Source organism: Micromys minutus (genome assembly GCF_963924665.1).
Source record: "Micromys minutus genome assembly, chromosome: 3".
NCBI classification, from domain to species: Eukaryota; Metazoa; Chordata; class Mammalia; order Rodentia; family Muridae; genus Micromys; species Micromys minutus.
Window position 1 is genome coordinate 3,970,593 of NC_137972.1, and position 141,466 is coordinate 4,112,058.

Below are 141,466 nucleotides of genomic sequence, written 5' to 3' on the forward strand. Positions count from 1 at the left end.
GAGAGAGAGAAGTGGAATCTGCTGGAAAAGAAAGTAAATAGATCTAATGTCAGCTGGGCTGCTTCCCACTGCCCCGCCCTGTCATAGCTGCTTCCCACTGCCCCGCCCTGTCACAGCTGCTTCCCACTGCCCCGCCCTGTCACAGCTGCTTCCCACTGCCCAGCCCTGTCACAGCTGCTTCCCACTGCCCCGCCCTGTCACAGCTGCTTCCCACTGCCCAGCCCTGTCATAGCTGCTTCCCACTGCCCCGCCCTGTCATAGCTGCTTCCCACTGCCCCGCCCTGTCACAGCTGCTTCCCACTGCCCCGCCCTGTCACAGCTGCTTCCCACTGCCCAGCCCTGTCACAGCTGCTTCCCACTGCCCCGCCCTGTCACAGCTGCTTCCCACTGCCCCGCCCTGCATTCACTGCATGTGGGACATGACTCACAGAGCTGCCTGCCTCTGCCTCCTGAGTGCTGGGACTAAAGGCTGTGCTGCCTTTGTTTCTCTTTTCTCCATGCAGCTCTGGCTGTTGTGGAGCCCTTGTAGACCAAGCTGGCTTCAAACTCACAGCAATCTGTCTGCCTGTGCCTCTCAAGCGCTGGGCTCAAAGGTACATGTCCCCATAGCTGGCTTCATCGGCCATGTCTTTAAAGTCTCTTTAGCATCTAGCGTAACAGAAGGCACCAGGGTTCTCATGCTAACGCCAGCATTTTGTCATGTTTCAGCAGAAGCATATGAAAGGAAGCTCACCTTGTACAGCTAGGTTACAGAAATGGGGGGATGGTGACACAGGGCTGGGAAATGGCTCAGGTGGGAAAATTCCCACCTTGAAAGCATGAGCTATAAGCTCCACATGAAAACCCAGGTGGCCTGGCTGCCTATAGCTCCAGCACTGAGGGGCTGAGACAGGAGGGTCCCTGAAGTGCATGGCCAGCTAGCCTAGTCAAACTGACAGGCTTTCGTTTTAGTGAGCTAGCCTAGTCAAACTGACAGGCTTTCGTTTTAGTGAGCTAGCCTAGTCAAACTGACAGGCTTTCATTTTAGTGAGCTAGCCTAGTCAAACTGACAGGCTTTCGTTTTAGTGAGCTAGCCTAGTCAAAATGATAGGCTTTTGTTTTAGTGAGAGATCCTGCCTCAAAACAAAAGAGAGGGACCAAGGAAGAACACGTAATGTTAACTACTGCCTGTGTGCACAACACACACCCACATCTATACATACACACATACTGCACGTATACATACACATGCACACACACATACACACACTGTGCATGTACACACATGCACACTTTCACATGTGCTTGTATCCACAAAGTGGGAAAGCATCTTCCTAGCTTTCAGATCATCGTGGTATCCTCGGACACTGCAGGTTAACCAGTCTCAGGTGATCCTCTGCTTCAGCCTCCGGAGTGTCTGGGACAAGCCGCAGGCACTCGCTGCCTTCCCAAGCTGAACAAGTGAGCTTCTCATGTGGCATCAGAACCAAAGCAGTGAGCACTTGCCCTTGTTCCTACACTTCAGCAGCCAAGCATCGCTACGAAACAAGATGTGTCGTTTTCTTAGAAAATATGGGGTCAGTGACTTATTTCCCTCCAAATGCTGCAGTATCTCATTCTCCAGTATCAAACAGCACAAATACATTAGGCATGGTGGTAAACGCCTGTAATCCCAGCACTCAGGAGGCAGCTGTAGGCTTGTTTTCATAGACGTTCGAGGCCAGACAAACCTACACAGTGAGACCGAATCTCAGAGAAACAATGCTGGCGCCGAGCTCGGGGTGCACATCTTTAAGCATTTGGGAGGCAGAGACAGGCAGATCTTGGTGCACTCGAGGGCAACCGGTCTGCAGAGCAAGTTCCAAGACAGCCAGAGCTGCTGTTCCACAGAGAAAAACCTACCTGAGCGAGGTGGCCCGGGGAGGGGAGAAAAAGAAAACAATATCACCCGTGTTTGTATCATTACTAACCAAACCTGAAGTTTTTTAAAAGATTTGCTGTTCATTAGATGCAAGGTCTTTTTTTTTATTTCCTAATTTTTTGCTTGAATGCTGAACCTTGCTATTCCAAACACACATCACCATGTTTACCCTTGGCCTGCTGTGTGCAGCTGATACACTCTTGAGAGCACATCTTCCAAAACACTGAGTTGTACATATTAATTCTTGGGACACTGTTGCCTCTGATATGTAGGGGAGCACTGAATGTCTGTTCCATTTTATCACCTAAGGTGAACACATGATACTTTGGGTTAGGATCTAGTGAATCAATTCCTGCCTTCTCCCCATCAGGACCTTCTTGCCTACAGCCGCCGCAGACCCTCATGGTCCCGCCCCCTGGCTAGTGTAGTGTGGGATCACTTCTTTGATTCAGGCCAAGACACCCAGAATTATATTGTCTCACACCACGGGCAAATGCATCTCACGTAGCGGGACCTTTAAGCATCTGAAGATCCCACCATGAAGCCACTTTTTCGTTTTATTCAAAGTAACAGCTCTTCCTTTTGGAACCATGTATTCAGCCACATGACTTGTAAGTGTCCCCCATGAAAACCACACAGGAGTGATCAGTGTGCCTCCTTCCGCCCCATGAAAACCACACAGGAGTGATCAGTGTGCCTCCTTCCGCCCCATGAAAACCACACAGGAGTGATCAGTGTGCCTCCTTCCGCGGCAGGACCTGGAGAGGAGGAACGAAGAGTTGGAGGAGCTTGCTTTGCTCGAGGACTGTTTTCTGGAAGCGGAGAAACAGAAACAGGAAATGCGAGCTCTGGCTCAGGTGAGGTGCTTCTCCCCTCTCTAGAGCTCAGACTTGTGGGATCTCGAGGGAACTGTAGTCTGGTCCTAATCTTTAATCTTTATCTTGGGAAACTTTATTAAGGAAAAAACTCCAGGCTGGTGAGATGGCTTGGTGGTTAAAGGTGTGCACTATTCTTGTAGAGACCCTGAGCGCTTCCCAGCATCCATTACAACCACAAGTTACAACAGTTACCCCCAGTTATCTGATGCCCTCTTCTGGACTCTGCAGACACCGCACACACAGGAATACATGAATGAATTCTTTTTTAAAATCTTACAACGCACACACAGGAATACATGAATGAATTCTTTTTTAAAATCTTCTAAACAGCCCTCATCTGACACATAAACAATATATATGTTCAGGGGGCACCGATGCAGTCATAGAAAGCTGTGTCAGTAAAGGACACTTGGAGTGTCCGCACTCCCCCACTGCTCACGCAGAAATCTATATGATCCATTGGATTTGCTTCATATATTCCTGAGGTGTGTGGAAACCCTGGATCAGACATACTTCTCAGCATCATTTTCTCAGGAGGAGGGGCTACGTCATGCCTGAGCCACATTTGCAGGAGGGGCTTATATCTTGTCTGGGCAACCTTTACAAGGGGAGCTTACATCACGTTTGAGCAACATTTAGGCAGTTCTCCAAGCATGTTATCTGTTCATGTTCACATCTGTGTGTTGGTCCCTCTGTAGTGACATTGGATGTCACTACCCTCACTGTTTAGGAGTGCTGTCACCTGAGTCTCTGGAAGGTGAGAAACTTTAGTGGTACGGATTTTGTTCATATCTCTGCCCCACAGCCTAGCCCCCTCCCCCCTCAGAGTCCCTACTCCCTGAGACATAAAAGCATTGAAGTCATCCTGGTGAATGGCCCAATGCCCTCCAAGCACCCAAGTGACAGCACAGCCCCACGCCAGGCACAGGTGGAATGACTGAGCTTGGAAGCCAAGTCCAAAGCCAGGTTAGGCTGAAGGCCAGACCTTTCCTCACACTGAGACTGCAGACGTGTTCTGGAAGGACCTAAAGGGCTGCTTGGTGAGGAAGTAGATTAGCTCTTATTGCTGACATGGCAAAGAGGCCAGGCCAGCCCACCACCCCTAAACCAAGGCCTAACCCAGAGGAGGGCAGGGTCTTCTGTGAAGACAAGAGGTAAGAAGGCCACAGAAGCAAAGTTTGAAGCTGGCAGAGCTTCCTCATGAAATCGAAAATAAAATTTGTGGAGAGCTGAGGATTTGGCCCACATCCACGCACCGGCAAGCCTGGAGCAGCTCTGGTTGGTTCCTGTGGCCCTGTGATTAGTGAGATGGTGAAGGTCGAGACACACTGGCTCGCTGGTTGACTGGCGGCAGCTAGTGAAGATGTTCTCTGTGCCTCACTCCCACGGTAACGGCTTTGGTTCTCACTACGTGCTGTGGTTCTGAGACCATCCAGTTTGGTGAATCGTGGTTTGATGTGTTTTTTGCATATGTGAGGTGTGCGCGGCCTTACTGACCTCAGAGATGTTTTCTTCCCATGTTTCTGTTTGGGGATGGTTTGCCAGACTGGAAACAGAGCTTCAGAGACTCAGAAGCATCGGGTATCCAGGCATAGCTTACCCCCAAGTCCACGGGTTTTCTGTCTCCTTCTTGCCGCTGGGGATTGTGAGAAGATTCTCTTGTGGATTGGCAGTATGAAGCCTAGGTCAGCTTCCTAAATGACAGGCAATCAGGGGTCCATCTGCAGTCCGGAAGTCCGTCTCACAGCCCCTTGAGGGTGAAAGTTGAACTGATGGGACATGGCCAAGACTCGCTCTGCGCTACAGAAGGGCCTGCAATGCTGGGGGTTGTGCTGGCTGCGTGAGTTAGTCAGACTCTGGAATGTATGGTCTACAACTCCATGGGAAACTCCACCCAGTCTCTTGTGTTGACGGCTAAGGAGATGGGTGAGTCTTAGTTGGATAAAATGCTTCGAGACCACAACATCCGCCATGAGGGAAATGCCCTTGGGTAAGATGGCTGCTTGACAGGGAATAATACAGAAACATCTTAAAAGTAAACCAGTCATAATTTAACATGCAGGCTTTGAGAGCTGGATGAGCCCCTGGAGGAGCTGAACCCTTAGCTCAGTGGTGGTCTTGGCTACCTTGTGCCTCGGTTGAACTCAAATGCAGAGCAGTGCGCAGCGTCCCTGGCCTGTAGTGAGCACCTCGGTTAAAAGAACAGCTGTGTTGGGAAACTGCCTGTTTGTTATTCTGAGACCTAACTCGAGAACGAGTTTTCAGCTGTGGAGAAATCCTCTCTTTGGGTGCCTTTCTCTCTACAGCCATGAAGTAAGACGTTGGAGGTTTGTTTATACAGGGGAAAGCTGAAAGCCCCAGGTCTGCATGTGTAACAAGCTTCAGCCAGCATTTGGTCTTAACCAGACTTTGTGCTAACTCTCGTCCCTGGTAGATGATGGCTGTAAGACATGAAATTGAATACACAGGCATCAGAGCTGACACTTAGGGCAGTAATCAGAGAGGTCAGTTAAGAAGCACAAGATGGGTGGGTGGGTGGATGGATGATGGGTAGATGGGTGGGTGGATGGATGGATGATGGGTAGATGGGTGGGTGGATGGATGGGTGGGTGGGTGGATGGATGGGTAGATGGGTGGGTGGATGGATGGATGATGGGTAGATGGGTGGGTGGATGGATGGGTGGGTGGGTGGATGGGTGGGTGGGTGGATGGATGGGTAGATGGGTGGGTGGATGGGTGGGTAGGTGGGTAGATGGATGGGTAGATGGGTGGGTGGATGGGTGGGTAGGTGGGTAGATGGATGGGTAGATGGGTGGGTGGATAGGTGGGTAGGTGGGTAGATGGATGGGTGGGTGGATGGGTGGGTAGGTGGGTGGATGGATGGGTGGGTGGGTGGATGGATGGGTGGGTGGATGGATGGGTGGGTGGGTGGATGGATGGGTGGGTGGGTGGATGGATGGGTGGGTGGATGGGTGGGTAGGTGGGTGGATGGATGGGTAGATGGGTGGGTGGATGGGTGGGTAGGTGGGTGGATGGGTGGGTAGGTGGGTAGATGGATGGGTGGGTGGATGGGTGGGTAGGTGGGTGAATGGATGGATAGATGGGTGGGTAGATGGGTGGGTGGATGGGTGAGTGGGAGGATGGGTGGTGGGTGGGTGGATGGGTAGATGGATAGGTAGACTGATAGGTGGATAGGTGGGTGGTGAAGAGAGATGGTTATATCAAGATAGATATGGTCAAACCCATTCATTCCTTCCCCTCCCCTGTTTGTGTGTGTGTGTGTGTGTATGTGTGAATGTGTGTGTATGCTGTCTGTCTGTCTCTGTTCCAATGTGTGATGCCCCTGCCTCAGCCTCTCAAGTCCTGGCCCTCCTCTATGCTTGGCTCCAGTGTTTTCTTACTTCATTCTCAGAGGTTTTGTACAGCAGAGTTGCTTTCTGTAAATACACCACTGATTTTCTCTCCTGCACTCCCTCAGCAATAGGCCTAATGTTAATGAATAAACTAAGCAATCAGAAGACCTAGGTAAAACTTCCCATCGTACCTTTAGTAATCCCGTGTGGAGACAGTGTGATGTGTAATGAGGTGAGAGGTCAGTGCTGTGGGTGACTCGTCTCTATGGCCTGGTGACCACCTGCTTGTACAAGGGGAAGATGATGAGGTAGAAGAGTCTCCCTGAGTGCTGCTCTGTGAGCTTTCCATGCAGGACGACTGGGGTTCCCACAGCAACGAGAGTGCTATTTGGAATCGTCTCATGGGGGGCATATCTGGACATTCCCTCTGGCAGAGGCGCATAGTTACCAGTTTATTTATAATACAGTGGTCCTGGCCCTGTCTGCTTTGTTCTTCTGATAAAGATGAAGGGCAGACAGTTGGAATGCCTTACCAAAGATGCTAATGAGGTTGAAGACGACAGACTCTGGCTTTGACAGTGGGCGGAGTGCTCCCTCACGGTACCACACGCAGCAGGCAGAAGGCATTGGTGCTGCAAAGATGCCTCTTGGAGGTTTATTTTGATGTTTGTGTACAAGTGTCTATAAGTAAGTGTCATGTACTCACCAGATCACCATGCAAATAAGTGCCACTTTGACACTTACCAGAGACCAAAAACTCCACACGCTTCACTTTTGGAAGCAGTCTGCCATTGCTCTGAAGTGCCAGTTTTCTGAGAAAATGACCCTGAATTAAAATATGTGGGTGCAGGGCCTGGAGGACGGCTCAGTGCTCAGGACACTTGCACTGTGACCGTAAGTACCAAAGCTAGGATTCTACAAGGACAGCATCCTCTGCAAACGCGTGGCATCCCGGCTGAGAGAGGAGACAGAGCTCAGGGATCATTGGAGTTTACAGCTCTCCAGCTGGTCCTACACAGTGTGAGCAATAGGTTCAGAGAGAGACCCTGCCTCAAAAGAAAGGCAGAGAAATAACGATTCTAATGCCTGCTCCTGGCCATTGTATGTGGATAGAGACACAGTACACACACACACGCACACACACACACACACACACACTTTAGTGAACTATATAAGACTATGTCAAGCCATTTAGTTTAATCAGAAACCGTAACTCTGGAGACAAGGTAACTGAGAAGGGCGGTGGGAAACTCAGCATTAAACAGGACACAATGCTGGAGTTTAAAATAAGCACAGAGGGATGATGTGCAAAACCTGCGTGGACGACGTGGTGAGAGGACTCTGGAAATGCCGGTGTCAGCTGTCAATCAGAACTGGAAAAGGAGAAAGCACAAGCCTTGATCCTGTGAGCACGTGATCAGACAGAACACAAACTGCTCACACAACCACCGAACAAGCGCACAAAAGCATGCACAGTTTGTGCCCCAGTGAGTAGTGGAGATTGGAAGTTACTTAGATAAAAAGGACCTTAATGGACTTGATATGTGGTGCACACCTTTAATCACAGCATTTAGGGGGAGTTCAAGGCCAGCGTGGTCTACACGGGGAGTTCCAGGCCATCTAGGACTACAGAGTTAGACTTGATTTTGAAGGGGGGGTCGTGTGTGGGAGGAGGTGGAGAGGTCAATTATTGAGTTGGTTTCTTTGGCCATATAGTTCATGTCATTATTGGTTGTGGTAATTGTGTTGAGATGTCAGATTTCAAACCAAACCAAACCAAACAATGTAGGGGCTGGCAAGATGGCTCAATGGATAAAGGTGCTTGCCGCCAAGCCTGATGACCTGAGTTCAGTCCCCAGGACCTACAAGGTAGAAGGAGGGAACTGGCTCCTGCAGGTGCACGCAGTGGAGTACACATGTTCCCTTCCCCCAGTAAGAACCACAACTTTTAAACACTGCTTTCTTCTTTGGTTGTGTTTTTATGAGTGTGACCCTCACGCATTTGTATCCCCAGTGGAAGCACTACACGCAGTGTGATGGGAGCCCCGACCCTTGGGTCGCCCAGGAAATGAACACGTTCATTAGCTTGTGGGAGGAGGAGGAGAACGAGACCTTTGAGCAAGTGATGGAGAAGAGTAAACTGGTGCTGTCTGTGAGTACCGCGGCCGCCGACTCCACACCCAGTGCTCCGCCGCACAGCGCAGAGCGCGGACACTCAGCATTCCCTGCTCCATCTCCGGGAGGTAGATTGTGTGTGTGTACGTGGCTCCGAGGTTCAGCGGAAACTTGTTTTCCCAGCTGACTTCTGTTGCTATGGTGTGGGTTTTAAGTGTTCCTCGAAGGCTCCACGCTGCTGTCTGGTGAGTGCTGGAACTTTTAGGAATTGGGAAATGGCTTTATTAGAGTGTGTTCCTAAGGGAATGGTGGGATTCCCCCAGTCTTAAAACTTCTCCTCCTCCTCTCCCGCTCTCCTCTTCCTTTTCATTACCTTTTTAGCCTCCCTGTGACAATTTCATGCCTGTCACTGTTCAGATTTCCCTTTGTAATGAAGGTTAAAACGGCCACACTATCCTAACTTCCGTATGTGCAAATAAGGTGGACAGACGCATCTAAGAAAAAACATGCTGCGGAAAACGAGTGAATCATCTCATTAAAAATATGTGAAATACTTTAGGCCATAGGTAGTCTGGGAGCCACTGGCACTGTGGGCAGTCACTCTACCGTCGGCGACTGTTAGTGACCCACACTCTGTGCATGCACAGAGCACGGCCACAGTGAGAACAAAATGCATCGAGTGGCTGGACCAGACACACTCTGCGGAGGACAGAGATGTGGTCGTGTCATTTTTAGCTTGTACACATCCACTGAGATTTCTTAATCACAAGCAAATTGGAAGTTTGAAGAATTGAAACAAATGTGATCACACAGCAGCACAAGGGAGGGAGAGATGAAAGAGCAGCCACTGTGACAGCAAGGGCCAGCGGGGATGTGGGTGGGGTGACAGCAAGGGCCAGCGGGGATGTGGGTGGGGATAACTGAACCAGTACAGTGAGGGAGCAGTTTGAAGCAGCAGTGTTGATAATCCCCCAGAACTGAAAGATAGGAATCCTCTTAATTCACAAAGTCCAACAAATTCAAAGAAAGGATATAGATTTACAACATTAACGATACCCACACATACACCTAGTGTATATGAAAAAAATATGGAACCCATACCTACCCCTAATGTGTTGGAACCCCAAACACACTAATGTGTGTGGAAATACCCCCACACACCAAATATATAGGTTTCCCCTGGCCACACACACTAATTTTCCTCCTCTGGACATCAACTAGGTATCTACAATTTAATACTGACATTAGCTACCTAGAGTCAGCACAGTCTCTGTGTTTTAAGGGTTCAATCCCACATGTCTCTGCATGCCTTCCAAGCATCCCCGGGTTGCCTGTACCTCCGAGCAACCAATTCTAAGTAGGGTTCCCCAAACTCTCCATGGATGAGATACTCTTACAGTGGCTGGTACTCATGCTTGCTGTAAACAGTCGGATGAAGAAGTACACAGGGCACAGGATGCGGGGAAGGTTGACAAGGTTTCCTGAGTTCTCTGGGTGTTCTGCACGCTTAGCAGCGTGATGTGTTCACCAACTAGAAGGTTCTCCGAACCCCATCCTTGAAAGGGTTTTAAGGAGACGTCATGATGGAGGCAGGATGAGGTCACCCCCAGGGCTGAGGAGCACAGCCGGCACCTCCATCACCTGTGTGCTCAGGTGCCCTCCTGTCCTCCAGAGAGTCACTGCACTACCTTACACTCGAACACAACCACATTGGATCTGTATGGAAGATAAAGCCAGTTTCTTTTGTCCCAGCATGCAGGGACCTCCAGTCTTGTTCAGCAGTAGCAGAGCAGCCAACAAGCATCAGCTGGTCTCAGCTGGTCCAGCAGTGGTACCTCCCCGAGCTGGCCACTGAGACGTCTGTGCCTGTGGGTTGGACTCATGCAGGGGATTCTTTGGGACAATGGCTTCTTTCTCTGTGATCTTAAGTCACAGAAGACAGGACAGGGCGTCTTTCCTCAATGTGACATGGTAGGCCGTCCCTTTCCACGTCCCTTTGACTCTTGCCAGGTGAATGAGGTGGGATTCTTTACATTTCAGTTGATTGAAAAGATGAAGTTAATTTTACTGGAAACTCCGTCATGTGACCTGGACAACAGGACTGTCCAGCAGCATCAAGGGTCAATCCTGCGCCTGCAGGAGCTCCTCAGTCTGAAGGTGAACGTGGCCACGGAACTACTACTTCGAGTACGGGTGGTTATCTCTCTTACCGCACTAACTTTAACAGGCCGCCTTTAGCAGTCTTAACGTATGTCATGATCCACTCAGGTCTCTAAAAATCCCACAGTATTCAGGACAAGTCAATGTAATGAAAGACCCGGACTTAGGTGACTTAACAACTTTATATTTTATTTTCTAAAGAAGCAAAACGTTACCAGCCAAAAGCTCATTTTTCCTCATATTTGCCAAAGTTTACTAGATTCATTATGAAAAAACAAAAAACCTTTACAAACCAATATGAGATGGCTGCTGTAGGTAAAGCGGTAAAGATTGCAATTGCTAACATCCTACTTTCTCCAGTTTTTATTTTGAAAATAATATTTTTATTTTGAAAATATGAGACTTAAGAGTTCCCATATGGGCTCTATAACTTTGTTAAAATTTATACATAAAAATCAAAAATTTAAATGTTTCATCTTTCCTTGCACCATTCAGAAGTTCGTGTGTTACACATTTTATCCTCCCCCCAAATCTTACCAGTAATAAAAAAAGATCCAAATAACTGTCAGCCTGAATGCATCATAAAACTCCTAAGGTCAAAGTCCTAATGTCTGGCCCATGGTCTGATTCTCTCGTGAATGTGTTTCATGAGCTCTAATCCTGTTGCATTTCTGAAGACTCCTCAGAACACAGCCTACAGGCATGCATCGCATGCAGCAATTTTGTCTGGGTTCTTTCAGCTGAGGACCATTCTTGGGCAGCCATGCTGGGATATAGTCTAAGTGTGAACAGTGCAGCAGAATGCTGAGCTCACTCTTGCTGTGACAGGCACGTTGCCTTCCTGCGGCTGCTGCGTGCACTGTAGGAGTGACCACATAAGGAAGTGTGCGGGAAGTGTGCAGGTCTGCCAGTAGCTAGAGTATGGTACTTTTCATTTTATTTTATGCATTGTGTTGCGGTCGAGGTAGAGATATTGGTACGAGCCAGTCCTTACTGCATCAGGGGACCCAGGGGACTGGGGAAGCATCACTGTGTAGAGCACTTGCTAGCGTGCTCAGCGCCACACAAAATGGAAGGGATTCGAGGACATAGAGGATGAAGACGGGGAAATGGCCGACTTCGGGTCTGGAGCACAGAGAAGGGAAGAGCTAGCTGGGTCACCTCACTGCGTCTGACCTTTTACTGTCTCCTGTGTAAGTGTGCATTTGCACACCTGGGGACCTGTGCTCATGAGGCCCGGGGTTGACGTCAGGAACTTCCTTGTTTCCACCTTGACTGCTGAGGCAGAGTCACTCAGCTGAACTAGAACTCGAGACAGGGCTGTAATAGTCAGCCAGCTTCCTCCAGGAATTCTTGTCCCTGCCTTATTAGGTTGCTCTTGCAGGAAGCCACCAGATATTGACAGAGGTTTGGGAGACCCAAACTGTAGTGCTCACACATGGTAGTCACTTTAACCAGTGAGCCATCTTCTTGGCCTCTGAAGTATTTTTTTTCCCCAGATTATCATTTTAATAATACAAGGAATCCAGTATAACAGGGATTGTGTGCCTTTCCTAAGCCGCGAGACCTTGTGAGGTTCTTCTGCGTTTTCTCTTACAGCAAGCTAGCACCTTAGCAGATCTGGACACCGGGAATATGGAGAAAATCCTCAAAGATGAGAATGTTACCCTGTACGTGTGGGCAAACCTCAAAAAGAATCCAAGGTACCCGTCTCCTTACCACTTCCTTGTAGATGCCCAGGCTAGGGGCATTGAGTGGGTTGGCTTGAAGCTTAAACAGCAGTTCCTACAGGGGGCACTGTATCCCAGTGTCTAGAGCAGGCGTGCACAGTGAACCAATGCCACACCTTCCCTCGATGCTCACACGCCTGATGCACATGTGCACACGTAGAAAAAACAGTGTGTAAAAACAAACCTTAAGAAAGAGCCAGGAGGCCTCTCTCCACTCTCAGCCATACTACAGCTGGCCTTGAGAGGCCGCGTCCTCCGCTTCAGCCTCCCTGGGGTCTGGGGTTCCAGGTCTGTGACATGAAAGGAGGGAAGAAAATATTTACCAAACTATTTTCTACAAAGTGTGGTTCCTTTTGACTTCAAGACAATGTGTCAGCCTCTTTGCTGTCAATAATGGCCCGCCCAGAATCAGGGAAGACATTCATCTGAAGAGAGGAAGCTGGCATGCTCTCCCACCGCAGGGACCAGCAGGTTAGGCTTTGTTCTGATAAAGACAGGAGAGGATCGCATTGATTCTGTGGTAGGCTGGCTGTTGTCTAGATGACATACCAGGACATGGCAGGCACCGAGAAAAGGCTGGCGTGGGTTGTATTTGGAGAGTCGTCAGGGACAAATCAGTAGTTTCAGTGACATAGATTCCTCTGATCATGAGATACATTCACACACACGGAGCGGTCCTCCTCTAAGAGTTTGTTCGGGGAGGCCTCCTCTGCCTATGTTTTGTCAGGAAAAAAGCCCAAAGTTCCCACTGAACCCGTAGTAAAGTAAGCAGCAGATGAAACTACAACCAGTCAGATGTACAGACTGAGAAAGAGAAGGAAGCTGGGAGAGGCTCCTCGGGAGAGGCGGAAGTGTAGGGTGGAACCCAAGAGTACCTGGAGGAGCACTGGGTCCCAATGCCTCAGGACACAAAAGGAGGGCATTAAAGAAGACTGCTCAGGTGCAGCGTGAGCCCAGGCTGTCCCCCTCTCTCACCCTCTTGGCTCCTACCACTTGATTTCTGGCAGGTACCGAACCGTGAGATTCTCAGAGACACATATTGGATTTGAAATCCCCAGGATACTAGCGACAAGCAACGTCGCCCTGCGGCTTCTACACACACGCTACGACCACATCACGCCCTGGTTCCCCACCGCCGTCAATAAGCAAAACCACAGCCCCGTGGAAGTGGAGCATCTGAAGGAAGAGGAAAGCACAGAAAAAGCTGTCAATGAGGAGAAAATCTTTACTGAAGAAAAAGTTGCTAATGAAGATGAACATTCCAAGACTGAACAAAAAAGAGAGCTCAGCTTCTCCCAAGAGGAGGAGACCAAATATGAGGCGTCAGAGTACAACGTCATGCAAAAGGTAGGTACCCTGTCTGTCTGCCTGCCTGTCTGTCATCTGTCCACATCTGTCCCAAGCTGGTCTGAAACTTACAGCAGTCCTGTCTTAGCCTTTCAAGGGCCAGGGTGGCTGACCTGATTCATATGGCCCGGGTTGACATATTCTAAAAAGTTCCTAGTTTGCTCTCTGCAGTAAGCATTCACAGGTCCCTGGAGGTGTTCTCCAGATTTTTCCCGAGCAAACAGAAACTATTTAGAAGCCCCTTCCTTGCCTGCGCCCTGGTTTTTAGTGTGTGTCTCTCGGCTCTGTTCGGTCGGTGCTTGTAGCACTTTACGCGGAGGACTTGGGAAGGCGAGAAAGGGGCGTTTCCAGGAGGCCCCGTCTCTACACGTTAGGCATGCGGGCTGTCACTGTCATACCTCCAGCCCTAGCACTTGACACAGGGAGGAGAGCATGCGTAGAAGGTCCACAGAAGCAGAAGAGCCGGGGCAGGATCTCAGTTAGAGCCTTCGGTGGGCGGGGTCTCGCTCTCTGGTCCGCTCGCCCTATCCCAGTTTTCCATTAATGTCTATGAGATCTTGGGCACAGAGCTGCTACGTCACCACCTTCCTCGTCTACAGCTTTAGACTCAGCCCTTTTCTCGCCGGACTGGACGATTTTATAACCCTCTACTCCCTCACCGTGAATCTAAGCGCCGTGAGCAGGGGCCACAACCAACCTGGCTGTGTTGGTTTATAATTCTGTTTTATAATGTCTTCTCTGGGATAATGTAGTTCAGTGTTTTTGGATCCAGCCTCATTCAGACTTTTAAGTAACGGGAAGACTGAAGCCAGATCACGCACCCGGATGTGACGTAATCAGCTTCTAGCCTCGTTCCCAGGACTCCTCCTCCTCCTCTGAAGCCTCGCGCTGCGCCCTGTCTGAAAAGCCATCCAGTCTCTACTGATGTCCCCGTATTCTCTTCTCCCAAACCCCCACCAGGACGACCACTGGGCTCTGCTTCCAGAATTCTAGGGTGTCTGTGGCCTACGGCTGCAGGCTGTTCCACACTCCTAAACCAGTTCCAGAGCTATGAACACACTGCCAGCTTGCTCGCGGCGACAGCCCCGCTCCTCAATACTGCATTTTCTGTGTTACTTTCATTCCTCGCCGCTGTGACAAAATTGCAGACCGAAGCAATCTGAGGAAGTAAGGGAACTTTTGGCTCATGGGATGATGGGATACAGCGCATCATGGGAGCAGCAGGAGCGCGAGGTAGCAATACACGGGGCTTCCGCAGCCAAGCAGCAGGGAGAGATGAATGTCCGTGTTCAGCTCTCTTTTTCTGTTTAGGTTGCGACGTCATCTCACAGAATCGCAAGTCTATATTCAGGGTGGGATCTAGTCAAGTTGAGGATGAAGATTAAAGTAAATTGAAAATTAATTCTCTTAGATTAAATGACATATTTAATCTATTAATTATAGATTAATTATGACCGTATTAAGAAGTTGGCCACTAGAGGGCTCTTAATACCATCTCTTAATTGATTTGAATGGCTTTAAAATTATTGTAAATATTTTTTAATATTTAATATTTAAACAATATTGTAAATATTCTAAATTGCTTATAGAATAACATATTTAGAAAGGCCTAATTTGTGTATGGCATAATTATGAGAAATTATTCAAAGTAGTACATGTAAAACAGTAGTTTCAAAAATATTTTATTACCCCAAGAAACAAGCAGATAGATGGACATGGGCCTTTGAAAGTTCAAGTCACAAAGTGTCTCATTAAGGTACTGAACTGGCTTGGCCATGTAGCTCAGTGGACAGAGACTTAGTGGGCATGTATGAAGCCCGGGTTAAGTCCCCAGTCCTTCAGAAAGAAAAATTGAGCAAGCTTGAATGAGAGTAGAGTTAAATTCTATATGCACACGCATGCACACACACAGAGGCATGCATACACAAACATGCACACACTACACATACATGCAAGCACGCACGTGCGCGCACACACACACACACTCACACACTCACACACACTGTCTAACTCTAAGGTGAAATCTGCTATAAGAAACTCACCTGATGTTGCTCTTCTTTGGTTGCCTGTTTGGTCCTAGAGAATGAACCTAAGTCTCCATGTATGTGACCTCAGTGTGACCTCAGCGTCCTGCCACTGAATGGTGTTGGGGGTTTTGTTTGTTTGCTTTGCTGTTTGTGTGGATTCAGAGGTTTTGACACAGGATCTGATGTAACCCAGGCTGGCCTCAAATGGCTGTGTACCTGAGGGTGGCCTTGGACTTTTGATCCTCCTGCCTCCACCATGGAGGGCTGGGATTGCAGACATAAATCATCACCCCATTTTACACAGTGCTGGGGGTTGAACTCCGTCCTCCCGGAGGCTAGGCAGGCACTTGGCCAGGTGGACCACCTCCCCAGTCTGCTGTCCTGTCTCTACTGAGCAGTCTCGGAGGGAGGGCAGCCTGCTCTGTTCTGGAAATACACGGGCATGTGCACTGGAGAGATCTCATGTGGTGACTAAGAGGTAAAACATGCACAGATCAAAGCCAACAGCCTAGAGACTGTGCCTGAAGTGACAGCAACTAGGCTAAGCGCTTAAACATGCCGCCACCACTGCTGCTTTTGCTATTCTTTTGGTTTGGTTTTTGAGAAAGGGCCTCACCCTGGCCTCGGCATTTTACTGACCAACATCCCCCTGCACTTAGAGATGGAGAATCATTCCGAGGATGCGGAAGCTCACGGCCCTCCGTTCTTCTATTGCAGATTTCCAACTCTGCGGAGGAAGATTCCCAAGCCAACCAGTTGGAAGTGGAGATGAAATTGCTGAGTAGCGCAGTCTCAGCAGGTATTTTGTCCCCTTTGTCCCCACCCTCGGGGTGCAATGGAGGTCTCCTTCCCAGGAAAGTGAGGCAAGGCCACCGTAGGAAGAAACGTGATCTTCACTCTCTCTCTCCCAAGATAAGCAACGTTAATGGTCCTGTTGTCTCCCTAGGCATCTTTTTGTTTTAATAAAACTGTGGCAGCACATCAGATTAAAAAAAACTCTTCTATCAATAATCATATTTTTCTACTCAATATTAAGTTATGTACTTAGGGAAAATATATGTCCTAGACAAATGATCCCAGAACACATTGGTAACCTGCTTCACCAATTAACGCAGTTTCAAAATTCTACCCAAACAAGGGAACCCCCTGTTGCTAGTGAGATCATATCTGATTTCTTCTCTGTTCTCACTGTTGCAATGAACACTCATGAGCACACACTTGGACGCACACGTGCGTGAACCCGCCACAGTCTCAGCCTGGCAGGTGTCACTGGACAGGTGGCAGGTGTCACTGGACAGGTGGCAGGTGTCACTGGACAGGTGGCAGGTGTCACTGGACAGGTGTCCGTCCTCCTAACTCTCACTGCTCCTCTTCATTGATGTCAGAACCTGTTCTGTGACTCTAAGCATATTTGCCATACTTAAATCTTCGCACCCTTTTATTCAGTCATCTGTATACTCTGCCTCAAGTAGCCCAGGCTGGACTCAAACTCTATGTAGCTGAAGATGACCTCGAGCTTCTGATCCACCTGGCTCTACCTCCCCAAGTGCTGGGATCACAAGCATGCCCCTGGCTGTACTGTGGTGCAGGGATCAAACTCAAGGCCCTGTGCTTTCTAGGCATCTTCCGGCTGCACCCTTCCCCCCTCCTTGGAATGTTCTATAGCTTACACCAGGCAAGCTTCTCTTTCTAGATCTAGGGCGTTAGAGCAGGTTGTGGGGCTTTTGTCACAAACACCACAATTCCCTTCACCGTGAGCCCCAAGCCAGAGATGGCTTCACCGACTAAATTTAAACACACTAGTATTTCTGGCTTCTTTTTAGGCCAATAAGTTATAAATTAAATACGTTTAAAAATTAAAGAGTCTAGTTTATTAAACATGCACCAACAAGAGACCAGTAGTTGCCTAACTTGATTTTTTTATGTTTGTCTGTCTATACACCCACCTGCCCACCCATCCATCCATCTGTTCCTCCTTCCCCTCCCACCCACCCATCCACTCATCCATCCATTCATCCCTCCATCCATCCATTGCTTGTTTTTGTTAACTTTCAGTACCCAGTCTCCAGAAGTTAAATTCAAAGAGCCCTGCTGTGCCTCTTGCATGGGAGCAGACTGGCTGTAAACTAACAATCCCTGCCTGCCCCCTGCCTGCCCCCTGCCTGCCCCCTGCCTGCCCCCTGCCTGCCCCCTGCCTGCCCCCTGCCTGCCCCCTGCACTTACCCACTCATTCCTGTCCAAACAGCACAGTACTGACTAGTGAAAGGTGGACAGGATATATTGGTCAGCTCCTGTGGGGAGGGGCAGGGCTACATGACCCAGTCCTGGTTAGCCTAGCACTCACTCTGTGATCCAAGCTGGTCTCCAGCTCCTATGACCCTGGGGCTGGAGGTGCCCAGCCCACCTGTCAGTCTGCGTATCTGAATGAAGTCTGACCACGGCTCAGGGTAATGTTTTTAAGTGGCTGGTTTCGTCTTGTTGGTGGAGGCGAGCATGGTCCCTGCCATGGTGACTGCAGCTGCCACTTATGTCTGCGCATTTGTCACTAGATTGTACAATTCACACAGAATTCTCACTCTGTCACTTCCCTGAGCTGGGCCTATTTTTGTTGTAATAACCAACTTTCATATGATACAGAACCCCGAATCTACTTTTCTACCTCCAGCTTCCCACCCACCCTCTTTGGATCTTTCATCTGATGATGTTCAGTTTTAAGGACTTAGTAATCAAACAAACAACTGTTGGCCTTTTATGGAATATAGTTTTACCAGTAACACATGCTTATTACGAATAGTCTCCTACAAAGCTAGTGTGTGTTACAGAGCAAGGCTGGCTAGTGAGACACTTTGAGAACCTTGTACAAACTTTAGTAACTAAAGACAAACCTTGAGCAGCGTTGGTGTTGCTCTGATATCCCTCCCTGGTGCAACAAGGTTGCTACCTGTTCTGAAACTGCACCGTGGTTCCTTTTAGCACAGCTGCGCCTGGTAGAGAATGTGGTGGAAATGCCAGAAGCCTTGGAGCCCCACCAGGTGGACATGTGCCATTACTCCCCCCTGGGCGGCGTATACCACCTGGATATCCTGGAGCTGCCCCCTCAGTGCAAACCAGTGAAGGGCTGGGTGCTAGTGGAGGTAGGTCACCCCTTGGGATCCATTACTGGTGAAATGGCCTCACTTTACCTCATTTCCCATGACCTCGGCATCTAATGCACACTAATTCTATCTTGGGAGGACTTCTTACCCAGGAATGTGCTTGTAAACCTATAATATCAATGCCCCAACATGTCAGCCGGTCCTTAATGTTGCCATTCTCCATCAAAGCTTGGGAATTTTTTTTTTCCTATTAAATGGCTATGTGGTAACCGTTTTCACTTTGGTAGGCCACGTTGGCTGAGAACCCAAGGCCCCCTTAGTCCCTGAAGCTTCTGAAGGAAAGTGATCAGGCACCCCTGCAGTGCACTAGTGCACTTATCAGCGGGGGTGGGGGGTGGGGGGGTGGGGGTGGGAGGTGGGGTGGGTGGGGGTGGTGGGGGGTAATCCTCCTGCCTCAGCCTTCTGAGTGCTGAAATCACAAGCATTCACTGTTCTACCTCATTTATTTTATGTTTTAGTAGCTTAATTTTATTTTTATTGTGAGCGTATAATCTGATCCCACCTACGGCCCTCTGCACCACAGCTACAAATAGCCCCAAGTGAAAATATTTTATATCTGGGAAACCAAACTTTAAAAAAAATTTTTTTTTTTCATTTTCAATACCTGGGAAAGAAGCTGAGTTTCCAGGAATTCACCCAACAGTCCATTCTTTGATCTGGTCAGTGTTCCGTTTGCCTGTCTGCATTCAGCACCTGAATCCACAGAGTTTTCCTGCACACAGAGTTGAGGCTCCTAAGGGGACTACACTTAACTGCAGAGCTCTTTTTAGTCTATCCCATGAGAATATTCTTCTGGACTTCCCCTAGTGCCTTCTCTCTCTGGTGATTCCAATGGTTCAGAGCCCCGCCTTACCTCAGGAGTCTGCTGTCAGTTCGAGACCTTCGCCCAGTCCCTCCTGTGCTGCGCTGTGGCATCCACGTGCCTTCTCAATGGCTGGGTGTCTGTCATTAAAATGCTCGGCCTAATGACTTTGGGTCCGTGGGAGGTGCTTGAGTGTTGGTGTGAACTTGAAGTCTTAGAGTCTTTGGCAGTCTCTGAACACAGGCTTGTCCTAGGGCTTAGGATGTAGATGCTAAAGAGAACATAATAGGGAGGGGAGGGGAGGGGAGGACGCCTGGACCACAGGAAGGCCTGAGGTTTTAAGTTTGTCCATGTTTTTTCCCTTCAATCATTCATCTGTGAGTTTTGTTACTTCCCATTCGTCCTGTGGATGGCCTTTGACAGAAGTGAAGCTCGTTAGTAACAGGTGCACGTGGCCACTGCCACCGCCTTCTGACTTCCCTTATTCTGGTCACCTTTAAAAGATACGCCAAGAAGGATTGCAGAAGTTTACATATCCTCCAGAAAACACAGAAGAACTTGACCCGGAGAGTGTCTTTCCACCCATAGAGGTCACACTGGAGATCCACAAGAGTGTCATGTTCTTTGAGCGTCCTAAGGTCATCAGGTGGGACAATGAAGGTACAGTCACACCACAGTGGCTCTGATACTCATGCAGCAAGGGAGGGTCCTGCAAACGATTGCAGCTTTGCAGTGGGTAGCCCTCCCCCTCAGCCCTCCCTCCCTCTCTCCTTCCCTCTCTTCATCTTTTTTTAATTTATTTTTTATTTTTTTATTTTTTGAAGACTTATTTAGCTGTCTTCAGACTTGACAGAAGAGGGCATCAGGTCTCATTACAGATGGTTGTGAGCCACCATGTGGTTGCTGGGAATTGAACTCAGAACCCCTGGAAGAGCAGTCAGTGCTCTTAAGCCATCTCTGAGCCACCTCTCCAGCCCCTCCTTCCCTCTCTTTTTCATGGTTTTGAGATAGGGTCTCGAAATCTTAGAGTGGCCTCAGACTCAAGGTACGGTCAAGGACGGCCCTAAACTTCTGATCTTCCTGCTTCTCTCCCCCAAAGGCTGGGAGATCCCGGAACGCTGGGGACATGCTCTGCCCACTGAACTCCAGCCCAGAATTGTTCAGTTTGCACTTGTTGTTGATCTGTTTTGGTGGCCGGGGCCGTGCTTGCCCCGGCACTCACGGGGGTCAGATCACAATTCACCGGGGTCAGTTGTCTCCTCCCACCCCATGGGACTTCAGAGATCCAAACTTGGTCTGTCAGGCTTCTTTCCTACCAAACTGCATCATGCCCTCCCAGAAGAGTCCTGTCAAGAGTGATACATCTAACTATTTATCTTGCCTAAATCATCCACAGCAGACCAGTTGTAGGTAGAGCACTGGTAACACTAGACCAGGTCTGATTCTCCAGAGCCCATGGGAAAGCCAGGCACTGTAGCATGCATCTGTGTGATCCTACAGTGAGGTGGAAAGGGGGATCAGAGAACCTCAGAATCTCACTGGCAGCCAGCCCAGCCTGCACAGCTGAGGAGGATTCTGGCTCTGGTAAGGTGGCATTGAGGGCCAACACTTGCGGTTGTCATCTGACCCCTGCTTGCTCCCAAGTGGCAAGTGAATATCACAGTGAAAGACTCTCGTTTCTCAACAGTGCTGTGCTGTTTTACAAGCTCTGACCATGTCACATACCCTTGCTGACTTCGCCAGCACCTGTCTAGTGTCCTGAAAAGTGCTTTTATGTTCTGTTTATTAATGACCAATGGTGGGCATCTTTCTTAGTCAGGGTTTACTGCTGTGAACAGACACCATGACCAAGGCAACTCTTACAAATAACAACATCTAATTGGGGCTGGCCTACATGTTCAGAAGTTCAGTCCATTATCATCAAGATGGGAGCATGGCAGCATCCAGCCAGGCATGGTGCAGGAGGAGCTGAGAATTCTACATCGTCATCTGAAGGACTCCACAGACAGACTGGGCATTATCAGGCAGCTAGGAGGAATGCCCCAAAGTACACCCCCACAGTGACACACTTCCTCCAACAAGGCCATGCATTCTAATAGTGCCACTCCCTGGGCTGAGCACATGCAAACCCTCACAGCATCTGCTTATATGTTGCATGTATCCTGTTCTTCCACATTTTAGTTCGCTGTGGCACACAGCCCAGGCTGACCTCAAACTCAGTACCCCCCGACCTCTTCCTTTCAAGTGCCTGGGTTACACTTGAAAGGCCACACCAGGTGTTGGATTTTTCCCCCCCACATCTGAAGTGGATCCTCATTACTGACGTGTAAGGGGCAAAGCATTCGCCTACTGACACAAGTGCACTCCTGTGAGAAGTGTGACAGGTGTGACAGGTATAGCCTCAGAGGTGGGTCTAGAAGTAAACTCTAAGGGGTTGTCCACAGGGGTAAATAAAGCACCTCACTGGATCAGGGCCGTCCCCTAAAACGAGGACTGTATGCTCAGAAATGGTCTATGGCTGCTGTAAAACAGCAGTGAAAATTAGTAAGAGACGGCCCAGTGGTTAAGAGCACTTGCTGCTCTTCAGAGGACCTGGTTTCTGTTCTGGGCAGCTACAGAGCCCCTCACAACATCCGTAACTCTAATTCCATGGGAGCTGGTTTCCTTTGCTGGCTACTCTGAGTATTGCATGAAGTTGGCATACACACTTACATTCAGGCAAAAAAAAAAAAAAAAAAAAAAAACAAAAACAAAAACAAAACAAAAACAAAACAAAAAAAAAACAAACCCCCAAAACCCCAAAACCAACCAACCAAAGAAAACCCACCAAAACCAAAAAAAAAAAAAAACCCAACAACAACAACAAAAAAAAAAAACAAAAATGCATAAAAACAAGTAAAAATGATTCCTGAAATTAAAATCTTAAACAAACAAACAAATAGCCCTTTAGCCAGGCATGGTGATGACACTTTTAATCTCAGCACTCAGGAGGCAGAGGCAGGCCAAACTGTGTGAGTTCCAGGACAGCCTGGTCTACAGAGTGAGTTCCATGACACCCAGGGCTACACAGAGAACAAAAAAACAAAAAACAAAACCTGTCTCAACCACCACAACCTCCTCAAAAACAACACGTAAAAAACCAAACAGGTAAAGAGCCTGTACACAGGGCAACAGGTAAAGAGCCTGTACACAGGGCAACAGGTAAAGAGCCTCTATACAGGGCAAGGGAAGCATTGCCCTGGAGGAATGGCTGCTCAGGCTCAGCCACATGTCGGCAAGATCTTGGGAAGGCAGGAGAGAAGGGCTGAAGACAGGTGTGTGAAATAGCAAGGGACAGAAACAATGAGCCTGGTGTCCTTCCCCCGACCCCCTGTGCCATACAGAATGTGTGGAGTTTGTACCCTGGAGGAAGGGATCTCCCAGGGTGGGGGTGAGGAGCTCCTCCTCAAGAGTCTTAATACAGAAGACCAGCCAATTTGTGCACATCATGTATACTTAGATGTTCTTACTCGCTCTCATAAGAAAAAAAATATGAAACTAACGTCACCATCTTCTGTCGTGAAGGTAAGCTCTGGAGGTCAGACGGTATCAGCAGCGTATATTACAACCGAGAAGACAGGCTCCTAACCTTCAGCATGGAGACTTTGGGCCCTGTGACCTTGATTCAGGATGCCCACATCAACATGCCTTACCAGTCTTGGGAGCTGAGTCCCCTCGGTATGAACAAAGTCCTTATAACCGTGAAGACGGTTTTCATTGAGCTCCAGATACACATCAAGGTGAGTGACATCACCAGCCCATAGTCAGGTAGTGTGCATCAGCAGGCAGGCGTGTAAGATGTGTCTGGAGCTGTGGCTTCCAAGTGAAGTTCATTGAGAAAATAAACAGTAATAATAAATATTATAAAATAATAATGTGTAAAAGTGAGATTCCAACTTGTTTCTGGGGTTACTAGGTTACTAGGGATGGGTCGGTCATCTCAGAAAGACTGTCTGAGCTGGAACTTAGAATGTTTGATCATCTGGACATGGTGTCCACACCCTAGCCTCTGAAGCTTGCTGTGTGAGGCCAGTGGCCCTCAAAAGTGCACAGCCTTGGAAGCCTCAGAAAAGTGGATTCCTGGTGGAGGGCTGAAGGCAGGACAGACGATTCACTGCCTAGTGGCCTAAGGGGCTTTCCTTGGCAGTGTAGGGATGTTTTACGGCTGACTGACAGTGAGGTCGGAACCCTGCTGTTACTTAGAATCACTGGTGACTTTTGTGACATGCAAAACTCAGTTGTTTAGAAAGGGCAGGAACTCCATCTGGATACTAGAGAAAGACATCAGGATTCAAACCCACAGGACAGGCAGAGTGGAAGACATCTTCAATCCCAGCACTCAGGGCAGGAGCAGGCAGAACTCTCTGAGTTCCTGGCTAGCCAGAGCCACACCGTGAGACCCTGTGTCAAGCAAACAATCAAACCAGCAAACGAGATAAACAATGGAGCATCTGTGGTTATTAGATGACATCTCAGGACTGTAGATGTCACAAAGGTCCCTAAAACAGTGACAACCTTCCCTCAGACTGTTAGGCCATCGACTTTCCCGAGTGTACCGGATATTGCCTGGCCAGGCTTCCAACCACCCTGTCCCGGTGGCCAGAGACACTGTACGTGGTGATAGGCTGAGAGGCAGGGCTAGCGCCTGCTGAGCTTTCATTTACAAATATGAGGTAGTGAGTGTGTGTCTGCAGGGCGGGTTTTATAGCTTACTTCCTGCCTCCAATGATTAAGCTCTTTTAAAAAAATTGTTTAATGTATAAGAGCACACTGTCACTTTCTTCAGACACACCAGAAGAGGGCATCAGATCCCATTATAGATGGTCATGAGCCACCATGTGGTTGCTGGGAACTGAACTGAGGACCTCTGGAAGAGCAGTCAGTGCTCTAACCACTGAGCCATCTCTCCAGCCCCTGTGATTAAGCTTTTAAATAAGATGCAGCTGGACCAAATTGACAACTGCCATAACTGTGAAATATGTGTTAGATTTCAAGCACTTGGCATGAAAAAAAGATTCTATTTTTGCACTGAATAGATAATGGGATCTCTTTAATAATTTTTTAAAAGACTTTTAAATTTATTTTATGTGAGTACACTGTAGCTGTCTTCAGACACACCAGAAGAAGGCATCAGATCTCATTACATATGGTTGTGAGCCACCATGTGGTTGCTGGGAACTGAACTCAGGACCTCTGGAAGAGCAGCCAGTGCTCTTAACCACTGAGCCATCTCTCCAGCCCGATTCTGAGATCTCTTAGGTATAGTAGGTTAAGTGGCCAGTAACTAGTACCAGAGAGATGATAGAAGTACCAACTCAGTATCCCTTCAAAACTGAGCAGTTAGAGCAAGCTTTAAGAATAATTCTCAAAAGTGCAGTCATGGTTGCCTCAGTGGTTGTTTTAATTTAAAACAAACAGAACGCTCGTACATCTTATAAAACAGAGAGACCCCAGACACCATTTTTAAGCCCCCAAGCACCCGATGGAGCCTAGGAAATTAGTGAGCTTCCTAGGGAATGATGGCTCCTGTGGTCGGGCTTCCAGACCAGGCCCAAGACATCCCAGATGCTCATTTGGTATAAGTAGCGTACGATTCCAAATGTGCTTCGTAGGAAGACCTGGAATAATAGTTTCCTTCCCCTTCTCGAAATTCAGGAAAACCTCTGCATGTTGGCTTCAGTGAAACTGAAGGGCAAGGAACGTGAATTTCATCTCAAAGGAAAATGGATGACTCCTGTACCCTTCATTCTGGCTTTGAAAGAAGCTGGGCTGAACATCTTCCCTGCCGTATACTCCCATTTTTACGTGGTTGTCAACAATAAGGCAAGAGTGTTCTCTCTCTAAACTTGATGTGGCGGGAACCTAGGACACTGCCGCGGTTAAACAGAATCAGGGAAAACACCAGAGACGCAGTGTTCCTCTCATCTACTAATTCCCTCAGCAGTGCGGTGAGGTGTCTGCCATCTGCACTGTCACTTCCAGCGAGGGCAGCCCAGCTGCCATGCATCTTCATTTTCTCCCTTCTTCAGGGACCGCCAGCCCACAAACCATGTCCTTTCTGGTTTTTCAGCACAGTCCCCATGGCTGTGTGCCAATCTGTGTTCCTCACAGGGATTTAGTTTCTGTGTGACTCTGGGGCTCCTAGAGAACAGGGCCTGCGGATTGTTCTAGCAGCCAGCCTGACCCTGGAGTGCAAGCATTTGGTAAAGCCCATGGTGATAAACGGAAACGCAGGTGCTCCGATCACAGAAGGCATATTTGTAGGCAGAAGAGCTCTGTACCTGTGGTGGTTTGTATATGCTTGGCCCAGGGAGTGGCACTATTAGGAGGTGTGGCCATGTTGGAGTACGTGTGGCCATGTTGGAATAGGTGTGTCACTGTGGGGCATGGGCTGCCTGAAAGCCAGTCTTCCACAGCCTTCAGATGAGGATGTAGAACTCTCATCTCTGCCTGCACCATGCCTGCCTGGATGCTGCCCTGCTCCTACCTTGATAATGATTTACTGAACCTCTGAACCTGTAAGCCAGCCCCTACTAACTGTGGTCTATTATAAGACTTGCCTTGGTCATGGTATCTGGTCTCAGCAGTAAACCCTAAGTAAGATAGTTCTGAAGAACATCTGCCACTTTCCAATGTCTTTTCACCTGTCAGTGATTGTGTAACACCTGTCAATAATGTCCTAAGTGTCTGGACATAAATGCATAGGTAGAAAGCTTTTAGTGACTCAGTGACCGTGTTAACTCTGCTTACTGCCCTGTTCCTGTCCCTGCCCTGGGAGCCACATTCTCCCAGACAAAGAAGTATAATTGACACGGTCCTGAGGAGCAGGGTGCTGGGGAGAGCCTAGATGGCAAGGAGTGTGGCAACCAAAGGTGGAGAGTGAGGCACGCGTGCCCCAGGGGGTCTCAGGAAGGGGGCCCTCTAGGTGGAAAGCACAGCTTCAGCCACACTCCGGGAAAGCAGCAGCCTGGCTGGTCTTCTCTGCCCACTGCTAGACTAGGAAGGATGTAATGTCTGCTGATAGGGTCAGTTCACAGAGGTCAGCGCACAACAGCTTTGTGGACGCTGTTCACCTTAGGGAGTGTGTAGACAGAGAAACCATTGCCCAATTTTGAGAGAAGAGCCACAGAATCTGATTTAAATCTTGAAAGGAGCCTTCTGTGTAAAGGGCACACTACTGAGAGGAAAGCCTGTTGGACACTGTAAGACTGACGGTGTGCATCCTCCCGTGGACAGGTACCCCATGTGGAGTTAAAGGCCTACCGGCAAATGGCCCTGCTGAGCTCTGCCTTCTCGTTTGGCTGGAGCAAGTGGAACATGGTCTGCAATTCCACAAAAGTTGTGTTTCGGGTAAAGTATGCAAAACCCAAGAACCCATCTTGTCATCCAAAAAGAAAACACCGAGAAATGAGTGTGCATACTCCTTCACCTCCTAAAGATGTGAAGTCAGCGTTCAAAACGTTCTCAATTCTGAGTTCTAGCTTCTCATTACCCACTATAGTACCAAATGCCATGACCCTGTGTCTGTGCTGACTCCTGAGCAAACAGGAAAACTGTGTGTGTGTGTGTGTGTGTGTGTGTGTGTGTGTGTGTGTGTGTGGTTCATGACCTCTACAGAGGTCAGGCATTCGGCATAACTTCTGACACATTGCTGTTTATGAGTAGGAAGAACATCGTTTTCAAACTCAAGGCTGACTGAATTTCTCTCTGAGCTGAGCGGGAAGCCAGGGCCTCATACACGCTGTGTGCACCAAGCGCTCCACCCCCAAGGCTCAGCTGATGAGACAGCAGTCGCCGCATTTCTTTTCCTTGTTGCTCCTTACTTGAGTACAACCTCCTTGAGAGCTGGGTCTCGCTGATGCAACCATTGTCTCTGGGTAGGGTGCACGCTGTTCCCTCAGCTCCCAGAGCAATACCTGGGCGCAGCATCTGCACCCAGGTACCATCCGGTGCTTGCTCTTAGGTACCAAGATACTGCATGGTTTAAAGCAACTCAGAACCATGGCATACAAAGAGCTCTTTGCTATGTTTGCCGACTTGCTCCTTTCCTCCCAGTACTGGGGAGGCTGAGCCAGCCCAGTCTACACTGTGAGACTCCGGTGGCAAGCTGGGCGATCCGGGGACCCAGCAGTCCTCCCTTGTGTATGTCTGACGCTCCCAGAATTCACATTCTCTTTCCAGGCGAGGGAACACCTGCTGGAAGAAGTGGAGCAAAACACCTGGGCGCTCCTCATGTTCAGTGGTGACAGAGCGCAGATGCTCAAGATGCAGGAGGAGAATGACAAGTTCTCCGAGACCCTCAGGGAGGGCACCGAGTTTCACTCCACCTTGTACCACATGATGAAGGACTTCGCCTCTCCAGGGGCAATGGAAAAGGTCAGGCATTCGAACTGCCAGTTCATCGACTCAGTGTGTCACATGCTGCTGTCCATCCGGGTCCTCAGCTATTCCTAGTCTTCCCAGCGTGTGGAAGAGTGGCCAACCCTCATGCCTGAGAGGAATCAGATATCCTTCCAATCGGCCACTGAAACGGCCCGAGAGCACCTGGCTGTCCAGCGGCATTGCACTAAGATCTGGATACATCTCAATAAAGTCTTATGTCTCTCAGCCAGAAAGCTCATTAAAATACCCTAGTGGGGTCCCCTTCCTGGTGTAGTTCCTTCCCTGTGCTTTTGTTGGGGAATGAAAACACCTCAGCTGCTGAGGACCCTTGCTTTACACGATAGTTACTAAAAGTTACTAGTTTACAAATCTGAGGGAAATGTTAGAATCCGAGAGCACACTGAAGTGTCCAGCAGTCATGCTGGCGGCGGTCCGTTGTGCCCAAGTCTGGAAAATGGCCATAAGATGTGCTCTAGAGACACCCAGGAGTCCCCTTCCTGTGTGGGTGCAGCCTCCACAGCCGTCTGGAAGAGCTGACCTGTGAGGATGCTCATTAGCGCTGCGAACAGTATGACGAAGAGCCCCGTGAGCCAGAGCGCTCTGTTGGCCCTTCTGAAGGACGCCAGCAGGTGAGTGACCCAGGAAGCCACTGAGCTGCAGCTGTGGGGAAAGCAAAGGGGGCGGTTACTGAGCACCCAGTGGCACTGTCTTAGCTGCATGTTAGGATGGAGCCTCATGGTTTGGGGCACAGCCTGCTCCCCAACATTGGTAACTATTAGAAAGAACTAGCCCTGCTCCAACACTGAGAACATAATGAAGCCACTAACTCGTAACACGCATTTACCCCGTCCTTTAGTCAAGCAGGTGCTCTTCCCACTACAGCCTGTATCCCTCTGTGCTACCGTCCAAACCAAAGAAAACCAAGATTTCCACCTGCCTCTCTAACCTCCGCCCTAGGCCCCTCCACAGTCCACCCGAGCCGGGGCTTTTACTGTGTCCTTAAAGCAGCTGCTGATGCCAGAGACTGGGAAAGCCTGGCTCTGAGCCAAGGCTTCCTGGCTTGTGTCAAGTTCCTGCCTGGTGTAAAACAGGGTTAGGTGGAGCCCTTCTACAAAGCGGTCTGAAGAGTAAGGCTAGCCCTGTGTCCTCTGTCCCTGCCCCCGGGAAACATGGCTTACACCGTGCCGCCGTCCCAGGCCGACCCACTGCTTCTCCTTTCTGAAAGGCTGGGCTTCCTGGTTCTCTCTACTGCCTCTTCTCCTGGAGGTTCCGGTGCATCTCTGGTTCTGCAAATTAAGTTTTGGCACTGATGACCGAGATGCCACATTTGCCAAACACTATCATTCATAACTCAAAGTGCTCAGAAATATCACATCCCAAATGTTAGCTCACCAAACTTACTGGGATTTAAAATAACTTCTCTGTAGTATAACGGTCAGTAAGACCCACATGGGGGGATTCATGAAGAATTACAAAAGTCAGTCTCATCCATTTCTAATCAATATCACGGATATATGTGCACATCTGTAACCATATCTTAAAAAGTATGTAGATAGCACATCTCTGCAAATAATGAATACTCAATAGAAGTTTATTATCATATTTTTAATATCTTTTATAAGCAGCTGAGTGCATTTGTAGTGAAAATGTTTCCTTGTTTTGAGACAGAGTCTCATGGTCAGCCCTGGCTGGCCTCAAACTTGGGGCAATCTTCCTGTCTCTGTTCCTCAGAGCAGGGATCCCAGGCACACTCTTCCACTTCTGGATTCTCTTTGATTGTGTTTTGGACCAGTGCTAACTTGGAACACAGTGTATTTAAATCATCTGAGCATATTCTGAATGCTAAGCTATTTAAAGCAAACCAGGACTTGGAGCCCTGGAAGGTGGCTACTGAGTGTATTTTAAGTCATAACCTAAGCAGAGCTTCCTCCCCCTAAGCAAACTTACTTCTAAAACTGATGGCTCCTGGGTGGATGTGAATTTTTAAATCCTCAGCTTTACAAGTCCAGTTGACAAAGAGGACGGTGTCTAAGGAGGGGGCCTGAGGCGCACTCGGGTCAGTCTCTGATCTCAGTCTCTGCTTACAAAGACTGAGCAGGATCAGCAAACAGTCTGTGAAGGAAGCACTTGGCACACTCCCCATGTGGCTCACAACAGATCCATCACCATATCTAAGGGGGAGCACATGCCACAGGATCCTGGGATGTGCAAGATACCTACGCTGTCTCTTCCTACTGCTTGGGACTGAAGAAGGATGTTGGAGGCGCTCCGTGCATGCGTTTAAAGTCACCGCCAGAAAAAGGGATCTGAGGGAGATGATTTAACAGGTGACCAAAACGAGAAAATAAGGCAGGGTGAGGGGGCAGCGCGGTGGGCAATGTCACTGCTCCTCTTTTCTGCTCTTCCTTATGAAAGCACATAGCATATTTTAACTTACGAAATTTTCTAGACATGGTAGTGACACCTGTAATCCCAGCATTCTGGAAGCTGAGACAGGAGGATTGCTGTTGGTTTGAGGCCAGCTAGGAATACATAGCAGCCACCATTCATCAAAAAGACAAACTGCTGAGCAGAGAACGAAATGGCTCTCCTTTATGCAAGACAGGCGTGCATGCATGTCACAAAGTATGCTCGTTACATGTATTGCAAGTTATCCATGTAAATGTGTTCTGTATTCCTGGTGTTAGCACTCCAAGATGGTGGGGCTTTTCCTTCTATGGCTTTGGTAATAAGCCTGCCTAGATCTGGGACGTTCCAGGAAGTATTTAACTTAAAATGTTGCCGCCCTGAGGGCTGGAGGAGCCACTGTGTTTCCAAATGACATTTATAAAGCGGCTCACAGGGGAGGCTTTGCCAGAGAAAGCACTTCCAAACTCCGCTGAACTGGCCACCACTGCGCAAGCCTCAGCTCCCATCACGTCCACAGTGCGCAGGTCTCAGCTCACAGCGCTTCTACAGTGCGCAGGTCTCAGCTCACAGCGCGTCTACAGTGCGCATGCCTCAGCTCATATCACGTCTACAGTGCGCAGGTCTCAGCTCATATCGCGTCCACAGTGCGCATGCCTCAGCTCACAGCGCGTCCACAGTGCGCATGCCTCAGCTCACAGCGCGTCTACAGTGCGCAGGTCTCAGCTCATATCGCGTCTACAGTGCGCATGCCTCAGCTCACAGCGCGTCCACAGTGCGCATGCCTCAGCTCATATCGCGTCTACAGTGCGCATGCCTTAGCTCATAGCGCGTCCACAGTGCGCATGCCTCAGCTCACAGCACATCTACAGTGCGCATGCCTCAGCTCATATCGCGTCTACAGTGCGCATGCCTTAGCTCACAGCGCGTCCACAGTGCGCATGCCTCAGCTCATATCGCGTCTACAGTGCGCATGCCTCAGCTCATAGCGCGTCTACAGTGCGCATGCCTTAGCTCACAGCGCGTCCACAGTGCGCATGCCTCAGCTCATATCGCGTCTACAGTGCGCATGCCTCAGCTCACAGCGCGTCCACAGTGCGCATGCCTCAGCTCACATTGCGTCCCCAGACACCCCCGTGAGTTCACCTACTTCAAGTCACACCTGTCCTCCTCAGCATCTGCCCAGGAATAGGTGCTGATGAATCGGTGCAACGAGGGGCGGTGCTCACCCTGCTTTGTCCCCAGGATTCTCCTGTACAAAGATACCGGCCAAACCTCAATGCTGTACCTGTCCTCACTGCCTAAGTCAGGCAGAACTCATACCGTCTTGTCCCCTCCACCCACCCCTTTGCACATCAAAGTAACTCTTACTCCCAGTACAACTACCGCAGTGGTCAGTTTCCGCGTGTGACCAATCAAAGGTGATTATCAACGCTCATGTGCTTGAGACCAGCTTTCAGCTTGTCTTGGGCTCCCAGCATGTGGGCCACAAGTCACACTTACCAGCTGCTGGACGGCCGGCTGAATCTGTCATTTTCCAGGCCTGACATCTTCCAAGGTTTGAGAGATCACAAAACAGGTGCTCAGTGAAGGAATGAGAAAATCTGTGTTTGAGGCGGAGAACCTCCCCAAGTACTCACCAGTCCCACATTCCCAAGATTCCTCGGTAAAGAGGCGATGGTCACTCTTCTCAGAGAAGATGGCTACCCAAGAGAGAAATGTGCAGTTAGGGAATCCTAACATCCTCTGCCATGCTGTGCGCTGTCATGCGTAGCTGTCAGCTGGACACCGAAGGATCTTACATGGAAAGATCACCTTTATCTATTCATATTTCACCTCCCCAAAAATTTGATTCATAACTTAGCTAACCAAGAATGAAGCTTCTTGCCTGGGTTTTCGTTTATCTGTCTGGAGCTTACAATGTACACCTTCCATGATGAGTCACAACGTGCGTGTCTGCCCTGAGAAACACGTTTATATTTATTACCATTTTCCATTCCTCTCTGTTTTCGTAGAAGAAAAGCTGCAATTTAGCCAAATGTTTTGTGTTTTTCATCTCGCTTTGTAATCTTCACTCCTGTGCTTGGGAAATCCCAGCTCAAGAGGGAGTCAATATTCCTCCCCGTTTATAACTTCTCCTATAATTTTCCCAGTTAATAGATTTAAAATTCACTGTACTTTTACAGTATTTATTTTAACTATCAGAGAAAGAATTTACACATGAAGGGGAAATCAGAGGCTTTGATACATGCTCATGTGGTGTAATGTCTAGATCAGGCCAAATAGCTCTCAAACATTTTCAGAACTCTACCCTGCATTCATGCCACTAAGCGACATGGCCCCAGGCCTCTCCCTCGGCCTGGGCTAACCACTATTCTATGCACGAACTCACTGTATAATGGAGCCAGTCCTCCTGTCTCAGGCTCAGCATTGCTTGGAAGTGAGCCATGATTTTAGACTTCATTATAAATGACATGTTATATTTCAACCAATGAATGTGTTTATTGGCCTTGAGATTTGCATGGGAGAGTATTACAGAGTATTTACTTTTTAGCTTCAGTAAGTATCACTCATGAGTAAGAAATATTTTAAATACCGCAAGTAAACTAAAGGAATTGCAATGGCCAGCTTGCACGGTCAACTCCGTTGCATTAAGAAGCCAACTGCAGGGCTGGAAAGATGGCTAAGTGGTTAGAGCACTGACTGCTTTTCTAGAAGTCCTAAGTTCACTTCCCAGCAACCACATGGTGGCTCACAACCATCTGTAATGAGATCTGATGCCCTCTTCTGGTGTGCTTGAGACAGCTACAGTGTACTCATATATACCAAATTAATTAATTGATTTTAAAAAAGAAGCCGACTGTGTCGTTCCTGAGAGACACCTTTGGGTGTGCCTCTACAGGGACCTCCTGCCTGTGGCTGCCCCTCCACCTGCTCTCTACCTGAAGCACCCTCATCCTACCGCCTTATTCAGCAACATGACTTTCGATTTTTAGACGGGCATTAGGCGTCCAGGAAGCAGGCCCCATTCCAGTGTCCACCAAAAACAAAGTTGGGTGTTGTGCTGGACTTCCAGGGCAAGCTTTGCAGAGAGGATGAGTTGGCCTTTGCTTTGGGACTTGACTTTCTAGTAAGGATGCTGCCTGCCTCTGAAGTAGAGATGTTAGACCTCAAGGCATAAACAGGGCTGAAGGTAGATGGGATGGGAGCACAGAGAGGGATCCTGACGATCTGTCTGCTTGCCAGGCCCAGCTTTGGTTTAGAGACGAGACAAGGGGGGCTGCTACACTGGCCTTCCGGCTTTCCTCATGCTGCTGAGCCCTTCTGATTGACAAGTAATAGAACGCTATACTCTTTAAACCATCTACACGGACATGTACATGCAGGCATACATGTACATACTCGTGCACGTGAATTTAAATCAGCTTTGTGATTTATGGAAAAAGGCACATAACTTCAAATACTCTCTTAACATTTCATGAGCCCCTCATCAACACTGGTTAGTTATGAAGTCAGCACTTACCTTGGAATTTAGAGAAGATGAACGCTTTTTAATCTGACAGTCATCTGAAAGGAAAAACATGTTCACGTTTAAGGTTTATGAGAACTGTTTTCCACATGTGTTTTCCCTGTGTGTGTGTCTGTGAGTCGCATCAGAGCCCCGGAACCAGAGTTATGGGCAGCTGTGAGCCACCATGTGGATGCTGGGAACTCGGAAAAAGCAACAGGTGCTCATAACCACTGAGCCATCTCTCCAGCCTCCACACTTTTACATTTTAAAAACCACACATTCGTTTATGGCAAGTAAAAGTCAAAAAGGGTTTGCTAAATAAAGCCTCTGTAGGAGACTAAGTCAGGAGGATCTCTGAGTTCAAGGCCAGCCTGGGCTACAAAGGCGAGACACTATTTGCTCGTTTTCTTTTTGTGGCACTGAGGCTTGAACCCAGGGCCTTTCTACATATGATGCAAGTGCCGCGCCACATCTCCAGCCTCAACAATTCCCATCCAAACCACAGGCCTTTGCTTCCGCGCTCGTCCTCAGTGCCTGCTAGCATGCAGAAGACTGTCAAATATTGCTGTTCTTCAAAAGAGGGAACATCACGAAAGGAAGAATTCCATTCAGAAAAGCTCATACATTTTACTCGAAACCATGGTGGGGTTGGAGAGGTGGCTCAGTAAAGAACTGTGGCCGCTCTTGCAAAGGATACTAGTTTAGTTCCTAGCACCCCTGGGGCAGCTCACAACCATCAGAAGATCCAGTGTCCTCTTCCAGCCTCTATGGGCACAGTGAACAGACATACATGAACCAAGCACTCATGTCCATAAAATCAAAATAAATACGTCTTTGAAGATTTTGTGAAATTTATAGAAGCCACGTGTTCTCATTTGTCCCCTGGTGGTTTGAACGCTTGTCCATAGGGAGTGGCACTTTTTAGCAGGTGTGCCTTATTGGAGGAGGCATGGCCTTGCTGGAGGAAGTGGCTCGCTGTGTAGTGAGTTGCATCAAGTATGGAAGAGAATCTCCTCCTGGCTGCCCTCATGTCAAGATGTAGAACTCTCAGCTCCCCCAGCAACAAGTCTGTCTGCAGGCTGCCATACTTCCCACCTTGATAATGGACTGAGCCTCTGAAACTGTGAGCCAGCCCCAATTAAATATTTGCCTTTATAAGAGTTTCCTTGGTGATGGTGCTTCTTCAAAGCAATGAAACTCTAACTAAGACATCTCTCTTCTAACACATCAGAGAGCTTACCATGCCAGGATCAATCATTCCTTCAAGAATCCAAAACCTCAGGCTGGAGAGATGGCTCAGTGGTTAAGAGCACTGACTGCTCTTCTAAAGGTCCTGAGTTCAAATCCCAGCAACCACATGGTGGCTCACAACCATCTGAAATAGGATCCAATGCCCTCTACTGGTGTGTCTGAAGACAACTACAGTGTACTTACACAAAATAAATAAATCTTTAAACATAAAAAGAATCCCAAACCTCAGCTGGTGGGAGTAGCTTTTTTGTCACACACCGTCATTTGTAGAGAAGGAACCAGGTAACACTCCCTGGTTAGACATTATAGTTTACTTAATGAGTCTGATTAAGCACCTTGTCTCATCTCAGTGATCTAATCGAGTTAATAAATGTTGAGACTATTGCCAAAGGATCTTTTGTGTCTCTCTGCCATTTTTTCTTAATATTTTATATAAAACCAAACAATGAGACATTTTTCTAATATAACCTTTTAAGGATCTTATTCTACAGTGCAGCGCGATAGTAAAGGATCATGAGAGAGAAGAAGGTTAGAAAAGTATAACTTTATCCCCACCCCCCAAATCTATGTAGGCCACGGTGGGGCATGACTTTAATCCCAGTACTTAGGACATAGAGGCAGGTGGGTCCATGAGAGAGTTCCAGGACTCTCCACAGAAAGATCCTGTCTCAAAAGATAAATGAGAGAGAGAGAGAGAGAGAGAGACAGAGAGAGAGAGAGAGAGAGAGAGAGAGAGAGACAGAGAGACAGAGAGAGAGGGGGAGAGACAGAGCAAGAGAAAGAGAGAAAAGAACAAGGTACAAAACCAAGACTAGAAACTGTGTGTGTGTGTATGTGTGTGTATGCATGTGTGTGTGTGTGCATATGTGTGTGTGTGTACACTTGTGAGTGCAGGTGCCTATGGAAGACAGTAGAGGGCATCAGATCTGCTGGAGTTAGAGTTGCAAGCAGTGTGAGCCGCCGGGCATGGGACCACGTGTGAGTGGCAAGCACTCAGGATTGTCTCTCCATCACTGTCACCTTCAGTGCTGTTACCTTCATCTTGCAGAGAGTTAAAAGACCTGTCGTTCTGCAGCAGAGCCTGCTTCAGCTCCTCCAGCTCCGCGTGCTCTTTGGCGTACATCCTCTTCAGGTTCTCTACGTGCTGGATCATCACCTCCACTGCTTTGCTCACCCGGCTTTCCTACGAGAGAGCCAGCTCCCGTTAACAGCACCGTCCTCAGCGCTCAGGCAGAACGCAGAGTTAGGGCTGGCGGGACGGCACCATGAGAAACGCGTTTGTGTGCGTTCTGACCGCCTCAGTCCCATCCCTGCATCCCATACTGGGGGACAGATACACACACACATACACAGACAGACGGACAGACAGACAGACAGACAGACACACGCGCGCGCGCACACACGATGCTTATCAAAGAATGTATTGGGAGGATTAGGGTCTGACATAGGCAGAACAATTTGGAAGCCATTGTGTTAGTACAGCAGAGAGAGGGGGTGGTTTGGGTGCAGATGGTAGATACACCAACAGAAATCATGGCTCTGTTCTCTTGCTGGTGTGAAGATAGAACAATGAGGTACCCTTTGACAGTTGATGCGGAGGAGACAGGAGTGTTCAGATCCCCCCCCCCCACATACACTGGCTCTGACCTGTGCTGCTAGGACTGAGGAGGGCAGTAAGTGAGGAAGGATGGGGGTGTCTGTGGCTTTGGGGATGCTAGGTATAGGATGCTCAGGCATCAGTGAAGAATGCCTAGCTCCATCTGCACCTCAGGGCAGAGGATGAGGTGAAACTCATAAATCGGGGAGTCGCCTTGGAATTTGTGAACACATGGGTTGAGTACAGATCCTGAGAAAGGGAACAGGAGCTCTTCAGCTCTGTGAGGCCTGAGAGAAGGGGTGGGTTAGGGAGCTGTTCAACAGAGCAGCCCATAGGGTAGAGGGAAAAGACGGGCGTGCAGAATGAGAATGCAGAGCCCAAGAGTAGCTTAAGGAAGGCAGAGACTCATGGTCTTGGATGTGTTCAGGCAATGATGGATGTAATAAATGCGAGTTTGTGGGGGTGTAGGTCTGCCTAGGGTTAGGAAAATACTAGAGGAAAAAGACTAGACGTGAGAACTGTCCCACTGAGAGACCTGTTCTAGAACAGAGAAAGAGAAAAGCAAGATGGTGGCCAAAGAAAGCAGGGCTGATGGGGAGGAAAGCGAGAGCGGACCTTTGATTTTAAGACAGTGTCTCTCACTGTGCAGCTCAGTCCGGCCTTCAGCACGGACATCTAAGTGTTACTGCTCCAGGTGCCGAGATGCACGCGGGCTCACTCGGCTCCAGCTTCTGTTGCTTGTATTAACTCCTTTTCAACGAAGAGGTGACTGTACACTACCTCTCTATACCACCTCTGCCCCTCCATCTCAAGAACAACGTTCACGCGTACTCGCAGGAATGAGATCAGGGACTGGGTAGCACTGTATAAAGGGGGGGGGATTCCATGGGCAGAATTTAGCCCCGGGTTTCTGGCAAAGCATGGGATCTTGTGTGCAAGCAAGATGGCTGCTCCTTCACGGCACAGAGGAGCAGTTGTCTTTAGCTGTGGGTAGGAAGGCAGCACATGTGGATTGCATAGTAGGCTCAAGCCCGAGGCAACTCCTTCCCTCTGGATCTTCTTGGCTTTACCAATAGCAAGGTCATCGTTTGGTAGAGAACACAAGAGAAGACATGGTAGTAGTTTGAGGACAAGGTATGAAGCTGACTTAGAAGGGTCAGGGAGCTCCCAAGCCCCACGTGACTGATTTGAGACGCGGAAGGTGGAAAGCAGTGGGTCCCTGTGAGGGAAGGGACACAAGATGTGACGGCAACGTCTAAAGCTTGGTCAATAAAGAAGAGAGTGCGGGACATGGGGTGTGGCAGGGCAGAGGTTGACCGAAAAATACCACACGTTTATGCATCACCAAAGCAAGAAAGCAATGCCTCGCCTTTAAGACTGATGACACGTCAGTAAAGTGGCCCAGTGCGTCTGTGACCTAGAAGCATGGACCCAGACACACGGCGAACGCTGAGGAGAAGATGAAGCAGCTGACAGAGACACGTGGGTTGTTAAAGGCTCGCACAGCCCCCACAGAGGGTTGACAAAGAGCTAGAATATATAACCACGTGTCAGGATAAAGCCCCCGGCACATTAAATATCTTCATATCTTCCTAAGGAAATGTTTTAGCCTGTTTGTCTAGCCTTTAAGAAATCAGGTCTTGTTGGAACTGCTCATGATAAGCATTTGAAATTCTACTTTTCCGTGACTCTGTGTATAGCAGAGGTGGGTAAACAGGGATGGACCAAGCAGACCGCACTCCCGTCTCCAGACATCCTTGAACCTGCACTTAGTCTATTCCCGCTGTGTCAGAATTGAAGGCACAGGGCACATTCCCAGTTAGCACACATGTGCACACACATGTGCACACACATGTGCTGTGCCCTCACAATCTCCCGGCTTGTTCTCCTTTCCTTTGCATTGAGACTTGACTCCATGGAAGAAATACCCGAAAGAGGAACTTGGGCCTACCATGACTCAGGAGAGAAAGGTGCTTATACCTCACCATCTGGATATGCTGAATGTGCTTCCGAACTCCCACAGTACAGAGACTGAAGGGCTGTGCCTCCCCTTTGAGTCAGCCAGACCCTACCCCATCTCCCTCTCGTTTCCTCTCTCTCTCACAATGGATCCCTGGCTGTCTTAGAACTCTGTGTAAACCAGGCTGTATTTGGACACACCGTGACCTACTTACCTGCCTCTGCATCTGTCCCTGCCTCTGCTGAGCTTAAAGACTTAAACCAACACCTGGCTGTGCACAGAAGTGTTCTGAAAACTTACGTTTGGAAATGTACCCACCCCCTGGGAGCAAAGATCCTCTCCCTTTCACCATTACCTGGTTGATGGCCCCCAGCATCTCAGCCCTGCTGGCCACACGTGTCGAGCACTGGCTGAGCAACATTATACTCTTCTCCAGCTTCTTGATGATTTCCTGAGCCTGGTTGTCCTCTTCACACAGGGGTGCCAGTGACTATGCGGAAATCAAAGCATTGAAACAACCCAACAAGTGCTTTTCATACAACCAAACAATACTCGGGTCCAAGCATCTGACAGAGGGCAAAAAGCACCGCCAAGGCCCTCTGTCAGACTGAATACAAATACCACTATCTGAGTTGGGTCACAATAATCCATTCTCAGTTCCTTCCTTTGATTGGCCCTTGTGTGCACTCACAGCTTTCCTCTGTGGTTCACAGGACAGGATGAACAAACAATTCATACACAGATTGCGTCACATAAGGACAAACTGGCATTTTGAGAGGCAAATCAACAATAGTTTTGAACTGGTCTGAAACTGTTTTTAGAACCATCTAGGAGACACACTCTGGGTATATCTGGGTGTGTCCAGAGAGGAGAGAAGACCATCTCTAATGTGCAGAACACATTACATGCCTGGATCCCTGACTAAATAATGGGAAGAAAAAGAGGAAGTAAGATGTGGAGGTTTGAATAAGAATGGCCCTCATTGGTTAATACAGTTGAGTACTTGGTCCCTGATTGTTGGAACTATTTGGGAAGAATTAGGAAGTATGACCTTGTTAGAGGAGGTATGGCCTTGTTAGAAGAGGTGTGGCTTTGTTGGAGGAGGTGTGGCACTGTGGGTGTGGGCTTTAATTCCCTTGTCCTAGCTCCTTGGAAGTCAGTATTCTGCTAGCAGCCTTCAGATGAAGGTGTAGAACTCTCAGCTCCTCCTGTACCACGACTGCCTGGATGTTGCCATGTTCCCGTCTTGATGACAATGGACTGAACCTCTGAACCTGTAAGCCAGCCCCAATTAAATGTTGCCCTTATAAGAGTTGCTTTGGTCATGGTGTCTGTTCACAGCAGTAAAACCCTAACTAAGACACTTGGGTTGGTCAAAAGAAATGACCATTGTCAGATGTGCAGTTTTCTGTAGTGGTGTGAATAACTACCTCAGTTAAGAAAGAGAGAGAAGAGTTGAGTTATAAGCAAAACAGATGTGGCTAACTATAGCAGAAACATGAAGAAATAATTTGACAAGGCCTAATGAGTGATTAAAAAAAAAATGTTCTCAACAAAGAAAAGCCTGGGGCAAATGACTTCACTAAGGAATTCTACCAAACATTAAAGAAAAACCCATGCATGCCAACCCTCTTAAAATCCTTCTCAAACACTCAACAAGAAAGGGTATTCCCATTCTCTGAGAATGTATTACCTCAATACCAAAGTTGAACAAATGTTATAAGACTATATTAATAAAGAATCTAGAGGATTTCTAATGCCAAGTCTTCAAATACAGAATTAAGCGTATCATGAACCATGGGTCTCAACCATGGCCTCATTTGAGATTTTAAATATATATGTATATATCTCACATAGAAAAGACAAAAGACACACAATCATAGCAGAATCAAAATAAAAAAAAATTAGAAGGTGTGATGGTTTGTATATGCTTGGCCCAGAGAGTGGCACTATTAGAAGGTGTGGTCTTGTTGGAAGAAGTGTGTCACTCTGGGGGTGGGTTTGGAGACTTTCCTCCTAGCTGCCTGAGGATGCCCAGTCGGTCCTTGGATTCCTTTGGATGAAGATGTAGAACTGTCAGCTCCTCCTGTACCATGACTGCCTGGATGCTGCCATGTTCCCACCTTGATACTGACTGGACTGAACCTCTGAACCTGTAAGTCTGCCCCAATTAAATGTTGTCTTTTATAAAACTTGCATAGGTCATGGTATCTGTTCACAGCAGTAAAACCCTAACTGAGACAGAAGGCGTCTGAGAAGATGAGCATGTGGTTGTTAATGTTCTAAAAGCACCACGGGAACAGGAAGAAAGCACTTCATCAGAACTGAACTCATGGGCCAGAAACCCACACTGAATATCAGAGTCAATGGCAGAAGACAACCCTCCCTCCATGACCCAGAATGAGCCAAAAACCTTTGTCTTCACTTCTGGGCAACATATTATGATATCAGTTCCATAATTAAAACAAGTAGGTATAAAAATAATTTTAAAAGAATCCCAAGTAGAAACCAAGAGGAAAAATTACTTCTGTGATTTCTATTCACAGTACACCCTAAAAGCAGAACAAGGATAACTGTCCTCTACCTTCATACATGTGCCATGACATGTGTGCCCCCCACACAAACACACACACACACACTAAAGAAGTACAATACAATAACTTTTAAAGAACACACCATATACCTTCAGTAATGTCAGGGGTGTAGCACTAGAACAAACACATAGAGACTTTCTGAACACAACAGAAGGCCAAGAAAACAACTCTTACATCCATGTCAAATGCTCTTTGAGAAGGAAACCAAACACACACAATGGAGAAAGGATTGTGTCTTGGAGAGATAGTGTTGAGAAAAGTGTATATATGCACATGCCCATGTATGGAACTAGACTCCTATACCATGTACAAGAGCAAATAAAAGGACGCTAACTAAATGGCTGGTTATGGTGGCTGCAACGGTAGTCCTAGAACCTGAGAGGTGAGGCAGGAGATTGCTACGGTTTCAAAGCCAACCTGGGGAACACAGTAACCAGGACATTTTAACTATACAAAAACAGGAAGGAAGGAAAGAAGGGAGGAAGGAAGGAAGGAAGGGAGAGGGGAAGGAAGGGAGGAAGGAAGGAAGGAAAGAAGGGAGGAAGGAAGGAAGGAAAGAAGGGAGGAAGGAAGGAAGGAAAGAAGGGAGGAAGGAAGGAAGGAAAGAAGGGAGGAAGGAAGGAAGGAAGGGAGAGGGGAAGGAAGGGAGGAAGGTAAGTGGGGAAGGGATGGGTGTAAGTATCTGACTAATATCCAGAAGCATTGGCTCACCTCTAAAAGCTGTAAGCAGTTTGTGATTTCTTTCTTCAAGTTTTCCTCTGCCAGGTCCCGGGACCTCTCTTCAAGCTTCACCCTCTTCTCCAACGTAAACCAGTCACACTTAAGTCCCAAAGATAACCTGAGGAACTCTGCCTGTGGCCACAGCATGGTGAGAAGTTAGAGAAGACTTCCTTCTTCCCTAGAATTCTAGGCAGCACGGAGGCATTCCGTGCACTTGGTCTGGTGACTGGCTTATGCAAAGCCGAGGATGGGAACATCTGAAGTGCAGGGAGGGTGGGGACAGGGGTGCTAGAAGGGGGAGGGAGAGGGAAGGAAAGATGGACAGAGGAGAAAGGAGAGAGGGGAAGGGAGGAGGAAGGAGAGGGAAGAAAGGAGGGCAGAAGGAGGAGAGGGAGAGGAAGAGGAAGAGGGGAAGGAGAGGGGAGAGGGAAGGAAGGGAAGGAGTGAGGGGCTGAAGGAGGAGACAGGTAGACATTTGCCTTATAAACTCACCTCCACTTCCTTCTCATTAGCTGAAGAGCTGCAGAGGGAGATGAAGGACTTACTCAGGCACCCAGCAGAACAGGAAGTGCAAACACAAAGGTTTAAGGCAAAGGTGTGAGGAGGGCTTACTTTTCACTCTGCTGAAAGTTAACTAGCTTCACAGATGCTTTGGGAGATGTGGAAACCTCGGTTTCTGTGGAAAGATGAATGTAAAATAGTTAACCTCTAAAAGCTCGTCTTCACACAATGCTCTTCACTTAAAAACAACAACACAGGCCTTTGGTTTAAATGTCTGAGTTGACAGGCAGCGAACACACTTGCATTTGTACTTTGGTGTCATGATGGTGCGTGCAAACTGAGCACGACTTGGGATCAGTGGGCCCTGGCATCCTCTGTACACACAGAGTGTACACATCTGCACACATCTGCAGCTGACTCCCCCTTGGATCAAGACTCCAAGAACAGTGGTGTTCACAGCGATTAGAGTAACTACGGTCACAACAGGGCTTCCAGCCAGGTGGGATTTGGAGTCGCCTTGGAAACACCTGTGAGGGAGCTTCTAGGTTGGGTCAAATCTTCTAAGGTGCCACCTCTATATGTTGGTGGCAACATCCTGGGGTTCCAGACTAAACAAACAGAAGTCAAGCTGAGCACCAGCATCCGTCTTGCTGTCTCCTGATGCAGGGGGACCCATTGCGGTGAACCTGCTGCCTTGTCTCTCCCCTCACGATGGAAAGTGTCCCTCAAGGCACAAAATCTTTCCTCCTGCAAGTCACTAGCGTCGAGTATTTTGTTAAAGCGCCAAGAAAAGCAACGGATTCAAACAGTGCTGATAATCATAGCATCGACCTTGGGGTTCGAGGACAATCTCTGTGCTCTGACTGTCCTCCCCGCAACGGCTCTGTAGCATGAATAGCGTTGGCTTTAAATTTGGCAGCACTCGGTCTGAAGCCAAGCTTTGGCTTTTAGATTTGTGGCTGTGACTGAACCTTGACCTTGTTAAACCATCTACAAGATAAGGATGTGACATCATGTAACCGTATAATGGCACGAGCACTGTGGCTGTCCTCAGACACACCAGCAGAGGGCTTCGGATCCCATTACAGATGGTTATGAGCCACTATGTGGTTGCTGGGATTTGAACTCAGGACTTCTGGAAGAGCAGTCAGTGCTCTAACCACTGAGCCATCTCTTGTGAGGATGTCTCAGAAACCTGCAGTGGCAAATAGTTGCACTGCTTTTCTGAGGCTATGAAACCACTGTTTACCTAATGGTCTTGCCCTCTGGAGAGGCTGAAATGACACAGATGGTACCTCAATGCTCAGATGATGAGTGCGGTGCTGTAACCTCAATAAGTGTTTTGATTTATCTATCTATCTATCTGTTTAATTTGGACCCAGTAATACATACCCCATGTGATACTGTGAACTCCCCATCTACCTGAGGTTCACCTTGAGTTTCTGACCCTCTTGCCTCCACTTCTGGAGTGCCCTGATTAGAGATGTTAATCAGCCAGCCTATTTTATGTAATGGACAATTAAAGCTAAGGTCTCATATATGCTAAGCAAATATCCCACCAACTGAGCCACATCCCCAGCCCAGTTTTATTATTATTGTTGTTGTTGTTGTTGTTGTTATTTTAGTCAATCTCTTTGTTTTAAAAAAGAGAAAACAGAAGGTTGAGCACCTTCTTGAGACTACAGGGCCAAAGACCAACCCAGCCCAGTGTCCGGGGCTGGTGCTGAAGCCTTGCTGGAGAAAGGCAGGAGCTGTTTTGAATCTTGGCAGATTTACATGAGGTACTAAAACCTCAAAGTGGTGTCTAATAGCTCACGACACGGGCGTCCTTCTCAGCTTCCAATGGCTACTGTGTGGCCAATCGACCAATGAGACACAGACTTGATTCCATTGGCTGATCTTAGCCCAGGATGCTGACCTTCCTGTAGATGGCAGACACAGCTTCACCTTCAGTATCACGGCACTGACACTCTGGTTGCCTTACCTCCAGTGGCACTGTCCTTCCTGCTGTCTCCCGTGGATCTGAGTTCCTCCCCTGCTTCCTAAAATTGGAAGAACTTTTAGGCATGCGTGGGAGGGAAATTCTTCAGAACCAAAGAGCTCTGTGCTTCCTGCTTTCTCCTGACCCATGCCTATCAAAACCACTCTGCAGAACTCCAGGAACCAGCTGAGGACCAGCTCCAAGATTCTAGTTGAGGCCAAGGTGACATAAATGTAAAAATGTGAAAGTGATACAAGGTGTCACAAAGGAAGCTAAAGGATGTGCATGAGGAGAGAGGGGCATCGGCATAGCGGGGCTCCTCAGCCAGGAAAGACGGCACAGGGTGGAGGGGGCTATACCAGAGCCATCTCAGGCTAAAGAAACAGCTGCCCACATGGCTTTATGGAAGACTTTCATTCTACATGAACACACATGCACACACACACGTCACACACACGAGCACACACATCACACATACATCACACACACACACATCACACACACACACACACACACACACACACACACACACACACTTGCCACACACTTGCCACACACACAGAATCGCTTAGCTGTTTTGTTGTTGTTTGACACAAAATCTCAATATATACCTCATGAGCCCATACTAGCCCAAAACTTATGATCCTTCTGTCTAAGGCAGCCAAGTGCTAAGTTTACTTGATTAAAATGTAATTGGATGAACAGTTTTATTCAAATCTGTTTTAGAGCCACTAAGCAGCTGTTATGTAATAAGCATGTGTGTGTGTGTGTGTGTGTGTGTGTGTGTGTACCAGGGGTAACTGTGTAAGCAGGTTGTATTGCATTGGTCTGGCCAACTTAGTAGGATTGTTGTGTGCACATAAGTCATTTTGTGACGTCGTCAGACACAATCACATGAGTGAAGACACTTAGAAGACTCAACAAATTCTCCTTTAGAAAGAGAGCCTAATGTAGCAGACCACTTGTTGATGCTTCACTCTCCTGTTCCCATTCCCGGTGAACTGTGCAGACCCTGATGAACAACTTAATTTCCTCTCTCACGTTCGCCACCTCAACCGTCCTCCCACTTCGAGCCCATCCTCACTCCAAAGCGTCAACCCCCAATAAAAACACATTTTAGCTGGAACCCCAGGGGCCATACCTGGCAGGATCCTAAGAGCACTCGCTAAAAGGCGACCTACAGCGACGCATTGTCCTAAGAACCAGAGAGGACAAGGTAAACCAAGGAGTAGAACACCCACCTGACAAAGACAAGGCCAGACCGTACAGTGGCCCCAGACCAGACTCCTAGATGCCAGCCTGAAAAGATCAGTTACAGCCAGGACAATGTCTCCACTAGAGACAACCTACCCAACAGCCCCAGCACAGCCCCGAGACACACAGAACTGACGCTAAAGACAAGCACTTCAAAGTGGCCTTTAGGGATGTGACACAGAGGAGATGAAAGAGTCCATTAGTGAAATCCGTGAGAACACAAAGGAACAGTAGGATGAAATGAAGGAGAGTTTAAGACATAAAAAGTGGAAATAGAATCATTCAAACTAGAATAAATTATTCAAACAAAACAAAATCATTCAGAATAGAAAATCCAAACTGAGGGAAAACTGGAAATGAAAAACCTAGGAACTCAAACAAGAGGCTCAGAAGCAAGGCTCACCAGCAGAATGAAGAGATGGAAGAAGGGACCTCAGGCAGTGAAGACAAGATGGAAGAAATGAATATTGTGGTCAAAGACAATGTCGAATCTTATTTTTTTAAATCTAGTATCAAAATATCCAGGAAATCTTTTCAACAAAATCATAGAAGAAAAACTTTCTAACCTAAACGAGATGCCTATCAAGGTACAGGAAGCATACAGAGCACCAATTAGACTGGAATAGAAAAGATACACAATAATCAAAACACCAGGCATACAGAACAAAGAAAGAATATTAAAAGCTGCAAGAGAAAAAATAATAATTAACATATAAAGGTAAACATTAAAATAACACCTGGCTTTTTAATAACGACTCTAAAAGCCAGAGGAGCCTGGACAGCTGTTCTACAAACTCTTAAGAGACCATAAATGCCAGCTCTGACTATGATACCCAGAAAAAAATAAATACTATTCATTTACAATAGGATAAAGAAATTATTCATGATAAAACCAAATACAAGCAGAATATGTCTACAAATCCAGCCCTATAGAAGGTGCTAGAAGGAAAACTTCAATCTGAAGAGGTTAACCACACCCAAGAAAACACAAAGAATAAATAATCTCAGACCATCAAATCAAAAGAGGGGGAACCCACCCTGGCATAACTAAGAATCAACAAACACTTGTTCATTGATAACACAACATCAGTGATCTCAGTTCCTCCATCAAAATCCACAGGCTAACAGATTGGACACAAAACCAGCATCCATCTTTCTGCTGTGCCCAAGAAACACTCTAATATTAAAGATAAACATCACCTCAGAGTAAAAGGATAGAAAAAGATATTCCAACCAAATGTACCTGAGGTGCAAGGTAGTTTCACCACTTTAACATCTGACAAAATAGACTTTCAACCAACACTGATCAGAAGAGAGGGGGAGGGTGCTACACACCCATCAAAGGAAAAATCTCCCCAGAGGACATTGCGATTCTTACCATCTATGCAGCAAACACAGCGGCATCCGGCTTTGCAAAATTAGTGCTACTTCAGCTTGAATCACACACCAACCCTCACACAGTGAGAGTGGTGATTCCTCCACTCGACTTTTACCATCAGACAGTTCATCCAGACAAAAACTAACAGGAACCGCTGGAGCTAACCGACACTGTAACCCAAATGGACCTAGCAGGCATGTACACTTCACCCAAACACAACAGAACATGGCTTCTCAGCAGGCCATACAACTGTCTCCAAAACTGACCACAAACACACAAATCAAGCCCCAACAGATGCACGAAACTGAAATAGCATCCTGCATCCTATCTGACCACACGGGTTAGAGATAGACATCAATAAGAGAAACAACCGGAAGCCAACACACTCATGGATTCTCAGTATCACTACTGGATAAACTTTGGGTCAAGACAGGGAAAAAAGAAAAAAAAGACTTCCTAGAATTGAATGGAGATGAATACACACTAAGGACTATTTGGGGGAGAGGGTGTCACAAGGAACCCAAATACAGTAGAAGCTTCCTAAACTATATCCATGGATGATGAAAATCTAAATGAAACCCCCAGATAATGGGGGAGACAGGGCCCCAGCTGGACACCCTTGCCACCAAATGAAACTTCTAAACTGTGGAGGGGTTACATCTGATTGAGTTGTTGCCCGAAGGGTTTCCATGGGAACCCCCAAACCATCATATCCAAAGCTATTGGCTGATCTCCACTCCAGCACAACACTTTCACTCAGAGAAGTTGATCTGGTGCCTGCCTAGAGCCTTCACTCCCCTGGACAAGAACTCATGGCACTTAAAGGACCTCTGCACGCTATCGAAGGAGAAAGGTACACACCAGCCCAGCTGCAAACCCTTCCATCTACAGTGGTGTCCTGTCTGCAGGCCCAAAGCCTGTGAGAGTCATCAACCAAGGTCTGTCTGATGAAACCCATCCTAACGCCGTTTGGGTGGCCAAGGGCCTGAGACTAGATACGCCAGGGACCTAGAGGAAAGCCAGATACTGCTGTTGTGCTAAGGGAACAGAGCAATGGAAAGACTCCTAATGATGTTCTGCTCTACTCATAGACCAGAGCCTTGCTCAAACAATGTCAGAGGGGCTTCCTCCTGCAGCAGATGGGAACAGATACAGAGACCCACAGAAGGCAGTGTGCAGCGAGTGAGAGACCTTGGAGCACTCAGCTCTAAAGGGGATGTCTCCATCACCGCCCCCACCCCAGGGTTTAGGGAATTCTACAGAAAAGGTAGAAAGATTGTAAGGGCCAGAAAGGATGGAGGGACACCTAGGAAGCAAGGCCTAATAGACATGGCAAGACTGACACACACATGACACATATGTAACACACACATGACACAAGCATGACACACGCATGAAGTCATAGAGACTGTGGGAGCATGCACAGGTCTGCACCAGATGGGGTCCTGGTGCTGAGAGGGGAAGTGAACACAATTTGTCTAAAATTCTTCTTCCCTCCTTCCGCTCATCGTTTATTCCTTCAGGGTCAACTCTGATCGGGGCCTGCCTTCGCCGTGCCCGTCAGTCACTGACGGTAATTCGCCGTTGAGAGCTCACGTTCCTCACTGTCTCCTGTCTCTGAACCATGATGCCAGCACCGGAACTTGATCTGTTTCTTCGTCATTGTTTTAGAATCCACTGTCCCTAAGATGTTTCTGGGACCGTCTTACTGTGAGATCAAAGGAATCTGCCCGCACCCAGAGGAGGCTCCCACGAAAAACTGCAGATCCTGAATTTCCCTCTGCCATTTTTAATAAGGGGAAGCAGAAGCATCTATAGTATGTAGCAGACAATGTGGTATCTTAGCTACACCCAACACTACAGGATAATTCCAAATTATAGCCCCATCTGTCGACTTTGAGACTTTAACGCTGTCATCTACTACCCCACTCCCAGTCCTCTCGGTGTATCTCTCGTGAGTTTATGCACCCTCACAGCCCCACAGGCGACAGAGGGAGTTGTGTGTGTACATAAGAAAAAGCCTCTGAGAACTGTGATGCAGGTTAACACCTCAGTCACTCATGCAAGTGCCAATGGACTCGGACTCTCTCTCTCTCACACACATGCACACACACACACACACACACACTCACACACACTCTCACTACAATCTCTCACATTCATACACACACTCACATACACACATTCACACACATTCACCACACTCACACACCCACTCACACATACATTCTCTCTCACACACTTACACACACTCACAACACTCATACACACACCTCACACTCACACACACTCAAATTCTCATACACACTCACACACACACTCAGATTCTCACACACATGCTCACATATACACTCACACACATACACATGCTCACCTGCCGTGCTGCAGCCTTGGGCTCACGAATGGAGTGTCCATGAGCCGTGTTCCCCCTGTTCTCCTGAGCTGGGCTGGCACCTGTGAGAAGAGGGAACAGGGAGAAGCTGGGAAGCCACACCGGTCAGAAGAGGAAGGAGCAGAGGTGGTGATGTGGGTAGACCAGCAAACAGGCGGGCACGTGAAGGCGTTCAGACGACACACGCAGGTCCGCCAGTGCACAGAGGCGCCTCCCCGCCCCCACTCCTAGGCCTTCCCAGGAGCTGAGCTTTGGAAAGCTCCCTATCTAATGAGGACCCGATCTGGGGCTAATGCTGGCTTTTTCTAATGCCAGAAGCCACGTGGAGGAAGGAGGAGCAGTTAGAAGTCAGCCTTTAGACAACTTACAAAGTGGTTTTGTAAATAGTGTGTACGGGGCTGGTAATGATCACAACATCTTGCCAAAGCATGGGCGTTTCAGAACATGATGCTGGGCAAAGGGACCCTTTGGGACACTGTCAATCTTGGTAATTCCTGTTCATCTTTGCACACGGTGCACAGGATGCAGAGAGCACACTACCTAACACATGGCACTTTTCAAGAAACAACCAGCTTACAGTGTTATAAAAGACTATTAGAAATGATAAAGGCTGGAGAGATGGCTCAGTGGTTAGAGCACTGACTGCTCTTCCAGAGGTTCTGAGTTCAATTCCCAGCAACCACACGGTGGCTCACAACCATCTGTAATGGGATCCTGTGCCCTCTTCTGGTGTGTCTAAAGACAATGTACTCACACACACATATGATATATATTGAAAAAAAATAAATAATAACAAAATAGATTTTTTTTTGAAAAATATTATTTTTCCCTCATGGAAGTTTTCCCTTCAAGTTTAGACCTGGTACTAACCGGGTTCAGGAGTCCAAAGGCATAGGATTTAGCCAGGTGTGGTTAACATGCCTTTAACCTGGCATTTGGGGGCAGAGGCCGGCAGTTCTCTGTGAGTTTGAAGCTAGCCTGGTCTACATAGTGAGTTCCAGGCGAGCCAACATCTCAAAATATGTCAGCCACAGTGCGGTCTCTCTAGAGATGGTCACGGAGAAGAGCTTCCCCTTTGGAGCCCTACGGCCCTGCCTACCGTCCGGCTGACCCCTGGATTCCTAGTGGGTCCAGTTCCATCGCCCTGACTGAAACTGTCTATATCCCAAGCATGAGCTCCCCACCTGCTGATCGGGCCTGACACAATCTGGTCAGTTCCTGTCAGGTGGCAATGCCTAAAGTCTGCTGTAATAATTATGCTTTCTCTTCTGTCTATGGAATTGAACGAAAATGGCAGGCGACCCCCATACTTCCCAGTTGCCTTTTACACTTTTCTCCAGACAGTATTGTCGAGGTTTCGTGTAAGATTTGTTTTTCTGAAAAGGAATACCCCAGCAGTATCACACAAGCAAGGCCGCACTGGCCTTCCTCATTTGTAAGCCCCGCCTTCGGGGCTTGCTTGCTCAGAAGCTGCCCCGGAGCCCATCGGCACTGTACCTGGCACTGTACCTGGCACTGTACCTGGCATGGCAGAGGCGGTTCTCCCTTCCTCCTTCTCGCAGAGAGGTTTGCAGTCAAGATCACCAGAAGCCATGTGCAAAACGTCTGATCCAGAATCTGCCAACAGGAAAAGGCCGACAGCAGGAGAGTTATGCAAAAGAAGCATTCGCCTGGGCGCCTTCCCCTTGCCCACCCTGCGGCCGGTGGCCAAACGCTGGGCCTGGTTTGTCACAAGGACTCAAATTTCTTTTCCTCCACAGCCACTCACCACTTGAAGTCACAGCACTCTCTGAGGATGAAGTGTTTTCAGACAATGGTTGTGTGACATACTCCCTGACAAAGGGACACAAGAAATATCTTCAACACACTCACAAGTAACTCCCTTAAAACCCAACTGAAAACACACCCGAGTTCACACGCGTAGCGGACCTGAGCTGTGACGGGCTCTTCGAGTACAAGGGGCCGGCACCATTCTCCTGCAGGGAACAAGGAGACACATGGGGAGGGATCTGGCAGTGACCATCCCAGAAAAGGTCACTTTAAGCAAGTGTCCCCAACAGTGTTAAATGAGCCACTATTAACTCTGCTCTGGCAGAGGTTTGAGGACTGGAACCTTATAGGAAATCCTGTACACACTCTTCCTAACAGGTGTCCTCACGGACAATAGTCACTTTAAGGAGAACCTGATGCATCCGTGGGCAAAACAAATTCTAAACCCAAAGGGCAGAGGGTTTATTTCACACAGAAACCTTGTTCTCTTTACACGGTGCACCACAGGAGTGTAATGTTTCTACTTAGGAGATTGGTACTCGGCGTCAAACTTTGGACCGGAAAAGGCTCTTGGGTGTCTTTCTAGAGAAATCATACAGTTTAGACTTACTCCACATGGCAAGGATCTGAAAGATTACATCCACTTCAGCACCCATGACTCCATCCAAAGGGAATGCAGCTGAACTGCTGGGGCAAGTTTGTCAAAGTTTCATGTGAATCCTTAAAGTTATAGTCAGGCGTATCAATTGGGGATGAACTGATGTTGGGGTCCCAGGATCTGTGCACCCACTTACTCTCACCCAAAACACAAAGTCAGGAGTCGGTGCGCTGCTTCCTAAAACTGTGGGACCTTCCTGTGGGCTTCCTCTGACCACTATGTGTTTAGGAAGGGAAACTGAATTTAAAACCACTCCCCTGCCCGCCTCTCTGAAGCGTGCGAACACACTGTGAAGTGGGAACACTCGTCACTACATGCAGATGTGTATAAACTTCGTGATCAACCAGACAGGAAATTGTTAGAGGCCACAGCTGGTGGCAAGCTTCTGCAGAAGGATGCTGCTTTCAAGAAACCATTGAGAGAGTCACAGAAAGCCGCAGTTTAGGGAGGGCTTGCTTTTATTATTTATTTGTTGGTGGGTTGGTTGGTTGTTATCGTCTTTTCTCATTGCCAGATTGTGGCAGTTCTAAAAAACAGAAGCCTTGGCCATGCCTGGCAAGGGCTCTATCAGTGCGCTACCCTTGGTCCAGGAATCTACGTCTATTTAATTTGTTAAAATCCACGAACTCCAGCAGCGGCCAAGGACCCGTCTGCAGTAGGACGCCAAGTCTGATGACCTGAGTTCAGCGAGTCAGGTCTTCCGGAGCTCACTGAACTAAATGCAGTGTCCTCCCCGTGGCAGACCAGCTCTGAGCATGAGTTAACTTGGGCTCTTGGGAAAAGGAGACTTCTCACCTGCTTAGACATATACAGGTTCAAATGTAAGCATGGGCTGGAGAGCGGGCGCAGCGGTTAAGGGAGTTTGTGGCTTTTGCTGAAGACCCGGGTTCGGTTCCTAGCACCCAAATGTCAGTTCAGCACAGCTTGTCAGATCCTCCCCAGGGCATCTGACACCCCCTTTCCAGCTTCTGCCAGCACCTGCATGTACATGTGTGTCCATCCACATGGACACATTACATAAATTATTTAAAGTTTTTAAACATTAACTTTTCATGTGTTCTCCTCAAATAGTAAAAAAAAAAAAAAAAAAAAAGAAAGAAAGAAAGAAAAAAAATAGAAAAAGAAAACAATTACAGTCCCTTAACATAAGCATTGACTATCTGCAGTCAGCCTATCAGCTGCCTCCTTGATGCTCACACTTGAACGTAGACGTGTGTTCATGTTTCATTAAATAGGTTTCCAGAAAGGGGTAGAAAAGGATCCCAGGTTTTCTTTTTCCTTGCAAACTTTCTATTTTCAAAGTTTAATCATGCCATTTAAAGCCAAACCATGACCGCAGCAAACAGGTATGATTTCCCCCTGTCCCATCACAGACAAGTAGCATCTGTGGGGTTCCCTGTGCCACGCCTTCCACACGCCTGTCACCTTAGTGCTTGCTCAGTGGAAGGCTCCCACCTCATGATCTGATCCGTGCTAGAGAGCGTTTTGACAAATGTCAGATTCCTATTGATGACACAAAAGTGCTGTGCCATCTGGAAGAAACCTCACAAACTGAGCAGCCATTTGTTCCCCCACACCCTGAAGAGCTCCCGGAGAAACAGTCCGATTTAACACCATTAATCTTTATAAATCCCAACCAGCAGAACTCCATTCTAACCTGTCACAAGCGTGGCCCAGCAACACGTTTGCCCACCGTATGAGAACAACCAGAGTAAAGGGGGTGGGTTTTTGTTCCTCAAACTCCATTTCAAATTTGAGGTTGTAATGTAGGAGAGTTGGAGAGAAGTAACTGAAACTGTGGAAACCTTAATCCCACCACCAGCCTTGTGACCTGGAGAGATCGTGAAAGAACAAGTCCTCTGAACATGGTTTAAAAGCAAAGGAAGAAATAAAGTAAATTCAGGTGGGAGAGGGACTTACGTGTGGTCGACTGCCTCACTCCACGAAGTGAACTCCTGAAGGAGGACAGCGCTACTCTGAGCCAACCCATTCAAATAGACCTGACACCATTTACATAAAAGCCCAGGCCCTGGCCCTAGCCCTTGTGAGCAGGGTGGGGTTGTGAAGGTATGGAACAGAGTGACAGTCTCCTATAGGCTGGGTCAGCAAACACAGGTGCACGCACGAGCACACACACACACACACACACACACACACACACACACACGAGCACAGCAACAGTATCTCAATGTGCACAAAGAAAACTAGGAAAAAAACAGTAGGAAAAGAGGATTTTAGGGATTCTTTAGCCTGAATAACCTATGAGGGCATTTGCTCTCAATAAAATGCTGCTTTAACCACAGTCTCTGTAAATGCAAATGCTGCCGCTGATAAACAGGCGTTGCCAATATAATTTTACTACAGGTCCAAGTTTAGACAGCTAAGGCTAGTCAAATTAACAAGACAAAAAAAAAAAAAAAACTGACATAGCCTGAGTTTATACAGACTGGACTCTGTGCCCATTTAAATGCTCTGAGAAGAGAAAGAGTGTGCTCCTCAGCTGGTATAGAAACAGCTAACTTTCCCTATTTTCTTTTCCTTTTGATTTGTAACCAAAAGTATACCACACCCTCAAACCTTCAGGCACACCCAGTACTGAGAGAGAGGTTCATTTAGAACCAATCGGTTAATCTTGTAGTTGGCGTTGTTATTTATTTTCCAAGGTTATTAATGCTGTGACTACACACGGCCTGAGAAACTGGACAGACAATGTGCAGAAAATCCCTCAGGATAGCATTCTTTCGATCGCATCCTTTGCCTCGGTGACTGAACTCTGGGTGACATTCTGTCTCATACAGAAACGAGTTGGGACATGAAAGAGAATTGAAGGGAGGGAATTAGGGTTTTTTAAACTAAAACTGCAGATTTTTCTCTCCTGGTTCTTTGCTCTTTGGGGAGTAACCTTTGAGCTTAATGCACTTGACCATTCTGACTCTGGGTCAAAGCCACAGATACTGTGTGTGAGCATTTCATGTGAAGCCAGGTTGGGGTTGGAGAGACAGCTCGGAAGTCAAGAGCACTTGCCGCTCTTGCACAGGACCTGAGTTCAGTTCCCAGTGCCTATGTTGGGTATCACACAGCTGCTTGGAACTCAGATCCAGAGGATTACATACCTGCTTCTGACTTCTGCTACTCCCATATACATGGTGTGTTGTATATGAGTGTGTGTGCGCGTGCACACACACACACACACACACACAGAGAGAGAGAGAGAGTGAGAGAGAGAGAGAGAGAGAGAGAGATCTTGAGGTCGGAGACAGTACTTAGTGGTTAAAAGCAGGCTGCTCTTGCAGAGGACCTGATTTGATTTCCGGGATCCATATGGCGGCTCACAGCTGTCCGTGATTCCAGTGTCAGGGGATCCAATGCTCTCTTTGGGCACTGTATATATGTGTTACGCATACACACATGCAGGTAAAACAGCCATACAGATAAAATTAAAAATTTAATAGAACCAGAAATGCTACACGTACTGCCAAGTGTCTTTGTTGGGTCATATCAGAGACTAGAGGAGGAAGGGGCATCTGTTTTGTTCTGTTTTGTTTTGAGACAGGCTCTTACCTCATAAACCAGACTCAATCCTTCCTTCCTGATGCTGCCTCCTGAGGGCTAGGTCATAGAACTCTCTAATTCGAGAACATTCGGGGAGAAGCAAGCATCTAGCATGTGTGGAAGTTTGCAAGGTCCTTAGAGAGCCACTCCTTGCTCTTTAGGCCGGCGGGAAAAGCAATGCTCGAGGAGAAGCAGGCAGGCTGAGGACGAGCCATTGTCCCAGAGAGAAATCTCTGTGACCGGAGAGAACCCTGGGGAAATGGACACAGCTGTGGAGGAAACAGCAGTGCTGGACTCTGCTCCTGACCACTGTCCCCAGCACTGTTGGGCCATCTACCTGTCCTGTAAGGTGGACGGTTATTTTCCCGTGATGTCACCCACATGCCTGTTACTGACGTGGGAAAGGATGGGCAGAGGCTGAGATGCAGACAGACCTGTGGACAGCAAGTGTGTCACAGATGTGCGGGTGTGCAGGGACAGCAACCTCTTTATAAGCTCAAAGGCTCGATGTCCACCCGGAACCCATAGACAGATGTGACCTAGAAGTCTGTGTGTTCTAGGGACACCCTGGAGACGCTGGGATGAGGCCCCATGAAAAGAAAGGCCTCCCTGTCAGCAAGTAGAGCAGAGGAACGCAGAACGCCATTGTCTTCCCTCTCTGTGGGTCTGCTTGCTTCCAGGAGCTAGTAGGCAGGAACTTGGCTATATAGACACATATGCATAGACGTATATGTAATATACATAAAAATGTGTTTGCATGTACATACATATATTCGTAAAAGCCTTGCAAAAGGACACCCCCTTTCACAGGGAACACAAATCAGACAGGTGCAGCTACACATACACGTTCCCATACATGCTCAGCCTTCATTCGGACCTGCTCAGTTCCAAACCTTATTCCATCTGGCTAAAATTCACTAGCAAATCTTAAACAGGTGTGAGAGTAGATGTAGGTTAGCTCTCTGTAATTATGAGGTTTCCAGCCAGTCTCCCTTTCTCTATCCCCCCCACCCACGCTGTCCTTTCTCTATCTCCACTGCCCTCTGTGAAATCCCAGGAAGCGTATTTCACCCAAAATGCTTCAGTACAACCCCTCTGGCTCTCCTTTCGAACACCCCACACAGGACCTCAGCCGTTCAAAGGCTCTCTCACAAACACTGGTGTTCCATTTTATCTTATATTATGATCTAGGATAATTTTTAAAAAATGGAGCTTCCTCTGTAGATGTGGGGAAAACTAGGAAATCAATCCTGAGACTTTAGGAACACCATTGGGAGACCAAGCTGACCCTTCCCTGTAACAATGGCAAAGTGGGCATTGAGGGGTGACAACAAGGCTTTCAGTCTACTCAGGTTGTTGGGGGGGACACACGGACAAGTGACCAAAGGACTCTGTCGATGGGGCTAATAGCCCACAACCTTCAGATAAACTGAGAGAGAAACAGACAGAAAGGTTGACATGCTGATGACATTTTTTCTAGGCAGCTAGGACCTGAGAATCTTCTGGTAGGAAGGTCAACATACCGACCTCCTCATGGAATCTCCAACATAGACTGAGGGGGAACAGGTCCACGGACAGAACCTCCCACCTCCAGAGATCCCGCTCCTGCCCTATAGAAAGAAACCCCGACTCCTCCGCATGCGCACTCAGTCGTCAATCCACTGAGCGACTGCTGTCTTTCATGCAAGTTGCTTCTGAGTCCCCATCTAACCCTTTCCGCCAAGCTTAGCATGATAGGTCAGCAGGTAAAGGTACCTGCTACCAAGCCTGAGGAGTCGGTTGCAGCCCTGGGACCAACCGGTGGACGGAGAGAACAGACTCCCGCAAGCTGACCCCTGACCTCCACTCCTGGACTGTGATGTATGCACCCCCCACCCTGGGCGAAATGTTTTAAGATCTAATTAATTTCAATTTTCTAAAGGGAGCTAATAGAAAGAGGAAGGCACTTCAGCCATAGATCAACTTTTCTGGGGAATACCCGAGGCCACCCAGGAAACCTGATCTCGAACCCTCGAATCTTTAGAAATCTCTACCCAAAGAAGTGGAGGCTTGCCAGCGCCCACATTTTGTTACCACAGAAAGGTTTTGTAAAGCAGTTGGTTTTTGAAACTGGCCTTGAGAACCAAACAGAATTTTGACACATGAAGAAACAGCAGGGTCTGGAGGGGAACGCCCAGACAGGCATATAAGATTTATCGTGGCTACACCCTGCCGGGTTTGGCTGAGCTACAGAGATAACACAACGCTGGGGAAATAAAGGTAGAAATGCAGGTGTGACAGGTGGCAGACAAGCTTGAGCCGGAGGTGCGCAGCTCTTCATAAGGAGCAGAGACGGACAGAGGCCCATGGCGTAAAGCCAGGGTTCAGGGAGAGGCCGGCCTCACTGTGAACATGGTGAACTCCGGTGAACATGGATCATGGGTTCTGCTCTTGTTTATTTTGTCCTTATTCTAATCCCTGTTCTCAGTATTCACGAGAACACTCAGAGTCAGAGCTTTACCATTCAGTAATGCCCAGGGGGGTGGGTGGCAACTGAAGGGGTGTTGCTTGTTTTCGGGGATGTGTTCGGAGGACAAGGCAGGGGAGCAGTGGGAAATGTCAGTCTTAGGCTGTAGAGCATGTTTGGAGAACAGAAACCAGCGGTGACAATATGGAGAACTGGAAATTTGGGCCACTGTACAGCTGACAGACTAAGACAGCTTCCTGGGCTTGTAAGAAGGCGGGAAGAGTTCTGCAGGGGACCCTGACAGCCTTCCAGCGGTACTGGAGGGATGTTTCCACTGTGACCCTGGGGTTTCTGCTTCTGAATGGATGTCAAGAGCACAGACCCCACTGATTGGACTACCAGCTCCAGTCAGATACACAAAGTGTCCGTCTCTTAGGCATCAGACCACCTTCAGTATCAGCAACAGAGACCTTGAGGAAGGAGGCAGCTAAAGCCAATGTGCTGAGAGAGCTGTTGAAAGCCCAGATCCTCTGAGGCTACAGGAAGCTGAATTTGAACCTTGAGTTTGGTACTTACTAGTTGAGCCATCTTTAACAAATGATTTAACCCCCTCAACCCCAGGTGTCTCCTTCCCCAAGCCAGAGGCCACACCCCACTCTGGCAGATGGAGAGGGTTAACACGGTTTGTGGAAATGACTTCCCTGATACTTGGCTCAATGCCTCTGTGTTTTGTGAAATCGGTGCCCCGATAAAGAGGAAATTACTAACAACCAAACATCCTGTAAGCGGCTAAAGCCAACTTCCTGTATTAAAACTTTAGAAGAAAACTAAGTAATTGCAAAGGAGGACTCATGTCCTTTTTATTTCCGGTCCTTAGCTTCTTGGTAAGATGGGTATGGATAAATGGAAATGAGTAGTTACATGTAAAGCTATATGTAATTACGTGTCAGAGATCATAGATGTATAAAAACCCAATGCATGCACTTAACATAAACGATGAGGACAACAACTCATAAACATAAGCAGAGAAAGAATAACTCATTTCAAAGTGGGACGCTGATCTCAGGAGGCATTTTTCCATTGAAAATAGATAATGGCCCACAGGCATATATATGCAAAGATGGCGGACATCATTATTCACAAGAGGAATGCAAATCCAAGCCCGTGAGGGTCTCGCTTTGCATAGTCTGAGCTGGCTACAGTATTGGTGACGAGGTAGAGAAATGAAAGCCCTCAGCTGCCGAGGGTGAAAAACAGGACAGGCCGTGGGGTCTGTTCTGCAGCTTGACAGGACAGCAAACATGAGCAGACCGTGATTCTCCTCATGGGATTTTAAAACGGTTTATATAGAAACCTGGGCACTAATATTCACAGATGCATTGTTCCAGGAGGCCAGGAGCTACCCCAATACCCATCTTCCAGTGAAGAATGGAAGGGTCACCGCCCAGCAGGGAGAAGGTCTTCACTCGAAAACCTAGTGCTACCCAGAAGCAGCCATGCCCAAGAGGCCAGAGAGGGTTCATTCTGTGTGTAGGAGACTTCCATGAGGGACAGTCTTTAGAGAAAGCAGATTGCTGGTCGCCTAGGAATGGGGTGCATGGGACAGAGGCGGGGGTGTGATCAAGGTGTCCCAATGTTATGACAGTTCTCAAATCTGTGAGCAACATCAAAATAATTGAAGGCTTGTTTGGTGTGAGACTTTCATGGTGGATCGCCAGACCCTGAACACCAAGGAAGGAACACACAGAATTTCTGTCTGGCCCAGGGTGGTTCCCTAGGACCTGTGATGCCTGTTAATGTCGTTGCCCTCTTCAGCAGAGGAGTACCACGAGCGCCTGCCTCTGGCAATGCACACTATCTGATAAGAAGCCAAAGTCTCCAAGATATCTAGCTCTGATCTCGGGTCCTAGAAAGTCATTGCCAGGTGAGATTTATCACAGCCATTAGCAAATTTAAATACAGAAACCAGACGAGGCACAAAGTTCGGGCCACTCCACCCCACTCTTACCCACTCAGCACAGAACCTGTTTCTAATTTTATTTTAGATTTGTTTATGTGTGTGGGTCTTTTGCCTGTGTGCATGTATGTGAACCACATGATGGAGTGACCACGGAAGCCAGCAGAGTGTGTCATTTTCCCTGCAACTGGAGTTAGGGGTGGTCATAAACTCTCAAATGAAGGTTGAAAATTGAGGCCGGGTCCTCTGTGAGAGCATTCGGTGCTCTTAACCACTGAACTAACTTTCCAGCCTGTAACCTAGATTTATACTATGCATGGGATAGAAAGCCCCTAAATGACTGAATTTTAACTTCCTGGCTTCAAAGTTAGATATTTCTTATGTGCATGAGTCCCAGGATGTCCCAAACTATTTCTTCTAGTGAAGGGGAGGAAGGAGGAACAGTTCCTGAAGGGATCAGAACATGGTGGTACTGAGAACAAGACGAATCTCTATCCATACTCACATCTGTACTCTGGTCCTTGCTCATTCTGGGGACAGTCTAAAAGCTGCAGGACCAGGATGGAACCTTCTGTGGGGAGTGGGCACCTGGGGGTAGAGGCACAAAGAGTGACTTTCTGCAAAAATTAGCAGGTGACTACCAGACCAGTGCCCCTCCCCAGACCAGCCAATTTCTTATCAAGCAGGAAGAGAGCTCCTGTTTCCTCCAGAGAGAAGTTACACAGGACAGAACAGCCAACCAGAAATGAAAATACAACATTTGCAATTCAAAGTCTTGTTTCCTCCACTCAGGAGCAGAGGGACTCTCACTGGGGGTGGGGGAGGTTGGTCCCGACAACTCCACTGTGATCATCAGTGTTTTCTAAATATCAGTCTCTTGCCTTTAAAGGGCAGGTGAGAACAGAGGGGGAGGCAGTCTGAACCACGTTCATGACTCACTGCAGATAACCTAGCAGTAAAAATGTGGAGTGTGTTCCTTGAGCTGTCTCGTGAAATTCAGAAGCAATGTCTGGATGCTAAACTGTGGATCCTCAGAAAGCTGGAGAGGTTCCCTCAAAAAACAGCCAAGCAGGCCATCCAGAGACTGCTGCACCTGGAGATCCAGCCATAGACAGCCACAAAACCCAGACACTATTGCTGATGCCAAGAAGTACATGCTGACAGGAGCCTAATATAGGTGTTTCCTGAGAGGCTCTGCCAGAGCCTGACAAATACAGAGGCAGATGCTCACAACCATTGAATTGAGAACAGGGTTCCCAACAGAGAAATTAGAGAAAGGATTGAAGGAGCTGAAGGGGTTTGCAACCCCATAAGAACAACAATACCAACCAACCAGAGCTCCCAGGGACTAAACCACTACCCAAAGAGTACACATGGACGGACCCATGGCTCCAGCTGCACATGGACGGCCTTGTTGGGCATTGGTAGGAAGAGAGGCTCTTAGTCCTGCCAAGGTTCGATGCCCCAGTGTAGGGGAATGTCAGAGCGGGGAGGTGGGAGGGGGTGGGTGTGTGAGCACCGTCATAGAAGCAGGGGGAGGAGGGATGGGATGGGGGTTTCTGGAGGGGAAACCGGAAAGGGGATAAATTTGAAATATAAGTAAATAAAATGTCCAATTAAAAACAATCATGTCAACAAAACACAGCTCATCAGCACACGCACACCCTAGGAGGAAGTAGCTGGCTGAGACCACACTTACTGAGATCCTCCTGTCATGTCCAAAGCCCCATCTTGTGCTCCTTGCTCTGGGGGTCTCTCACACAGAGAGTGGGGGGAGTGTCTGGTACACAGGACGGGCGTCAGTTCTAGCCTCGCTGTGAGGCCGTCAAGACCCGAAGCATCTGCAGTGGGAAGGAATGAGAGCAGAGGTGAACTTCTTGTTCAAATTGTCTTAAAGATTAAACTTTTCTTACCCAAGACATTGGTGGCACCATGTCTGAAAAAGTAGAAACCAACCCATTCTATTGACATATTATTCTAAAATGCCTAGATTCCTGGCTACCTAGAAATAGCTGGTGTTTACTAAAGAAAAACAACAAAACAAAACCCCACAAACTGAGGTGTGGGTACCGGAGGACAGAAACCCTCATCCACTGAGCCGCTAGCAGCTCCACGATACATGGCCAGCAGACAACACCCAACAGTGGCTTTCTTGTGAGTGAAATTGTATTAGAACACAGCTATTCACCAGAGGACAGGCTGCTTGCATGCAGTTTCAGCAGTGATGCTGAAGAGTTGCCATGGAGACCACAGGGCTAGAACAGCCGAAGAGAGGTGCTGTTCAACCTTCCAGAACCATTTTGCAGACTCCTTGGGAGGGAAGCTGCAGACTCTGCAGAAACCACCAAGTGTTGCAGGGAACGGGCTGTGGGCACAAACCACTCCTTTCGTGGAGTGTGGTTGTTGCGTTTCGGGGTACGGGAAGATGCCGAGTTTGATTCTTTAAAAAGAAATGCAGCTTTTCTATCCATCACAATATTTTGGTTCATATCCTTGCTTTGCCTCTTGCAGGTTGTGTGACTGTAGGTAAATCACGTCTCCACTCAGGGCCCTAGTTCTCTTATATGTAAAGGGACATTCGATCGCAGGCAAATTCTGTTTGGTGTTCTGTTTCTTCATCCTTCAAGTGAGAACTACAGGCTGGAGGCACAGTGCTGGTCTTCCAGAGTCCCTCTGTTTGGTTCTCAGCACCCGATGGCTCACACTCTTCTGTAAGTCCAGTTCTGGCTGTCTGACACTTTGTTCTGGTCTCTTCGGGCACCAGGCACACATGGTGTCTATTTACATAATCCAGGCAAAACAATCACACACATTACGATGGAATAATCTAAAAATATTTCTCAATGAGAAACGAAATGGGCCAGGAGCCAGGGAAGCAGCTGGTGGTAGAGCATCATCGGGCATATTCTGTCCCAGTACTACAACAGTAGACACAGTGAATGGGAATTATCCTGGTACCTCCCCATCAGACTGTGTAGAGGAATGGTACCTCCCCATCAGACTGTGTAGAGGAATGGTACCTCCCCATCAGACTGTGTAGAGAAATGGTACCTCCCCATCAGACTGTGTAGAGGAATGGTACCTCCCCATCAGACTGTGTAGAGGAATGGTACCTCCCCATCAGACTGTGTAGAGGAATGGTACCTCCCCCATCAGACTGTGTAGAGGAATGGTACCTCCACCATCAGACTGTGTAGAGGAACAATGAAGTTAACAGGAGCGGAGAGAGCACAGGATGCAGCACATGGGGTTCAGTCGAGCGTTTTCATGGATAAAACAAACACAGGAAGGAATGAGGGCCATTCACAGGACTCAGTCTTCTGAGCTTTGGTCTTCACAGAAAGGCCACCAGGTCCCACCCTCCACCACATTCTCCTCATTCTTACTGGTCCTCTAAGTCCACATAAGCTCGGACTCCACAAAGACCATAGCTCACATGGTCTTCCTTCTGAGTGCTGGTTCTGCTGTCTCTGTTCCCACCCATCGGGAGTCTGGGAACACTGCCAAAGCCATGTCCCCTCCCTCCTACTTCATTTCTTCCCTCCTACTTCATTTCTTCCCTTTTACTTCATTTCTTCCCCTACTTCATTTCTTCCCTCCTACTTCATTTCTTTCCTTCTACTTCATTACTTCCCTCTTCCATGGAGTGTTTTCTAAACTCAAGTCTTGTTATTTTAGGATTTGTTCTTAATTATGTACGATGGTACCTAGTATTGAGTGGATCTTCCAGTTTAAATCAGCCAAACCCATAGACTAATACCCAATATGTCTCCCTGGACAGATTCATTGCTATTAATTATTGTCTCTTTCCAGGAAGCTCTCCCCACCTATGTGTGGAGGGGTGTGCCCACACTCACCCAGCAGGAACCTGTCTCCAGGTCAAGGGTACCTGATGTCTGCTTCCTTCTTGCCTCTGCTGTGGTTTGTGGCAGGGCTGCTTCTGAATAGAAAACCAGTGTTAATAGCTGTCTAAAGGAAAGTTCCACACCATAGTTCTCAAGATAATTCCTTCAGCTTAAAAAAAGACTCACTGGAGCAGGAACAGGGTAAACAAACATGAATTTGATGAGCAGAGAGGTGGGGGTGGGTCTGCAGGAGTTTGGAGGGGCGTGAATATGGCTAAATGTATGGAATTCTCAATTAATAAAAATAGTCCTTGAAAAGGGAGACAGGTGTTAGAGAGCACAGGACGCTCTTTCAGAGGACCCAGTTTTTGGTTTCTAACACCAGCATGGTGACTCACAACCATCTATAACTCCAGTGCCTGAGGATCCAACACACTCCTCTGCCTTCTATGGACCCCACCCACACACACATAAAATAAAAATAAGCACATAAAATTTCAAAGAAAAAAGTAGCCAGGATATGAGAGGTCCCCAGTGAGGGTGTCACAGAACAAAGCTTCTCCCAGAGCCACAGCACAGGAGAAAATCTATTCATGCCTGCCTTGGAGGTAGAGGCTTAGAGTCAGGTTACCCAGGAGGCAGGCGAGAGCATCCAAGTTCAAGATTTGCCTGGGTCACAAAATGGTCTCAAAATAGAAAGTTAGGAAGCCAGAGATATGGTTCAGGTACAGCTTTTGCTGACACCGGCGAGGTTCCAAAGTTCAATACCAAGCACCTTCAAACAAAACCAGGGAGAACATCCCTGGGCAGCAGTTAACAGGATGTTTACACATTACCAAGTCTACTCAATTCACACCTAGGTAGAAACAGGCTTGGGGAAGGGGATAGGAATGAAGGGCAAGGTCAGTTACCCTGTTCTTTGTGGTACTTTGGTCAAAAGTTAGATTTCTACCTTTTACACTAGACAGTAAAATAAATGAGAAGGAGGAAGAGGAGGAGAAAGAGGAGGAAGAGGAAGAAGAAGAGGTGAGAAAAGGAGAAAGAAGAGGAGGTGAAGGAGGAGGAGATAAAGAAGAAAGATGGAGAAGGAGGAGGAGGAAGAGAAGGAAGAGGAGAAGAAGAACAAGGACATGAAGAAGGAGAAGAAGGAAGAGGAGAAGGAGGAGAAGGAGGAGGAGGAGGAGGAGGAAGAAGAAGAAGGAAGAGGAGGAGGAGGAGGAGGAGGAGGAGGAGGAGGAGGAGGAAGAAGAAGAAGAAGAAGAAGAAGAAGAAGAAGAAGAAGAAGAAGAAGAAGAAGAAGAAGAAGAAGAAGAAGAAGAAGAAGAAAAGAAGAAGAAGAAGAAGAAAAGAAGAAGAAGGAAAGAGGTATTCACTGCCTGTCTGGTAATCTTTTTGTAGAAAAGTAATATGTTCAGATTAGTCTCAGCCCTTTCATACATACCGAATGATGTTTTAAAAATTATTATTCTCATTTTATACATGGGTGTTTTGCCTGCCTTTATGTTTATGCACCATTGGAGTGCAGCACCAGAGGAGGCCAGAGGAGGGTAATGGACCCCGTGGAAATATAGATGGTTGGGAATGGCTATGCAGGTACAGGGGCTCAAGCTCTGGAAGGATGCCCATTGCTCTAACCCCTGAGCCATCTCATGTCCATCTTCCTTCTCTGTGTGGTTTGAGGATGCTTTTGTTCTGACACAACAGTGTAGCCCAGGCTGGCCTAAATCGCACTACATAAATCAGACTGGCCTTGAACTCACAGATCAGTCTGCTTCTGCCTCCTGAGTGCTGGGATTAAGGAGGGTGTAGCCGCCATGCCTGGTTTGAATTGCATTTTGTTTTGCTATAATAGCCAAATCACAGTTGTTACTTAAGTAATTAAAATGAAATCCCAGGCTTACCAATCTCTCCTTTAGAAGTCGGTGTCTCTCTGTGCAGGACAGGGGATCATAGTGAGGAGACTGGTCAGCAAAACCCTGTTGTAAGACAATGACAGAGAGAGTTGAAAGACAGAAAGACAGACAGACAGACAGACTACAATATAATCAAACGCACAAGACACACAGGCCCTAGAGAAAGCCCACATCCTAAAGAGGCTAAAAATGGCCAGATTTAATCACTATTAAGGGAAACCATGCATAACTATAAAACTCTCACTGCATTTCCCCAAGTATTTTAACCCATGAGTCCATACTTTGCACAGGGAGCTGAATGGATAACTCTGAGATCGGAGGCAGAACACAAAGAACTCTGTAGAGACACAGCTCACAGAGGCCGTGGAGTGAGGTAAATCAGTGGTAAGGAGCTTACTGCCAAGCCCTGAAACCCACAATAAAAAAACTTGAAAAAATGGGAGGAGAGAAATAACTCTCCCAGGTGGTTCCTTCCACACACACACATACATGTGCATACATATGCACACATATACATGCACATACACATACATATAAATGTCCCAGGTGGTCCCTTCCACACATGCATACATGTACATACATATACACATACATATACATGTACATATCTAAAAGTTAAAAACTATATAGTCAGTGAACCAACAGCCTGCAGGGGACTGACCAGGCCTGCATATGTGTTACAGAAGTTTCTCTTGATCTTCTTGTGAGACTCACAACAGTGAAATCAGGGATGTCTCTGACCCTTTTGCCTGCATTTGGGACCCTTTCCCTCCTACTAGGTTGCCTTGTCCAGTATTAATAGGAGAGGAGGTGTCTGGTCTTAACTGCAACTTCGTATGCCATGTTTGGTAAGATCCCTGGGAGCCCTGCTCTTTCCCCAGGGAGATGGAGAAGTGAGGGAGGCTGGGAGGAGAGGAGCTAGGAGAAAATGCAGTTGGGATGTAATAGATGAGAAATGAATTTTAAAAATTAAACATAAAATAAATTATATTATATACACACAACACATATATATTATATACACACACCACACACCACACCTATACCTATATATTGAGAGAGAAAAAGAGAGAGAGAGAGAGAGAGAGAGAGAGAGAGAGAGAGAGAGAGAGAGAGAGGGAGGGAGAGAGAAAGAGAGAGAGAGAGGGAGGGAGGGAGGGAGGGAGGGAGAGAGAGAGGGAGGGAGAGAGGGAGGGAGGGAGGGAGGGAGGGAGGGAGGGAGGGAGAGAGAGAGAGAGAGAGAGAGAGAGAGAGAGAGAGAGAGAGAGAGAGAGAGAGAGAGCCCCACCAACTGAAGAGCATGCACAGCTGGACCTACCCTACCCCTCACCCCGCACAGATGTAGCGGACGTGCAGCTTGGTATTCATGTGGGTCCTGTACAGTTGGAGTTGGGGCTGCCCCAGAATTGTTGCCTGTACCTGGGATACGTTCTAGCTGGGCTGCCTTGTCTGGCCTCAGTGAGGGAGGATCAGCCTGGCCTCACAGAGATGTGCCAGGGTCAGAGCATTCCAGGAGGACCTCCACCCTGTCAGAGGACAAGGGGGGGGGCAAAGGAGTTTTGGAGGGGGTGACTGAGAGGAGGGGCACTAAATAGGATATAAAATGAATAAATAAAATGAAATGAAAAATTAATTAAACATAAATTATGTATAATATATAACTATTTTATTAATAAAACATAATTATAGCCTATATATATATATATAATATGTGTAATGTAATGTGATTATATATAGTTAGAAAAGTATGGCTCTTTAGTTCAAGAGGATGGTGTCTACCAACCATCAGTGATGCTGAAAATGTCACTTTTCTTAGGATGGTTGAACTAACCTTGAATTCCTGGTCCTCTCGCCACCAGAGGACCAGGACTGCAGACATGCATACCACACCTGCCCAGGCTTTTTTTTTTTTTGCTTGAATGGGTCTATATCTTGCTTATAGTGATGTGCCCTAGAAAGAGATATGCAAATATCACCCCCTTTTTCTTCTTCTATCTCTGTCCTGTGCCAATTTAGCTCATCCTTTAGGCTCCTGCTTTATGGACCGAGGAGACTCAAATCCATTCTCCGTTAGGGTCATGTTGAAGGGAGAGCCGAGAGAGGGCTTGGCAGTTAAAAGCACTCACTGTGTAAGTCTGAGGACTGGAGGTCGGATCCCAGCACCAGGTGATAAGCTGGACATCCCACAGATGCCTATAATGCCAGCTCTGGGGGACCCAACACTCCCTTCTGATGTCCAAGTGTCTACATATGCACATGCACACAATCACACACACATATGAATGAATGAGTCAATGAATGAATGAATGAATGAGTGAGTGAGTGAATCTCAAACTTGATCATACCCAATACTCTGCTAAAGGACCTAAGTTCAGTTCCTACTCGACAATGCACAACCTTAACTTTGGGGACCCAGGACACGCTTCTGAGGTTCTCAGGTACAAGGCTCACATGTACACATACATACATGTAAATAATTACTCATACACATGTACACATACATACGTGTAAACAAATACTCATATGCAAGGAATAATTTGTAATTTAAAAAATAAAATTAAAAATTAATAAATATTTTAAGAAAAGAACACTTTGAAAGTCTAACCTAAGTAGAAGAAAAGAGGGGAGGAAGTGCCGGAGTCCAGAGTCAGATCCCTGGCAACGGCGGAAAAGGTGAGTGTGTGCTACACTCTGCAGTCCTGTTGTTGGGAGGCACAAAAGGGTTACTGGGGGTTGCTGGGCAGTGATCCAACTTAGGAAGGTAATGTAGATTTATGTTAAGGCCGTACATGATTGGACATGAAAGACATGAGAGAGGAAGGCGGGGAAAGGTCAAGGAGCAGAGGCAGGAGGTGGAAGGGAGATTCTGTGGGAATCAAGATGGAGCTGGAGAAGGAGGATGTAGATCCTGGTGGCCGTAATGGTGATAGGTAGATATGAATAATTTTAAGGGATTCTATAGGTCTTTTTATCTCTTATAGAAGGGCAGTTTGTATCTCTGTCCATTGAATGTAATCTTATTGTATAGAGGGTTTGTGGATTGAGAATTTAATATATAAACCTGCTTGAAAAGCTACCGGGCTTTGGAGTCATGTTTGTGCCGGGCAGTGGGGTAAAGAAACACACCAGGGTGGTCGTATCCACCCGGGGCAGAAGCAAAGGACGGGGCTCAGCAGTCAAGAGCACTAGCTAGCTGCCCAGTGTATGCTGCAGACGTGACGTGAGCAAGAGTAACACAGTCTACTGCAAACTTAATTTCACAGCGAGCGGCGGCGATTTCCATCTTTTTCATACGACAGAGCAGGCCAGATGATGGCCTCCTGTTTGCACCCTGGACTTTGCATTCTTCTGCAGAGTGGAAGCTGCAGAGTTGGGGGTGTTCGGGCTTCATGAAGAACCAGGGCAAAGGAGCCACTGGCCCTGATGCTGCCTCCTGTGAGGCCAGAGGTCTCAGATGCCCTACCTTGAGGGAAGCTGATCTACGCAGCTTTCTAAATGACAATGCATGGACAGCTCTCGGGCAAAGGTCTAATGCTCAACCCGCTGCTGAAAATCAAGCGCCTGCTGGTATCTGAACTGCAGCATTCATCAGCGATGCCAGACACCTATCGTGAGCATCTTCACAATACAGCACGTGCTGCAGGGGAAAAAAGAACCTTTTCTGTTCTGGGTGTTCAAAGACAACAGGGTCAGGGACTGGTGAGATGTCTCAGGAGTACTGGTACTTGCTGTGCAATTTCGTTACCCGGGTTCAATCCCCAGGGAGAACTGACTCCAAAACAATTGTCCCCTGACCCCGACAGGCATTCGGAAGCATGAGTGTGAGCACAGATCTATACTAAAGGCCTATACATCAGAGTCAGGCTGTGGGTGTGTCTCAGCTGCAGAGGCTCAAAGCTCTGGGTTGACGGGCTCAAAGCTGGGAGGTAGCCCAGAGCTGGGGTGTCTCACTACACCAACTAAGCAAACAAACAACTAAGCCGGGGTTCTAGGTTTCTAGTTAAGACCATGAATAGATAAATAGGTGCAATTTAAAATGAAGGTTAACAAGGAAGCTGTTGCTCTAACGATCTGTGTATGTATTAATAAGCAAGCACTTTGAGAAACAATAAAACCAGAGCCAGTCAGAAAACCGCTCAACATGACGGTTAGTTACAAATACAAATTAAGATCAGTGGGGTACAAACACTGAATTTGGGGGGCACAGACCCTACTGTAGTACTAGAAGATTTTGGAGCACTCAATGGGGTGGAAAATTAGAGATCTGCTTATCATTTTAATTTTATGTGTATGAGTGTTTTGTCTCCACGGAAGTGTGCACCTTATAAGTGCAAGGCCGGAGGAGGCCAGAAGATGGCGTCAGATCCCCTGAAACTGGAGTTACAGATGTGAGCCGCCATATGGGTGCTGGGAACCAAACTGAGGTTCAGGGGAAGAGCAATAAGAGCTCTTAGCTTTTCATCCATCTTTCCAGCTTCTTGGTAGAATTTTTTAAATTATAGTCAAGACTAAGGTGTGGCCTATGACTCTACACTTAGGTATTTGTTTGTGGTACATTTGTCCCCCACAGAGCCGTGTGCACAAGTGCTCGCAGTGTTTGTATTCACAACCAAAACCAGCAACTATTTTATATTTATAATAACAGACAGAATCAATGCACGGGGTATTCACAGACAAAATGCAGCCCAACAACTCAAACCACGTTACCTGTAAACACAACAAATCTCAGACACACGTGAGAGGGGCAGACAGGGGGTGGAGGATACCTCTGTTCTCCCTCAGTTCCAGTCCAGCACAGCTGTCCTGGTGGCTTCACAGTTGTTGACTGAGGTGAGGCTGGGGATGGGTGCTCACTGGCGGAAATTCTGTGTTCCATGTGCATTTTCAAGCCCTCTGCACGGTACACTTAAGGCCTGAATGTTTAATGACTTTGCATGAAGGAGAGAATTGTAAAATCATATGGGTGAAGGCTTAGCACGGTGCATACCTTTGGTCCCAGCACTCGAGAGGCAGAGGAAGGCAGATCTCCGTGAGTCTGAGGTCAGTGTGAACTACAGAGTGAATTCCAGAACAGCCACAGCAAATAGTAAGACCCAGTCTCAAACAAACAAACAAAAATACAGAGAGAGGGAGAGAGAGAGAGAGAGAGAGAGAGAGAGAGAGAGAGAGAGAGAGAGAGAGAGAGAGGCAGAGACACAGAGAGACAGAGAGACAGAAAACAGAAAAAATGGCAGATAGAAACAGAGAAAAGAGAAACATATGAATGAAAATGACTCAGGCACAGCAGTTAAGATCATATATGCTCTGAGAGTTCACTTCTAAGCACGCATGTGAAGTTGTATACAAACACCAGTAACTGTAGCTCATGGGGACCCAATGCCTTCTTCTGAGCTCTGAAGGCAATTGAATTCATGTGTGCAAGCACTTGTGCACGCACACATACATGTAGCAACAATTAATAAAAAAGAGACCATGAATTTGGCAGTGAGAAAGGAGGTGTATATGGGAGGGTTTAGAGGGAGGAAAGGAAGGAAGAAATGATGTAATTATATTCTCTCAGAATAAAATAATAATAATAATAATAATGATAATAATAATAATGTCTGACATTTGAGAGTGCTTGCTGCTCTCTCAGAGGACCAGTACACGAGTCAGGAGGCTTTTGACTACCTGTAACTTCAGCTCCAGGAGGACCGCCCCCCCCCCCATGGCTTCAAGGACCTCTGCACTCATGTGCACATACACACATGCAAATGAACAAATAATAAAGTAACAGTAATAAAACCTAATGATAATACAGAAAAAGAAAACAGTGCAAGTATGGCATGCATGGTCAGGAAGAAACCACTTTAAAATGTGTGCAATCATCACCTGCATAGTAAAACACTATCAATTGCTAGCAGCGAGAGAGACTGTAAGGACCACACAGACATTTCGTTCAGAAGGCCTGGAGGGCTGTCAGAGACACACCAAAGTAACAAACAGAAATGTCAGTGCCACTAGGCCGGTGCCAAGGAAGGGCAAATGCAGGGGAGGTCAGGGTCACTGGGCAGTGGAGGTCCCCCAGCCCCCACCCGTGGGAAATCTGAGAGGCTGGGAGGAGGGGTCAGGTGTAGACATTTGTGTTCGACTTTCTCAAAGGCAGTTGATAGGCTTGGCAGCCATAGGCTTCTGGGCTTTTCTGCAGAAGGCTGAAGTTCAACCCCCAGCCCTGATCCTAGTTAGACAGACTGGTGGACTAAGAATTTCCCATGCTAGAGCATGCCATTCCATACAGACAGTTACGAGAGGGAAAGTACATTTCAGAAGCCTGCTCCAGCAGAACGTGCACACTAACTCTGGCCACATCTCACTGCTGTGGTGCACTCGTTCTGCTCCTTGGAATTCCCAGAAGGATAGACTAAGTCAGGTGACTTGCCCAGTTTTGGCAGCTGCTCTTGCAGACTTGGATTCTTAACGAAGGCAAGTTTGACTTTAAGCTTGGTGCAAGTCACCATACTATGACATCTGCATATCTCATCTACACCTGAACGCTTCTTATATTTATTTATTTGTTTATTCATTCATTCATTCATTCATTCATTCATTCATTCATTCATTCTGCAGGTGCGTGCATGCTTGTGGTAAGCGTGTGTGCGTGCATGCGCACATGCCACAGCATGCCTGTGGAAGTCATAGGACATCTTGGGGGATTTTTTTTTTCCCCTTTTGCAATCTTAGTTCTAGGAATCACACTCAGGTTGTAGGATCCTGTGGCAAGAGCCTTTACATCTGAGCGATCACACCAGCCCTGTATCCGTCTCAGCATTTGGGAAAGCTTGGCCCTTTACCCCATCAGAACTGCTGAGCAAACTCTTTGACCAGCCTTTTGCATCTTTTACTTGTTTACTTTTGAGACAGTGCCCTTCTACATAGCCCAGGCTACTCCCTCATGACCTTCAGAACTGGGACGTAGGCATGGCTCGCCATGTTCAGTTCCCAGTGCCCATGTGTGTCTCAGTCACCCAGATGCCTGTTCCTTCCCTGACGTCCCTCTAGTTTCTACTGAAGCAGAGCATGTGATTGTCACCCTTTATCTGTCCTCAGAGTCTTTGGGTGGTCCCTTCTCATGAGCTCATGTCCTCCACAGAGAGGCCATCAAGAAGAGTTTTCTGGGAGACAGTCTAGTGAAAAGCCTCCCCTAACCTGTGGCATTCACATGCAGACACTGTTAAAAAACGAGACAGGCTCTTCTCGGGATCCCCCAAAGTATTTTTGGTTCCTACAGGCAGCCCTCTTGTCATGTGTCCAGTGGCATCATGAGAGCCCAGATCAGCTCCTGCCATGTTTCCTCTAGATGAGAAGCCTTGACTGTGTTACATGCCTGGCCTCCATCTAAGAATGCTTTCACATTTCCTTTCCAAAGCACCTGCTGATAGCCCAGTATTGCCATGGTGGCACAAACCTGCGACCCTAGCATTAACGCCCGGGAGAATGACACAGGAAGACGGAGAATTTTGACTGCATAGCTATTTCCAAGCCAGTCTGGACTTTGTGAGGCCCTGTCTCAAGAAAATCAACCAAGCGGCTGGAGAGGTGGCTCGGCAGTTAAGGGCACTGGGTGCTCTTCCAGAGGACCTGGGTTAGAGTCCCAGCAAACACACGACGGTTCACAACCATATATAAATCTAGTTCCAGGAGCTCCAACACCCTCATCTGGCTTCCTTAGGAACCAGACACACACATGGGGCTCAGACATACATGTGTGAAAATACTGATACCCATAAAATAAATAACAAGCTAATACTGCCTATCAACAGGAGATACTGGTATTTAGTCAGGGGAAAAAAGGAAACATGCAGGTGGCCTCAGGATAGCTACAGTGTTTAAACACACACACACACACACACACACAAAAGTAACCATTCAGGCAAGCTAACAGCAGGAAGGTGCACTCCACACTCAATCACATGTCAGCCAGACCTGCTGCAAAGGAAGACACTGACTAGGTTCTTCAGTGTTCAGATGCCGAATCAAATGTGACCAACCACTTCCTCATTCTGTGTGGGCCTTGGCCGACACGGGTCTGCCCATTCGGATAAGCCGATTCTTCCTTTCCATAGCTGGCACATGAACTGAGATGGGTCAGAGCAGTTGCTAATTTACTCACCTAGCTGAATAGTTTCAGAACAGCTGAGGACATTTGAATACTTTTCTTTCTGACTCATAATTCACACATCTGAGTCAGGCCACAGGGGGCCTAAGTGGCTGTGGGGGTGTGTGTATGTGGCTGCCATCCTCTTTCATCGCTGTCCCAAGGCCACCTGCTATGTAGAGTATTTTGAAAATATGAACTGCTCTCTTTGCCCAAAAGTTGATTTTTAACAAGCGCTTGAGAGAGACCTCTTCATCAGGAAATGGTCTTGAGCAAACCCCCCATAGGTGTGCCTTCTCCAGGCAGTACAAAGTACAAACATGTACAAGTTCAATGAATTCCGGTAGCCCGAGAGTAGGGCCATTGAGGAAGGAAGTCCATACACGGAAAAAAAGCGCTTGTGCCAAGGTCGCAGTTTTTAATAACATTCCAACCAACTGTCCCCAGAGGCTGGCCTGGAGGACTGTAATGTTCGAGGAACCCAACAGCAGCCTCTGGGATGTAGACACTCCTACCTAGATACCACAGGGAACCCTTGGGGAGGGGGCCCACATTCTTACTTGCTCATAAAACTCTGAGATGTAATATCAATTTCTCTGAAAGACAGGCATAAGTGGCCAGCCTCTGACCATGGGCTCTGCAGCACCAAGCCCGGCACGGCTGCTTATCCAGACTTCCACACAGCAGCTCTGATCCCAAGAACCTTCTCCAGAGCAATGACAACATGTATGTAACCTTTCTGATTTCAGAAACACTGAAAACCAGTGAGTGCCCAAAACCAAAGAAGTAACAATAAAATATTGAACAATGTTGCTATTCTAAAAGAAGGCAATTCCTTAAACTCCCTCAGACCAGCAGTGGAAAAGACACAGAAATTCACAACAGACCCAGACCAAGTATCACCTTGGTTACACAAGGTGAATGAACCCTTATGTCTGATACACACACACACACACACACACACACATACACACACGTACATGCACTCAAAGGTCTGTTCCACTAAATTAAGAAGTTCACTGAAGAAAAGCAGCTGTCTGGTAAGTGGTGAGGTAAATATGCTTTCTATTTTCCATTTCATGTTTCTAAAATAAAGTGGGTTTATAAGTAGCCTGACATTTGTAATTCAACAATTTTCTTCTCAGATTTTTCTTAGTAAATGCTCATAAGCCTTTGGCTGGCACACAAAGTTCTAAATGCCAGTTTGAAAAGGTGAAGTGGATTTGAACTACACAGTGAGACCCTGTCTCTAAAACAAAACTAAAGTCTGCATATATATCCGTGCACACACACACACACACACACACACACACACACACACACACGTTAAGTATACATTAAAATTCTAAAAATGATTTTACATGTGTTTAATATAGACACACTCTTGCACACAAGGCTAAACTGCCACCGAGATAAGTTAAGCCCCAGCTGTGTTTCATTTTAAACAGAAGGACAGCCATAGACTAATCTAGCAGCTGCCTGAGGGTGTGGGGTGGGGGTTATGTTCTGGCCAGAGGCAGAGCTCGGGGGGGAGTCCTACAGCTCTACTTCCTAACCCTTCCACTGGCTAACCAGCAGCTGGGATCCAGGAATAGGACAGAGGTCCTTCCTCCCCAGCTGGGCGACACGAACTGGGATGGAACGTGCTACTTACACTGGACGCCCCTGGTCTTCTGCTCCTGAGTCTGGGCAGTGGTCGGGGCTGTGCTCTTCTGGAATTGCGTTCTCTAGTTCATGTAGCAAAGGCTTGCCTTGTGCCCCGGCCCCATGCTGATCCCAGTCCCATAGGCACAGGTCAGCCTGGGTTTGAGCGGCGTGAAGGGCGCTGGGTGCTTGTTCTTAGGCACAGGAAACTGGAAATGTGCTTTCCTTCTCAGGGACGTGATAAGCGTAGGCTCAACTTCTGCAATTTTGTTTGTAGGACACAGCCGGCCCAGCTTCTTCCACCCCAGAGAGTCCTGAGAAGCAGGTTAAGCTTTCTGTACTCCCCTCTTCACCAGCAGGCTGTTAACACCGCCCCCTCTGTACCCCTGCACCCCTGCGCCCCTGCACTTCCTCTGCGCGGGCTCATGGCCAGCCTCTTGGGACAACTAAACAGTTCCTTTTTTTTTCTTTGTTCCTTCTCTATTTTTGCTTCACATTTTAAGGACATCTGAGCTGATATACCCGAGTTTAATGTTGCCAAAGGCTTCCTGACCTATGGCTCTATTGTGGAGCTTTTTCCTAGTGGGCGCATCTTGCAGCTGCTTAGCAATGTCTAACTACTTCCGGCTGACGTCGAATTTTTAAAAAGTAAAGGAGTCAGAGAGAAAGACAGAGACACCCTGAGCTTTCAATAACATTTCAATCACAAGTCACTCTGAGAAACTGATGAACTCAAACTTCTTTAGAGAGGATAGGAAAGAGTGAAAACATTTAGAAACACAGGCTCTTAAGTAAAGCAACCCCGCAGCTCCCTCAGGCTGTTTCAAATGAGCACGTGGCATGACCCCCACAAATGTGCTGTGCTTGTAGGATGCTCCCCATTGCGAGCAGAGTGACAAGTTCAGTTCTTACACACCAACACCAGCTATTTGGAGGAGAGTGGGTGTGGAGGGAAATAAGTCTTTGTTTTGTGACCTTAACCTTTCTCCTTTGGACTGTCAATCACAGGAAGCAGGAGGAGCATCAGGACCGGAAGTGTCTCCCCAGCACGGCTGGAAACTCACCGTATATTCCCACCGTGAACTCAGAGGTTATTCTTTACCTTGGCACTTCTTGTTTGGTGCCCTCTTCCATAGCCAGCAAGACTCATCTGTGGCATACTGAAGAATCAGTGGCTACCAGGAACAGCGTGAGTACAAACCTTGACCCCCGGGACCATCCATTTTTGGAAGGAGGGTCAAATCAGGGGAAAGACAGCATCCGTCTTGGGGCTCTTGTGGTTAAAGCTCCACTGTGTGCCTACATAAACCAGCACTGCTTGTAACATCAGAAGCAAGAAGGGCCACAGGACCTTCGAGCATCATTTCAAGCAGAGAAATTCTCCAAAGCTGCCCGCACGGTCCCCTCCAGTCATTTCTGCTTGGTGATGATGGCGCTAAAGCAATGTGAATGATGTATGTTGAAAACCTATGCTCTTAAATATTATAGTACTTATTAAAAGAGCTTATGCGCTTTTGAGACAGGATCTCATGTAGCCCAGGCTGGTCTCTAATTCCTTAAGTAGCTGAGAACTTCAGGTCCTCCTGCCTCTACCTTCCTAGAGTTGGGATTACATGTATACATCACCAAGCCTAATTTATTCAGTGCAAGAACTGGGCTTAAATCCAGGGCTTTGAGCATGCTAAGCTGGCATGCTGCCAGCCAAGCTGTGTCTACAGCCCAAGATCTAGCCTCATAATGTTTGTGTGTGTGGTATTGTTAATTACAACATGGATGGCGTTGTTAACCCCAGAGTATATACAGAACTGTTAGGTACCAAATATACAGTTAGATGTAGTATGTGGTATTGTTAAAAACAGGTACCACGTCATGCAGCAGGTGACAGGAAGTCACTTGTCATGCATGGCTTGAACTTTACACCTGTTGAGAAGTAATTCACGTCCTCCTTCCTTCAGCCTGTAATCCTACTGCCTCTGGAGACTTTAATAGGATATGAAGTCCCCATCCTCTGGGACTAGTGTTCCTTATATGTTAAAATGTTAAGTCCATATCTATGATTCTCCAATATTTCTCCCCTTCTGAACACCGTGCCTCACTTAATCTCGCTTATTGAAGATTCTGAGTCTGATATTGTCCCACTTATCTGTGCCTGGGACTTCCGGTGTTTTACCCAAGGAAACTTGTCAAAGCAGTTGCTCCAGATCTTATATATAATAAGTCTTTATTTAATCCTTTCAAAGGGTTGGCTTCTGTGCATAGTGAAAGATTTCATTAGTACTTCCTGTGAATGCCTGGGTTCTCTGGCACCCCTTGTCTAGAGAATTCTTCATTGTCAGAGATGAGCTGTGCACATGTGTAAGGTTTTAGTTTTGTTTTTTGTTTTTTTCTAGACTCTTTGCTCTGCTCACCTGCCCGAATGCGACTGGGCCACACAGTTTGGTTTCTACAGTTTTGTGACCATTTTGGAAATCCGGAAGGGTCATTCCTCCATCTTCCTTCCTCAAACTTTCAATTAGTAAGGTTTTTGTTTTGTTTTGGTTTTTTGTTTGTTTTGTTTTGGTTTTTTGTGGTTCTGCAGGAATTTTAGAAAATTTGCTACATCTTTTTCCCCATTACACATGATTTATTTATTTAAAACATACCTAAATTCTTAATAAATTAATAGTCCATGTGTGATTTCAATGGAACTTTTAAGCAATGAAAACAATTTCAGTTTATGCAGAATTAGCTCCTCTTTTCCTCTGATTCTTGCAACAATTTCAGCTTTTCTTGTAATTCCTTCTGATCTCTGGAATATTGGTCAAATATTGGTTGATAAATATACATTCCTCCAGCAACCCCAAGGACGGCAGCAAAAAGCACTTGTGGACGCGTCAATCTCCCGAGCATCGCTTTGGCGAGTAGCACACGGGCTGAGGGCGACTGTGCTCTACCGGCAGCAAATCTCTTCAGCTCTCCGAGCACCTCCTCAGCGGGCACTGTGCGAGGTGTCAGGTGCAGTAAAGCATCCAGAGTCTTTACTTTTGTCTTTTCCAGCACCGAAACCCAGTCAGGGAGGTTTGCTCCTGACTGACCCGGACGCTCTGCCTTTGCTACATCTTTTAAACCTCCATTGAGATGACAATCCATGAATCTATGAATGACCTTGATCAGTATGGATATTTTTAAGAATTGAAAGAGCAGTACATTTTCTGATTCATGAATGTCACGGCCCATCCGCTTATCTGTGCCTTCCTTGTCATCTTTAAGAGTTCTCAAGAACAAGCCGTTCCCTTCCTTAAACTTATTCCTATCCATTCCTTGTGGTTCTCATGCAGGGCCTCTCTCTCTGGAGCCCTGGCTGGCCTGCAACTCATTATATAGGCGAGTGCACTATATATGATTATATATGGATCCAAGCACACGCATCCATCTGCCTGCCTGTGCTGTTCACGTGCTTAAAGAGCATCTCGCCAGCCCCCCTGCACCATCTCCCTGTAACCCTGTGCCGGGGCTCTCTACACCAGGACCATGTGCCTGGCTCCCCGCAGCCCCTGTGCCCAGCTCTCTGCACCACTCCTGCAAACGGTGCTTCCTCATCATGGACTGGGAAGCTCCTTGACGTATCGCTGACTTTCCTACGTTCCTACTCCTACCAGTGTCGGATGCCTTGGTTCTCTGATGTCGGCTACACAAACACGTAAAATTATGCAGCACCTCGAAGAATACTTCTGCTACCTAACACCCTTGTGTGACAGTCTTTGCCAGGCACAAATACCACCACCCCTGCCCTCCCCAGCACCCCTCTTCTGAGCCTTTCACTCCAAGCCTAGTGTGAGCGCAAGTGTTCTGCAGACAGGTTATAGTTAGACCTTGTTGCATTTTAATGTTCCACTGTAGAAATTAACCCACTTACCTTTAAAGAAACCGTGGATGGGGAAGTGGGAAGGCCACCGCCATTTTGTCATCTCTTCTTGCACCTCGCAGGCCTCCCGCCCCTCTCCTTACAGCCCTTCCTCTGAGGTCTGCTGGTTCCTCTACCTCGGTTGTGTATTTCTCTTTCGCGTGAATCCTCCATAGTTATTTTCTCTGTAGTCGCCGTGGGACTTACACAAACCTGTAAGTTGTGATAACCCATTCCAAGACGGGAGTGACATCAATCACACCGGACTCCTTCCCTTCCTTCCCTTCTCTCCACACACTCCATATTGCCGATGTTACGGTTCACACCTTTTGCCTATCAACATAGTTTGCTTTTGCTTTTTGTCCTTTACACTACAGTTAAATGACTTGCCCACTACCCTGCCCACATTCGGAAGCTACCCACCCGTGCAGTCTTCAGCCCCACCCTCTATACTTCCTCGTTTGAGTCAGGATGACAGGGTCAGCCTCCTGGCTGCTGCTCCTGTCTTTGCCATCTGCTTAGATTTGCTGGTCCTGCGCTTTTGTGCGTTGACACCCTGAATCCGTGCATGTTCCTGCCGGGAGGTGTGCTCATGGTCTCACGGAGCCTCTGCTTATGCCTCGTGTCACTTCGGTCCTGCTGTGTTCAACCTTGTCTTCTTTTGACAATTTGACCGTCATGTGTGCCCACATGAATTTCCCATGTCGTGAGCTGTGAGGGTATAACATAGCTTCATAGTGCTTCTGTGTTTCGTGATGGTTGACTCAAGTTTTTCTATACACAAATCCTTCTGGAAGAAACAGTGGGTAATAGCATCAAAGTAATGGGCTCAGCAAGTCATACTTATTATATGATATATGTAAGCCACAGTGGGACGTGTTGGGGGTTGGGTCTGGTGCTTCTATGCATTTAAATGCTAAATTCTATACCCCAAAATCTGGTTGCCCCATGATTAATGAATTCCCACCTATACCAGCTTTTTTTGTGTGCAAACCTTGCTCCCCAGTTTAAAACTGTTGGTTAAATAAAGGTGGGTACAGATAGCTACTGGGGGGAAGAGAGGTAGCCAGGTTTGCAGTTACCTGGCTGAGGGTTGCAGGTAGACACCATGAGGAGGAAGGAAAGTGAAGGAAGACAAAGCAGACAGGACATCTTCATTAGATGTGATGGGCTAGGAGTGCATGCCCAAGCAAAATGAACCCTGAGGACAGGCTGATGGAACAGAAACAACCCAGCAAATGTTTAGATGGAGAACGCATCTGGGGAAGTAGCCAGTCCAGCCCTTAGAGAATTAGATTAATTTCCCAGTAACTGCACAAAAGCTAAATAAATAAATCACAGTCTGAGTCCATTCATTTGGAAGCAAGACAGGGATAGGTATAACTCACTTAATTTATGAGAACTACAGATGCCTAACTAGGGGATATTTTACCAATCACTATCTGACAGCAGTTATGATTGAAAATACAGGGGGACTTTGGGCATGGTGGCACATGCTTCTATCTAATCTCAGCATGTAGGAGGCTGCGGCAGATGAAATCTGTGAGTTCTGGGGAAGCCTGGTCTATGTAGTAAGCTCCAGGCAAGCCAGAGCAGAGGAACCTTGTCCTAAGTAAGCATTTAAACCGAAGCCACAGGAGGAGGGTGGAACCTCAGGGCAGCTGTGTCTAAGGTTCTGATGTTCTATATTTGTCTCATCTGTTGGAATCAAACCATAAAACTGATTGTCCAAACAAAAATTACAATTATCACGATCTATATAGTCTTTGCTTTCTTTTTTGAGATAGGGTCTCACTATGTAGTCCTGGCTGGACTAGTGTCAACCGCTCAGATATGGGTTTAAGCAATTGAAGGCCTGCCAGTGAGTACACTGGGCATCCGGGATCCCTCTGTAGCACAGAGCCTTTCTCGGGGTGAGCTTTTAAGTACAAAGCCGTGTTCCGGGGTGAACTTCAGTTAACAAGAACAGTCAGCCGAAGCCAAACAGCAAGGTTAATGCAGTTAGAGATGTTCCCAGACTTTGATGGATTAGGTCTTTGCTTTCAGTTTTTGGCAGCGGTGCTGTCTCTGTGCTGAGTTTTACAGCCTGAGTGGCACTTCCATCATGGAGCCAGTGGTGCTAAGATCTGGGGCTAACTAAAGTCTAGAGCCCTGTTGACTGGAACTCGGGATGTAGTCCAGGCTGACCGCCAGCTCACAGAGATCTGACGGCCTCTGCCTCTGAGTGTAGGTTCAAGCAATGAGTCGTACAGAGTTTCACCCACAACTGACACAGTACATGGCAGGTGACAGAGCAGTCTAGAGATACAGAATGCTAGAAAGACCAAAAGCCTGGGGGAACTGAAGAGGACATAGTCACAGTGACAGCAGAGCCAGAGGCATGCCCAGTGCAGAAGCTGAGGTAGTACAGCGTTCAGTACCCCAGTCATGAGCTAACATCTCTTTTGAAGCTTTCTTGTGTGAGGAAAAGGTGGAGAATACTACTCTCTCTCTCTCTCTCTCTCTCTCTCTCTCTCTCTCTCTCTCTCTCTCTCTCTCTCTTTCTCTCTCTCTCTCTCTTTCAGTGCAAGAGTTCAATAATTCACTTACACTGTGTTCTTCCTGGGTCTCTAGATGCCACTGTAACCACCATTTGCAAAGATAGCAACATTTGTTGCTAAGAAGGAGATGGTTCTAGGATGTGAAAGTGTCTATTGTTATACCAATCAATTAGCCAAACAGGGTAACAAATCGCTGGGGACATAGTCTTCCCTATCCCTAAGATGGAGGGCTGCATATTGGTTTTCACTGCTGTAATCAAGATACAATCAGCTGTATGAGAATAATTCTAGCAGAACTCAGGGTTTAGCCAGACTTATTCCAAATACAAAACAACCTGTATTTTCCAGTGTCCCCCCCCCCCAGTGCATAAAGGGTCATTTTATACTATGCTAATGGCATCAAATTTTTGAATGAGGTCAATTCATACAAATTGCCATTTCCTTCATGGTTTTGGACAGGTGCTGGAGGGAGAGGACCTACATTTTGCAAGCTTGCATCTTTAGTAAGCTGAGTGTTCTCATACGTGTGTAACTGGAAAGACAACTGGGTGAAGCTACTAGGATGTGGCTTTCAAAAAGAAAAAAAAAAAAAAGCACAGCATCATTAAAAACATTCCTCCAAAAGTGGCAGGTCTCTCAAAGCCATTAATATTACCACTCCTTACTCTGCAAAGGTGCCCCCTTCCATGCTTGCTGAACATCACTTTCACATGCAGACCCTACCCCCAACTCTTTCTCTCTGTCTGTGTCTCTGTCTCTGTCTCTCTGTCTCACACACACACACACACACATACATACACATACACACATATTTATGCATCATTTAAAATAAAAACAACTCTTTGGCTTCATTTGCAGAAGATGACAGTGCAGTTGTGGTGTTTATAAGTCACACACACACACACACACACACACACACACACACACATACACACACACACACATTTGGTCCAAGAAAATATTTGAGGGCATTCGGGGTGTGCTTATCTGAAGTTTTCTTGGTTTCAGATAATTCCTCAGTCTTCTTTTCCAGAGAGTCTGTATCCATGCTGTTCTTTATTCTAGTATAAAGGAGGAGAGCATTATTTAGATTTAACCCCACACCACCAGCAGCACCACCAAACCAAACCAAACCAATCCAAAACCAAAACGAAAGTCCAAAAACAGAAGTGAGTCTGGCAGCCTGAGTTCTATCCCTGCAGCCCACGTGGTTGAAAGGGAGAACTGACTAAAAGCTCCTTTTTACCATGGGTACTTGAAGTACTAAAGCGTTTCTGTTCAGATAGGGAGACCCTGCCTGTCTTTCATCATCTATAATTTGAAAACCCCCTTGTAGTTTGATGGGATCTGGAGAATCATGCTGTTTATGTGGAGCCCATGACCACACATGCCCTGGCTTGTCTCCATCATATGTGCCCCGTGTGGTCTCCACTAATGTTTAACTTTTTTGACATACCTTTTCCTAAAGAGCATGGATCTTAAGAATCAGAGCCATGATTTTTGTCTCCTGAAAAAATATTTTTAATTAAGAATTTTGTGAAAATTAGTCAGAATCACATCTAAGGCGGCTGTGCTAACAAGCTTTCCCATTACTAACATTCTGGCATTCCTCCCTCACAACAAGAAACTCTGAAAGTATTTGCTATCCATCTATAGCATCTACCTACCCACCCAACCATTCACCCACCCATTCACCAATCTAACCACCCAACCATCCACCTACCCACCCATCAATCAATCCACCCATCCAACCATCCACCCACCCACTTACCCAACCATCCATTCATCATTCACCCACTCATCCAACCGTCCACCCAACCAAATATGCATTTACCCAATCATCCACTCAGCCATTCGTATACTTCTTCCATCCATCCACCTACCCACCCACCTCTATCTACCCATCCATCCTGTCTACTGATCCACTCACTCAGCTACCCATCCACCCACTAAACCATCCATACACCTATCCACCTATACATCTATCCATCCACCCATCCACCCACCCATCCAACCATCCATCCATCCATCCATCCATCAATCTGCCCAACCATCTACCCACTCACTCATACACCCACACATTCATCTACTCACCCATTCATCCAAGGTCTTGCTGCATAATCCACAGTTGCTTTGACCTTGCCATCCAGACTCTTGTAAAATTTAAAATACACGTAGAGGCAGCTGTAGCAACTTCAGTTCCATCTCACAGGATTACTAAATCTGTGATTACTAATGGTAAATCTTAAAAATTCTCTTGAAGTTACAAAACACAGAGGCTTAGAATTCGGTGTCTAAGACACTGGAATTTCTGGTGGAACAGTTAATGGTACTTGACATCAGAGGAGAGGAATAGACACTGGACACTGTACGCATGTTAAGCTGTGTGTGTGTGGGGGGGGTTCTCTTGAATCCAGAGTGAGCACACAGGCAGCAAATCCCTGGGGCTTGTCATCTCTCGGTGAAGGGGAAAAGTAAAACAATCTGTGACACAGTCACTAACAGCTTTCATGGGTAAAGAGTTAAGGTAAAGGCTCTGTGCCTCCGCCAGTCCTCAGATATAACCTGAAGGCTTTGATCTGGATAGTTTAGAAAGTTGGAGAGATGGCTCAGTGGTTAAGAGCCGTGACTGCTCTTCCAGAGGTCCTGAGTTCAAATCTCAGCAACCACATGGTGGCTTACAACCATCTGTAATGGGATCTGATGCCTTCTTCTGGAAGATAGTTACAGTGTACTCCTATACATATAATAAATAAATAAATAAAAAGAATTATTTGAAAGAGACGGAGGGTTTCTGATGTCATCAGAATTTAAACTTGCCGAAATGGTACCTTTAAAAGCCGCCCTCCAGGCCACATAGCCTCTTATCAGGTGTAGTAGTAAGTTTGTCTAACTGTCTTTTCAAAGATGGCCCTGGCTGCCAGCTGTGTAGAGAGCAGCTGTTGTTTGGAGAGGACTAGAACTACGTGCTTCTGTGAACTCGCTTACTTGTTCAGGAGACGACTTGGGGGGGGTTGGGGGTTCCCAAAGCCACTTTCAGGTGAAGGTGTATGTGAGATTATGGTGTCACAGCTACATAAGTAGATGCTATCAGAGTTGTGGTTGCAGCTGGTCCACCCGGAGCGCTGCGGGAGTAGAGTCATTTCGTCTCTCAGGGTACCCCTGGCATCGCACCCACAGTTAGGCACTGCTCAGAGTCTCAGGGTTCCTCAGGAATCTCTCACAAAGTCCTCCTGTTTAATGGGACCTGCTATCACATGACAGGTGTCACTTCCAGGAACTGCTGGTGTAGAATAGTCATGAATGACTCACCCTGGAAAGTGAGGGTCCCCGTGACCTCCAGAGAGGTCACGTGACTCTGCAGCCCCACCCCCATATTGGCACGCCTGAGTAGGCTGGAGTTCAAGGCTTGTGTAATGACTATGGAAATCCTGGAGACATGACCACCTCTCTGGGGTTTGGCTAAGTCACATTTTGCTCTAAAACAACTCCCTGGGCTCACTTCCTGTGGCCTCAGGAGGCTGCCTACCGACCTCAGCACTCAGAAGATTAACCATTTCTTTTTAGAATTCAGTGTGGGGATGTGTATGGATTCACCTGCTGACTTGTCCTGGGCCATGACCGCGGTTCTCTGCTCTTCTGAAGCAGCCATTGAAGCAGCCATGCACCCCATAGGCCCTTCCTTGTCTCTCCTGACAGCTTGCAGGGCACTGCAAAGGCAGGGAGAGGGGCTGCCGTGAGAAAACCCCAGCTCAACATGGAGGAGTGAAGGAAAGGCGTGAGTATTTCTGGAGCCAAGCTGAAAACCACAAAAAGCCTAACCCAGGTGCCTAAGGTAGCAAAAATACCACATCCACCGGAGCCAGGGGCTTAGGAAACAAAGGGGTTTGGAGGGAGCATGTGAGGGATGGAAACAGAAAAAAATGGACACAAAGTCCTACCTCTAGCTCTAGAGGGTAGGGAGTAGGTTCTTTTAAGAGAGAGAACAATGCTTTGGGGCTGCATTTAGGAGGAGGTGGGGGTGAGAAGTATGAGGGGATAAGATAAAAAAATGTATGGATTAAAAAAATCTCAAAAAATAAAATGTATTAAGTTGGAAGACCAAAGAGTGGGTGCTTTAGTTCTTCTTAAAAGGGGGAACAAAATACTCACAGGAGGAATTACAGAGACAATGTTGGGAGCAGAGACTGAAGGAAAGGCCATCCAGAGACTGCCCTACCTGGGGATCCATCCCATATACAGTCACCAAACCCAAACAATATTGTGGCTGCCAAGAAGTGCATGCTGACAGGAGCTGTCTCTTGAGAAATACAGAGTCAGATGCTCTCAACTAACCATTAGACTGAGAATGGGGTCCCCAATGGAAGAGTTAGAAAAAGGACTGAAGGAGCTGAAAGGGTTTTTAACCCTACAGGAAGACAACAATACCAACCAACCAGATTCTCCAGAGCTCCTAGAAACTAAACCTCCAACCAACGATTATACATGGGGGGACCCATGGCTCCAGCAGCATATGTAGCAGAGGATGGCATTATCAGGCATCAAGGAGAAAAGAGGCCCTTGGCGCTGTGAAGGCTCAATGCCCCAGTGTAGGGGAATGCCAGGGTGAGGAGATGGGAGGGAGAGGGTGGGGTATGTGGGGGAACACTCTCATAGAGGCAGGGAGAGTGGGGACAGAATAGAGGGTTTCCAGAGAGGAAACCAGAAAAGGGGATAGCATTTGAAATGTAAGTAAAGAAAATATCTAATTTTTAAAAAGGGAAAAAAATAAAAATATATTAAAACATATATTTTATATAAGGAATTAGGATCTCAGGTCAATGAATTGGTCCAGAGGGTAAAGGCACCTACTTCAGCACATCCCTGCACACATAAGCATCATGAGTGTGCACATGCATAGGTACATGCATGCATACACAGAATGATATATCATTTTTTTTTACTGTAGGTTTAGAGTCTCCTGAAAGCCTGTCATTGCCTGGACAACACATTCCTTTCCTGTTAGTGAATGTGATTTATTGGGTGTGTCAGTGTGACCTTCCGAATATTTAAATAATTTCCTATATGGAGGCTGCAATGGACGATGAGGCACACAAAGCTGTCCTTGGAGTTTACAACCCAGTGCTGGAGGGAAAGGACTAGTTTCTGAATGTTTGGTAAAAAGGTCTAGTATCATACTTGAGAATATCTAAGCACCAGAAACAGTCTAGACAGCCATCAAGAGGAGGCTGGCTCAGTGTGTTCTGATCGTACGTCTTGGCACATCCTGTTGTACATCACATCCTCAGAGGGTCCCACAGTGTTGGCTAGACAGGTTTCCTAGGCAAGGGATGGCAGAGCTCCACCTCTACACAGGATGTTACCACGATCATTTAAAATGGTGGAAATGAGGCTCTGGTGAGACAGCTGGACTGCCAAGAACTTAGGCTGTTCAGCCAGGCTGGAGTTCAGTCTCCAGGTGGGCAGCTCACAACCATCTGTAACTTTAGTTTCTGGGGACCTAATGACTGTTTGTCTCCTTGAGTACTGCATGCACGTGGAAGGCATATCTCTGTCTCTGTCTGTCTGTCTGTCTCTCTCTGTCTGTCTCTGTCTCTGTCTCTGTCTCTGTCTCTGTCTCTGTCTCTCTCTCTCTCTCTCTCTCTCTCTCTCTCTCTCTCTCTCTCTCACACACACACACACACACACAGCATAACTAGAATCCATTCTAATCTAACCCAGGACTTTGTTAGGTGTAATCCTAGGTCTTAGTTTGGCAATGCAAATATGTATAAAGTTTGTAACTCTTCTCCTGATTGCTTCTGGGTGGTCTGTGTAATGTCAGAAACCCTGCCTGAAGGGCCTATGGCTCCTTAGTCCTTTATTACTATGGCTACAGTGTATCACTTCTCTAGGATCTAGAGGCATGTTTTAAACAACATCATTTTCAGCATGGGGCTTTGCACAGAGTAAGAATTCACCTGACCTTTGGCCTTTTTTATGACCATAGATGCACACTTGTATAAGACAAAACACATCACCACCAGAAGAAAGGAAGGAAGTTGTGATGGCTGCCACAACATGAGCAAACCTTAAAAAACATGATCCTAAGTAGAAGCCAGACACAAAAGGCCATGTGTTACAATTCCACTGACGTGAAAATGGCAGACTGCTAGTGGTTGCCAGAGCCTGCAGCGAGTGGAGATGGACTAGAGGGTCCTCGCTGAAGGGTGTTGAGTTTCTGCTTGGTGAGATGGCTAGGAGTTAGATAATGGCAGGTCCTACACGAAACAGAGAAAGTGAAATCTTAGGGTGCACTGGGCTCACTTCCTCACCGAAGGTAGAGGGTACTACAGTCCTCTGCTAAGTGCCTGCCGGCTTCTCCCATGGCTTCTAATGCCAGTTTACACATAGCGGTCTCCTCTTCCAAGTTCTGCTTGTTGGAGTACAGGCCTGTGTCATCAGATCTGACATCTCCCTAGGGGTGAGAAAAGGTATGAGGACTGCCTTGGGTGTCTCTGTCCCTTCTAACTAAAGCCAAGCAAGAAGTTTACCTGAACTGGAGTAATTGTTCTTGACTTTTTATCCTTTTTCCTCCACAAACCACAAATGCAATTCATGTACACAATACATATTTACTAGCCTAGCCTCAAAGATTCTCCTAGCCAGGCCTGGTGGCACGTGTCTATGTTTCCAGCACAAGATGGGGATAAGGAGGTTCAAGTCATCCTGGACTGTCTATACTGACATTTGTGCTAGCCTGGGTTACACAAGACCCTGTCTCTAAAATCAGCCCTTACCTTTTGTTCTATGTATGATATATGCTTTCTCCCAAAGAATCATGATCAATTTCATAACTTTATTTTGAACAGAACTTGTTACAGGCAGCCCTGGAAGCCCATGATGGAGATATGTCTTTATGAACAAATAAATTAGGTTACCAATCTCACCCAAATTCCTGTTGCCTGTGAACCAGTTCTAACACAGATGGAGAATAATGGAACATCTAAAGCCATCTGTGTTAGTTCTTCCGCAAGCAAAAAGCAGTGTGTGGTTAATGATGTGGGCTGTGAAATCGTCAGGAAGGAAGGGAGCCACTGACTCAGCATCCGAGGACACTCATGGACTTGTGCAGACAGGTCTCCACGACATACCTCAGAGCCAGACAGGGCCTTGGTGATGCCTCGGAAGGCATAGGAGGTCTGGGAGAGACTTACTTCCTCCCTTGCTCCACCATCCTGAAGCATTTCAAAGCTTGGCCTGTCTGGCCTCACATCTCCCTGTAATTCAGACACAGAGCCTTCCCAGCTGCCATTCTGACAGCTCCTTGTTTCCTCCCAGAAGCCAAAAAGCAAAGCCAGAGTCCAGACCCTGCTCAGACCGGTGTCCCAGCCGGTTTTTCTCAGAGCTCCGTTTATCTCCATTTGAGCTTAAAGGCGGCTATTTTGTGGGCTTGGAAATGTCCGTGGGTAGAGTGCTTGCCTGAGTTCAACTTGAAGCCAGGCAATATGGTAGCCACCCGGGACCCCTGAGCCCAGGATGAGCTGCCTAGGCACATGACCCAGAATCATCAAGGCCCTTGTTCAGAGAAAGACCCTGTCTCAGTAAAGTGGAGAGTGGGTGTCAGCTGTGGGCCTACCCACATATGCACTCATGCACACACACAGACACACACAAATACACACACATACACATACATATGTACACACACATACACACACAAACACACACACACAAACACACACACACATATACACACACACATATACACACACAGACACACACAAATACACACACATACACATACATATGTACACACACATACACACACAAACACACACACACATATACACACACACATATACACACATAAACACATATATACACTCATACAAACACATGCATACATACACACACAAATACACACACATACACATACATATATACACACACATACAAACACAAATACACACACACATACACACACAAATATACACACACATACAAACACAAATACACACACACATACACACACATACACATACATATATATACACACATACAAACACAAATACACACACACATACACACACACAAATATACACACATACAAACACAAATACACACACACATACACACACATATACACACAGATATACACACATAAACACATATATATATATACTCATACAAACACACACACACACACACACACACGCACACATAAACAACCTCTAACTATATGCAAAAGCATATGGTTGGTCATGTTCCTTCAAAATATATCAACTGCCCAAAGAGACTGTTTTTATTGTTTGTGGTTGTTTTGTGACACAGACTCTCACTTTATATCCTGGTTAGCCTGGAGCGTGTTATGTAGACCAGACTGGCCTCAAGACTACAGCAATCCTCCTGCCTCTGCATCCTGAGTGTTGTGACTACAAGAGTCTGACTTCATACTTTAATGACATTGCACATTTTTGTTTGGTGGTTTTTTTGAGACAGGGTTTCCCCGTGTAGCTCTTGTATAGAGCAGGCTGGCCTTGAACTCACAAAGATCCACTAGCCTCTGCCTTCCACTGCCGATATCACTTTATTTTAGGTATATGAGTACACTCTAGCTTTCCGCAGACACACCAGAAGAAGGCACCAGATCCCATTACAGATGGCTGTGTGGTTGCTGGGATTTGAACTCAGGACCTCTGAGAGAGCAGTCAGTGCTCCTAACCTCTGAGCCATCTCTCCAGTCCTTTAAATGTGTTCTTAAAATGTCCTTTTAAAGGCTGAACCGGCTTGCTTTTTTTGTCTACCAGCATTGAGTCTGGGCATTTGTCCATCCCTTGACACTGAGTGAAGTCATTATTTAATCTCTGTCATAGGGCCAGTGAGATGGCTCAGTGGGTAAGAGCACTTGCTGTCTGAGGACCACGTGTGAGAAAAGAACAAGTTTCTTCAAGTCATCCTTTGACTCCCACAGATCTACACAGCAATTTTAACAAATAAGTATCTGTGTGACAAATGCCAAAACAGTGTGTGCGCTTTGTTTTTCTTTCCCCACGATGTACTTTGTGTGTGTGTGTGCCGGTCCGTGTCTGCAGGAGGAAGAAGCGCCCTATGGTATCGGTTCCGTTAGTACAAAGCGTGGTGCACAGCGGTGGAGGGGGGCAGGCGGTGCCCCGAGGTGTTTCTGCTGGAATCTGCTCACCTTCTGTTCCACTTCTTCACGGTGCCCTGGAAGGTGTTCAGGGCCACAAATGTGTCTGTGTTTCCAGGACCCAGCATGACCTCCATCTTTTCAAGGCCGCTGTCTTCTGAGTCTCCGCCAGCAGCTCCTCCCAGGGGAGCTACTATTTTGTCCATTCCTACCAAGGATTGAGAGGAAGAAGAAATTAATTTTGAAACATGCTGTTTTGAGACAGTTTCTCAGATAAGCTTGGCCAGCCTCAAACTTTCTATGTTACCAAAGGTGACCTTAAGTTAAGTTTCTGGTCCTTCTGCCTACACCTCTTGAGTGATGGGTGTAGTAGAAAATTATTTAAAATCTCAGCCCTTGATCATTGAGTTCCCGGATGAAAGACACACAGCCTTTATATTTTTAATAAACCTTAAGCAGCCCAATAGCTGGGCAGGTGCCTACCCTCTGTGCTGTTAGACCCAATCTTCCTGTCGATGACCCTCAGCCATTTACCATGTTTTATCTGAGCTGCTCCTAGCTCTAACTGGACAGCCCTCAGGGCTACATCATTTTGTTTTTGGCTCAGATAACTCACGGAGGCTTCTCCTCTCTCCTCTCCTGCAAGTTTTTTCTTTATCCTATGGCAGTTTCTTTGCTTCTCCCCCTCCCTGTGGTCCTCCCAGCCCTGAGCCGGTGAATCTCCCACCGAGGTCTCTTCTGCTTAGCTACTGTCTGTCAGCTTCTTCATCCACCAATCAGAGTTAACTTCAACTTCTCGATCCACCAATCAGAGTTAACTTCAACTTCTCCATCCACCAATCAGAGTTAACTTCAACTTCTCCATCCACCAATCAGAGTTAACTTCAACTTCTCCATCCACCAATCAGAGTTAACTTCAACTTCTCCATCCACCAGAGTTAACTTCAACTTCTCCATCCACCAATCAGAGTTAACTTCAACTTCTCCATCCACCAATCAGAGTTAACTGAGGGCGGGGGGTTGCTAGCATCTTGCAGACTCTGTCTCTGGGACAGCCAGTTTTGGGGCTCAAGTTAGCGTCAGAATATAAACAGCATCAGGTCAACCCCGCACCAGACAGGTTACAGGTGTGGCCGCACGTCTGACTTAGGAGGCAGTGGGGGGTGAACCTGGGTGCTCAGTGTAACCCAGGCAACAGAACACCATCCCCAGTTTGGGCAACATTTTTTTTTTTATTCAGTTCTATGTACTTTGCATGTGTACGTTTGGGCACATGCTCCACATGTGTAAAGGTCAAAGGACAACTTATGAATTGTTCTCTCCGTCAGCTGTCTGGGCTCCATGATAAACTGAGGCTGTCAGAGCCTCTGAGACATCTCACTGGCCTGAAAAGTGCATTCTCGATGAATGAGGTGGCAATGCTTCAGATTCTAAAAGTAATCCATTTAACCCTTGCTGTCCTGCTAAGCAGGCACAGGGCTGAGTGCTGGCTGAAGTCCCACCAGCTTGGTAGAAGAAGCCCACAGACCCCTGCAAACTGTCCTCTGGTCACTATGTGTGCATTTCTGCACGCACATACAGCACTGATAACTAAATGTAATAAAAAATTTAAATAATAATCAATTAACTTGTATACATGTGCACTGATGTATCTGGGTGAAATGTCCTATCTGAGAATTAGCCCCAAAGAAAGAAAATGGGAAAGAGTTATAAATGAGACACACAAATACAAAGGGTTTTAAATCATATTACATGTTATTTGGTTGTGTGTGAGAGAGGTATATATGTACCATGACATGTAGGTGGAGGTCAGAGGAAGACTTTTGGGAGCTGGTTCCCTTTTCTACCAAGTGGGAGCTAATGTGAGTGTTAAGCCTTGGACATCGGGCCTCTGTGATTTGAGTCACCTCCCTCCCCAGCTCTGTGTAATGGGTCTACATGCTACTCACTTTACTTCTGTATGTTTAAAAAAAATCATTTCTATAGTTTTTTAAGTCAGATCTGTTCTTTTCCTTTTTAAAAAAGATTTATTTATTTATTTATTATATATAAGTACACTGGTGCTATCTTCAGACACACCAGAAGAAAGCATCAGATCCCATTACAGATGGTTGTGAGCCACCAAGGGGTTGCTGAGATTTGAACTCAGAACCTCTGGAATAGCAGTCAGTGCTCTTAACAACTGAGCCATCTTTCCAGCCCACATTTCTACAGTAGAAGAAGAAGAAGAAGAAGAAGAAGAAGAAGAAGAAGAAGAAGAAGAAGAAGAAGAAGAAGAAGAAGAAGAAGAAGAAGAAGAAGAAGAAGAGTCCAAAGCAACATCGGCAGAAGAAGCCATGGGAAAATGTATAACAAACCATTCAGAACAGTGAGGATTTCCACTTGTTCTTGCTTCCCAGGCTCACCAAGATGGTGTCATTCTTACAGTGGACAGGAAGCATTTAGGTGCTAAAAACAACCTGTGGAAAATTAAAAAGAACTACCTCCCCTGCTCAAAAAAGACAGAAGTGAAAAACTAAAAATAAAAGTTTTTAAGCTAAATTTGGTGATCAGTTTCATATACTTGAACTGCTGTTCCTTGAAACCAGTCCTAAGAGGTTGTAAGTTGTTCTGAACAGTGACTAAGTAGGTCCCCGAAATTAATAGCCATGACCTAGCCATCTGGGCATTCTTTCTTTTCTTAGATCTATCTATCTATCTATCTATCTATCTATCTATCTATCTATCTATCTATCTATCTATCTATCTATGATATGTACATACACTGTAGCTGTCTTCAGACACACCAGAAGAGGGCATTGGATCTCATTACAGATGGTTGTGAGCCACCTGTGTTTGCTGGGATTTGAACTCAGGACCTTTGGAAGGTCATCTCTCTAGCCCTGTGCTTGCTTTCAAATTAGGTCATGCCTACTGTTGGGGGTGGATCTGACACTGCTATATATTCAAACACTAAATTCTGCATCCCAAGCTTTGTCTCAAAATGAGCAGATTCCCAGCCTTCATTATGCAAACCCTACGTCCCAATTTAAACGGTTGGTTAAATACTAAAAATGTCTACAACCAGTTACTGAGGGTAAGAGAGATGGATTAGGGTGAAACCCCCAGAGAGTTAGATTAGGGGTAATCCCCCAGTAACCTTGCAGAGCCTAATAAATAAACCATAATTTTCAATCAAAGCTAGACGGGGCTCAGCACAATTCTTATTTTACAGCTCACCGTGTGGGACAGACAGACAGCCCCCTAAAAACCATTTCCCCCCAGAAGGCTACCTCACAAGTTCTCCCACACAATCACCTGTGTGCGTGGCCCTTGTCACACTCAGGAAAAAATGCTTGCCAGTCAGTCGCTCCGCCTCACAGGCCTTGCTCCCGCCATAGGCTTCATCTTCTTGGCTGCCCTTCTCTTTTCAACCCTATCCAAACAACAACAACAAAAAACAAAACAAAAACAAATATTTTTGTACCGTGCTGGGTAATTTCTGACGTGGGTGTGTCAATCTGAAGAAATTGTACCTTGGTAACTGTCAGCTCACGGTACTGATACATTCAGTACATTGTTTTTAAGAGTTTGTGGTAGAGCAGCCCCGTGGCACAGCACCTGCCCAGCATTCATGAGGCCCCGAGTTCAGTCTCTAGCAACACATACCAACACATCAAAATTAAAGTAGCCAGAGGCTACACACATCTTTATCCCAGCACGCAAGGGGCAGAGGTGGGTGGATCTCTGTGAATTAGAGCCTCGCTGGTCCGTGGGGCAGTGAACCAAGCCAGGAAACTTGATAAGCTCGAGTGGGTTCCCACGCCCCCCGTGCCTGCCTGAGATGGTAGGCGTCTCCCTGCACCCTACCTGATTTCTGGCCCAGACCACGTGACTACACTTCCACATTGGTCCTGTAGATCAGATCAGAGTTCTCCATGCTAATGAGGTGCATAGAGGTTCTGGGGGGTTACCAATAAGTTTCCCTCCCCAGACATTCCTTCCTGAAAGTTATTTAATCTCTGGTCTAACCTGGGAAGTTGGTGCGCACTCATTCTTCACGGTGAACATTCAAATGGTATGGATAAACATGGACTGTCTGTTTCTTCTCGAGACTGCCGTGGGGAACATGGAGGAAGTCTTCGTCTACAGAACAGTGCTGTCAATCTCCTGCCGAAGAGCCCTCTGGGTTCCTAGACTCCTAGCTACCACTGAGCTAAACTGGAGTTCCCCATCCCCACGCCCAGGCCTGTCCTCAGCCCACAGGTCTCCTCCGTTCTAGGCTCCTCTGCGACTCCCAGCGGTGCCTGAACGTCCAGGAATCTGAGAACCCTTGGCCTTAGCCTCTTTCCTGATCGTGTTCAGGCCCACATCTTAGGCTGCGTTTTCCCATCCCAGGAACAGTACGCAGCATCCCCGGAGCCCAGCACTCACAGCAATGCGGGGGTGTTTCTACACCCAGGGGGAATGCAAAACTACACTGGTCTACAAAGCAAGCTCCTGGCTAGCCAGGGGTTGTGTAGTGAGACCCTATCTTTAAAAAAATTGGGGGTACAATGGGGCTGGGGTTTTATAGCCTTGTTATATCAAAAAATATTGCTGAATACAAAAGAGATTTTAAGAAAACAGAGAGGTGAAGACACTGTTCCAGTAGTAAGGGCACTGGCTGTTCTTCCAGAAGGCTTGGGCTCAGTTCCCAGAACCCTCATCATGACTCACAGACCTCGGGAACTTCAGTTTCTCAGGATCTGATGTCCCTTCTTCCCTCATTGGGTGCCAGGCATACATAGGCATATATTTGGGTAAAACACAAACACATGTTAAAAGAAAAATTTAAACGAGAGAAAGCAGAGTAAGTTACAGAGTAAGTTACAGAGACCATGCACCATCCTGCGCCATTTTGTCCCTGAGCACCTTTGAACACGTGACCGCAAGGATGGAGTCCCCAAAGCTAAAGCTAAAGGCCACCAAACACATGTGGTAAACATACATATGTGGAAGAAACACCCATACACAATAAATAAATAAATAAATAAATAAATAAGTAAATAAGTAAATAAGTAAATAAGTAAGTAAAATAAGAAATGAGATGGGGCGGGAACAGATTAGAAGGCGTAAGATAAAGGAAAAAAGCCAGGAAGGGGACCAATCTCTCTAGGAGTCTGTGGTTTTATTCAAGTGTACTAAAAAGCAGATAGGAAGCAAATATTTTATCTTTTGAGACTGGGTCTCTTCTTAGGCAGTCCTGGCTGCCCTGGGATTTCAAATGTAGACCAGGCTAGCCTTAACGTCAAAAAACCAACCTGCGATTATCTTCTGGGAGCTGGGTAAAGGCCCCTGGCTAGAGCGAGTACTTTAAAACATGCTTCTTTACTATTGCCATTTAGAGCTAGCATTCTAGCCACTTAGTCCTGAGGAGTGAAAATATTTCTCCCAGAGCTGCAATCTAAGCCAAGGACTGAGGAACTGAGAAAGTCTGCATGGCAGCTGACATCTAAACCTTTGCTGGGGAAGCATCTGCTGTGGCCAGACTTCAAAGACGAGGCTGTAAGCTGAGTGGTTCTCAGAACTGGTCAGAACCCCTGAGTTCAGGCCTTGCTAGGGAGGAGCTAGGCTGCCACGTAGTGGAAGTTTGGGGGGGACATAGTTTCAGGGTGGGAAATGAGGGTATTCATGCTCTCAGAACTTGAGAAGTAAAAACCCAGCACAGGAACTCCAGTACCAGTCTCTCTGATCGGCAATTCCCCAAAGACTATCTCGGTTTTAGGCTCTGGGCTGTCAGAGCAGCCTGACACATTTAGAAATGGCCTCTCTCTTACAAATGGCTTTGATTTGTTAACAGGTGCTCTCCGCTGGGTTGTGACACTTCTTGGCTCCCTTCCTTCCTGAGGGCATTCTTGATGTCCCTTGAGTTAGAAGTGGCTAAATGGAAGGCAAGAGCAGACATGATTTTTGTAATTAGCATTGCTCTAACAATAGCTCAGCATTTGGCGGTTATTCCCAAGTAATGTTGCTGGCATTGGACATCAGGTGTTCAAACACTCCCAGCAACTACCTGTGTATCGTAGGGGAACTCAAATTGTCAGAGACTGCCAACAGCCAGTATATATGAAGTCTAACCCTGAGCAGGTGTCATGCTGACAACTGTGTACCAGCTCATTCTTAAATTCGTGCTTCAAGGGGCTGGCCAGCTGTCTCAGCAGCTAAGTGCAGTAAGTGTTAGAATCTAGGTTCAGTTCCTTGCACCCATAGGTGGTTCACAACCATCTGAAATTCCAGGTGCAGAGGATCTGACACCCTCTTCTGCCTCTCAGGCACCAGGCATACATGCAGTGCAGACACAAAACACTTACACACAAAATAGATACAACCTTAAAACAAGCAAGCAAAAATAAATCTTTAAAAACAGCAACAATGACAACCAGGATTCTGCAGTAGCATTACTGTTACCTCCATGTTCTGGTGAAGAGAATTAGGCACATATTCAACATCTCTTAAAGTGCCAGGGGCACTAAGGCTGTGAATTTATTAGCCTTTGCCTAACACGCACAACGCTCTGGGTTTGATTCCCCAAACAGCATAATCTGGATGTGGTGTGCACACCTTAAAGCCAGACTCAATAAGGCTGGAAACAAAGAGTCCTGGGTCCCATACAGCCAAGAAGCAAGTTTCAGGCCAGTCTGGGTGTTAAAAGGAGAGAGAAGAGTAGATTTGGAGTTTGTATTTAAACCCAGGTCAGACAGATTCTGGAGCTTGACTTTTAACCACAACACCTTTTATTTTTATTGTTTGCTTTTCAAGACAGCGTTTTCCTGTTTAGAACTCTGTAGACTAACCTGGCCTCAGAGATCCACCCACCTCTGATTCCTGAATGCTGGGATTAAAGGCATACACCACTGTCCTAGTTAGGGTTTTACTGCTGTGAACAGACACCATGACCAATGCAAGTCTTATAAAGACAACATTTAATTGGCAATGGATTACAGGTTCAGAGGTTAAGTCCATTGTCGTCAAGGCAAGAACATGGCAGCATCCAGGCAGGCATGGTGCAGGCAGAGCTGAGAGTTCTACATCTTCATCTGAAGGCTGCTAGTGGAAGACTGACTTCTAGGGTGAATCGTAAGCCCACACCTACATCAACACACCTACTTCAACAATGCCACACCCCCTAATAATGCCACTCCCTAGGTCAAGCTTATACAAACCATCACAACCACTACCTCCTGACTATTTTTAAATTTATATATGACATCATATGATGTCTTAGTCTGTAATGGTGCCACCAGCCCCACTTGCACAGCCCTGCTTCTCATCAACTGAAAACCTAACAAGATGTTCTTTGTACATACATGTACGTGTTTGATCCCCAGACTTCATAGAAGTCCTGTCAAATATATGGAAAATCCCCTTGACAAAGAATCCGAGACCCAAAGATATCAGTAACTTCTTGATGGTCCAGTGCTAAGATCTGAGCCAGAGAATGCCTGAGTCTAATATAATCTTTGGTTTGTTTGTTGCTGGTAGGACTTGAACCCAGGACATATGTAGGCTTAGCCTGTGTATAATGAGTGTGCTGTGCCCTCAGCCCTCAGCATGTTTTTATTGCATGACAAGATAGTCTTGAAAAAATAAATTGTTCTAAGAGAAGATTAGAGATTTGGAAATACCTCCCCCCTTTTTCTGCCTCCGTAGTAGAAACAGTGGCATAGTGAGGGTGAGTTTGAGTTCTAAGACCCGATAAAGATTTGAAATGATACACACTTTGAAAAAACAAAACCATAATCACAAAGAACACTAGAAAGACATGGAAGAAGGTGTCAGAGTGTATGCTGTGTTTTATAAAAAGAGATCAGGATATGTTTGGTAGAGTGTGTTGATGTGGGAGTTGTGGAGAGCTTTTGGGGTCACTTGGCAAGAGTCTGACATGGGGCCAGGACAAGAGCTACTCCAGGCAGGAATCTGACTTTGGCCTAGGACAGGAAGTGGGCTCAGATAATCCTGGTCATCCTTTCAAACCCTTAGAAATAGTGGTTATGGGTTTTGTTTATGGCCCTGCGTGTTCCCAGTCTATTTGTGTTCACTGTCTTGTTCCCTTAACCCAGAATGACCTTATTATTACCTGCATGTAATTAAAATGGTTAAAAGCAGACTGGAAGAATTAAACCCACCTTTCAGCCTCAGAACTGGCTGGGGTCACGTCACACTGCAGTGTTGTCTCTTTCTTTTTTAATCCTTGCTCCGCTGCTGGAGAGCCCGGCTGACGGACTGAGCTGGCTTGGCCAGGGAGGGGTGCCTAGGCAAGCCCACACCAAGGCATCTCTTCCCCTTGAGGTACCAGAGTCCGACAGGTATAATAGAATAGGATTTATTTAGGGCATGGGAAGAGGAGTTAAGGGAGTAGAGACAGAGAAACAGAGAGGGAGGGAGAGGGAGAGAGGGAGAAAGACAGAGAGAGGGAGGGAGGGAAAGGGGGGGAGAGATAGAGAAATGGAGGGAGGGAGGGGGAAAGAGGAGAAGCTGGTATCCAGGAACATGTGGAGAGAGGAGGAAAAAAAGGAGAGAGGGAGGAAAGGAAGAAAGGGGTCAGGAAGTGAAGAGAGTAGGAGAGAACATGGAGGGGTCAAACAACCCCTTTTATAGTAAGCCAGGCAACTACTGGGTGGGGTCTAGAAGGAATGCTAACATTCCTCCATTTTGGCTTACTTTTAAAAGGGACAAACTAGAAAGAGGTGATGATAGGGCCATCGTGATCTTTAGATATTTCCTTCTGACTCTGGGGTGATGTGTCTCTGGGAAACCTAAGAAAATGGGTATGGGGATGCTGGTCTAGTCTTAGGAGAGTTGGATGTTTCCTTCCTGTCCAGCTGGCTGTGGATAGAAGGTCCAGTAGAAGCGTCTGCATCTGTGAGAATAGATTGGAGCATCTGTGGGCTCCTTCTCTAGAGCTGTTCTGGTGGAGATTTTAAGTAAATGCCTGTACTTGGCAAGATGCCGAAACACACACATATAACAGGTACAAACAACTTCTGCAAATAAAAGTGATTGTTTCTCGCTTGCTTTAACCTCCACATTCCTGGCGGTTTAGAGGTAGAGTTGTGTGTTTAAACACTAAGGTTGTAGGTCTGTAAGTCAACAGGGCATTCAGCTACCTAAATGGAGATCTGTCCACAGAACTGTCAAATAGAGACTTGTGATTATACCAGGGAATAAAGATACCAAAATAAACATGTCTTAAACATTACGAGGGAGCTGTTTGCCCTCTCCCCACTTTTATTCTCTCTTTTCTCCCTGACCCCTTTCTCCTCACACCCCTCTCTCCCCCCACATGTTCCTGTTCTTTCTCCTCAGAATTTCAAGTAAAATGTCAGCTGAAAGTCGCTGGAATAAGCCCCAGCAGTGGGAAACCCTTGGGACCTGGTGCCCGCAGGTGTTTTGTGTGTGTTGTGTGTGATGTCGGTTGTCAACGCTATAATTCGTGGGTTTTTTATAAAAGATGTACTTCATGGCTTTTGATATCAAGGATTAAGACTACACAAGGAGACAACACACATGTCTTGGAGAAGAAAAGAAGATTACAGCTGCTGAGAGGTGGCTCAATGGGCGAGGCTGCTTGCTGCTCTTTTAGAAGATGGGGGTTCAGTTCCCATCATGACTATCTGTAACTCCATCTCCAAAGGATCTGATACATTAACGTGGCCTCACCGACACTTTTACATATCATATGTGCATATGCATATACACAAGTAAAAATAAATCTTTAAAAATCAAGTATGTGACAAAATTATTCCGTAAAATTATAAATCTCAGAAGAAATTAGAAAGATTAAAGTGGGGATGAGAAGTCACCTGTGAACAGAGCACATTGACTCACTGACTGTGAGGGAGGAGGGTGACTTAGGAGGGAGGAGGGTGACTTAGGAGGGAGGAGGGTGACTTAGGAGGGAGGAGAGTGACTTAGGAGGGAGGAGGGTGACTTAGGAGGAAGGGGTTAGACTGCCTAGGTTCTTCCAAGTGTATTTTGTCAGAGTGACTGGTCACCTATTTAGCTGTAGTCTCAAGTTGGCTGTTTCTTTCTAGAGCCAACTAACTAAGGCAGTTTTGTCAGGGACCCTTGAACAGACCAGGGGTTCCCCAGATGTCTGTTACACATGCCCTGAGGGTAACAGCATCCCTTAAATAGACCCCGGACTCCCTGGTTGTCAGCTGCTCTTCCCAACCCTTGTTGGTACCCAACCCAACAGATGTAGACTCTGTTCAAGCTATGGTGAGAACCCTTACTTCACAGACATCAGTACCTGAAACATTCTGTCTGTAGAGCATTGGTCAAGATTTCCATTGGCTTTTGCAATCCATTTTCCCCATCTTCTATAGTTCTGTGACTCAGCTAATGACTTCCTGGCCCTGATGTACCAGTTCTTACAGGGAGAGCACTTAAGATGCTTTCCCTGACACCGACAAAGCATCCCAGGATTAGCTTGATTTATTCTGATACAGCAGGACAGAGGTGCGAGTCAGAGATGGATAGAGATTTCAGTGTGAGCGGCTTCTCTGTGGCCCGAAACATGTCCTGTCTTTGCTGTTTAGCCCCCAATTGTGTTCTTAGCTTTAGGTCCTGGCAGAAAAGCATCACAACATTCTCCAAACTACTGAGAACCACAAATCCGAGGCTGGGTGTGGTGACAGACACCCATAACCCCACGCCTCTGGAGGAGGAGTCAGGGAGGTCGGAAGTTCAAGGTTATGCCTTAGGCTATAACAGCCTCTGGAAAGGTTTTGACAGAAAAAGCTAAGAATAAATTTTACTAGAACTAGTTGCTTCTTGCTTCTAGTCCTTTTTCTTTCATTTCTTTCTTTAGGATGGGTGTGTGTATTTAGGCCTGGCTAGTCTGGTATTGTCTATAGAGACTAGACCTGCCTCTGATTCCAGAGTGCTAGACTAAAGGCGTGCACCAGTTTACCCTGTTGGAGTCATTCTTGAAAAGAAACCATGGGCTGGAGGGATGCTTCAGAGGCTCAAACTACCTGCTTTGGCAGAGGACCCAAGTTCAGTTCTGTGAACCCATGTTCAGCGTCTGTCATTCCAGTTCCAGGGGAAATGTCACCCTCTTGTGACCTCCCTTAGCTACCGAGCATATATGAGGTGCATAGAAATATGCAGGCAAACTCCCATACACATAAAAGAATAAATAAACATTAAAAAAGAAGAAATCTTGACTTTCACTTTATTTGCATATAAAGATGTCCCGTTTGTTAAACTATCAGAGGCAAGAACCACTGTGTGTGGTGGGGGGGAGGGAGAGATTTTACATGTGTGGGCCTGAGTATGTTTGTGTGCCATGTATTTGAAGGTTCCTTTGATAAATCAAGGAGAACATCAGCTCCCCCAGGGACTGGAGTTCTAGGTGGGTTTGAGCTGCCAAGTGGGTTCTGGGACTCAAACCCTGTGCAAGAGCAGCCAGTGTTTTAACCATGTGAGCTGTCTCTCCAGACCCCAGGATGAATGTAGATTTTAATCTTACGTGTTGATAAATGGTAAACAAGGAGCTCCCTTTGCCCAAAGAGCCTCATAGCCAATGATCAGGTACAGACAAAACCTTTAACAAGAGGCAAGAAACAGCTGGGCGGTGGAGCACTTTTAATCCCAACACAGAGGCAGGAGGATCTCTTGAGTTCAAGGCCAGCCTGGTCTACAGATCAAGTTCCAGAACAGTCAGGGCTCCAGAGAAACCCTGTCTCAATGAACCCAAACCCAACCCAACCCAACCCAACCCAACCCAACCCAACCCAACCCAACCCAACCCAACCAAAGCTAGAAACACCTGTTCCCTGGGAAATTCCCTGGAGCCCCATCCTGAGCCAGGCTGGGGGAAGGGTAGAGAGCACTTTCTACTTAACCCATGGTTTTGTTGCTGTTGTTGTGAGACAGAGCCTTGTTCTGAGCTCATGATGATCCAACTGCCTCAGCTTACATGTTCAGGTTACAGGTGTGGGCCGCCATGTTCCCTTTAAACCCATGAGCTCTACATTTGTTCGACTGAACACAGTTTTCTTTCTTGGGATGGTGGAAAACAGCTGTTGTGAAAATAACTCACAAACTCTGTGTCCTGGGCTCATTAAGTTGGTTGTCTGCAAGCTTGCTGTAGTCCCTCTCCTCCATCACATAACTTTGTTGGCTTAAACCCTTATTTGGGTCACACCAGCCCCATTAGCATCTCTGACACAGCAGCCTTGCTTCTGAGTCACCTGACCTTGGTTTTCCTTATTTTATCAAGTCTATCTTTTTCTCCCGAAAGAAAATTTACAATAATCCCCCACTCCCAAGAATTCAGGGGCTTCCCTGTTTTCTCAGGTTATAAAACCACACCCCTGCTTTCCACCAAGGAGCATACCTTCCAAAGGACCAGCCCCTGAAGAGACTATGCAAAAGTCTGTTTGAAAACAATCCTAGCTAACCGTAGGGACTCAGGCTTGTAATTTCAGCACTTGGGACAAGGAAGCAGGGCAGGAGGATTGCTGTGAGTGGAAGTTAGCCTGGGTTACAGAGAGAGCCTGTGTCAAAATAAGTATGGGAGGAGAAAGGAAGGAAATTGGGTGCGGAGGGAGAGGGAATGAGAGAGAGCAAGAAGGGAGTTGAGAGTCGAGATGGTTGTAGAACTCTCTCGTCCCGTCGTGTGTCTGTTTTACCTCACATTTGCCATTATCTCCAGTAAACACTGATGAGCCTGGCCAATGCCTTTTCCACAGGTACTTTGAGGGTCATGCAAGAATACGGTAGTGTTTGGGGCTGGCCTGTGAGTGTTTCTCCCTCAGAGGAAGCACGTTCTCGGCCAGGGCCGGCTGAAGTAGAGCTCCTTACCTGGGGAAGTCTCACCACGGTATTCACCGGAATTTTCCAGCTCGCCCAGAACCATCTTCTGTACCCTCCCCATCCCGCAAGGGAGAGCGGAGGTCTAGCAGGCCGACCCGGTAGGTGGAGCTCGTTTATGCTAATTTAGACCTGCTGGCTGGGCACTCGGGGTGGGGAGGGATCAAAGTGGGATCTGGCACACCTGTCTTGGTTCTTATCTAGATGAAGGCAAACGTTACAGCAAGGAAAGACTTACTAGCAGGTGGCGGTGATTGTGTGTATGTGTGTGTGTGTGTGTGTGTGTGTGTGTGTGTGTGTGTTGGAGATTGGGGGAGGGGCTTAGGACGGAACCTTGTATGTCTGCCAACATGTGTGTGTGTGTGTGTGAGTGTACGGGACCACGCAGATGTGTCCACCAGTATGTGTGTGGGGGTAGACGGGACCACGTGGATTCGGTCTGCCTGGTTAGTTCAGCAGAAACCTCACCTGAACACCCTCACTTCAGTCAGAAGTGTGGAAGATCCCCCTCTCTTCTCCCAGAGTCTCACAGGTGACATAGCCCAGGCTGGCCACACACACGCACACACACGATGGGTTATGAAGTGCGGGGAATCGAACCCACGACCGTGAGCTAGGCAGGCCTGCTATTGTACCACGCTACACGCACAGCTGTAGGGGCCTTTTGAAATTTCCTACGATAATACAGATCTGAGTTGCTGCGTGGTGTTTACATTTAGGAGGCTGTCCCTTCCTCTTCTGGTTGGAAGACACGGTGTATAAATTGTACTTAGAACGGGAACGAAGCAGCAGTCGGGGGATGCGCCCCGTGGAGCAGTTCGGCATCCCCCACGCGCTGATGGAAGGTGGGGGGAAGGTGGGCGGCTGATCTGAGTCGGTAGAGTTCAGTCAGACTGACGACATGTTACGCTCCTCCATTGCCAGTCCCTCTAAGAAAATAACCCTCAGCTGAGAGATTCAAAACCAGAGAAAGACAAAACCCAACCCCAAGGCAACGAGGAGGCAAGCCAGGGTGGGGGTGGGGGTCCTAAGCTTAGGGCCTGAAGCAGAGTCGAGTTTGCAGCTTTGATGAAGCCCACAGGCGGCCGGCTGTCATCTGCAAACTTACAATATTAACGCTTCTCTTTGCTACTCATAGTGCCTCCCACTGACACGGCCACAGTGCGCTTCCTTTGCAAAAGGGTCTCCCGAAGCCTGGGCGGGCTTCACTGACCTCAAACTCCTCAAGAATGACTTTGTGAACCTCTGCTCCTCCTCAGCGCTGGGTTTACAGATGTGCACCTGCACACCAGGTTTTTGTAGTGTTGGGGATCCAACCCAGGGCTTCATGTACACTAAGCAAGCACTTGAGCCGATAATATATATAAGTAATATATATAAGACCCAGCCCAGCTCAGGTATCAGGATGAACTTTCTGGCTCCTTCCCTCCAGCAGTCAGTGCCTAAGACACCAATCATCAGAGAGAGGGCCTCTCCCCCCCCCCCCCCCCCACTTGCTCTGATCAGCTTCCCGTGTGTTGTTAATTAGATTTCTCTGTTCATTCCCAGACAAACCACACCAAACCAACATGGTTCCACGTGGAGAAGTTTAATAGAACAGGGACGGGACAGGGGTCAGGGTCAAGGGAAGAAGAGAAGAGAAGAGAAGAGAAGAGAAGAGAAGAGAGAGAGAGAGAGAGAGAGAGAGAGAGAGAGAGAGAGAGAGAGAGAAGGAGGAGGAGGAGGAGGAGGAGGAGGAGGAGGAAGAAGAGGAGGAGGTGGAGGAGAGGATTCAGTTTTTTATAGGGGTAGTGACGTCACTTTCTCCCAGGTGAAGGTGGGTTTTTGAACAGTTGTCTTCTGGGAATGCTTTGGCTGTTTCCATGGCGATGGATGTGCCAGGTTCTTGTCACCTGTGGGTGGCGCCATTGCTGGGGATGGGAGCTGTCCTAATGCCAACACCCTGAGATTAGCATTCCCAGAGTCCAGGATTGTCACCTGCTGTTAGTCCACAGACACTAAAGCCAGCAACATCCAGAGGTCCCCACCCTAACTCCTAGACAGAAAGGAAGACAGGGCAGAACCAGAAACAACAGTTTTAAACCCACTAGACCACGTTGCTTGACTGGTAGTGGAGGCTTCTTGCTCTAAAAGGACATTCTCGAAGCTTTCTCGGAGCCGCAAAGGGCGAGGGAGAATCAGCAGGTTGTCTTCCCCTAGCTCACGTGTGCGCATGGTGGACTTCTCTGTTTTTAAGAGAATTTGTCTGTATGTCTGCTGCATCTGTGAGAGGGTCTACGGCCAGAACGGTCACGTCCCTTAAAGTTGGAGTTGCAGGTGACTCTGGGCCTTGTGACACAGCTGTTAGGCACTGAGTTCAAACCCTCTGGAAGACTGCAAGCACTCTTAACAGCCCAGAGGTCTCCCCCCTCCCTTCCTCCCTTCCTTCCTCCCTCCCTTCCTTCTTTCCTTTCTTATACTCGTTCTGAGCAAGGTCTCTTGAATGCACCCATGTAGCCGAGAATAATTCTGAATTCCTGATCCTCCTGCCTCTGCCTCCTAAAATACAGGGATTACAAATTTGGGTCACCATACTCTGTTTTTATTTTTAGACTCTGTATAGCTCCTCTTCCTTTTCCTCCCCCTCCTCTTCCTTTCCCTCCCCCTCCTCCTCCTTTCCCTCCCCCTCCTCCTCCTTTTTCTCCCCCTCCTCCTCCTTTCCCTCCCCCTCCTTTCCCTCCCCCTCCTCCTCCTTTCCCTCCCCCTTCTCCTCCTTTCCCTCCCCCTTCTCCTCCTTTCCCTCCCCTCCTCCTCCTTTCCCTCCCCCTCCTCCTCCTTTCCCTCCCCCTTCTCCTCCTTTTCCTCCCCCTCCTCCTCCTTTCCCTCCTCCTCTGTTGGCATTTTTATGTGTGTTTTATGTTTTGTTTTATCCCCCAACATAATATTTTTATTAAGTATTTGGGAATTTCATGTCACACTAATTTCCCATTCCTCCCAGGACCACCCTCCCACCTTCGAATCTTCTCCCAAAAGAAAAGAAACTGTACACCAGGTCCAACTTGGTTAAACTCCCAGTGGCCAGCCCCTTATAGAGAACTGAAGGGATGGAGAGATTGCTCAGTGGTTAGAGCACTGACTGCTCTTCCTGAGGTTCTGAGTTCAATTCCCAGCAACCACATGGTGGCTCACAACCATCTGTAATGGGATCTGATGCCCTCTTCTGGTGTGTCTGAAGACAACTACAGTGTGCTCACATAAATAAATCTATGAGGGAGGGAGGGAGGGAGGGAGAGAAGGAGAGAGAGAGAGAGAGAGAGAGAGAGAGAGAGAGAGAGAGAGAACTGAGTCCACCCCAGCCAGAAGCCATCAGCTGTGAAGAGCTGTACCTCAGGATCCTTATCACAATTGTTAGGGGCTCTCTTCCATAGCTTCCTGTCTGGGCTGGGTTTTGGGGTGGGGGTGGGGGGGTCACAGACGCCCTTCAATGTCTCTTATTCTCAGTTATGAGTCTGCAGTCATACATATTGCAAGAGAAGATCCCTTGCCCTTAGCAGCTGGAGGTCCACAAGTGATGATGTCACCATGGTCTCTGGGCCAGCATGGACTTCCTCTCTTCCTCTTAAGCACATGCAAACAATTTAATAATGGTTTGTCTAAGAGACTCACACACTTTGAGAGGTTTTTTTCCTCTTTGTTTGTCTGTTTCTATTTAGTTAGATTCACATTATGTAGCCCTTGTTGGCTGTCAGCTGTAAGATGTACAGGTTAGCCTTGAACTCCGGGTCTCCTACCTCCGCTACAGGTGTTTACCTGGGTCACTGGCTTCACCTTGAATTTCTTCTTTCCTCAGCTGGAGTTTGAACCTAGGACCTCATGAGTTTGAAACAAACACTATAGCACACTTTCAGTCTTCTTTGTTTGAGACAGGCCCTTACTGGGTAGCCCAAGTTGGCCCCAAACTCACAGCAATCCTCCTGCCTCAGCACAAGTTTTGGGCTATAGGTATAAGCTTTCACATCTGACTTTATTATAAAATTTTGTTAGCAGTTACCAAATCCATTTCTGTGGAGATTATACCAGTTCAGTGTCTGTGGCCCTGTGGCATCCATGCCTTCCTGACCACAAATGTGCCAAACTGTCAATCGGACAGGTAAAGTAAATAAAAACATACACATATATAAATCCAGAATAACCTGGAGACCATGATCACTACTTACAATGTAGATTTGTCTATATATAAATCCAGAAGACATTGATAACTGCATACAATATGGATAGGTTAAATTATAAATACTGGTGAAATCCAGTCAAAATGCAAAATGCTGTGGGAAAAATATAGATCTCTACCGCCATCTTGTGGTCACTTGTTGAAACTCAATGTTTCTGCAAATGATTGGTTTGTAATTCTGACTTAACGTGTGCTCTATGAATAATAAAATATTATGTGACATAATAATTATTATGTCATAATTTTAAAATATTCAAATTATGTGTAGATAATTCAAATTACTTTGGAAATATTCAAGTTTCAAAACTCACATTTTTATCCTAGTGTTACTGGGTTTGTTTGTTTGTTTGCTTTGGATTTTTAAAAATAGATCTTGGTATATCACCCAGGCTAGGCCTCAGACTTGGAACCGTGTTGTGTCAGCCTCCAAGCCTGTGGCATTATAGGCACCACCACACCCAGTGATTCGGGGAAGACTGATGATAAAACAGTTTCTAGGGGCTGGAGAGCTGGCTCTGGGTTAAGGTCATTGGCTGCTCTTCCAGGGGACCCAGTTTCTGCTCTCATTGTAACTGGCAAGCAACGTCTACTATCTGTAGCTTCAGTTCCAGGGGATCCAACACCTTTGGTCTTGAATGGCATTTGCATTCACATGCACACTTTACACACACACACACACACACACACACACACCTACACATATTTTTAAAAAAAACAGAAATAGATTTTGCAGGGCATGGGGACACACACGTTAATCCCAACACTCAGGAAGCAGAGGCAGGTGGATCTCTGTGAGTTTGAGGCCAGCATGGATAAGGTGAGGGCCTGTCTCAAAAAAAAAAAAAAAAAATCTTCAAAAGTCATCACAAACATCTATATGAAAGTCAGTACCATTTATTTCCCTTGTCAGTTTGTGTATTTTTTAATTATGTTAGCCTCAGAATCTATTCACCTTCCCCATATAATGCACTTTGCAGAAAGTCATTTTAAAGGTCGAATAGAGTGAGTTCCAGAACAGTTGAGAGAACCTGTTTCAAACAAACGAGTGAATCGTGGGAGCTGGGTTGCTCAGTGGCTAGGACCCTGTACTGCTCTTGCAGAGGACCCAAGATTTCTTCCCAGCCTCCACTTTGGGTGGGTGAGCTGCCCCGTAATTCCAGCTCCAGGGGATCCAATCTTTGAGCCTTCATGCACTGCACACACACACACACACACACACACACTCACACGCACACACACACACACACACTCACACGCACACACACACACACACGCACACTTAAAAATAAAAGTTAAGGGCCAAAGAGATTCCTTGGTGAATAAAAACCCTTGCTGCCAAGCCTGACTACCTTGTTAGAGCCCGGGACATACCTGGCGGTAGGAGAGGTATCACCCCAAAGTTGCCAAGACACATGTGGGTACAGAGATGTTCACACGACCCGCAGGGGAGTTAGAGTGCCTGCCTGATGCAGAGCCCCAATCGACCAAGCCCCCACAGAATCACCAGGACTGTAGACGCTCGCACGCTGCCTCCAGATCAGGTCCACACAAGCGTGTGACCCCCGAGTCTCCCTCACCTCACAGTGAGTGGTTCTAAACAGGGTGTCACTTCTGAACCCCTGAAAGCATTTTGGAAAGGCCTGCAGACATTTAGGGCTCCTGCTGTGACAGGAAGTGGTGCCCGGGACATTTAGTTGGGAGTGTTTTGGAAACCAGTCCCACCAGAGGCTGATGTTCCCAGTCCCACTAGGTGGCCACAGAGGCACAAAGGCTTCTGAGTAATTCAGGTGAAGACCTCCACGTCCAGGTGGAGAGAAAGATCAGCAGTTAAGGGCGCTGACCTCTAGGGAACCAGGACCCAACTCCCAACACCCACATGTTGGTTCACAACTGTCTATAACCAGTGCCTGGGGACTGATGCTTTCCCTAGCCACCTCAGGCGCAGGCAGGCGTGCGGTACACAGACGTGCGTGTGAAGCACAGATATACATCAAACAAGTAACTTTTAAAAGACTTATATGCCCAGGTCATGCCCCACTTTCAGTTTTCCTGTGGGAAGCTGAACTCTCCCAGATGACTTCCTTTTAAGTTTCTTTGACCATAACTCGGTCCCTCTGTCCTTCCAGTCCACGGGAGTGTGCTGCAGCCTGTCCCTTATCAGAGGTGAATTCTTAATCCCAAGGAACTATGCATGTCCTATGTGAAGAGCTGGGCTTTTCATATGTTCAGGGCTGGGGCGATGGCTCCGTGCTTAAGAGCACATACTACTCTTGAAGAAGCCTCCAGTTCTGCACCCACATCGGGAAGCTCACTACAGCCTGTAACTTCAGCTGCAGATGGCCATGTACCTCTTATGGCCTCCCTAGGATGTGCACATGACCAAGTCTGCTCAGTCAGTCAGCGGAACAGGGTCCCCAGGGAGGGAGCGAGGATTGAAAAGAAAAAGATAATTAGACAACGTTATAACACAACTCCAGCCAGTTCTGAAGCTGGGGGGGTTCTCCCCCCCCCCCAGTCTGCTTTTATATCATTCTAGGTACATGAAAAGAATGTGGTCAGTCCTAAGGCATAAACAAAGTAGTTAAGGAACATCAACTTATAGATAAAGGTCCCACGATCACTTAACCAGACCCGTCAAGATGCAAAGAGCCCGTTCCTCAGCTGTATTCATCTTGAGCCTACCTCCAGTCCTGGCCCATTGTCAAATTCTTGCCAAATTTTTAGAAGCAGCTCCAAGAGCTCTCCACGTGCACACATGTGCACACACAAACACACAAATACACGTACACATAATTAAAGACAAACAAAAGTCTTTATTAAAAGGGAAAAGGCCTCTCAATAGATAATTAACAAAATTAGCTGGTGTGGACCTCATTTCCCGTGGAGGGCATTAGGAATGAAAGAGAAAAAAAATGGCAAAGGTCACGGGAAGGACCTGAAAGAGGGTTAACTAAAGTCTGAGCTGTGGTTTAGGATCGGAAGAGTTTCAAAGATAGTCACAAGGAGTCATGGGGACCACACTCACAGCAGCCTTCTGTGGTCACAGAAAGACGCGCATCCCAGGAAGAAGATGCCCAGGGTGGTTTTTAATGTTCACTTCACACGTTCCGTAGTCACCTCTCCGGTCCTGCCACCCAAGCCCTGGGATCACAGCCCTGTACCACTGTAGCCCGCACAGGAGAAAAGGCGGACTGGGACAAAAGTCTAGGGAGTTTACCCAGCAGCTGGGCTAGGTGGATTAACCACTAGGGCGGTTAAAAGTAGGTGGTGCCCTGAGCTCCTCTGTGTGGGGCTGAGGAGACCTGTTTGTTTGTTGTAAGTGGGGGAGGGGCCTCAGAGCTTCGCTCCACCCTTAAATGCTGTCTATGAAGATACAAACCAGTTACAGTTGGGAGCTTGACTCTATGGGAGGATGTGACATTCTGAATCTGGAAGGTTTGCCAGACCTCACGGCCAGAGGTAATAATACCCCCTTGAAGCCATCTAAGACTCTTATCCCTCTGTATCTGTTTGTTTAGCCGGCCTTAGTTGGCCTTAGTTAATCTACAGAGATGTCCTCAGACGGAGGGCTTAAACAGGAAAGATGCTGTACTTGGATTTGGATTCCTCGCATCTGAGGTGGTTGCCATGAACCTGGGATCTGGTGCAGCTTTTGGGACTTTTCAGATGAGACTGTACGGGTGGCAATGACAGTGGCGAGTACATCGTCCGAATTTTGAGGGCGTCAGAGAAAGGATGAGTTCACCACAGGCGAGAGCACAGTTGGTGAAGTGCTTGGCACAGAGACACTAGGAACTCAGTTTAGTCCCCGGAACTCAGGAAAATCGGTATGTGATACACACACTCACAATCCCAGTGCTGGGGAAGTGGACACAGGCAGATTCCCGGGGCTCCCTGGTCAGTCAGCCCATCAGAATGAGGGCTCTGAATCAGCCCAAGACCTTAGCTCAAAGACAAGGATGGCATCTTAGTGGCTCCTCTGTGGCTGTGAGTAGACACCAGACCAAGGCGACTCTTGAGACAAAGTTTACAGCTTCGAAGGGATAGTCCATTGTCACCGTGCAGGGCACTGGGGCAGCAGCTGAGAGCTACAACCTCATCTGCAGGCACTGAGAGAGAGAGAGAGAGAGAGAGAGAGAGAGAGAGAGAGAGAGAGAGAGAGAGAGCGCTCAAATATATGAGTTTATGGGGGACCATTCTTACTTAAACCACCACAGAGAGCAAATGGAGAACACCAGAGGTTGACCTCTAACCTTCATACACACATGAACACAAGTGTGCATGCATGTGCACGCATACACAGGAACACACACATGAATGCATGTGTGTGCACACATGTGCTCCCGGGGAAGCTGGAAAGCATGCAGGCTGGCACTGCAGAAGGGAGTTTCTCAGACAAGGTCTTTGTGGGAGAGCAGGGAGGGGCACTGAGAGGACCCAGGAAAGCCACAGGTAAGGAACACAGCAGCCTTTCAAGAAAGGTGGTCGGAGGGAGAGTCCTAATGCTCCTGGGAACTCTCTTTGCCTTTTCCTTTTACTCTAAGATGGCATCCTTGTGTTTGAAGATAAGGTCTTGCTTTGGTCCAGAGCCCCCATTAGGATGAACTGAATATGTATGTATACATATACACATACCTATACATGTACATATACATACCTACATGCACACATACGTACCTACACATATATATGTATAAATCTCCTTCTCTCCTTTACTTTTTTCAAACGAGATATAGAGTCTCAGAATATAGCCCAGGCTTTCCTACAACCAAATATCTAGTCCAGGCTTTCCTCAAAACCATTGTCTTTCCAGCTAGTGTCTCACAGTATGTTGAGATTACAGGAATACTCCACTATGCCTGAGTGTCTTTCCTCGATTAGGAAGTGATATATGTTTATATACACATAAACATACACATACACACGTGGAGCACGTCACCATTGTTTTTGCTGCTGTTGTTTCAGCTTCAGTCAAATTCTTCACTTAGCTCGCTGGAGCTCCTAGTTCCTGGGATGGGTTGTCAAGACAGAGGGAAATCTATGCAGGGCTGACTCGCCTCCTTTGCAGGGCACTGTACAAATGGTACCTTGTTAGTCTCCTAAGATTTACCTCCTGTCTCTGTGCCACACCCAATCAAGTCACCAAACTCAGTGATACAAAGCAAGCCCACAAGAAAACAAACAAATTGAGCTTTGCAGAGATTAGATAATTAGAAGGGTCCTAAGAGTTGGATTTGGCTGACCTGGATGGCAGGGTGGGGTCTGTACCTGCCTCTGCTGTTTCTCATCCTCGCTGATGAGCATCTGTTAAACAGCCTTTTGTCTCAGTTTAGGGTTTGCCAGTACATTAGATTTGGGTCTTGGAGCTTCTTGAAGGGCCCGTATGATTCAAACTGAGAAGAAAGTATGGACGAATAGTGAAAGCCTCATCTTCCACTGCCCCGTGTCTGCAGCATGTTTCCCCAAAGACTACTGAGATATTTAGGAAGAGCCAATGGGGGTCACCACTGGCTCCAAGTTCCACGTAATTTCTTAGGTGTGGTCCTGTGCCCTGGGTAGCTGAGGCCATCCAGTTTGGCATGCTCCAGTTTGGGTGAGGTGGCAGACCTCTCTGGAACAATGGAGGCAGTGTTACATGACCTTTGGGTTCTAGAATTTGTGCAGAAAGGCTGGATCTATCAAATCTGTGTCGTACTGGAAATTTTCTTCATTTAAAAAAATATTCATTTTATTTTATGTGTCTGTGTGAATGTGTGCAAATGTGTGCTGATAGCGAAGGAAGCCAGGAAAGAACATAGGCTCTCCTGTGGCAGGATTACAGACACTGAACACGGACACTGAGAATCGAACTCAGGAACTCGGGTTTCCGGAAGAGCTGCACGCACAATTCGCCACTGAGCTACCGGAAATAGTGCGGATGAGCTTTGATTGAATCGAGGGCGAGTACAAGGAATGGACACATGCTTCATAAAGAAGGTCAGAAAAAGGTGTGACTTTGAAGTATTTTGTTATGAGAACTAGACAATGAAATAAAATGACATTTTCCCACTGATCTAGAAGATTTTTTTAAATCTGCTTTTCCTTCAGTCATATGACACAATGCACAATTACTGTCTGCATACTTTCCTGCCCAGAACCCAGTCACCAGCAGTGGCGATGTTATGTGGCTGTACTGTCTGGAGCCCTGGACTCAACCTTAGAATTCATCTCTGACGTTAGGTAGAAAATTTCTCTCTTCAATAAAAGCTGCTGCCCGAAGAGGTTAGAGGGTCCCAGGTAGCCCAGGCTTGCCTCAGGCTTACCAGGTAGCTGAGGATAGCCTTGAATTCCTAATCCTCCTGCTTCCACCTTCCAAGGGCTGGGATTCCAGGCGTGAGCTCTCATCCTTGGGAAGAGTGTTGTCGTCTGAGAAGGCATCTTTGGAAATTGTCATGTACCCATCAGGGAGAACCCCGGGTCTTCCTGTGGACACTGAAGTTCAGGAGGCAGATCTCGCTAGATAGCGTTGCACATTCTCTCCTCGTACTCCTCCCTTCTGTCAGGCTTTGTTTAATACCTCCTCATTTCTATCCTGGTTGGCACGGACTGAGTCCTTACATTGGAAAGCCCTTGGCTCTGGAAGTCACTGCCGGGCATGCTCTGGAGTTTCCTTCATCTCTTCCAGTCAAAAATCCTCTCAGCCCTCACCTTGTCCTTGATACAATTTACCATGTCATACCCGACTTTTAAGAGTAACATTTTATTGAGTTATATGCACACATTGTCATGAGAACGAGATGCCAGAAACATAGGCGGATACATTTGGGTGGGCAGCAGTTTCAGCAGCAGAGATCTGTCATGTAATCCCACTTCCTTGGCAGCATGGCTGGAGCAAGTACAGGTTCTTTGTTGCTAATATCAATTCTCATATCACACTGCAGACAGCAAATACACCTATCTCCATATATGGATATATAAGGTATAGAATAAATGCACGAAGCTGCAGCAGAGTCCACCCCCCAGCCACACCAGGTGTCAGAGGATTGGTTAGCATGGCTCCGTGCCATTGAGTGTTAGGGTCTGACTAATTCTAAGGTTGGTTTGCCTCTGGAGAGCTCCCTGGAGGTCACTTACTCATTCTAGACACCTACTCTTACTTCAGGCCAGATGACAAGGTGCCCTCGGATTGGCTGCCCGGAGCTGTGGTTGGCTGACCACAGGTTCCTGGATCTGGGATTTCTGGGAAAGAGAAACAGGCCGAGCCTCCCAAACTGCCAGTTTGTAGCCGGTCATGGAGTCAGCCTGGCTCTGAGCTTAGTCCCTTTAGGAATAAATTCTGTGATGGGTGGACAGCTCATGACAGATGCTGACATTTCTGGATCTACCTCCTCCTGTGTGTGCAGTCTTCTTTCTTCCTCAGAATGGAATAAAAAAGCTACTTATAAATGGTGTCTCCCAGGGCAGTGTACCACTGAGAGAAACCACTGTTTTATACACTGTGGAGTAACCCAGAGTAGGGCAGGGCCTGATCTCCAACAGGAATACCTCAGCTAAATAATGTGGTGCCTGGCAGGGTGGGCCACACCTTTTATCTCAGTGCCTGTGGGAGAAGGGTAGGTAGATCAAAGCCAGTTAGAGTCACATAGTGAAATACTGTCTCAGACAAACCAACCAGCCAGCCAGCCAGCCAGCCAGCCAAACAACCAACCAACCAAGCCAACCAGTCAGCCAGCCAGCCAACCAACCAACCAGCCAGCCAAGGAAATACTGCAATGGTTCTTAGTGTATGGTTGCCACCTAATCTTAGAACGATTTTATCAACTTTTTCTTTTCTTCTCTCTCTCTTCCCCTTCCTTCCTTGTTTGCTCCTTTTTTCCTCACCACCCAGGTGACCTAGGGACTGAGCTCAGGGTTGGTGGATGGCAGGCAAGCACTCTACCACTAGAGTCATATCCCAGACCTAGAAAATCTTAGCCATGCAAGGAGGAAATCTTGTACTCATTTACCAGGTTGGCCACAAAAGCAGCTTCTTTTCAAACTGCACAATGTTTTCAAGGTCTGTCTGTGGTATACGCATAACTGCCTTTGGTGTGTGTGTGTGTGTGTGTGTGTGTGTGTGTGTGTGTGATGTGTGTGCACATGTGGTGTGTGAGCCTGTGGTGTGTGTGTGTGTTGTGTGTATGTGGTATATATATATGTGGTATGTATGTACATGTGTGGTGTGGTATGTGTTGTGTGTGAGCCAGTGAGGTATGTGTAATTGTGTGTGTGTGCGTGCATGTGGGGGGTATGTGTGTATATATGGTGTGTGTGTGTGTGTGCATGTGTAGAGTGTGTGGTATATGAGCCTGTGAAGTGTATGGTATATGTACGTGGTGTGTGTGTGCTGCTTCTGACTCTGGAGCTGCTGGAAGGACAGACAGACAGCACAGCACTTTGCTTCATTTCACCTGACTGTGTCTCAGAGCTCCATCGTTTGACCGATAACCAGGATGTTTACAGCTCCCGAAGGGAAGGACCGGCTGCTGCTGTCCTGGGTGCAGACAGAACTCAGGACATTCGTCCACTCTACCTGGGCGGTTTCATCCTGAGCACCAGGAAAGGAAAACAAATAGAGAAACTTAAAAAAAATTAATTAAAGGATTCAGACAAAACATGGTCCTGGAAAAGCCTATTGTCTCTCAGGGAGTTAAGAGTGAAAGTTTTACAGCAAAGACTTCTGCTTAGATTTACTTAAGAGAAAGGTGGCAGAGCTTCAGAGAGAGACGAGTCTCTTCAACCAAAATACCCCTGAGCACAGTCTGTGGGAGCTTGGCTTGAGGCTAGGGGCAGAAACACAGCCACCCTGTGTGGAGTCAGGAAGGAAGTGATCAGGAGATGGGGACCACGTCAGGAAACTTCTCTGTTCGTGCACATCGAAGGATGCAAACTAAGAACCGAGGTACCGGATCGGAGAGCTCACGCCGGGGCCCAGAGGATGGAAGGAGAGAATCCGCTCCTGCCACCACAGTGCCTGCCCACCCAGCCACCCACCCCTATACAAACATCTATTACATTCATTTAAATGTGATCAAATTAAAGAGAAAAGGAATTGGTAAGAGTGGTTGTATTTGACAGTCGGTGTGGGGGTGGAGCGAGAGAATGAGATGGAAAACCCCAAACTGTTCTTTGCTATGTAAAAATATATCTTAAAACGTCCAAGTTTTGAGACCAGACTCTAGTGCACCGAATGCCTTGGGGGAGGGGCCGAGGAGCTAGCAAATGAATCAAAGATGCGGTCAGATTTGTCCTCCTCTGTCGCCTCCCTCTTCCGACACAAATTCCTCTCATCACCTTGTCCCCACCCGGGAGTGAGCCGGAGGTCGAACTGTCGCTCCCTGCCGAGCCAGTCGCTGATGCAATCCGCTGCAGAGCGCGCCCAGCTCTCCGTCTTCCGCGAGTCCCGACCCTGAGCGCCACGTGTCGCCGCACGGCCGCCTCCTCCAGGGGAGACTCACATTTGCACCCAGGAGCTGGAACCACGACTCCTGAGCCACGAACAATGAAAGTAAGTGTATTGCTGAAGTTCATGCTGGAATGCAGCCACCCACCGGGGTATCTTGGACATTGGGTGGAAAGAGGAGGATGGAAGGAAGGACCAGCTTGCTTTGTGCCCGCGTCCTGGGTCTCCACCCACGGATGCTCACACTCCGGTTCGTGCCCCGCGTCTGTGGATACGGTACCCAGATTTAGGGAATGCCACCGCTCCTCTCTCCCACATGCTTCCAGGGCGGGAGGAAGGACCGCATCCTTGAGACTGAGCTGCCCAGAGATGGGGTTTGGGAGGATGCTCGGGTCCTCTTCTGGGTGCGTGTAATAGAACTGAGAGGAAGATCCCTCTTGGCTGCCGAAAGCAGACAGCTCGTTTTTGGGGGTCCAGGTTCCAAGTGGAAGCTTCCGAGAGTTACAGATCATAGAAGATTCAGGCCCTGAAGGACGGGAGGGTGCTGGCGGGAGGGTGCAGGCATTTTACTTACTGATAATCTGAGGTAGCTGGCCTAGAGGCCAGCCTGAGGCGTTTTAAGATATTTTTCCAGAGCCAGAGATCTGGCTGTCTGGAGAACTGCCAGATCTGAAAAGCTCCCTTTCCTAAGGGAGACGGTACTCTGTCGGTTGTGTAGTCACCTAGCTTCCCGGAAGGAACATTCCAGTAATGAAGTGTGGGTTTCAGGAGCAACAGAGCGGAGCCACGTTTCAGTTTTTGAGGAGGTGGAGGGAGTTAGAAACTCAGACTGCTCAAGCCTCACTGGAGGGAGTCCATAGGTCACTTCTCCTTTCATACTGTGCTGCCCTCACCCCTAGCCCCGACAGACACCCCTTCTCTTCTCTTCTCTTCTCTTCTCTTCTCTTCTCTTCTCTTCTCTTCTCTTCTCTTCTCTTCTCCTCTCCTCTCCTCTCCCCTCCCCTCCCCTCCCCTCCCCTCCCCTCCCCTCCTCTCCTCTACCCTCCCCTCCCCTCCCCTTCCCTCCCCTCCTCTCCCCTCCCCCCTCCCCTCTCTCCTCTCTCCCTCTCTCCTCCTTTTTCTTTCTCCCTTCCTCCCTTCCCTTCTCTCTTCCTTCCTTCTCTCTTTTGCTATCTTCCTTCCTTACTCTCTTCTCTCTGTCCCTCGGCCTCTCTCCCGTTTCTTCTCTCCTTTTCTTAACATCCTTTACTTTATCTTGCTAAATCATATGCATTTATAATTTTATACACTACATTTAAAGTATTCGCTATCTCTCTTAGTCAGTTGCTCATCCTGTATACATCTATCTTAAAATATAAGTTCCTAGACTCCATGGCTGGGCAGTCTGTGCATAGGGAAAAGCTAGAAGCCACCAGCTGGCTGAACTAAGGGGTTTAACTTCCCTAGCTGCAGTCCCCTCAGCAAGGTTCAAAGCTGTATATACCTAATGAATGGGGGCTAAGCCAAGACGCCTGCTGCCTTGTTGGGGGGGGGTGGGGCAGGAAAATGGTGTGTCTCAGCTTAACTTCCTTTCTGAGTCATAGAGACAAAGGATGGAAAGTTTTAAAATATGTCTCTGAAAGCCAGGCTTAGCACACACTTGTAGTCCCAATGCTTGTGGGGTAGAGAGAGGAGAATCAGGAATTCAGGGTCATCCTTGGCTCTACAGCAGCCCCTAGCCACCCTAGGCTGCAAAGGACCCTCAAGGGGGAAGGTCTGTGTGTAAGAATTATTTTCAGCTCATTGGATCCTGATGCTTTATATTTGAAATGGGTTGGAATCTTTTGGAAGGAAGTTAAACTCTTGATCCCATCTGCTATAGCTTTCTGGTATACCTGTGATTTTGCAGGATATTTGATCACACTGTGAACCCTGAGATTCAATCCCTCTGGTTGGAATACAGACAACCTTTAATCCTAAACAATGAAGATAAAGTTAGTTTGTAGAAGGAGGCACCCATGTTTGATGTCTAATTGAATGGCAGACAAAGTGACGAATCAGAGAAAGATTTAACAGAATAGGATCCGCCCAACTCATGAGAAGAGGGAACAGGAAGGGACTTAAAAGAGAACATCAGAGAGGAAAAAGGCAGCTTTACTGGGACAGTTGTACTGAGACAGGGGGCAGAGAGAGGACATGCTAGACACGGGTGAAGACAAACAAGTCAGAGAGAATGAGAAGGAGCCAGATGAGAACAGATCGCCAAAGTTAGTATGAGGCCAAGCAGAGCAATTCAGTCAGAAGCTGAGAGAAGCCAGATTGCATCAGTCAGCTTGAACAGTGTGAGCCAGAACAGCCTAATTGAACCAGCCGGCTAGAGCTCAGAGGGAACTAGGAAGGGGTGAACTTACTGAACAGTAAGTCTCAGAGGCTGAACACATTCTAGGCCTAGATAAGATTGTACAGAGGCCAGAAGCTGCCAGGTCTAGGCTTAGGTTGGCAATAAGCCCTCAGCAACAGTCACTTCAGGAGAAGAAAAGTTACCTTTACACCGACTCCCTCAGTTGTCTTTGTGATTGTGGGTTTTATTCTCCTTTGTGTCCATGAAGGAACTGCCTGGAAGCTGTTATCAACTGAGAGATCAGGGCTATTTTGACAACTCAAGGACAGAAACAAAGAAGCTGCCTGGGCATCTTTTGGGGTTTCAGGGTGCATGTTTCATAGAAAGCGTTTTGTGGTGTTGCCCTGGGATGACCTTCAAAGCCTGCTAGCCACATTTCCTTATTAGTTTAAAAGGTGTATTTTTATGTGTATGGGTCCTTTGGCTGTGTGTAGATCTATGCACCACATAGATACCATAAGAAGGAACTAAAGTTACAGGCTGTGTGTCATTGTATAGATGCTGGGAATTGAACCCAGGTCTTCTGCAAGAGCAGCTAGTGTTCTTACTTAGTGAGCCATCTTTCCAGGTCCTAGAATTGAGATTTTGAGGGTCTGTTCTCTCTATTCACTATGGGGTTCACTAGGGTAGAACAGAAGAGATGAGGTTTGGTAGCAATCACCTTTGTCCACGGAGCCATTTCACTGAGCCATTCTCTCTCATGTGTATGTATATACGTGTGTCTGCATGTCTATGTGTGTAAATGCAAGCGTGCACGTGCCATCATGCATGTGTGGAGGTCAGAGGGCAACTTCTCACGCTCTTTGCCTTCCATGTTTGAAACAGGGTCACTGTTGTTAGCCGCTGGGTTATGTCAGGGAAGCTAGCCCATGAGTTTCCAGGAATCAGCGATCACCTCACAGGGCGTTACTGAGCTCTGGGGATTTGCAATCAGAATCTCTGGTTGTGCCTTACCTAACACTGAGGCACCCAGCCCCCATGATCTCTTTAAATATGTAATGATCCTAGTGAATGGTCAGTGCATGCTAGGGAGCTTCTGTTAATGTACTGAGATGGTGGGACCTGAGCATTGTTTGTCACAGCCTCATCTTCCTTCCCTCCCTTTATGGGGCAGACATGGCATTCCCAGCAAGCATAGGAGCATCTCACCAAACCACGGTACTGTGGGCCGCCTTGGCTCTGTCATGGTATCTCTGGAACAGCTGCCCATTGCTCTAAGGGTTTGTAGTGTGTGATAACCAGGCCTCCCGCTGGGTGTCTGGAGCACCGCTGGTGAGAAAGTGCAGTTTCAGCCAAACCCACCGAAATTAGGCTCTATTTAAGCCAACAGAGACATGCGTGAGAATTTCAGCCCAATTTAAAACACCATTTCAAGGACTGGAGAGGTGGGTGGGTGGTTAAGACTGCTCGCTGCTCCTACCAGGCCCTGGGATTTGGTTCCCAGCATGCACTTCGTGTAGCTCATATCCACCGTGAGTCCGGTTCCGTGGAGTCTGATGGTGTCTGGCCTCCAGAGCTCCTGAGCAGAAGTGCTGTTATCTATGCACAGACATACATAAAATAAACCCAAAGTTGGGATTTAGGATGTACTGGTCCACAGTATAGTTCTGAAGACCCCACTGGGTTCCCAGTGTCATGGGGATGTGAGCTGAAGACAGACAGGCACCAGTGTGGTGTTCACCGCTGCTCTAAGGGGTTCTCTGGAATCACTGAATTACATTACTTCTAGAATTGAATGTACATGTCCTTAAAATAGCTTAGAAATTCAACGTCTTACCTGCAACAGTACGGTGAGTCACAGACATTCCTATCGTACAGGCTATGACTTTTTGGCAGAAAATGGTTTTCCCAAAAATGTTTGTCTTGCGTTTGCTGGTTGACAGGAAAGATAATTAAAAGACTTAATGCTTATTTTTAAAGATCTGTTTTATTTTCTATCTGTGTGTATGTATGCAAGCATTTATACCGCATGTCTGTGGTGCCATCAAAGGGCAGAAGGTGGCCATAGCTGGAATAGGAGTTGCAGATGTTTATGGGAAGCCTGATATGGATGCTGGATACTGAGTTCAGATCACCTGGAAGAGCAGGAAGTGCTCTTTACCACCGAGCCATCTCTTCAGGTCCGACTTTTGTTTGTGTGGGGTTACCATGGAGTGTGGGGTTATCATGGAGTGTGGGGTTATCATAAAGTGTGGGTACCATTGAATGGGGTTATGGAGTATGGGTACCATGGAGTGTGGTTACCATTGGGTGTGGGGTTCTCATGGAGTGTGGTTACCATTGGGTGTGGGGTTCTCATGGAGTGTGTGGTGATCATGGAATGTGGTGATCATGGACTGTAGGTACAATTGAGTGTGGTTACCATGGGGTGTGGGGTTCTCATGGAGTGTGGTTACCATGGGGTGTGGGGTTCTCATGGAGTGTGGTTACCATGGGGTGTGGGGTTCTCATGGAGTGTGTGGTGATCATGGAATGTGGTGATCATGGACTGTAGGTACAATTGAGTGTGGTTACTGTGGAGTGTAGTTAGCACTGAGTGTGAGATTTCCACCATGCGTGGCCATACTTCAGGCAAGAGAAAATGTTAAATAATAATCTGAAAATACAGAAAAAGAATCAAAGTAAATAGAAAAGACAAACAAAGAATAAATGGAAGGAAGTAGCCAGCCACGGTGGTTACAAATCTGTAATTCCTACAATTAGGAACCAAAGCAGAGAGTTTGCCAAAAACCTGAGGTCAGTCTAGGCTGAATGTTCAGAGACCAGTTAGGGCCATATATCTATATATCCATATCTATATATCCATATCTATATATCCATATCTATATATCCATATCTATACATCCATATCTATATATCTAATGAGAGCAGAAAAAGAAACAAACAAAAACTCAAAACAACAAGAAAGGAAAAAAAATAACCCAGGAAATTACGTAAGGACACAATTACACAACCATTTCTAGTTATACTAAAAACCATGGCTCTTTGGGATTCAAAAACTGTTAACTTGGGATGGAGAGATGGCTCAGTGGTTAGAGCACCGACTGCTCTTCCTCAGGTCCTGAGTTCAAATCCCAGCAACCACATGGTGGCTCACAACCACCTTTGATAGGTTCTGACGCCCTCTTCTGGTGTGTCTAAAGGTAGCAACGGTGTGTACTCATATAAAGTAAATAAATCTTCAAAAAACAAACAACTAGTCAACATCAAACAACAACAACCTCAAAAGTAGTCTTAGATTAATTAAAAAACGGAAGCTGTTGAAGTTTGTTCTATTGCTGTATTAAAATACTAAATTCTGTTCTGTTAGGTCTAGGCCTATGATTGAATTCTCTTGTTAGCTTTTGTTGTACAAATGTTGCTTGATTCATGACTGTTGGTTAAATGAGATTGGCTACAGACACTTACTGGAGGAGTAGAGGTGGGAGTGTTTTGAGTTACTTGGCTGAGAAGTGAGGAGAGACCAGGAGGGGAGGAGGAAGCCCAGTGGGAGAACAAGGACCATGGGCATGTGGCCAGGGGTGTATTTGGGGTACACCGCTGGGGAGGTAGCCAGGGCAGCAGTTAGGAAAGTAGATTAGAGGTTGCCTCTCAATAATTGTCAAAGACAAGTAAAAGAACCATAGTCTGAGTCTCATTTAGGGACAAGCATGAAGTGGATATCTTCAACAGCTACCTCGTTTCGTCTTTATAATTCTTTATTGATGTGTAAGCTTGAATATTTGATCAATTGGCGTTTACAGTCTAGGCCTTGGTGTGCATCTCTGGTGTCTGGACCCTACCTGATGTCTGCCTGTGGAGGTCTTGTTTGGTTTTGGTTCTTTAAGATGGTCTCATGTAGCCCTCAACGAGGGAGGATTTTTGAGGCACAGATATTTGAGGTCAAACACTGAGTCCTTGTGAGCATAAATGTAAGCGTACCTATTGGGAAGCCTGCCCAGAGAAGCCACGGTTGTTAGACCAACGCAGCTGAGATGTTCATTTCTCACTAGCTGGCTGGGGTGACCGTTGTCCTGAATATGAGTTCAGCAAATTGTGAAATAAAAGTAAGTACTACTTTGAAGATAAAAGATAGTTAATAGGTAGAGCATGCCTGCATTCTAGGCATTCGAGGTGGAGGTGGAGACAGAAAGGTCATTCAAGGTCACTCTAAGGCACGTACAAAGTCTGAGTCCCGCCTGGATTAAGTGGAATTTAAGAAAACTGTAACCATAAAGTATGCGAGGAGGCGGAGTCTTGGTTAGGGTTCAATTGTTGTGAAGAGACATCGTGACCATGGTAACTCTTCTAAAGGGAGATGTTTCTCTGGGCTGGCTCACAGTTTCAGGTTTAATTCATTATCGTCATGGTGGGAAGCACTGCACATGCAGGCAGACATGGTGCTGAAGAAGGAGCTGAGAGCCCTACATCTGGTCCACAGGCAGCAGAAGGAAAGTGGGTTCTACACCGGGCGTAGATTGAGCACATGAGACCTGGAAGCCCACCTCCACCTCCACAGCAAGGCCACACCTACTCCAATAAGGCCACATCTAATGGTGCCTCTTCTTAGTGCCAAAAAATCAAACACACGAGTCTATGGGGACCATTCCTACTCAAACTACCACATTCCTATTAAATGTTCCTACTTAATATTCTTACTAGCTTGTATTAAATTAATTACCCCTCATGTTTGCTCTGTGCTTGCTTTTCCTGACAGCTTTATGAAGAGCTTTCATGCACGTTTTTATATAATTTTACATTTATTCATTTAATTTCATGCACACCTGAATGTGTAGATGTGCGTTTGGGCAAACAAGTAACCACAAGTTTGAAGGCCGTCAGGACAACATGAGCTCCCATCACACACACACACACACACACACACACACACACACACATACACACACACACACACACAACATTTAAACAGCCCCCCCCCCCAATAAAAAAGGAGATAACTGTCTTTAATGCACTAGTTATATAATGATTATGACTTGGAAATAGTAGCTGGTTTAATTTTTATATAATTGAACCTTGGCATGGCTAGCTCTTTCTAAGGCTACTAAGCTTCACACCATGTAACTTAAGTATTAGCTTATTCTTTTATTAAAAGAGTATTGTGTGGTCATGTGCAAGCCGGAGCGCACGGAGGGGAGGGGACAGCTTTGGGAAGTCAGGTCTCTCCTCTCCCCATGAAGCTCCCCAGGAGAGAACTCCGGTCGGTAGACTTGGCGGCAAGCACCTTTTCCCACTTAGTCTCTCCTTGGCTCCGCAGCATCCTTAGTCTTGAGAAACAGCTGTGTTGAGAGGAGTTGGGGTGGCAAACACAATAAAGTATGGTAGAGTTGAATTCTGCAGTAAACATTTGTGCAAAGTACAGTGGTACTCAAAAACATTAATATAGAAGTCAGAAAGGTCCAGAAAGGTGGGACCCTGGAGTTGAACTGGGAAAGACGATCACATGACCAAGGGAGTAAGGTGATCACATGACCAGAAGAGTAAGGCGATCACATGACTAGACTAGGGCAGGAGACGATCACATGATCGGGGGAGTAAGAGCATCCTCCACTTGCATCCAGCCTCAGACCCCTGAGTGAGTGGAGGCATCCCTCAATCTCCGGAATCTGTTTACAATGCTCACTGCAACCGCTCTGTCTCCCCAAGATGTTCCACCGCTCCTGACCCTAGTGAGGTCATTTCTGCAGCAGCCTCCTAGGCAGAGATGTAGTTGGTCCCTCCCCTCAGACTTGGGGAGGAGTGGTCATAGCCACCCCAGCCAGTGTTTTGTGTAATTACCCCTCTATGCGGTCCGGGCTTCTGGGCTCCACCCACAGATGCTATCACTAGCCTCTCAAGCACTGGAAAACTGGTAGACACGCGGCCAACAGCAGAGGAGGACCTCTGTCCCTGGGTTTCTTTTGACTCAGAACGATGACCTCGGGTTTCTGTAATGTGGACTTGAAGCGCATAAGACTTATGAGACACTGTGTAAGCCTCTGACCCTACTGATGGTCTTGGGGCCCTGAGGGAGAGTCTCTGAGCTCCTAGGCAGCCTGTGTGTGTGTGTGTGTGTGTGTGTGTGTGTGTGTGTGTGTGTGAACTCAGCTGCATTCTATGGCATCGGCCAGTCTAATTTTCTTTTCTGTCTTAAACCTTAAAGATATTTATTATATTCTTTTAACTGTGTATGTGCGCGAATGAGTGTGTGCGCACGCACATGTGGGTCTGCACATGGTGAGTGTACTTACCCGTAGAAGCTAGAAAGGGGCACCAAATCTCTTGGAACTGGAGTTACACGTGGGTGCTGAGAATTCAGCTTGGGTCCTTTGGAAGAGCAAACTACTACTCTTCACTAGGGAGTCATCTTCAGTTTGGGGGACCTAGTGATTTTTTTTTTTTAACAGTTTAGAAATTCTACACAGATTGTTGAAGACCAGCCTGGCTCCTTGAGATCTGCCTTAAAGGAAAAACAAATAAAAAAATTGTAACACTAAAACTGGGGCTGTCATATATTAGGCTTCCTCACAGAGGTAAAAACTGTGCTAAGTAATCAGCAAACTAACTAACTAACTAACTAGCTAGCTAACTAACTAACTAGCCGGGTGGGCTTTAGAGGCACAGAAGAAAACTAACTTAAGTAAGTTTCACATCTTTGGAGGGCCGGGCTGCATCTGGACATTTAAGGAACCTCAGTGGTAAACTGGCTTTTCTGTGTTTGACTCCATCCATCCGGGAAAGGCTAGCCAGCCAGCTTTCTCAGGAAAGGGACAGCCTGGGGACATCAGTTTGCTCCGGGTCTTTCTCAGTTCTGCCCAGGCCTCTAATGCCTCCCGCCCACAACTGCGCTCAGGTTCTGTGGTTCTTTTCTGCTCCCCAAATTATATACCGCTCAGGTTTCACACATGACACATGATGCCAAAGGAACTCTTGACTCTGGGGTGCGGTGGAGAACACCCCATGAGTGCCTTGCAGTCACTACTGCAGAAGACTGTTGAATCACGCTGCACAAGCTAGCCCGAGCCACACAGTGAATTCCAGGCCAGCCTGAGCTGCGCAAGGTTATCTCTCAACAACAAAACAAAATAAAACAACCCAAGAAATAAAAAATGAGAGAGTTTCAGACCCAGTATGCGTCTTTACCAAAATCATTCTAAGTGAGACTTATTGGTTAAAAGTGTGCTCTTGCACGACCTTGAAGGCCTGCGTCCTAGAATTCTAACTAGCAGTGGCAAGGGTCTAAGGAAAAGACAAACCCATGGATGACAATCAGGTGTAATGGCTGCCACCTTGGACCTCAGAGTGTTATAAGTACAGATTGGGAAGAGCAAGCAGGCTCATCACTTCCACAGGCCCAAAGAAAACATGCAAAAGTCTCGGGGACATGTTTGTGGAAGTTGGACTACGGCGCAGTATCCTGGGAAGAGGTAGAGGCGGTGCATGGAAGGAACAGCCACATCTAAAACCTTCTTTTGTTTCCTTGATCATTTGAAACAGTCTCAACAGTGCTCTGGCTGGCCTGGAATTCACTCGGTACATCAGCCTCCAACACACCTGCCTTAGCCTCTTGAGCACGGGCGTTAAAGGTGCACATGGAATGCAGCCCCTCTGTGTTCCTCAGCTCTCTCTCTACTGCTGGAATTAAAGATGTGCGCCACTATGTTTGGTCGTAGCTTTAAGCAAAACCATGGTAGGTTTTGTGGGTCTGCGAGTCCCATCGCCGCTGCGGTGTGTGAGCAACTTGTGAAAAGGACAATGTACTAGCTATATTCCATCCTCACCGGCTGTGGGTTTCTGGGCTCACAGAAGACAGCACAAAGGGGTGCTGGAACACAGCCAGGATTGGGGAGAGAGAACTCTGGCTTAGTTTAGGGATGAGCAGCCACAGTGCGGAGGGGCCTTCAGTAGGAGATTTAGTCAGTGGCTCTGCATGATCAAGGCTTCTCCCCATGGAGGTTCTTGGCGAGAGAGACAGTCCTTGTTTGTCCAAACTGTATTCATGATAAAAATGGGTGCATACAACTTACTCAGGGTGGACCCGAGATTAAATACCATTTTCAGGAAGGAATGTCAGGGAAGAGAAGTTTATTGGCTAAACCCGCTGGACGGGCCATCTAGATACCTTATTAGTATGGAGAACTCTGTGCTCGTGACTCGTTGTCCAGATGTCAAGATCCTCATGTGGGGTGTCATGGTCACATGGACAGGACAGGAACTGGGTCAGAAGTAGATGAACTGCCTACTGTTCTCAGATATGAGAATTACCGGGATTTGTGAATTTCCCTCAACCTTCCTAGTGTTTGTCTGGTGGCAGGGTCCTACTTGTCCCACAAGATTTGCATGATTTACCAATTTTCACACATCAAGTGGCATAGCAGACGCTTAAGAGAGAATGAGGACACTGCTCTAGGGCTGAAGAAGACATGGCAGACATCCAGGATTGTACCCACCCTACAAAATGTGGGATTGAACTGTTTTATTTTCCATTTGTGGCACTTTCCAAAGAGGATCACTCCACAGAGAGGTTCGGGAGCCAACCAGTTTCTCAGTCTCCAACCTTTTGGGTAAAGTCAGCCAAAATTGACTGTTGTCAACTCTGCATTGATACTGACCAGGTTAAAAATCAAAATGGAGTCAGTCACGCCTAAGTTCCGGGTCACCCCTTATTCTAGATAAAACAGACACAAACACTTCCATCCACTCAAGCCCTTGTCAGCTATTTCCTGGGGAACCGATCAGTTTGTACATCTGATAAGTCTGCTAACCAACTGGCTGTTAACCGTTCTAGTGTGGAATGAAGTGCCCTGCAATTCTGAAATAGAAAATAATATCAACCAAGCATCAGTCATGATGGTGCACGGCCGAAATCGCGGCAGAATGGAGTAAGAGGCAGGTGGATTGCCTCTAGTTTGAAGTCAGTACACTCTACATTGAGCTCCAGGCAGGCGAGACATTGTGAGACCTTGTCTTAAAGGACAAGAAAAATGAGCTAGATGATACAGTCTTTAAGATGTGATTTTAAAGAAAGAATAGTGTGTGTGTGTGTGTGTGTGTGTGTGTGTGTGTGTGTGTGTGTGGCTATGGTACACTTACAGTCTGACTCATGGGAGTCAGTTCCCACAAACCATGTGGGTTTGGGATCAAACTCAGGTTGCCAGGCTTGGTGGGAATGTCCTTTCTCACCGAGTCATGTCTCCAGCCTGTGCTGCTGTCCTTGGTGAGCCTGTATTTCAATCTCTCCCAAGGTTTGCCTGGCAGAAAACATCTGCAGGAGGGAGCATCTTGGCAGCACGGTTCCTGTTTCTTTTTTCATACATGCTTTTTTTTCAAAGCTTTTCTTTCTCTCACTCCAAGGGATAAGCCACAAAAGTTGCTAGGGCACGAGGAAATGAATAACTTAGGTTATTGTGTCCCCAGCCCTCCTGTAATGAAGCCACCGTAAATCCCTGTCTGTCCTCCCAGTTTTGCCTCACTGAGAAGCGATTCCCAGTCACAGTGGAGAGTTTATGTGCCCTGCGTGGGGGTTGTGGGGGAGAGCAGCATCCTGACTACCATTTGCCATAAATTGATTAGGTACGAGTCCTCAAGGATTAACAGGTAGAAATTGAGGACAAGTCTTTGTAAATTGATGTGTGCATACACTAGAAATATCTAATTGTTGCCTCAAGCTATTAGTATGAGATTGCTTGGCTAACTGTTGCTGTGTAAGGCCTATAATCTGTCTGGTATACACATCTGCTGTGGCTTTGCCCTCACTCAGGGGTCCAGGCAATTCAGTATGGTCTCTTAGGTGTCGTATAAAGTAAGAAACAGATTCTCTTAAACTGAGTTGTATGTGCATAAATGATTGCAAAATTAACAGTTTCAGGCAATTGTAAACCATGAGCTATATATTGGCAGATATCAGCATATAAACTGAAAGCTTGATTTTTCAGCATTTCAGCAGCTACCACATGTAATTAAATTATCTGTGCTAAATCAGGGGTAGGGTAGGGGGCTCAAGAGAATAAACATGTGATCCAGTTGCATATTCTGCCTTTCCATCAGATGAACCTTCTATAAATACAAAAGCCATCCTCTCTGGGCTGAATGTGCAAATTAACAGGAAATACAAAAGCCGCATAGAGGCAAATTGTAACAACTTGTCTTTTGGATAATGATTATCCATTCTGTCTGAAAAGTTTGCACATGCAATAGGTCAAATATCAGTATTCTGCAATGACCAATTTAATTGCTGTTTGGAATAAGGAATAAAAATTTCATCAGGTTCTTTCCCAAAATACTTTCTTGATTCTATCCTGCAATTCTGTATCAACACAGCAACAGCTTCATAATGGGGTGTTAAAACTTGGAGATGAGGAAAGATGAATCCACGTCAAGGGTCCCTTTTGCCAAAGGACTTCTGTGGGTGCATGAGAAGTAGCAAGAACCAAACAGCCAACAATTGATCCTAGTCCATATCATGTATCTGTTGTTGGCTAATAGCTTTCTGCTTTCTGCAAAGGTATCAGTCCCTCATCAATTAATTGCTGAGGGAAATTAGGGTTTGTGTCCCCCTTGAGTACCAAACAGAGGTTTAGTTCTCCTGTGGTAATCTTAAGATGAGTTCTTAACCAATTAATATCTCCTAACAGCTTTTGAAAATTGTTCAAAATAAGTATTATCTTATTTGAATTTTCATTTTCTGCACCACAGTTTGTTTAGGATGTGACTTGTGTCCCAAATATTGAAAAGGTTATTGTCTTTGTACCTTTTCTGGAGCAACAACTAATCCCCAAGATTTTAAAGCTTATAGTAAAACTCCTTCAGAAGGATGAGCCAATAAAATATCTTCCCTATAATGAACAATATACACGGAAGGTTCAAAGTCCTAACCTCTTGTATTGAAGCAGCAACAGTTTTTGACAGGGTAGAGCTATTGGTAGTTGCTGAAGCCAAAACTTTCCAGTGACGTCACTTAATGCATTCTTCATAATTACAAGCCGACACACTAGATGCACACCTTTTGTACGTAGTTTTTGGAATGGCAGCTGAAGTAGGTAAGCCAGGTTGTAATACCCCCATAAGTTCAATGGCTTCATTAATCTTTTGTAAATCTTGCAATAATCTCCACTCTGATTATTCTCCCCTCCCCCAACTAGAAGGCTCATGTGGCCAGCTTGCGATTGCTCCTGCACTAGCTGTTGAATGGCCAGATTTTTTTCCAAAGAGACCACTGATCTACCTATAAAGGAACATTATTTTCACTAGTAATTTTATTTGCACGAAGTGTGGATGGTCTCCATTAAAAATGCCCTAGACTTGTTTTTCCTTTTCTAGAGGTAACTATTAGAGGCTCTAATTTCCCCTGGTTCTGCTTTGCTAACCCTCGGTTAGGTCAACAACCACAATCAAACACTTGTATAACTTTATTTGGACTCCCATGTCCTTCATTAACGTCTTTCCAGTAAACTAGAAACAATGTAAGGTTGAAAACATCCTTGGTGGCGTTCCTTGTCCTCCCAATGTAAGAGGTCACTGCTTTGCTCAAGACTCCGACTTTGCCCTAATCGAGTAATGGTAGTTTTAGGCCATGATCCAGGCCAATGATCCAAAGTTATTACCATGTATATGTATCCAGTAGTCCTGTGCATCTTTTTCCATTTATTCTGAAAACTAGTTCAGGTCTTCCAGCTTTTTTTTTTAGACCCAATAACCATTTGAAGAAACTTTCTTTTTCTTTCTTTCTTTCTTTCTTTCTTTCTTTCTTTCTTTCTTTCCTTCCTTCCTTCCCTCCTTTCTTTCTTTCCTTCTTCCTTCCTTCCTTCCTTCCTTCCTTCCTTCCTTCCTTTCTTCCTTCCTTTCTTTTTGTCATAACCAACAGTATAAGGAGTTAGCAATTCTCTGTCCTGATTGGATGACAGAAATGTGGGTAGGGGTGAAGAAGCCATTTTTAATTTCCCTGGTATAATCTGCATCTATACCTCCTGGGGCAGCTTCAATCCTGCCACAGTGGTGCTGCTTCCTCCAAGTAATAATCCTACAGTTCCTGACAACAATGGACCACATATTATCTATTCCTGTAGGAAGAGCCTGTGTCCCCATTTCAGTGTGTAGGTGGAGGCCTGAGATCCAGTCCTGTGCTGCCTGGGGTGACTTGGAAGAGACCCTGAAAGGATTGTTTTGCTTAGGGATAAACTGCATTGCTCCATAACATTGCTTCAGGACCTGGACTTGGCCTCTTTTCCTGTTTTATTAGCTAGAGGATTTCCTAAGTCATCTCTCTTAGACTCATTAGCCCAATGTGTCCCTCTTCTGCATTTAGGACAAATGTTTTTTTTTTTTTTTTTTTCTCATTATCATTTTCCTTATTTCTATTTGGACAATTCCTTACTTGATGCCCTGTCTGTCCACACCCAAAACAACTTCCAGGAGACCCCTCAGAATTATCCCTTCTTTATGCTGTCTGTTGAAACAAAACTTTCCCTGTAGTGCGGCAACCGTGACCACACCCTTCACGTAAGAGGGACCAATGTTGAACATAATCTAATATAGTCTGTAACAGCTCCAGTCTTTCTGTAAGGTCTCATGCTGTGTTTACAGACTCATAGGTCAATTGTTTTGCTAAAAGCAATCCAGCATTTGTCTCCAAACACTCTTCCTGATGCTTTCATCAACCCGTGGACAAACTCCTGAAAGGGCTCATCAGGTCCCTGTCTTACTTTTGAGGTATCTCATCCCCTTTAGTAGACAAGGTATTCCAGGCCCTGCGAGCAGCAGCAATGTGAACCAGGATTAAATTTTAACTGATTCTGGATATCCTGATAACGACCTTCTGCTAACATCTCACAAGTAACCGAATTGTCAGCTCTAGCATTCAACTCTGCTGTCTGCTGGCCTCTTTCTCAAAAAAAAATTCCCCTTTCCATAACAGATAACCTCCTCCCCCCTCAAACTGCATGAGATAAGTGTTTCCAACTGGCAGGTGGGAGCGCCTCAGTGGACAGGCCGTCTAACATAGCCAGGGTCCACCCCGAGTGCAGGTGGTTTGTAATCCCCTTAGCTGTTTCAAAGGAATGGGAGTGTGGTACCTAACGGAGTTCCCTCCTTAATCCCATGCTTCAGACACAGGACTTTGCAAAGCACATCCTTCTATATCTTCTCTTCCTTCTCCAGCCTGTTTCAGTCCTGCCGGAAGAGGGAATTACAGGGCAACATTCAGACTTAAAGTAAGTTGTCTCCCGTCATTTCTGCTCTTGAAGTCACTGGAGGAGGCAGACATGTTCTGCCCTCCTCAGAATCTGAGCTTTTGCTGCTCTTTTGTTGTCTGGAGAACTTTCTCAAATCTTCCAACAATTTCCTAGAAGGCGGCACCAAGAGCTCTCCTTACATGTGAATTGCTCAGAGCCTGCTTGTTGAAACATTCAATGTGTGAATGTCTGTCTGTCTGTCTGTATCTGTATGTGTGAAGTTGCTTGAGCTTGTCTTTTGCTTCAGCCCTTCTTTGTGTGGGGGGGATGTGTTTGATCTCTCCCCTTTCTTTCTTACCTGCTGCTGTAGGTAGCAGCCCCCAATGGGATCAGGACTGACATTTGTCAGCTGTTCCCAGCACTGATTCCCCCACCAGCTGCCTGCCTCAGTTTACCCTGTGGTGTCAAAGCTGGTCAACAGTGTCTGGAATGTGTCTTTGGTTTCTTTCCAATCAATATGTTGGCTCACAGGCTTCATTTCTTGTTCACAGCTCACAAACAGAGTCTACACTGAGCTTCAGACCAGCTGGAGCGCCATAGTGACCCCTTGTTTAGAAAAAGGTGAGAGAGGAGGCAGTTAAGATCTTTAAAAATGGGATTTTCAAGAGAGATTGTTTGTTTATTGTATGCGTGTTTGTGTGGCTATGGTACACTTGCAGTCTGACTCATGGGAGTCAGTTCCCACAAACCGTGTTGGTTTGGGTTCGAACTCGGGTTGCCAGACTTGGTGGGAATGTCCTTTCTCACCGAGTCATGTCTCCAGCCTGTGCTGCTGTCCTTGGTGAGCCTGTATTTCAATCTCTCCCAAGGTTTGCCTGGCAGAAAACATCTGCAGGAGGGAGCATCTTGGCAGCACGGTTCCTGTTTCTTTTTTCATACATGCTTTTTACTCTCCTTAAAAAAAAAAAAAAAGAAAAGAAAAAAAAAATCAAAGCTTTTCTTTCTCTCACTCCAAGGGATAAGCCACAAAAGTTGCTAGGACACGAGGACATGAATGACGTAGGTTATTGTGTCCCCAGCCCTCCTGTAATGAAGCCACCGTAAATCCCTGTCTGTCCTCTCAGCTTTGCCTCACTGAGAAGCCACTTCTAGTCAGGGTGGAACAGGGTCACAACAATCGCAGCTATGGTGTCCCTCTGCTTATCCAAGAAGAAGAAAAGGTTCTCAGCGGCTTATAGCATGTCCTGTGGTGACAGAGACCTGAGTTCACTTCCCAGAACCCTTGTTTGGTTGCTCTCGAAAGCCTGTAATCCCAGTGGCACCCGGCATCCTCTTCTGGAGTCTGAAAGCACTCACAGGACCATACATACAGGCACACAGTGCACATACAATGAAAAATCAAAATAGATCATTTGGCTAGGAATGGTAGTGTATGCCATTAAACAGCAGTCCTCAGAAAGCCTGAGCAGGAGTGTATCTGAGAACTTGGAGGGAGCTTGGTTCACACACTGAGCTCCAGGCCAGCTGAGGCTACACAATGAGATGCTGCTAAAAAATAAATCTTAAAACAAACAAACAAACAAACAAAAATCATCTTTAGGGGGCTGGAGTGATGACTCAGGTTAGAAGCACTGACTGCTCTTCCAGGGGTCCTGAGTTCAATTCTCAGCAACCACATGGTGGCTCACAACCATCTGTAATGGGATCCGATGCCCTCTTCTGGTGTGTCTGAAGACAGCAACAGTATATTCACATAGAATAAAATAAAATAAAAAATATTTTTAAAACGTTTTTAATTACATATTTATTTTAGAACAAGAAGAAGAAAAAGGAAAAGCAGCTTCCTAGCGAGCCTTTGAGGTGTCACTTAAGCCATTAAAATGATAAATATGTCTACCACCATGATGCCTAACTGCCACAATGCCTGTTCTGAGAAGCCTACACCACGCTCTTGGGTGGATATTCTTGCTAAATCTAAGTCTCAGGCTCTTGTCTGTCTGTCTGTCTCTAAGACCCAAATTGAGTCTTATCTTTTTGAGGCTCCCATGAATGAGACAAAAGATCAGGGATCAATGCAAAAGCAAGAGGTTTATTAGTCCAGTGCACTGGGGTGGCCTTTATCCAGAGAAGAGGTAATCCTGAAATGCTGTTACAAGCAGTTTTTATACTCTTTAGGGGTACAGGTTACACCAGCAAGGTTGTAATCTAAATTCATTGGCTAAGCATATTAGCTTTTGAATCTATTGGCTAGCAAACATGTGACAGGCCATGGGATCAGAGGGTCAGGTGATTCTGACAGCTATTCAAGAGTGTCCCGCTCCTCCCAAGAACTGTGGGTAGAGAATGGAACTTGGCCTAGTCTTGACCCGAGGTGGTGAGTGTAAGGCTGGCAAAAGCCCCTAGGGCCCTTCATTATTTTACCTCCATGTTTGCAAATGTACCATGTGCGTTCTTGATGCTGTGGAGGCCAGAGGAAGGTAGGTGCTGGAGCCCTGGAACTACCCATGACTGTGAGCTGTCACGTGGCTACTGGGAACTGAACCCGCGTCTCAGCAAGAGCAGCCAGTTCTCTTAACCACTGGGCCATCTTTCCACCCTCTTAGCTTTTATTATTATTGTCAGTGCTGGTGCTTGAACCCAGGGCCTCGAGCATAGCCATCAAGCAAGCGTGCTTCTTTCATTCTTCCCAGTCTTCTCTCTCCCTCTTAAGTCTTAAACTCGTCTTTACCTGAACTCTAGTTCTTCTCTCTGCTGGTTTACAGTCAAAAGCTAGGGATCTAGTTTTACCTGAGAGTCAAGGTCTCTACAGGATAAAACAGAGTTCATCAAAGTCAGGTTGCTGTGATTGACAGTTCCCTGCCAAAACTGATAATGACATTTAAGGTTATAAAGAGCACCCCAGGGCCAGGCACGCCCTTGGCATTGTCACCAGGCAGCTTGGTGGGCACTTGGTGAGCCTGCTGGTGTTTGCTATGGGCTTAATGACTTCCCAAGGGGTGGTGGGTGCCTGATGATGTCATTTTTGATGGGGCACAGCAGTCTGTTGAATAAAAAAGGGTTGTCAGGGCACTGAGCCCAGTCTTGTGAGCCACTGAGTTTATTGGAGGAAGTCTACTGGGTTGTGAGAGCATTTGTGGTGGTGTCCTGTGACTTTTCCCTCAGGGTCACCACACAATTTGCAGTAGAGACGACCTTACCCAGGCAGGGAAACAACACAGTGGCAGCCAGGTCTGAGGTAATGGTATGGTCACAGGACTCTTGGGAGTCTAGTTGTCACTGCCTCCCTCCCGGTGTGGGAAGGCAGCACAGAGGCTGGATGCAGCCTCAGTGGACCAGCCGTCTGTGGAGGGTGGCACGTGGTGGTGATGCAGCTGTTTGGGGTCAGCCCGCATGCATTGTCACCGAGCTGACTCTTCTGGAGTCTGCATTTTGGTCTGTCATTGCTTGGTACCCTGTAGGGAGTGAAGAGATGTTTGCTTATAGCTCCCCAGAAAAAAATTGATAAAACAAAGGGGGACTTTCACGAATGCGGGTGATTCAGGCACCTGCTGTCTGAGTCCCACCTGGGTGACAATTCATAAGAACTGTGTGGCTGAAGCCTCAGTTTACAGTGAGCTACCACCTCCAACAGACTCCAGCACCTCTCTCGGCCATGTGCATATGGGGCGGGAGGGAAGGGGGGGCAGGACGCTCAGGTGTGTCATGCTCAGAGGACAGAGCCTCACAACCAGGGACACCTCACAGATAATGCATTCAAACATTAATTTAATAAAAAAAAAAAAAAGGAGACAGCCTCATGTAGTCCAGTCCGACTTCAAAGGCTTCTCCTGTTTTTGAGGCAGGGTCTCACTAAGTAGCCCTGACCGCCCTGGACCTATGGAGACTTTCACAGAGATCCCCCTGCCTCTGCCTCCCAAGCTCTGGGATAAAAAGACTTGTGTCATCACCCCCAGATGACCTTGAACTCCTTTCTACTGCCTGTATGTCCCTGGGGCTGTGATGACGGGTGTGTGCTTTCTCTTTGGGGAAAAACCTTTTAGCTGTTCCCTGCAGACTATGGTGATTCAAATTTCTCTTTTTGCTGGGAATCTTTGGTCTTTGTGAGCCATCAGCCAATCCCCACCGGGCACACCCCACGGGCCACACTCACCGGTCACACCCCACCAGCCACACCCCCCACTTTGCATATGTTGATCACTTCCTGCAAAAATGCCTTGCATGTGCTTCCTAGAACCGGGCCCTGTCTATGGGCTCTGTATTTGTTGACGAGGGTGCATCAGGGCGCATAGCAGGCTTGCTGTGGTCACACGTGTACCCTCCTCTGTCCCTATTTCCGTCCGTCTGTCCGTCTTTCCATTAAATGACTCACAGAGTAATAAGCTTCTTTACGGCATTTTCACAACACTTTTGCTTTATGGCCTCCGCTTCTCCGGCCTCGTCTTCCCCCACTCTCTGCCCTCCCCTTGCCCACTGCACCTCTTTGCCCCCAATACCTCTTTACTTGGGTTCCCACACACTCCTTTCCCCACGCCGCTTCCCACTGGTGAACCCCTTGCTAGTTTTCTGGACTTTGTATATTTACTTCCATCTAGCTGCAAGTAGTTTTAACAATCAGAAGCTAGACTCCCCAGTGGGAGACAGTGTATGGTCTTCCTCTTTAGTCCCTACACAAAACAGTGTCAACCAGCTCTATAACATGACTTTTAAGAGCAAAGTGCCATCTAGTGCAGTGGCGTGTGCACTCAGGAGGCAGAAGCAGGCAGATCTCTATGAGTTTGAAGTTACGACTGAGTGAGACGTGTAAAATAAAATGTTTTCTGAAGTCTTGAAGGAAATACCTGTTTTGTTTTTTAAGCCTCATTTGATTAGGCTTAATGTCTCCCACTCAGAACCTGAAATGTGAATCTATATTTGCATCATACAAAACTCCGAGCCTAAGTGTTTCCAAACAAACACTGAAGTCTCTAATCTCTACTTAGACATTGTTTCTCTGTCCATCTGTCACTCCTGTGATGGAGCTTTAAAATGGCCGGAGGTTTCCCAGGGTAAGGCTGTTCTCTGTGTGCAGAGGGAAGGGAAGCACGTGGGCGGGTGAGGGGCAGGTTCAGGTGTCTGGCCTGAGAGAAGCCTGGGGTGTCAGAAGCGTTATGCACATTCTTCCTCGTGACACTGGACTGCCCTGTGCTCTGTCTTTATATGGCCACCCTGGGACACATTTTGTGTGGCAGTCTGAAGGAAGAGGACACTCCCGTTACTCGGTCATCTGCGAACCTGTCTCTCAGCAGGCTTGCCCTGTGCAGATTATAGGAGCAGGGGTAAGGAGATTTAAAGATTAGGTCATGGAGTGTTAATTGATTGTTCCTGCAAACCGGGTCGATTGGATTTAAGAGGGTTGTGAAGAAAATGCAAACACCAAGTTCATGCTTTATGGATATGTAGAGATTTGGAAGCCAGCATGGGTTAAGTGAGACATTGTCTCAAAGATGAACAGATCTGATCACAATGACAGGTAAGTGGAGCGCAGACTTTTCTCTTTGTTACTGTTACGTCAGTTATGCCTATACCCAAGTCCAGCTGTGGGCATTAACCCCATCTTCTGCCTTTTCATTTTATTTTATTTTTTAAGATTTATTGATTTTATGTATATGAGTACACTGTAGTTGTCTTCAGACACACCAGAAGAGGGCACCAGATCCCATTATAGATGGTTGTGAGTCATCATGTGGTTGCTGGGAATTGAACTCAGGACCTCTAGAAGAGCAAGACATGCTCCTAACCATCTCTCCAACCCCTGCCAGGATCTTTTGCTGCAGCCGAGTGCTACTCTGCCTATGGACTGACAATATGTCATTAGAAATCATTCATTGCTATGTTTCTCAGCAGAACAATAGTAGGTTTTCCTCTGGACCCATGACTTATCTAGTCTCAGGTTTTTTGGCCACTTAAGCGGTGTAAAGAATGGGTTCCATCTCAGAGTGGGCCTTTAAATCTAATAAAATAACAAGTTGCTGGTTACTCCTGTAAGTGTAAGCGAGGGTAGAAAGAAGTTTATGTGAGGAAACAAAATGCTAGGCTGTTTTGGCAGGGGAATAGGTGTGTGGACAGAGCAGGAAGCCCTTAGGGGACAGGAAGAAGGGGTGCAGGCCAGAAAAAAGTAGGTATTAGTTCAGGGTTAGTCAGGAACTAGATGCCCTTGCCAGAGGATCAATCAGGTCAGTAAGGGATACAGTGGCTTTCCTGGTAAACACAATCCTGCAATAGGAGATTCCTGTCAGATGTGGAGTTTAAGGACTCCCTCCCTCATCCCCCCACCCCCACCCCCCAGGACATCATCACCAGCACTGCCTTTGGAGGCCACTTTGTAACCATCAATAACATGTGTGCAACTTTGTATCCATCAGTGACATGTGTGTAACTTTGTGTCCATCAGTGACATGTGTGCAACTTCGTATCCATCAATAACAGGTGTGCCACTTTGTATCCATCAGTAACATGTGTGCCACTTTGTATCCATCAGTAACATGTGTGTAACTTTGTGTCCACCAACAACATTTGCCACCATCTCCTGGTTATCTTGCAGTCATGTCTCTGTTGTGGATCTCATGGTTCCTGGATGGTGATATTGGTGATTACTTTTCTCCTAGTGGCATGTGAAGTGCTTCCCAGTACTATGTGCACCAGTAAGTTATGTCTTCAGCAAAGGGCCTCACCGCCAGGTTATGGAGAGTAACCAATAGCCTTGTCTATATAGCCTGTGATGTTTGGGAGAGTTCACGGGGCCCCTTTGGCAACTACTCAACAGGACGTAATCCATCCCTGGCACCGGAGGTTTTATTTGGCAGCAGAAGCTATCTAGTTGGGCATTGTTGCCACTGTATAGTGATTCCATTTAAGTTTGCTTCATACCTGTGTATTTTGGGGGGAGCTTCTGTAGTAGAAAAGCCATGTGGCTTTTCAAATGGCCTTTAGTGTTATTAGTGTCTCCTCAGAGTCCCCCCTCCCCTTTCCTCTCACCCCCCCCATTTCATCTCTTCCCCTTTGTCTCTTTATAACACTACACTCGATTTCCTCTTCCTTGGAAGATCCCCTCTTCTCCCTGGTTCTTTACAAGCTTCTTGTCCTCTGATTATGCACATAAACAAACATATTTAAAGCCCCAAAGCTAACATCCACGTGGGAGAGAAAACATCTGATGTTTGTCGTTCTGGGTCTGTGTTTCTCAAGCAGGGTAACTTGTTTCTGGCTCCACCCACTTCCCCTGCACGCACATTTTATGATCCATTCATCAGTTCATTTGTGATCATCTAGGTGGTTTCCAGTTCCTGGCCATTTGGGTAGAGCAGCAATGGGCACGCAGTGAGGTGCGCATGCCCAACGGTGCCAGAGCTTCAGTGGATGCATCGGACAGTGTAAAGCTGCAAGATGCGGGTCTGTTGGGCACATGTCCAAGACTGCTAGAGCTGGATCTTGACATCAATACTGATTGAATAAATCAATTCGGCTTTTGGAAGAGCCCCATGTGGCGGGTCATATTCTGTTTGGTGGCTGACAGGCCCAACTAGACTGACTCCTTATGGAGGAGAGAGCAATATTTAAAGTTCTAATCTTTGGGACAAGAGGTCGAACTCAGTTTCTGTCGATCAGGAAGGAGGAAGTAGTTCTAAAAGGCCCAATGCCTCCCCCATTGCATATAAAATTTTAAATCCTAAGGAGGGTAGTTGTCTAGTTTTACCCGGGAAACAGCAACAGCAGGTGGGGCTCAAGGCTGACCAGGGGGGAGGAGGGGGGAGGAGGGGGGAGGAGGGTGGGAGAGGGTGCACCCTCTTGGGCCTCCAAGACTGCAGCTCCCTGTCGAGCTACTTAATGAAAAACTTTGGAACCAGGTGGGTTCAACTGCTTTCTCCCCAGAATTGAAAGCCATCTTCCTATTTCAGGATCAGTCAGGGCAACTCAGGGACCACTATTAATTTCAGAGGGAGGAGGGCTCCCTGCCTGTAAATGGACATTGACTGAGAGTGCCTGGAACCACAGTTTACTTCAGTAACGATGAACAAATACACCTCAACATTACAAAATAGTTAATGAGGAGTAATACTAGAGAAACACGTCAGGCTGTTGGAGCAGACCACATGACGCCGGAGAGCAGGGCAGAGGGGACTAAAGCTAGCCCCTCTCCCCTTTCCTTTACTGAACCCAGAAGTATTTCTAAACTTATCTCTTTTTAATATTGCTAAAGAAGCCCACTGTCAGGGGAAAAAAAAAAAGCCAGAACAGTACGCCTGGGAACTCATCCTTTTCAGTTCTGTGTCGCTGTGTGAGCATGTCCGAGTCGTTCTGTGGTGGAGAGCTCACATCAGCTGGAGGAAGAATCCGGGTCTGAACCGCAGCAGAGGGATTCTTAGGTGGATCCTTTATGCCCTTAGCAAGCAAGCGGAGCCCAACAGAAGCGTTTAGCACAGACACATTGCTACAAGTGTTTAATGTCATTGTGGTGAGCCAGTTTCAGAAAGCCTCGGTTTTTTTTTTTCCAAGTCAAGATGACCTGGTTCTCAGAAGGTCTTTGTG

The 141,466-nt window shown here is 47.0% G+C and overlaps 3 protein-coding genes across 4 annotated transcripts; 1 reads left to right on the plus strand and 2 right to left on the minus strand.

Moving 5' to 3' along the window:
* Window positions 1–8,184: 8,184 nt before the first annotated feature.
* Window positions 8,185–27,979, plus strand: DNAI7 (dynein axonemal intermediate chain 7). The gene is made up of 11 exons (XM_080914054.1): window positions 8,185–8,283; window positions 10,287–10,433; window positions 12,006–12,109; window positions 13,144–13,483; window positions 16,228–16,309; window positions 18,484–18,644; window positions 19,971–20,127; window positions 23,032–23,246; window positions 25,162–25,329; window positions 26,743–26,856; window positions 27,688–27,979. The coding sequence occupies exons 1-11, from the start codon at window positions 8,200–8,202 to the stop codon at window positions 27,958–27,960; spliced, it is 1,845 nt and encodes a 614-aa protein (XP_080770180.1). The 5' UTR covers window positions 8,185–8,199; the 3' UTR covers window positions 27,961–27,979.
* A 308-nt stretch (window positions 27,980–28,287) lies between these two features.
* IRAG2 (inositol 1,4,5-triphosphate receptor associated 2) lies at window positions 28,288–75,576 on the minus strand. 2 transcript variants are annotated; one of them, XM_080914052.1, is made up of 21 exons: window positions 75,363–75,576; window positions 65,563–65,637; window positions 63,674–63,756; window positions 61,516–61,657; window positions 60,322–60,404; window positions 51,363–51,409; window positions 51,202–51,266; window positions 50,943–51,050; window positions 49,416–49,495; window positions 44,413–44,470; window positions 42,540–42,603; window positions 42,420–42,447; window positions 41,919–42,059; window positions 38,969–39,103; window positions 36,092–36,239; window positions 33,818–33,861; window positions 31,935–31,997; window positions 31,798–31,844; window positions 31,445–31,546; window positions 29,067–29,174; window positions 28,288–28,548 (listed from the first exon to the last, which is right to left on the minus strand). In XM_080914052.1, exons 5-21 carry the CDS (start codon window positions 60,343–60,345, stop codon window positions 28,305–28,307), a joined length of 1,506 nt encoding a protein of 501 aa, XP_080770178.1. In that variant the 5' UTR covers window positions 60,346–60,404; window positions 61,516–61,657; window positions 63,674–63,756; window positions 65,563–65,637; window positions 75,363–75,576; the 3' UTR covers window positions 28,288–28,304. The 2 variants fall into 2 exon arrangements, with proteins under 2 accessions (XP_080770178.1, XP_080770179.1); XM_080914053.1 differs by lacking the exons at window positions 51,363–51,409; window positions 61,516–61,657; window positions 63,674–63,756; window positions 65,563–65,637; window positions 75,363–75,576.
* A 2,500-nt stretch (window positions 75,577–78,076) lies between these two features.
* LOC308418649 (protein PIGBOS1) lies at window positions 78,077–78,241 on the minus strand (the record flags this gene model as incomplete). Its single annotated transcript, XM_080914055.1, has 1 exon — window positions 78,077–78,241. The coding sequence occupies one exon, from the start codon at window positions 78,239–78,241 to the stop codon at window positions 78,077–78,079; it is 165 nt and encodes a 54-aa protein (XP_080770181.1).
* Window positions 78,242–141,466: the final 63,225 nt, after the last annotated feature.

Coding starts and splice junctions, on each gene's coding strand:
- DNAI7 (XM_080914054.1), top strand. CDS start 8,200: ATGAACACGTTCATTAGCTTGTGGGAGGAGGAGGAGAACGAGACCTTT. Junction 16,310..18,483: donor GAGTAGCGCAGTCTCAGCAG/GTATTTTGTCCC, acceptor GGTTCCTTTTAG/CACAGCTGCGCCTGGTAGAG. Junction 26,857..27,687: donor CCACAAAAGTTGTGTTTCGG/GTAAAGTATGCA, acceptor TTCTCTTTCCAG/GCGAGGGAACACCTGCTGGA.
- IRAG2 (XM_080914052.1), bottom strand. CDS start 60,345: ATGAGCAAGGACCAGAGTACAGAT. Junction 51,267..51,362: donor AAGAGCCCGTCACAGCTCAG/GTCCGCTACGCG, acceptor TCCCTTTGTCAG/GGAGTATGTCACACAACCAT. Junction 44,471..49,415: donor CCAAGGCTGCAGCACGGCAG/GTGAGCATGTGT, acceptor TTCCAATTTTAG/GAAGCAGGGGAGGAACTCAG.